Raw genomic sequence first — 144,179 nt, 5'->3', positions numbered from 1 at the left:
GCATAGCTTCCTCAATTCCTCTGATATTGGTCATTTGGCCTTTGCATCTACCATACTGCCTTGGCATTTTAGAAATCTTATAAATATGTCTGGGCTTCCTAAATAGATGTCGGGAAGAAGTTTATTACAGTGGAAAAATCTTTAGATATTAAAGTAGTTCTTTTTTTTTAATAATTTTTATTTATTTATGATAGTCACAGAAAGAGAGAGAGAGAGAGGCAGAGACACAGGCAGAGGGAGAAGCAGGCTCCATGCACCGGGAGCCCGACGTGGGATTTGATCCTGGGTCTCCAGGATCGCGCCCTGGGCCAAAGGCAGGCGCCAAACCGCTGCGCCACCCAGGGATCCCTATTAAAGTAGTTCTAATCCTACTTCTGCCATCACTCTAGCTTTGTGACCCTGGGCAGGTTGCTTAATTGCTGAGATTCTCTTAATGTATAAAATGAATATGGTTTTATCTGTTCTACGACTACCTTATAAGAATATTGAGGCTATTAGGTCAAATAATAGATATCAGTATATTTTGTAAATTTAAAGGCACCATACAAATGTAATACACTAGCATTCTCCGTTAAGAATAATGATACAAACTTCTTGAGGCAGGAGCTGTATTTGAGCTATCTTTGTATCTCTACAGCCTACCGTATGGCTGCCTGTCTAGTTGGGAGCTCCACCGTGATGGTGGAGACGCCAATATGTTGTCTTGTGAAGTGTGGATCACACTCATTATATAAACTTGTTATCTCTGATTATACAGTAGTCAATAAATAGTTGTAGAGTTAAATTGAATTTCAGATAATCACCCAAGAAGTCTGTAATATTGCTCATGCATATGTATGCTGGCAGCTTCTGAAGCTACGAGTTGTAAATATTCTATATGAAACATATTTTAAGGACCTAATGGTGTCTTATGGGTTTTTATTGAGAACTTAGAGAATATTTTATTTTATATAGGTACATATCAAATAAGGTGGAAGTGCTGGTAGGATTTCACTCTGACTTATATTAAGACTCAAAGCAATGAATTTTCAGCACTTGAATAGATTCTTTTGTTTTGTTTTATTATAAAAGAAAGTGACAAATCCTCTAGAATATAGTAAGAGATTAATCTAGCTGAAAGATCCATCTTTTCCAACTATTCCCTGAATTTTAAAAATGGTTTTAACCAGTGTATAAACTAAATTGACTAAAATTTGTCATTGCAAAAGTCACAGTTGGTTCTGCCCTCCTGATATTGGCCTATTTCGTGGTAATGCTAAAATTGAACACCATAGTAACAAATTTGTTTTACTAAAAATATTGAGATAACACAAATAAGACATTAAGCAAACTCGTACATTAGCTGAGTTGACCTTTCTTGAAAAATAAATACTAAGGAAATATTTTGAGGGAGTTCCTTTTTTTCCTCTCAACTTAGGGTTCACTTCCAGGCAAATACTGCTTTTGTTTAAAAAGAATTAGGTTAATACCTGTTAAATGTGGCAGTAAAATTTTACTACATATAATTAAGTTGTAAAACCAAATGGACTTTATGAGTATAATTTCCAATACAAGCTTTTATTTTTTAATAAAAAAATAGCTGACTATCTTATTGTACTAAATACTAAACTGGTTACTACACTGGTTACAGAGCTTTGAAAATATTTAGTTTGTTTTTCTAAAATGGAAAATTCAGAATGAGTTTTTTTAAGTCCATAAAAAAAGTGATGTATTTGTAAAAAGTGTATTTAATTAGCATGGCACTGAACTTTTTCTCTATATAAATTCAGATTCAGAGGACAGTTACTGACTATCTTCTGTAGCCCAAAGATAATGTTAGCTTCTTTCTCGTAAGTGGTCACTTAATCTTCTAACAGCCCAATGATGTCATCTTTTAGAGAGAAGAATCTGAAACTCTTTGAGGTGAGGAGACTTGATTAAGTTACAGTTTAAAAAGTGCCAAAGCTGGGATACAAACACAGATTTCCATATTGGGAAGTCAATATTCTCACAGTCCACGTATGCAGGATGACGTGAACTCAGGTGCCATTGTGGTGGTATCATAACTTTCCCCACGTCTAATGTGCTAACATCTGTTGACCTCAGGAACAACTGACCAGTGTCTGTCTGTAATCTCTAAATTTCTTTAAAATTTCTCTGAGCTTGGCAAAATAACAATGACATGTCTATGTGAAAATGTTTGTTTGCTACTATTTAAGTCAAGAAAGTGGGCTGAAATTGAGATTTTTATCAATTGAAATGGATGAGTTCCTTCCAAAGTTCTTGTGCAGAGGACCAAGGTAAAATGCTCAGTGGCTGGGTTGAAACCAAAACCTCACTGCATTCAGTCTTTCTTTCATTCATTCATGAGCTTCTTTTTGTTTACAAATGCAAATCCATCTGGTGCTGTTAAAAGGTCATGTTAAAAAGAGGCAGTTTCACAAGACTAGAACTATTTCATGATTAGAAATTGGTGGGAAAAATGTTTTTAAAGTAACCAATAATTCTTTGTGTCATTGTTAAAACTGGCTATGTGTGCAATATAAAATGCCCTGTGAACACTTAGGCAAGGTTAGGAAAGAGGAAGGGGCAGTTAGGACAGAGTGATGACCCAGCTCTAGGGTGACACCATCATTTTAAGCCCAAGGGAATCAGACAAAATCTAGTCCAGTCCAGCAGGAGTTAGACCCAATAGTTCTCATCCAGGGATCAGAGTTTTGACAGAGCTTCTTGACCAAGGCAAGTCTCAGTATCTAATGGGTATCCTAGTGGAATTAGGGAGGGCATGGTAGGTACTAGTAATTGTTTATGCACTCCCTATTCTTTCTTACACATGGTGATGGAAATTGATACTTTTCTCTAATGTGCATTTCCCTATCCTCCAGAATTAGGATTCCCAAATATTAGCTAGGCACACGGCCACCCAGAGTTTATTTCTCAGTCTCCCTTTCAGTGAGGTATGGCCATGTAACCACTGGGGTGAAAGCAGAACGATACATGAATCATTCAGGAAGTATTTTTAAAGTCTCCACACTTTCTCTCTCCTAGCTAGTCAGACTACAGACATGAAGGCTGGAGCAGAAGCAGCCATTACAGACAATGAAGTGTATTATGAACGGAAAATTTGTGTCCCTTCCCCCCCAAATTCATATGTTGAAGCCCTAACTCCCGGTGAGAAGGTATTAGGAAGTGGGGCCTCTTAATTTGGGAGGTAGAGAGATTTAGATGATGTCCTGAGGGTGGAGCCCCCACCATGAGGATTAGTGTCCTTCTAAGGAAAGGAAGAGAAACCTGAGCTCACTTGCTCTTTCTTTCTCTGTCAATCTCTCTCTCTTCGCACACACAAAGAGGAGATCACGTGAACACCCGGAGAGATGACAGACATCTGCAAGCCAGTAATAGGATCCTCACCAAGAAATTGATTTGGGCTTTCCAGCTTCTAGAACTGTGAGAAACCAATGCCCATTGTTTAAGCCTCCTAGCCAGTGGCATTCTGTTTCAGTGTCCTGAACTGATTATTGATGGGCCGGCGGGGAAACGGGGGCTCCAAAATGGCGGATCACCCCGCCAACCCCCTCCAAGATGGCGGACTTTCCCGCCACTTTCACTGCGGCCTCCAGGTCACCACCAGGAAACTCAAATTTTCCACCCAGGAACTTCCCAATTGGGAGCTGTCCATCACGGGCTTCTCCCACCCCATGACCTCCAGACCTTACCTAATATGGACACAAGCCTATGTCCTGCCTCAACCCGATCAAAGGACCCTGCCAACTCCCTCCCAACGCGACTTCCACGACCCACTCTCTCTCTTCCCCCCCCCCCCCACCCCCCCACCCCCACCCCGTGAGTCGTGGAACCTCGCCTGAAGGTGCTTGCAATAAAGTTCATCTCTCAGATCCACTTGCCTTGTAGCCTCTTTTCTTACCACCGTCGGCGGGAGCAGCTTTACAATTATGACAAGGTGGAAGTCCTTTGATGAGGATGGTAGATCTACAGGTAAAAGGAACCTGAGACCTGGTGATTCTGGAATCACCAATCCAAGTCCTGGACTGCCTACATTAATATGAATTTAATTTTACATTTTATGAATAACACACTAATAGAATCCCTATATTATTGGGGATGGCACTATATCCAACAATAAAACTATGTTTCCTAACCTTCCTTGAAGCTTTATATCCCAAAATCTGTCAGTTCTGGCTTGAAATAAAGTAGAAATTATGAAGCAGTTCTGGAAAACTTTTTAAAAAGAAGCATGGACAGCTGGAGAAAGCTCCTTGTGTCTTTTCTCCTTCCTTCCAACTGCTTGAAATGTGGTTGTGGTGGATGGGGGTCTAGGGACTGTTTTGGACTATGAGAGACCTGGAGAAGCAGAATGACAGGTGTTCCTCTTCTTCCTTTTCCAAAATTCCTCAATGACTTTGTGAAGTCAACTTATTGGTGGGGCCACTTGCTTTTGGACTTCTTTTACTCAAAGAAATAAATCTTTTGGTTTTTAAACCTCTTTATTTCGGGTTTTCTATCAGGTGCAGCTAAATCTAATCCTATCTGACAGAGAGGTTCGTTAGAGTTGACAAGAAGGTACAGGAAACATGGATCAACCTCAGAAATCTGGGTCTGGGGGCCTGTGTCTCAACTCTAATTGGAAAACTGGAGTAGAAGTAGCAACTTCCTGGCAACAAGCTGGCCAACGAGAGGTAGAAGCAGGCACGCCTCTCTTAGACATGGTTAGGGCAGAACCAGTATGCTGGACCTCTCCTCCTGGGGTGGTAAGCAGTTGGATGACTCTAACATCCAGGCTTGTGAGACTCAGCTTTGCTTCTCTCCTTCTCTCCCTCTGTCATGTGTGGGCCAGCTGTATCCCTACTGGTCCTCATTTCCCCTGCACTGAGCTCATTTTACTCTCTGGGGACTGATTGGACTGTGAATACTCTGGACTCCAGAGTGTGGGAAAACTGGAGACACAAACAACAGAAGCCTTAATGCTTAATGCTAGTGTGGGGGGCGGGGCAGAGAGAAGTGGCTTCCCTTTGCTTAGCATCACATCAGATCCGACATACAGTTTGGTTGCTGGTGGCATTTTGTAGTCAGAGAAATTTTAGGCAGTGACTCAGGGAGATAGCCTGTCACTGAGCAAAGAGGATGCAGGTCTGCATTTTGGAGCTGAGAGACTCCTGGGCCCATAAGAGAAAAGCCCAGAGCTTTCACTGTCAATGACATAAGGTGGGTAGAAGCATGTTGTGAAGTATGAAGTGTCCTACAGATGACTGTAATTGCACTGATACTAATGGAGATAATAACAGCAAAATCACCCCTTTCCCCACTGTTACTGAGACCATGAGGTACGGACCGGACCCCCTTTGACACCTCCCAGAGATGGCAGGTTGCCCTTTCCTTCTTTCCTCCCCATCAGGTCTGCCTTTGGGATTCATTTTAACCAAAGTTATTATAGATTTAAGAAGACTGGAGGAGGGGCACCTGGGTGGCTCTGTCAGTTGAGCATCTGACTCTTGGTTCTGGCTCAGGTCACAATCTCAGGGTCATGAGATCGAGCTCCTCGTTAGGATCCGAGCTCACACGATGTCTGCTTGTCCCTCTCCCTCTGCTCCTCTCCCCCCTCTCTCTCACATATATACATAAATAAAATCTCAAAAAGAAAAAAGAGAGAAAAGGAATAAGGAAGAATAAGAATATTTAGAATGACTTTCTCCAGAACCTATTTTTTCTGGGTGTGTCCTACTCAGAATACTATTGTTGAACAAAAATGCTCAGCATATCTTCAAAATTAACCATGCAAATGATGGGATATACTAATTGTGTATGCAACCCAATTTACATACTAATCACATATCCCATTTACTATTATTTACTCCATTTCCAGAAGGGTGTTCTACTGTTAATAGGTGTTACATGAAGAAATGTTTGTAATTTTGAGAAACGTTGAGTTAAAGCAAGTTGAGCTGGAAAATTATTACTGGGTGTGTGGGTCCAGGGGGACAGAACCGTCCAAAGTCCTGAACTGAGGGTCTTCATTGCTCCCTGTAAGGAATTTGCTGGGATAGATAATAATTTTCTCTGCCCTCATTAGTCAGAGAAAGCCTCTAACCTGGGCTTGTCTGTTCAAATGCTTCAACCTGAGATGTTCATCTGGGGAATGGCATAGTCAAAGTAGGAGATGAAGTGACTCGTGGTGGCTGGATTTCCAGGTCTTTCTGTGTCTTGGTTTTCCAGCCTTCCGTCCACTCTGGGAGCTACTTCATATTCCTCTGTGACCCCCATTTCTCCTTAGGGTAGGCAGAGTTTGGCCTGCAGCTGAGGGCATTGACTAAAGCAGAACTGAAATGAGATTCTTTTTTTTTTTTTTTAAAGATGTTATTTATTTATTTATTTATTTATTTATTTATTTATTTATTTATGAGAGACACACAGAGAGAGGCAGAAACATAGGCAGAGGGAGAAGCAGGATCCCCGCAGGGAGCCTGATGCAGGACTCAATTCCAAGACCCTGGGATCATGACCTGAGCCGAAGGCAGACGCTCAACCACTGAGCCACACAGGTGCCCCCTGAAATGAGTTTCTTTACCACTGGGCTCTCAAGACCTTTAATGTGCTGGTCTGCATTGTGATTCTCTAAAAGGTGCTTTGTTCCAGAAGCTCTGCTCTAGAGTAAATCCAGGATCTCATAAGAAATTATGCTCTTTTTGTGGATTCATAGTGAATCTCTCTCTAGGGGACCATCATTGGCCTCGCATACACTGCCTTCTCTATATATCCTCTGTGCTGGCAGTGAGATCCTGGGACTGCCATAGATGCTTGTGGAACACTTTGTAAGAGCCAAAATACATCTTATTTTCATCCAACCCATTACATCTGCTAATGACTTAGGTCAACTGGGTAAGCAATGTGGTCATTCATAATTAATTTTGCTGTTCATTATAGCCAATTATTTTTAACCGCTGGATCATTTGTATTTGTATACAATCTGCAGTCTTCCAGGAACATACAAAAGCTTAATGGGTTGTATAATGTGCAATCCCTGATCCATGATTAACATACAATTTAATGAGTACAATTCTAACAAAGCTCAAAACTTTAGGTCCCCAGTTTCTTCTGCAAAACAAGGTGCTGAAATGAAAAGTTGGCAACAGTAATGGGTTTTGAATATTTTAAGTGGAAAGTTATCCTCACCTCACTGAGACTCTCTTTGCAGGCCAGGAGCATCCCCTCCTTCCACAGCCACGCTGCAATGTTGGTGAGTAGGGATGACAGTGGGAGCTTAATAATAATGCCAACTTCTGGTTTCCGGTCCTAGATATTCTGATGCAGTAGGTCCAGGGTGGGTGAGGCATGGACTTTTCCAACAAATATACTAGGAATCTTTTTTTTTAAAAGATTTTATTTATTTATTTGAGAGTGAGAGATGGTGAGAGAGAGCTGGAGCAGGCAGGAGAGGGAGAAGCAGACTCCCTACTGAACTGGGAGCCTGACGAGGGGCTCGATCCCAGGACCTGGGGAACTCAAGGCAGATGCTTAACCAACTGAGCCACCCAGGCATCCCTGTACCAGGAAATGTTGACACTGGGGTGGTGGCTCACACTTTCAGAAATATTAAACTAAAAATGTCCTTTGAGGTCTAATTGTGCTGGGGAACTGGCTTTCCCAGTTGGGGAAGTTGGAGGTCAAGAGATGGCTCAGGGTCATCTGAGCATGGTGTTTGTCTCTGGCTTCTCTCTCTGGAGAAGCATGTGACCTCACTAAGGCTGAATTTGATTCATGCACCGGGAGAACCCAATACTTGTGAGCATTCCCTGAATGCAGGCATACAGGTGATCAGTGGGAAGTTTTGTCTGGAATCCTCAGTGTGGAAGGGTGTGGAAAGCAAAAAATGGGCTTTCCAGGTTCTTCCAGACCTGACTTTCTGGGATGCTGTGTCCAGCACTTGGCTGTGGACTCCCTTTAGCAGTTCAACAGCCATGAGAAGCTGCAGAGACAGCTTCCGTACCTGGTCCTGTCTGTGTGGCTGCCGTATATCCAATAATTTTCTGTATCTTTGGTGAAGTACACCAAGCACCGAACCCAGTCTGATAGGCAGGTGGATGCGTGTGTGCCTGAAATGCTGTGGTGTGAAGTAATGGATGGCTTTTATCTTACTCTGGTTCTCGACCGCGTTGAGATCCCAGGGGAAAGATGACAAGATAATCTATTCAATCCCTTAACAATTTTTGAGTGTTTGACTTTGCTTCTTATTGGTGACTAAGCAGTTACTTAACCTTTGCAATTTTCTCAGCACAATAATGGTATTTCTCCTTTAGGGCTGTTGGTAAGATTAAATGAGATAAAGTGTGTAAAATATTTAACACGATTCCAGACATAGGGTTTCAAAAATATTAACCGTTACTTTTCCTCCTTCTTCTCTCTCTCTTTTTCTTCTTACTCTCCTCCCTCTCTACCCCCTACTCCCTTCTCCTAAGTGACAGGCTGCTTTAGAATATGTATTTAGAAAGAAGGCTTAGATTTTGAAGTCAGGTTGGAGGGTGAAGAGGAGTGGGCTAAAAAATTGTTTTAAGATTGAACTAGCCAAGCACAGGTTCCCTTGGATTTTTTAAAAAATATTATTTATTTATTTATTCATGAGAGACACAGAGACAGAGAGAGAGAGACAGAAGCAGGCTCCATGTAGGGAGCCCGACGTGGGAGTCGATCTCGGATCTCTAGGATCACGCCCTGGGCCGAAGGCAGCGCTAAACCACTGAGCCACCCGGGCTGCCCAGGTTCCCTTGGATTATGGGTTTATTAGGGACTGCTGAGGGTGGAACACTGAAATCCAGAAGCTGTCCCTTGGCCCTACCAGGTACTATGCCAAGGACCTGCAGTGAGACAAAGCGATAGTCTCCTTTCTCAAGGAACACGATCTAGGGAGATGTTTGTGGTTTGGTTGGCTACACTCTATATAAGGCAACTTACATTACTTAAGTTACATTAAGTAAGTGTGCATTATTTAAATTAGAACAGAGGTGCCTTGGCCATGGGAGCACAGAGGAAGGAGCAATTATTCTTGGACAAAGTGTTATGTCTCTATTCAGAATCCAAAAAAAGAGTGCCTGTCTGTAAAAATAACAGTACAGTCATGTGTAGAGTGCATCAGGTAAGTTATTGAGGAGAACATAAGCAAAGGCAATACTGTATATATATCATAGTATATCCACAGGGTCAGAAAGAAAGTGGTAGTGGAAGGGATCTGAAGAGCTTCTTCACTACAACAGAGCTCTGATTTCACCCACAAAACGTGTAAAGGGAGTTCTGCTCTTATGCAGAAGCGGTGAAGGTGAAGTTGAGAGATACCAGGGAAAACCAGTGTTTGCCTGTAGTTGTAGGCAATAAATTGCGTGGAAAATGCCAATTTCAAAATTCCTCCTTTCCACATGATTCAATGTAAGACAGAATCATCATTGGTGGCTATAAAATCTGTCTCAAAGACTCAAAAATCATTAATGTCCAATCATACTGATTTGTTTTCTGTTGAATCTGAGTCTTGCAGGTTCTATAAGTCTTTCCTTTGGCAGAAAGTTCAATAATTTGTTATCACTGGAGGTAAAGTAGTCTCAAAAATGTTTAGTTAGGTTTTGGCATTGTATACCCTTAGTCCCTAAAATGTTGGTTCTGTCCCCATAGTTCTTTATGGAGAATTAATTAAGTTTCTTGTTTCTGAAATTTACAACTTGACTGTGTTTTTTGTTAGAGGTCTAGTGGGAATTCTCATCTATTTTTGGTTTTCACTTTACAAAAACATTTTTTATGTTAACAATTGCGGAATGGCGAACCATAGGCCAAGAAGGCTGTGATACCACAACAATTTTTTCTAGCTTATTATTATTTTTTAAGTGAAAATAAGACTTGGGGACATCAAATCCTGACAGAATTTTTAAAAGATATGCTTTCTGGAAGTTTTCATTTGAAAAAAAAAAAGTGCTGATTTTCACACACCATGCTCATATCTCAAACTATTCTTTATTGAATGACAAACGCTGTGTTGTCCTGCAGTCAAAAATCCCATGATATAATGATATTCCCTGGGAAGAGCTCATGGAACTTGTGAGAGAATCAGAGGAACTTGCATTTTTAATGGTCTCCAAGTGCAAATAACAGAGTGCAAGCTCATTAGTTTGAGAGAATATCTCCATTTAGATGCAAAGCTCAGTCTGTTTAAATTTCAGGGACTTTTAAGAAGGTTAATACAAGATGCTTCTTTGAGACAGACCCTGTTGGTGTCAGCTTTGACTGCGAGGAGCGGGGGGTTCTAGGTTGCTGATTTCCTTCTGTCCATGCACTTAGAAATAAGGAGTACTTTTTGAGAAAATAACATATGTGGAAAATAAGAGGTAAAATCAGAAGGAGCCAATGGTATATTTTATTTTTATTTTTTTTAGATTTTATTTTATTTATGAGAGAGAGAGAAAGAGAGAGCGAGCACAAGCAGGGGGAGGGACAGAAGGAGAGGGAGAAGCAGACTGCCCACTGAGCGGAAAGCCAGAGTCTCGACTCGATCCTAGGACTCAATCCTAGGACCCTGGCATCATGACCTGAGCACGTCAGACACTTCACTGAGCCACCCACTCACCCCCAGTTGGCATATTTTTAAAGTGTTGCAGGTAACCATAAATTCTGAGAGAGACCAGTCCTTGCCTCTCAGTCATGCGACCTTAGTATTCTTTCCTTCATGTTCCACAGGTTGTCTTGATTGTGCCACATGCCTCCTTTCTTCCCTTTTGGACAGCAGGCAGAAGGGGGACCCCAGTTAATCAGATTCTCTCTCTTAAGACCCACATGGAGAGACCTGGGTGGGTAGTGGTGGGTGTGGAACTAGAAGATTGGCAGCTGGAAGAGTGTGGCTGATGTTGAGCTGGTGCCCACAGGAGCTGGGGAGCCTGCAGGAGACCTAGGAAGGGGGACGCAGGGGCCCCAGGGAACGAAGTGCCCTGTCTTGAAAAGAGATTTGGAGATTCCTCTGATCTCCGGAACATGCTGGACCCAGGTTAGCCAGTTTCTACTTGGCACTTGGGGTTTTGAGGAAGAGGCCCTGGCGTCACCTCACTTGCAGCTCCTGGAATTTTTGGCACTGCCCTGAATCTCTACAACCACCCTGCTACAGTGTTTGCGTGGTGCGAGGAGGCCTCTGGTGTTTACAGCTGCAAAAGTCTCATCAGAACCCAAATGGGGTCAGGAGTGCTGCGGCTTCTCCTCTGCATAGAACATACTGTTTTGTACCTATTTGTGACTTTTATGGAAGTTATCTGCAGCACTGAAAGGGAGGGTGGAGTTGGCCTTTCAGAACAGAGAGTGATGCCTGGGCGGCTCAGCAGTTGAGCATCTGCCTTTGGTTCAGGGCGTGTGATCCCTGGGTCCTGGGATCGAGTCCAACATCGGGCTCCCTGCATGGAGTCTGCTTCTCCCTCTGCCTATGTCTCTGCCTCTCTCTGTGTCTCTCCTGAATAAATAAATAAAATCTTAAAAAAAAAGAACAGAAAGAGAAAATTCTCCTCTTTTGGAATTAAGGAGTCAACTCATCTGATGACTTTTCCATGTCATTTGCCCAAAGCAAATGAGGCAGATGGTCTTTGCAAGTAAGAGGTGGTCCCACATACCAGTGAGCCTGTAACTCCAACGTTGTGGGGGGTGGGAACCAGAGGCATATCTGCAACCACCAGAGAACAGCTCATGGCATGGGATGATTACATGCTCCATTGTGCGGCACTAAGTAACACGTGCATTAGATCTGAGGAGGTGAGGTCAGGGCAGACTGGAGACTTGGGAGTGACAGAGATGGAGATAGAAAGAGAGATAGAGATAGAGATTGGAGGTGAGCTGCAAGAAAGCGTGCTCGGGCCCCTGAATGGGTAGCAGCAGCAGAGGAGCAGGTGTGGGCAAGTTCTGAGAAATAGGAAGGAGTCTCACTGGAGGATCTTACCTGTGAGGGAGTTCCAAATGTCTCTGTGGGGGGGCAACCCCACTTACCCCAGGCCTGGGGTCCACCTCCACACACAACACATACAGGATGAAAATGCATCAGAAATGACACGGGCCAGATGTGGCTAAGAATCAAAAGAAATGTCCTAAGAAAGAGTTTAGAGAAAGAAGAGTTCTTTATGACCCAGAGGGAGTTGGGACAACAGGAACACCCTGTTAAAATATGCCAATATTTTATGCCATATTTAACATATGCTCACCCCAACTGGAGATGAGAAATGGTGGGCAGGAGAGTGACTTTGGAAATGAGGCTGGTGAAGCAGGTGGGTCCGGTGAGAAGCGTGAAGCCAGGTTTGCATGAGGCACGATGGTGGTTCTCAACTTTGGGTGATGTCAGCTTTTACTTATTAAAAAATCTTAGTGGAAACTCAGTGAATGCAATAGCTGAAAAAATGATTAGTTCTGGGTGGAAAGGAGGCATGCGTCTGCGACTAAGCCCCAGGCCTCCCATTCCCTGAGGCTCTTCCACAGTACTTAGGTGCTCCTCTGGAAGCTGCTTGAGAACCTAAAGCAATAGGGAGGCACAGTCAGGCCTGGTGGCTGGGCCGAAGCACACCTGTACCGGAAGCCTGCTGCAGGTGAGCAGGAATGGGGAGAGAGCAAGGGAAGGACCACCAAACAGGTGATGGGGAGGAGTTCAGGGGTAAGGTCCTGAGGGTCTGGGAGTGGGCACAGGGGAGGAGGTAGTGGCCTGTCCTGCTACCCATGGTTTTCTCCAAACTACCATGGTCCTTTGTATTGCCCCTTGACTTTCATTTCTCATAGTCTTTTTTTCAATTTAAAAATAATTTTAAAGATTTTATTTATTTGATACAGAGAGAGAGAGAGGACACAAGCGGGGGAACGGCAGGCAGAGGGAGAGGGAGAAGCAGGTTCCCCGCTGAGGGGCTTGAACCCAGGACCCAGGGGTTATGACCTGAGCTGAACGTAGATGCTTAACCAACTAAGCTACCCAGGTGTCCCTGGTGTTCATAGTGTTCACTGGAATATGGAGTGAGGAGTTCTCAGCCTGTTCCTAAATCACACTCCCTATGCCGGGAATAAAGGAACTTTAATAGACGAGCAGTGCCAACTGCCTAATTCTTAGGGTTCACCTCACTGGTGTTCCTTCTAGAAGCATACCTGTCTCTCCTCTTCCAGATGTGAGCTGCCTTTTATGTATTTCTGACATTTTACAGTTTCCTGCTTAGGGAGAAAGTATGCTTCCCAGGGGGTTATATTAAATTGAGTTGATTGTCAGGCAGCATTGAAGAGTTACAACAAAAAAGAAGGCAGGCCATATTCATCTCTCCAGCTTTTTATGTTCATGTACATTTTTTTTTTGCTTCCAAATTAAGTTTCTATTGGTTTTGTCCAGTTAGCCCAGCTTCCTATCCTAAAATACAGAGCCACTTGACCTGATTTCCATGAGTGGTGATGTGACAATGACCCAGCCCCTGAGTGGGGGCACTTATGGACTCATCCATTTATCCATGTCCATAATCTTCATTAACCAAGCTGAGCAGATTGAAATATCTTAGCAACCAATCCACACTTGCCAACATGAAGTAATTTGGTGAATGGGAAAATAACGTTGGTCTGTAATGAAAGACTATTATGTGAGGCTCGGACAGTGAGTTCTTAGATGGGCAGATTTACATTGTCAAGAACCTAGCTAAGGAAATCTATTTACTAAAAAGTAGAAAAGGACAATAAACAAAACAAAAAAACAACAACCCCCCCCCCCACCCTGACCTTTTAAGATGGCTACTGTTTGCTCTTCAAATATGGAATTTCCCTTATGAAATTAAAAGGGAGAAAAACATCAAACTGGACCAGATACTTCTAAGTAAACATTCTGAAGCACAATCCTGATCATGTTGCTCCTTTGCCCAAAAACTATCTGTAAGATAAATTCTGGCCTCTCTCTGGCTTGGCTTAGGCCTGCCTTGCCAGTCTCAACTCCACCTGCTGCCTCCAGGCCTCCCACAATCACCATTTCTGAAGCATAGTGCCAAGTCTCACCTCTGTGCCTTTGCTATCATGAGCCTTGGGCCACTAGAAAGCCTTTGCTGACATCCTGCTGGAATCCTACAGAAACTCCACTGCCTGGTTTATGGATGCTGTTCCCTCTTGTGAAAACTCTCCCTCAACTTCCCTGGAAGAGGTGCCTTCCTTCCTCTACCTTCCTTTACAAGTTTAAACTGAGCTTATAGGACATTACCTCCTTTTTCCCCCCAAATATTCATTTATTTATTTGAGAGTGAGAGTGTGCAAGTGGTGAGGAGGAGCTGAGGGAGAGAATCTCAAGCAGATTCCCTGCTGAGCATGAAGCCTGATACAGGGCTTGATCTCATGGCCCTGAGATCATGATCTGATCTGAAATCAAGAGCTGGATTCTTAACTGAACCACCCAGACTCCACCCTCCTTTTTTTTTTTTTTTTTTTTTCTTTTTAGACATCTTTGGATGCATGGCTTGTAAACTCTATGCATGACTTGTTTTCCTCCATGGTGGAGATAGATAAATTGATAAATAGGAAAACATGGGCTGTGGGATCAGGCCGATTGGAGTTTAAATTTTAGCTTGGCCACTTAATATCTGGGCTTAGGCAAATTCTGTTTCTGCCCTGTGCCTCTATGTCATCTGTTAAATGGGGGTCATGTTAATTGCCTCCCAGTGTGCTTGAGAAACTGTGAGAGGTCAGGAATGTGAAGTTTCAGCCTGGTGCCTGACTTCCTAGTAGATGCTTACTGAATGCTAGTTTGCCTTATGTATACCCTGCATCATTTAGTATAGTTCCCAGCAGTGTTAAGGTACTCAGCAACATTTTCCAAATTGAATTAAATTGAAAAGGGGTTAGATTTAGATTTGGGACCTTGCCAGCAACATTAACTCTTTTCAGACCTCTTAGTACTTCTTAGTGCATCTGTTTTTATTTAAATTTCAGTTGGTTGCATACAGTGTAATATTAGTTTTAGGTGTACCACATAGTGAATCAACACTCCCATACAGCGCCCGGTGCTCATCACAAGTGCACTCCCTCATCCCCATCACCTATTTCACCCATCCCACCCCCAGTCCTCCTCTGGTGACCATCAGTTTGTTAGGAGTCTGTTTCTTGATTTGCCTCTCTCTCTTTTTTTCTTTTGTCTCTTTGGCCTTTTGTCTTGTTCCTTAAATTCCACATATGAAATCACATGGTATTTGTCTTTCTCTGACTGACTTATTTCACTTAGTGTAATACTCACTAGCTCCATCCACATTGTTGCAAATGGCAAGATTTCATTTTCTTATGGCTGAGTAATATTCCATTGTATACATATACAACATCTTCTTTATCCATACATCTATCGATGGACCCTTGAGCTGATTCCATAATTTGGAATTCTTTTGCATTGAAGACATGGAGAGCAGGCTCTGGTCTGTGTGTGGGCCCTGGGGTGGTATAAAGGCGCCTGGTCAGCCACCTGGCTTCCCGACCTTGTCCAGATGGCTAAGCAAAGCACTTTGTAAAAACCTGATAGTGCTTCTCTAGAGCACCTAAGTCCAGGTAATGTAAAGCACCTGACCCACATCTAGAAAGCAACTTTCTTCAGAAGGTTCTGACATCTTAGTGTTAGCTCTTTCTATACTGAGACTTCAAAATCATAAGGGCATACTTTTCTTGGATAGATTTTTCTGATTCTAAAGAAGTACTACATGTTCACTGAATACAATTTGACAAGTACGGAAGGAGCAACCATGCCATACCTAAATTTTAACATAGTTTTTATTTCAAAAAGTAATTATATACTGCAAATGATGTTTCATAGACTATATTTACATCTAAACAATTTATTATGTTCATTTTCCTATGTCAATAAAATTTCTATAATGGCAAGTTAATAGCTACCTAGTATTCCATCACATGAGAGTTTCTGAGTTTTACTTAATTTTTTAGAGTTGGAAATTTTTAATATTACTGAAATAAATATGCATGTCCATAACTATAAATCTATATCATCTATACCTTTATCTATATTCCTTTTGGATAAATTCCTAGAAAAAGAATTGCTAGGTTAAGGGTATGTTTAAATGTGGTGAAATTGCAGCATTTGTACCAATTTTCACCGTTCTTCTCTTTGACAGGTTATTTCCAATTTTGCTATTGTCAGTTATATTGTGAAAACTTCCTTGTGCATGATATTTTGCACATTTGATGTTTTCTTGGGTTAAAATCCTTAGAGCTACAATTGCAGTATCAAAGATATAAAATTTTTAAAGCTTTACCCCGTATTGTCAAATTTTCTTCTAGAGATGTTCACTCTTACTCCCAGTGATCATAATTCTTTATGGCTCTCAAGATGCTTGCCAGGATGCAACTTATTAAAAAAGTCATTGCTAACTGGACAGTCCAAGAACAGTAATTCTGTATTTTGATTTCGTTGATTGTTAACGAAGTTGAACATATATTTACATGTTGTTTTCAGTCTTAAGATTAATATAGTAGCTCATCTCAGCTTTACAAGTAGTTAAAAATCCTAGGATTAAACCACACAACTTCTATTTTGGCTGAATTAATTAGCTCTGATACCCTGAATCAATAGCTATATTGATTACTGACTACCTGTGGGACTGCTGCCACTGGGAGGATGCACTAGATGAGAAAAAGTGAGTTTCTGTCTCTAAGAAGTTGACCTGCTGGAGAGATAATGCAGATATATACAAATAGATCATTTAAAATGGGTAATCTTGTATATTTTATTTATTTAATATTCATAATAGCTAAAAGAATATGTGATAAATATTTGGTGAAAGGATCTGAGACTAACAACAAATAATAAGATCCAATAAAACCATTAAGACAGATTAAAGAATGGAATTTACCCTAAGCTTGAAAAAAATTGCTAATTATAATGTATGAAAATTAACTCCAAGCTTGTTGACAGCCAGAGGGAAATGTGAAGGGTCATGTAGCAATTATTAGTTAATGAAAGGATGCGTGTAGGTTTGTTATAAAGGATGAAATCTTTCTAGTACTGTACTAGTAGAAGAATTCTCACATAGGTCTTTCTATAAGAAGAATTGGACCACATAATGAGCAGTGTCTTTGAGAGAATTTTATTAAAAATTCAGTCTCCACATGACCATTTCTTATAGTAATAACAAAAAAGAAGACATAATGCTACATTGCAGTCCTTAGTGTTTCTGAGGGAGGTAAGACATATGCATTTCCAATAATCTGATTTAGTACAGGAGTAGAACCTTGAGAACCTTGAGAATCTAGAATCAGAATTAGCAACATAAATCTTTGGCTAATTCACTTCAAAGTCAGTCGTTTTACTGTACCAATCTTTGAGGATGATTGAAGATGACAAAAAGCATAAGATCATTGATGCCCATCAACACAAGGTATAGGTATTCACTTATTGATCAAAATTAGTTTTCTGTGTTTCATTTATTCATTTATGCATTCAAAAATGTTTAATAAGTCCAAGATACTGAGCTAACAACAGTTCCACAGGAGATCACAATTTAGGAGGAGATAAACAGTTCAAACATAATGTGGTATAACTATTATAATAGTAATAAATGCAAATTGCAGAGTAAAAGTAAGTCTGTGTATCTATGTATGTGATGTCAATAAAGGTTTCTGAGTGGAATTGACATTTATTTGATTGAGGTTTGCAAAACTGAACCTTTGCAAAGATAGAAAAAGTGAGAAAGGCCTTCTAGGCAAAAGCATGGATATATAAAAGTACAAAGAGTGTTGGAAGAAGATACATAGACTATTGGGGTCAGGGTATAGTTTGTAAAGGTGTGGGGAATGTAGGATTTGCAAGGCCAGGTTGGGTGGGCTTTATCTTCTAGACCTGTGCTGTCCAGTAAGATAGAAGTCATATGAACCTATGTTTAAGCTAATTAGAATTCAACATAATTAAAAATTTATTTCCTCAGTGGCACCAGTCACATTTCAAGTACTCAGTAGCTACAAGTGGCTAGTGACAGCCATATTAGAGAGCATAGATAGAGAAATTTCCATCATTGGGCAGCCCAGGTGGCTTAGCAGCTTAGTGCTGCCTTCGGCCTGGGATGTGACCCTGGAGACCCGGGATCGAGTCCTGCGTTGGGCTCCCTGCATGGAGCCTGCTTCTCCCTCTCTCTTTTTTTCTCTCTCTCTCTCTCTGAATCTCATGAATAAATAAATACAATCTTAAAAAAAAAAAAAAGAAATTTCCATCATTGCAGCAAGTTCTATTGGATAGAACTTCTAAGGACAATGGAATGCTTGAAAGACTTAAACAGCAAAATGATGCAACCAGACCAGTGTTTTAGAAATAGGTTGCATTGGGAAAGGAAGTTCTGAGGGTTAAATTGAGAGAAGATGAATGACAATGGTAATGGAGAAATGGGTTCAGTCTAAGACATTTGGAAAGTAGAAGGTAACATGACCAACTAGATCAACTAGGATGAGGATGAATAATTAAGTAACAATGATATTTTATGGCTGGATGGAGAATGAAAGTGATACCACTCATGCAAACAGGGAATAAAGGAGGAGTCTTGGAAAAAATAACAGGCTGAGTGTTGGGCATGTTGCTGCTGAATTACCTATGGGATCTCCACGTGAACAGGCAGTTTAATGCTCACAAAAGAGGACACCTCTTGCAGACAAATGTGGGAGTCTTCAGTATGTAAGTATGTTCACCGTATAAAATCATAATAGCTAACAAGGATATGGGACTTAAAGTGCCAGGCACTGTTCCAAGTGTTTCGGATATAGTTTAGCTCCTGTGATCTCCCCTATAACTACATAAGGTTGGACTTAATATTACTATTAATCCTATTTTATAGGATGAGGAAATTGAGGCACAAAGAGATTATACAATTTATTGCCTAAGCTCACATGTGTGAGGGAGTTGAGATTTCAACTCAGACAAATTAGTTAATAAAAAAATTCATACATAAGGAATAATGTGACCACAAAGGCAGGTGAATTTGAATAATTATGGGGGAAATCCCAAGAAGTTCTAAAAATTAAATCACATTTAATTGCATAATGAAGGCAACTTTTACAGAAAGCATGAAGTAGAATAATTTGGAACTGATTAAAAAATTTAGAACCTATGACTGTTGGTTATGCAGTATTGGTTGAAGTCATGGGAGACAACATGTTTGTCAAGAAAGAATGTGAAGGTGGAGAGGAAAGAGAATTTAGAAGAGAACTCTGGAGAACACTGATATTCAAGAGTTTGTTGAGGGTCAGCAAATGAGACCAAGAACCAGGAGGTAGTGACATGTTGGAAGCCAACAGAACAAAACATCTGTCAAAGAGGGAAGGCCAATGAGAAGAGTTCAATTATAATAAAGCCTGAAAAGGTTTTTCAGTGAGTTTCTTAAGCTCCTGCTTGTTGGCCTTTGTCAGAATAATCTCCATGATACAGAGGGTGCTAGGGTCAGAAGGTAGAGTGGGAAATGCACAGAACATGAAGAATGTAGACAAGGCTTCCAGAAATTTGATGGTGAAGAGAAAAAATATGGAGTTCTAGGCATAAATAATCTTAAATATTAATGTGTAGGCAGAAAAGGGCCCCTCCATCTCTCTGAGGAAATGGGCCATTGGAGTTCCTGTAGATGACTCTACACCTTTTCTCAAAAAACAGCTTCATAGTAGCTCAAATGCTTGAACAAGGACTTCACCGAAACCATGGAATATTTAAACTTAAAGAAGGTCCAGGCAATATATAATTATCTTACACTCAGCATTCATGCTTTAACTTGTAAGAAATGACAAGGAGGATCACGGCGTAGCAGTTTGGCACTTTGCTGAGGTGGGGATTTTAACTGTGTGTGCAGAGGCTGCTGAGAGGGTGTCCACCACTCAGCTGGTTGGTGGACCTACCATAGAGCCCAACATCCACCCCACCCCAGAAACAGAAACAACATCTGTTTCTTTATGAACAAATGGTCATCAAATAAGAGATAAAATCTGAAAAGGCAGTTTTCCTGCAGTGTATAGCTGGTGTCCAGACACATATGTTTCTAAATGCAAATAGAATTTAGGAGACAGCTAGGAACCTGAACCTATTTTCTTGATTTTGACCTTCTGGAAGTAATGAGAATATATCCTTCATAAATGTCAAACATCCCTGGACCAAATAAGTAAAGTGACTGTGTATTCTGGCCTGCCTGGGATATTCTCTCTCTCTTTTTAAAAGGTTTTGTTTATTTATTTGAGAGAGAGTGAGTGAGAGATCGCAAGCAGAGGGAGGGGCATAGGGAGAGGGAGAGGCAAACCCCCCAATGAGGGAATCCAATGAGGGGCTCAATGAGGGGCTGGATCCCAGGACCCTGGGATCATGACCTGAGCCAAAGGTAGACACTTAACTGACTGAGCCATCCAAGAATCCCTGCCTGGGATATACTTGATTGACTTTTGTTGAGCTGGCATATTATTTTGCAGTGTTTTCTTTCTCTCTCGGAAAAACCCTGTGATAAATTATAAGGTCATGACACACACAAGTAATATTACAATGAATTGATTATGAGGAAGGAGAGAGGGTAGACAGTGGTATCAGGGAAAACTTTGTAGATACAGCCTTGAAAAATGGACAGATTTTCAACAAGGCAGAGAAGGGAGGGAAGGCATTCCTGCTGGGATGTGATAAAAGTATAGAAGTGCTTGCTTCACAGAAGACAGATTACCTTGAATTCTCCTTCAAACCACATTCCTATAAAAACCATATTCCTACAAAGAAGTTAAACTGAAAAGCGGGGATCCCTGGGTGGTGCAACGGTTTAGCGCCTGCCTTTGGCCCAGGGCGCGATCCTGGAGACCTGGGATCGAATCCCACGTCGGGCTCCCTGCATGGAGCCTGCTTCTCCCTCTGCCTGTGTCTCTGCCTCTCTCTCTCACTGTGTGCCTATCATAAATAAATAAAAATTAAAAAAAAATAAGCTGAAAAGCAGAATGCTTTTCAATATCCTCTATGAGACCACTGCCTTATTTTCTAGTTCTGATTATCTTAAAGGTATTTGTTGATATTTGCACTATTTTTAAAGTTGTTTTCTGTCCCTACAGAAATACTATTGGGCAGTAATATTGCATCATAATGGCCCCAAATCAACTTTTTCAGCCCATTCTTAGATTCCAATCTTTCAGAAGTTGTAGAAATTACAGCCTCCCTGGCTGGCTAAAGAGGGGTTTGGAAAGAGGAAATCAACTTAATTTAAACCATAGAATGTTTGAAGGTTTCCTCCCTATTGTAATTATAAGAATTATATTTAATATTTATGTAACAGATATCCACATCTTGTTGGGAAAACAACTCCCTTCACAGAAGGTGAAAAAAATACTGCAAATATTTCATTATGCCAGTTGTTTATTCTTTCTAAAACCCCAACAGTATCATTTTCCTCAAAATTAATCCTGATTATCACTAAATGTTCTTTACTTAGTTGATTCCCAACTGCTTGACACTGCCTCCCCCCCCCCCCCCCCGGTCTTGTGCATTTGTATGTGTGAGGTTTAGATACACTAATGAATTCTGAACCTTTCTGGATGAGGATATTTGCAAGATCACTGTCAGAAATCCTGTTAGTGCAGAATATCTGGGGATATCTCACTGCACAAAAAGTCATTATAACAAATATGATTATATGTGGGAAATTGGATCTAGATCTCCAGTACAAAGAAAGCCTAAAAATCTTCTTGCACAAAGGTAACACTGGAATAAAAAATAGGCTCAATTCTATAACTTCCATAAATCTGTGAATTTTCTTATTTTCATGACATATTGGTATCGTTTACCAGATGTAGGAGAACATTAGAAACACTCCTGATAGTCTACATATAAGACCTCAATTCTATTGGAGATGGCAATGTGCCTTACTTTAAAACCAAAAACTACATTTTCCAGATTCCTTTGTAGGTGAAAGTAGCCATGTGACCTCATTCCAGCCAATGAGATATAAGTAAAAATCACCTGGTGAGACATCTAGGAAAAGCCATTGTTTTCTTGTTAGAGGAGACATACTCGGCTGGTAAACATTTTATCCTATGCCTTTCCCTATCTTTCTGCCTGGGCTGCTGAGTGATGACAGACATGGTGCTGCCATCTTGGACCATGAAGCAGTAAGCATGAAGATACACAAAGGATGGTTCAATGAAAATACAGTCTCATGCACTGTGGGATTTCTATGTCAGTCCTGAATGTCTTCTGGTGGAATTTCTGTTGTATGAGGAAGATACACCTGTATCCATTCAAGCTACCATTTATTAAGTATCACGTTATGGATAGTCAAGCATATTTGTAACTGATAAATTCTGATTAATAAATCAGGGAATACGCTAATTTTAATAATATTTTATCCTTGTGATTCCCTCCTCCTCTGAAAAGCATTCACAGCATCTGGGGACATTTGTGAGAATTAAATAAGGTAGTACAAGTGAGGTGGTTGGAAAAGTGACTGATGTTCAGAAAATATTGGCTACTGTTAGATTAAATGGGCCCAAATTCCAAGGAAAACCTCATTCTTTTCCCAGTATTTTAATCTAGGAGAAATTAGGTGAAGTGAATCTTAGGCTTATTAGAATGTTTCTACTGGTAACAGCAGATAACCTATTTTAAATTATAACTTCATTATTTCATACCCAGTTTTTCTTCAACAATTGACTTGGGATGGTCCATAGCAGAAGAACATGCAATTAAACAATCAAATAAAAATAAAAATACGTGTCAGTGGAAATATAATTAAAATAGGAAGCACGGATGACAAAAAAAAAAAGTATAGATCTGAACACCATTCAGTAACACATTAGTGGATAAGTTATAAATTTAACCTAGAGGTTCTTGGTGACCGTAGTGAAAAAGGAGTATCAATCAGTGGCATTAATTCAATATAGATGCTTATTGAATGCCTATTAGGTGCCAGGGATTGTGTGAGGTCTAAGGATATTAAGGTAAAAAACCCCAGATATGTTCTCTGTACCATGGAGCTCATAGTCAGTAGGAGAAAAAGAAATGAATTAAATAATCACATACATGGTTTTTAATGTGGACAAGAAGAACAATGTATGTTCTTTAGGGAAGCAACAATTTTCTCGGCACCTCCCTCTAGATAAAATTTTTCATGGGAGGTACTTCCAACCCAAACCTTGACAATCAAGCATGAACATGAGGCTGTAACTCTCCAATTCTGACCTGGTTCCACATGGAGCCACTTTGTCCTTCTCTGCTACTAAACTTGTGGTTTTTCCATTGGGAAGAAGGATATTAAGTATAACTATCTGCTTTTTCCTAACTGCGTGTCTGTTCTGATTACTTCACAAAATGCTAAAATTTTAGACATTCTTATCCATTATATGTCACCCTGGGAGAAAACAAAACTACTGGCAAAAAATTTTACATTAGATGTATTGATGGTTTTGTTGACATCTTTGGTTGAGTAGACTTTGGTTCGTTACAGAATATGCAAAAGTGTTGGTAGGAGCTAAATGCAGCACAAGATCATGGACAATAAACCAAGTGGGGAACATTCATGGAGCACTAGTTATGTGTAGGACTCAGTGTTGGTTCTGTGATCTGGGGTAAATTTTTTCATGAAGTAGGACCTTTGGTAGCATGTATCTTGCAACTGCGAGGGAAAAAGCAGCTCAACATGACCCTTGCTCAAGAGAAACATGCAAATTCATGAAGTTAATATCCTTTTTCTTAAGGCTTTATTTATTTATTTGAGAGAGAGAGAGAGAGAGAGAGAGAGCATGGGCTGAGGGAGAGGCAGATGGAGAGGGAGAGGCAGACATGGGGCTTGATCCTAGGACCCTGGGATCATGACCTGAGCCATAGGCAAATGCTTATCCGAATGAGCTACCCAGGTGCCCCATATGGTCATATTCTTTAAGCATATGAAAAAAATGAAGTAATTATGAACTCCAAGAAAGAAAAAAATTACACAAGAATGTAATCAGTGTATACAATGTGGCTTAACATCAAACAGTATTTACTTAATCATAATAACTAAAACACTCGGAATGGATAACCCAAAATTATAGTGTAGCTAATTGGGAGGATGAGAGAGGTGAGGATATTGGGAGAGAGGTATCTATAATTGATGAATTAGGCAGTAACAGTATATTTGTGTTATGTTTGGGGTAAGTTAGAGGACAAAAATCACTAAAATAAATGGAGTTCCATCTGGGTGAGGTGGGAATGGCAAGGAACTGGTCTTTTTAGTGATTAACATTTTAGACTGTTTTTGAACTTTGATAAGTTTTTAAGCTAAAAAATTAATTGAAAACTACATTCTGGACAGAACAAAAAATGGATTGAAAGCAAAAGATCAAGAGGGAATGATTCCTTGGGAGCGGCAGTTGACAAAGCAAATTATAGAATATACTCAATGAGAATCAGATGAAACACGGGAGATAAAAGGCTCAGGACCAAGAGGTCCCTGGGAGGCATTCAGAGGAGAAAGGCTGCAACCAGGAAGTCCACACACTCACAGCTGCTTCCCCGGCCCCGGTGCTCACCCAGGAACAAAGCCACTTCTGTCTGAGGAAACCACAGTAAGGCAAGGCAGGGAGCAAAAAGCCTTTAATTGGGGTGGCGAATGAGTGGCCCCATGAACTCCAAATGCCTCCAGCAGGCTGGGGCATGCTTTCCCTCTCCTCCCTTCTTTGCCCACCAACTGGTGGCCTTGCTCTTTGGGGCTTCTCCACAGGCATTGTCAGTCTCTTGGCTTTTCCCTCTGCCTGGGGTCCTGAGCCATCTTTCTGCCTCTTTGCTGCTCCACCCTGAGTACCCTGCAGACCAGTGTCCCATGTCCTCACCTCGGACTCCTCTCCATCAAATGCTTCCATCAGGGTTCCATTTCCTCAGAACCAGTTTGGTGACTGGCCAACTAATCTGATAATCCATTTATAAGAGTGGTGGTACAACAGAAGGCTGAATCAGCCTAACATGTTAATCCTTTCTTAACATTTCCAATTTAAGAGTGGCCTTTGGAGCTTCAGCTCAGAGGAATTATTTATCTGGGAATGTTGACAGGCAGCCTCCAGAGGGGAGGGACTTGGGGTGGTCATCTCCTGTTTCTCTGAAATTGTTCTATATAAGAAGCATCTGTGCATAAGGCCAGCTTTGATACCCCTAGTTAAAGTTTTTGGATATTGATACTTCCCCCACCTTTACCGTATTTCCCTCAGCATTTTAAAAATTCAGTCAGTTCTGCACTATTCTGTGCTTGTTCATAGGTAAGTTTTCTAAGACAAGTCACATATGTGTCCTTTGTTTTTCTGTTTTTAATTTGTTTTTATTTAAGTTTGATTTGCCAACATATAGTATAATACCCAGTGCTCATCCCATCAAATGCCCTCCACAGTGCCTGTCATTCAGTTACCCCAACCCCCCACCCACCTCCCCTTCTACAACCCTTTGTTTCCCAGAGTTAGGAGTCTCTCATGGTTTGTCTCCCTCTCTAATTTTTCCCACTCAGTTCCCCTCCTTTCCCTTATAATCCCTTTCACTATTTCTTATATTCCCCATATGAGTGAAACCATATGATGATTGTCCTTCTCCGATTGACTTATTTCACTCAGCTAATACCCTCTAGTTCCATTCACATAGAAGCAAATGGTAGGTATTTATCTCTTCTGATGGCTGAGTAATATTCCATTTATATACAAACTCTCCCTCTTTGCAGATTACATGATACTGTATATAGAAAACCCAAAGACTCCACCCCAAGATTGCTTGAACTCATACAGCAATTCAGCAGTGTGGCAGAATACAAAATCAATCCACAGAAATCAGTGGCATTTCTATACACTAACAACGAGACTAAAGAAAGAGAAATTAAAGAATCAATCCCATTTATAATTGTACCCAAAAGCATAAGATACCTAGGAATAAACCTAAACAAAAAGATAAAGGATCTATACCCTAAAAGCTACTGACCATTCAACTGAACACTTCTGAAAGAAATTGAGGAAGACACAAAGAGATGGAAAAACATTCTGTCCTCATGGATTGGAAGAATAAGTATTGTGAAAATGTCTATGCCACCCGGGGCAATTTACACGTTCAATGCAATCCCTTTCAAAATACCATGGACTTTCTTCACAGAATTGGAACAAATAATCTTAAGATTTGTATGGAATCATAAAAGACCCCGAATAGCCAGAGGAATATTGAAAAAGAAAACCATGCCAGGGGCATCACGATGCTGGATTTCAAGCTGTATTACAAAGCTGTGATCATCAAGACAGTGTGGTACTGGCACACAGACATATAGATCTATGGAACAGACTAGAGAACCCAGAAATGGGCACTCAATTCTATGGTCAACTAATATTAGACAAAGCAAGAAAGACTATCCACTGGAAAAAAGGACAGTCTCTTCAATAAATGGTGTTGGGAAAATTGGACAGCCATGTGCAGAAGACTGAAACTAGACCATTCTCTTACACCATACACAAAGATGTCCTTTGTTTTTCTTAACTGGTGAATGACCTCTAGAGAGCTGGCATCCTGTTGTCAACTGATGTGATGTCTTTATTATCCTTTATTATCTCTACATATCCTTATTAACTCATTTCAGAGGCCTTGACTAACATGGTACCAGAGACCTTTGGTAAGAAACTTGTTCTAGTTATGAGACACAGTGCAGATGGGAAGGAAGACACCAGCCTATTCCATTCTAAATAGAACTGAGAGAAATGAAGATGACCTTCCTGGAGCTAAAGGAAGGAGGCAGACCAAGGAGGCCAAGAACTGTGGTGCTCCCCAGCAGGGAGGATCTCCAATGTGGGGGTCACATCGTGTTTCTAGGAGGTCAGAAATCCACATCTGGGGACCCAATCATGTTAAAATATTCTTTCTTGACTGTTCAAGCTGGGCTCATAAGAGAGATAAAGTATTGGGAAAAGACCTGTTACACCTATAATTCTCAAAATCTCATTATGTACATAGGACAGAGTTGTTATAACACTGGACGGATCCATCTGAATATTTTTTGGCCTATGCTTTGGTTTGTCTGGTGATTTCAAAATGCCAGAAATGGTGAAGGGTAAGCTCCTTAGACAGACCCAGGTTTAAAAATATTTGCCTGTAAGGAAGGGCTCTGAGTGGATTGGAGATAGCTAGAAATGGCAATTACAGAAACTGGTCTTTAAAAAAAAATAAAAGTTATTGTATTTTAAAATATAAAGGCATGAAATATGCTCTCTTTTTATATGAAATGTAGAAAAGCAAAAAGAAGAAAATAAAAACACCCATATGAAATGGTGAGATTTTTCTTCTAAGATTTTTTCAGGGATGCCTGGGTGGCTCAGTGGTTGAGCATTTGCCTTTGGCTCAGGGCATGATCCCAGGATCTGGGATCAAGTCCCACATCAGGCTCCCTGCATGGAGCCTGCTTCTCCCTCTGCCTGTGTCTCTGCCTCTCTCTCTGTGTCTCTCATGAATAAATAAATAAAATCTTAAAAAAAATATGTTTTTATTTGAGAGAGGGAAAGAGTGCATGGGTATGAGGAGGGGGAGAGAGAGAAAGAATCCACAAGCAGACTCCCCATTGAGTGCAAAGCCTGATGTGGGGCTCCATCTCATGTCCCCAAAATCATGACCTGAGCCTCAACCAAGAGCTGGCTGTTTAACTAACTCAGCCACTCAGGTGCCTCTGAAATGGTGAAATTTAAAAGGTGAAAGCAATCACTTTATTTAACATTGTCAGGCATTTATAAAACGCATATATTCATATGTATTTTTATGTATATGTAAACCATCAGTGGGATCATACAGTATGTATTGCTATAGAATTTGCTGTTTTACTCACTACATTGATAGCCTTCTTTCCATGTCAATAAATACTTATTTAATTTATCATTTCTCAACTCGGAGGCACATTCTTTTGTGTAAATATGCCAAAATTTAACTAACTCCCTGCCTACTGTTGAGTATTCGAGTTGTTTCTAGGTTTTAATTATTTTACGTGATGCATCATTTCACATTACTATGATTTTAAGTTATTATTATTATGCCAAATATTATGCTTATTATTATTTCATTGCTATTTAAAGTCACCAAGAAACTTACAGCTCTTGTTGGCAGGAGAGGAATAGGTCCAAAGAACTAGGTTAAGAAGGAGCTGGGTTTAAGCTGGAAGAAAGTGACCCGAAGCTACAAAAGCTAGGGCATCCTATTACTAGAAGAACAGTAAGCAATTAGATATTTAAGAAAAATATAAAGATTTGAGGGCCTCTGGGTGGCTTATTTGGTTAAGGTCCAATTCCTGATTTCAGTTTAGGTCATGATCTCAGAGTTGTGAGATTGAGCTGTGCATTGGGTTCCAGGCTAGGCATGGAACCCGCTTGCAATTTTCTCTCCCTCTGCCCCTTCCCACTTCCCCTATTTTCTCTCCCTCTATTAAAAAAAAAAAGAAAGAGAAAGAAAAGATTTTTACTAATTTAACAAAGTATTTAAACAAATACTTAATTTTAAAAAGCCATCTTCTTTTTGTTTTTATTTCCCAGTATTTAAAGAAGATAACACCAATGTTCAAAAAATAGAAAGCACGAATGGTAAATGTTTTCTTATTCCTTTCTATTTCTGCTATGAAAGTCTGAATGATATTTTGGTTACCTACATATCCTCAACAAGTGGCAGCTTCCAGAGAAGCAAGCATGATCCAGGGGAAAAGTTTAAAGCCTTTAAAACTTAAGCTAAAAAAAAAAAAAAAAAAAAAAAAAAAAAAAAAAAATTAAGCTAATGTGTGAATTTATTAAGAAAGGTATACAAAAACAACAAACATGTATCAGTTCTCAAACTGGGTATACTGTCCATAAAGCTCTACAATCACACTGCTTTATATGGTAGGCACCAGCCACAGGTGGCTACTGAACACTTGAAATGTAGCTAGGATGACTGAGAACTTAATTTTTAATTTAATTTTAATAATTTAAATTAAAAACCAAAGCCGTGTATTTTCCTATTTTTTTGGTAGGGCCCCATTTCACTTTACTGCATTGGGTCAGACACTTTTCATAGTGCATGTATTGAGCACATGTGTTATTCCTAGTGTCATATATAATGTCTAATCAAGTAGCTGGTGTCAACAGATTGATGTAGTTCAAATTTTTTTCTCTGCATTGATGTAAAACAATAATGTGTTTATTTGAATATTATATGCAAATAGCATGAGTTACAGTAATACTCATAAATTGAATTGCTTATTTAATTGTAAAATAACTCAATTATTTGTCTAGTTAAAAATAAATGCGAATGCACTTTAAAAGGAAGGCATCCTACTGATAGAGAATCAAGTGGAAATGCAGAAATAGTACAATGACAAAGGAAAAAAGATACTGAAGGAAGGTATATTGCATATTTCACAGTGAATGGCAGTTGCAATTTGCAGTGACAGAGAAATGTGAAAAATCTGTTTTTGTGTGTGTGTGTGTGTGAGAAATTATATTTTAACATAAAAGACTGGACAATTTTAAGAGACTTTTAGCAAATGCATAGTGAATTTGATAAGAAGTTTCCCCTTTACAGTCAAAATTTGATGAGAGGAGGCACCTAAAATTTGACTTTAATGTCTAATATGTTATTTAAAAATGAGGTTTTAAAGTTTTATTTTTTTATTTAAGTGGGCTTCATGCCCAACATGGAGCCCAATGCCAGACTTAAACTCATGACCCCAAGATCAAGACCTGAGCTGAGATCAAGACTTGGACATCCAATCAACTGAGCCACCCAACCACCCCTAAAAATGATTAAGATGATCTGAACTATAACTTTGGCCAGGTATAAGACTGCTTGCACTCTTGCACATGTATAAATGCACACATCACACACAGGATTTAGATGGAGGGGGGTAAAAGAAGTTATTATTGCAGTGATAGAAATTTCGATAGGAAAAGACTAAAAAAGATTACAAAAACTGAAAAATCTTCAAATAAACCCAAAATAACTCCCCAAACATGATTGTTCTAACAATATAAAAATATCAATTGATTCAAAATTATAAAAATTTTTCTTTAGTTTTAGATACCATGAGAGACTTTGACCAATTAATACTTCAGTTACATTATCTTTCAAAGAAATATTGTCAATTTGTGACCTAAAATTAAACGCATGCTGTACATAGTCTTCTAATCTTTTACAACTGTCAAAGAACAGTTTCAGCTATATTTGAAAAAAGTTACTTTTTGTCATAATGGTTGGTGCTTCAATTGTATTAGATCAAAAATTCAAATTTACTGAAACTTTAAAACAAGTGATTGATGTTTCTCTTACATGAGATATATGATATTTAGAAAACATTTGTGCTCATTATTTGTGCTTATTTTGCTAAAACAAATTCTGTGACAGTGTTATGGATATAGTTGTTAAAATACTTTAATATACATGTGCAAATGCTATGAATCATCAGCAGTTTACTGGAACTGTTGAAAAAAATAGTAGACAATGAATTTAATGATCTTGTGTTCTTTGCCAGGGCTCATTGGTTGAGTTGTGGAAGAGTTTTACAGTCCTACTGTATTGTCAACTCTGACTTTCTTAGAACAAAAGGAATGCTTGCTAAATATTCAACTATCAAAGATGCAAATGATAGTACAATTTACATTTTCCAACTGATATCACACTGCATATGAATGAGCTAAATTTAAAACTAGCTCCAAGGAAAGGGAAAAACTTATTTGTGACCTAGGTAGACAAATAGATCAATTATGTTGAAATGGGAAATTTTCATAATACAAATTAATAATGATTTTCACATTTTTATAACATGAATCAATGTGAAGAGCATTTTCATGAAAATCGGCTGACAACAGTACAAGTGAAATTTGAACACTTTGTTGATATTGATAAATTTAGAATTGTATTTCAATTGATAAATATGTTTTTGAGTTTCATGTTAATAATCATGAGTGAACACAGGAGAGATTGCATTTATTTAACTTGTATAGACGTAGTTTTAAAGCTCATATGTTTTTGCTACAAAGTCAAATCAAATTTTCTTGAAAAAAGAACTAATTTTAGAGCACCTGGCTGGCTCAATTGATAGAGCATGTGACTCTTGACCTCGAGGTTGTGAGTTTGGGCCCCATGTTGGATATAGAGATTACTTACAAATAAGAAAATCTTTTAAAAACAAAAAAAGAATCAGTTTTGTCAATTTGGATGCAAATACTAAGGAATTGATTTTTGAATAATTGATTAATGGTTGGAAAACTTTTAAGTATATTTAGGACAACTTGGGCACAGGGATTTATTTTTATTTTAAAGATTTTATTGATTGATTGATTGATTTTATTTATTCATGAGAAACACACAGATAGAGGGAGAGACATAGGCAGAGAGAGAAGCAGGCTCCCTGTGGGGAGCCCGAAGTAGGACTTGATCCAAGAACCCTGGGATCATGACCTAAGCCAAAGGCAGATGCTCAGCCACTGAGCCATCCAGGCATCCCTAAAGATTTTATTTATTTGAGAGAGAGAGAGGGAGAGGGAGGTCCCCACTGAGCAGCGAGCCTGATTCATGACTCTGGGATCACGACCTGACCCAAAGGCAGATGTTTAGCCAACTGAGCCACCCAGGTGCCCAGGAATTTATTCTTTAACTATAAATTTTATGAAAGCATTTCTGAGCATATACATTGAGGTAATCTGTAAATATAAAATCTATACTGGATTTTGAAGACTTAGTGTAAATATAAGAATGTAAATACCTCAATAATTTTTATTATTAAAATAAAAAATTGAAATTATATTATTTTGAACATGCTGAGTTAAATATATTTTATTAAAATTAATTTCACCTTTCTTTTTTAGTTTTTTATTGTGGTAACTAACACAAAATTTAAAATTACATATGTTGCTTGCATTACATTTCTGTTGCAAAGGACTTGTCCCAAAGTTCTAGCATTATGGATTTTGTCAAGTAGTTCCAAAATCCCAAAGATATCAATATCTAGTTATATATAACATTGCCCAGATCAAGGCCAATTGTCATGAAATGGCATTATTTGTAAGCTGCTGACCCACACACGTCTTCTCCCCATTGTAAACTAGAGAGTTTGTTTATGAGTCTGTGGCCAGTTTGTGGCCATGGAAGTGAATTTCCTTGAGAATTTTGCCTGTCCATGGAGGAACTGCACTGGTGATCCTGGACTGGTTATTGTTTACTTCAATCATCTGAGGTAAACTCTGGGAGGATGACCAGAGTTCAAATCCCACAGGATTATGTTAGTCAGTATTTGATATACTCACCTATGCCTGAAAACAAATGCACACATAATGCCAAGGATTCTTGGAGATAAGCCAACAGCTGAAGTCATTGTCTGAGTTCCTGAGAACCGGGTAAGAAAATATTGCCACAGAGGGAAGAATAATCTGGAAGTCTCCTATGTCCCCTACCTACCTTTCCTATAGTGTTTCTATGTCTGGATTGGTGCCAAGTTCAGGGTATTTGTGGTTGTAATGTCCTGTGGTTTAAAGAAGCAATTATTGGACTTAAGTCAAAGGATTCAAATGAGCGGTCCTATGTTGTGGTTTACTAAATAAATGACTGGGTAAATCACTTAGTCTCAGCTTTCTGTTCTGGATTAGATGAGGTGATCTATAAGACACCTTACAGAACCAAAGTTTTGTGTTTCTAAGTTTTTCTGGCAGTGGCTGAGACAGAAAGCCCAAACGAGGGAAATGCACTTAAAATCTCAATACCATTCTGAGAATGGGGACCAAAAGCCATCATTTTCTTTCTTTCCTATCAGAGGAAGATGAGTGTGAAGTAGTATCCTTTTGCAATGTTCTATTTACAGAAAGTCACTATTACATTGTTGTAGAATGTAGAAGAGCTGCTTAATTTTTTTTTAAAGTAGGTTCCATGCCCAGCACAGAGCCCAATGCAGCAGAGCTTGAACTTACAACCCTGAGATCAAGACCTGAGCTGAGATCAAGAGTCAGATGCCCAACCAGCTGAGCCACCCAGGTGCCCTGAGCTGCTTAATATTTTATCTTAGCAGAAAGAAGCAGCAAGAAGGAAGATTTAAGAATGCTGTTACATTTCTAATTTTGCTCTTATAGTGGGGGACCCTAAAAATGAAAATCTGTATATAATAGAGTTACAGAAAAAAAAAGTGGCCAAGGAATCCTTTCTTCTCATTTGACAAAGCCTTCAAATGTTATTCTGAACTAACTTTTATTGGTATTAGAAGTGGAAACTAGCTCTCCAGGGTAGATGATTTTTATGCTAATTTCTTGCACCCCAATGTACACAATTATAATAGGGCATGTGAATGATCCATTCACTGAATGAAGAAAAATTATTCCAAATGATTATTGATGAGTTAATCAAGATAACCATGTCAACTTTCCTTATCCATTAGTGGTAACATCTACAGTATTTCACAATCATAATAAGAGCCAAATGCTAATGGGCGAGGTAATCAAACCTTAATGAAGAACAGTGAAAAATTTGCTTTTTAAAATAGTTTACAGTTTTCCTAATCACTGAAGTGGTCAGTTAGTCCCATGATTCTTCATATTTCATAATGTGTGCTTGCAAATTTTTTTCTCCATTGAAAAATAGTCAGATTTTCCTAATGTAAGAAAGAGTGGAAATAAATGGAGAGAGTCCTCTTTTTAAATGAATGCATACTTAAAAAGTTATTCATATTGCAATGTTGACCTAAAACGAGGGAAATGTCTATCCATTTAAAAACTCACAATTTTTCTTTTATGCTTCTCCTCTTGCCTTTATCTTTTTACTCACATTTGGTAATTTCATTATTGTAAGCTCAGATAAGTTTGGACTTGCAGCTTTATTATAGTTATTTATTATATACTATGGTTTAAATTTTATATTTATGGATTGATTCTGACACCCCAATGTACTGTCATATTGATCTGAGAACCTGCCGCCCACAACCCACTTTTGAAAAAAAGCAAGTTAAAGTGGTCCCCTAGGAATATGTCCCTATGCTTTATATCATATGGCCTTGTTACCCTGGCACCATTAACAAAATATCCTAGGCAGTAGCAACTGATTCAAATATATTCCTATATCTATAGTTGGCCTGTGACCCATAAGAGAGCTTGACACAACAGCTCTGCCTCAAAAGATACACTATTGAGGCACCACAATCAGATTCTTTGGGCATTTGTGAGAGATAACAAGAGATGTAAGAGACAGTAGAGTGGTACAGAGAAAAGGCAGTGCACAGAATCCATGAGTAGAAGTTTTCAATAAGCAGAAGTTATGAGGTAGATTTAGAGTAGGAAGTCAGTAGGCAGCAGGAGAAGCAAATCTTTACACTATGAGTATGGCAGTGGGGCTTTTCTGACAGCACTACCCTAAAAGCAGCTGTTGGGTCCAGAGAGTTGCTATTGGATGATGAGATCTAGTGTTGCCTCCTGAGGGAACTTCCAATTCTCTGTAGAATTTGGTTATACCTATGTTTATTTAAAATGTTGCCTATAAATAAAATAAAATAAAATAAAATAAAATAAAATAAAATAAAATAAAATAAAATAAAATAAAATAAAATAATAAAATAAAATAAAATAAAATGTTGCCTATGATTTCCTAGATTTCCAGGAAGCCATGCAGGGGCCTCCACAGGGAAATGGGGGCACCAGATGGGCAGGACTCTCCCTCACCTCCAGCATCAGCTGCAGTTGTACTCTTTGTTTTGTTTTGAATATTTTTTTCCACCTGAGATTTCACGCGAAGGAGGAGTTCTACTACAGTTGAAAGTTATTTAAAAATCATGTCTTTTCAAGGATTCACAATTTGCAAGTGGAGAAAATCCGCTCTATCCTTTTGTTGAACATCATCCTAGAATATGAGACTAAGAGGGTTATATTTTTTTCCTTCCAGAGTCTTCTCCCCCATGCATTTGTTTCAAACCACAAACATTTTGAGATGAAATGTCAGCTGCATGTATCTATAACTCTTTTGTCATTTTGTTCTACCAGGTAATTTTTAGGGCTACTCTGTCATTTATTTTTCAGTATGACTGGGCAGGAGTACTCAAACCTGGCTGATGGTAAGAATCATCTAGAAAGCTTTATAAATAGCAGATCCCCAGGCCTTACCTTCCATTCACAAGCATTGGGGATTGGCTCCTGGGGAAATTGGTATTTCTAAAGCTCCCCAGATAATTCTGATTCTCAATCAAATCTTAGCACTACTAAATTAGACCAAATAGGTACTGATTGAGTAATGGGGCCTGGGGTTAGGGAGAGAAGCAGACATGTCAAATGAAGTATGATTCTAATAGGAGAAAAAAAAATTCTCCTAACTTGCAATTTGATCTAGAGTTGACCTGAGGGCATTAATTTAGTAGAAGTGTTCTTATTCTATGCTCTTAAAACTAGTAGTTTGTGGGTTAAATTAAAAAGTAACTTAGAGTGAGGAATAATAATAATACCTACATACATTTTCATTATTTTATTTAAACTTAAAATATATAAATGTACACTCTTTAGAAAATCTTTCACACAGGGTCATGGCTTCATCTTTGACCATGCATCTTTGCTTATGGAGTTTTCTGTCATCTTTCTTGCAAAAACCTCACCTATTTTTTAAGTTTCATTATTCTTTTTTTTTTTTTTAAGATTTTATTTATTTATTCATGAAAGACACAGAGAGAGAAAGGCAGAGACGTAGGCAGAGGGAGAAGCAGGCTCCAGGCAGGGAGCCTGATGTGGGACTCGATCCTGAGACCGCGGATCATGCCCTGAGCCAGGGGGGCAGGTGCTCAACCACTGAGCCACCCAGGCGTCCCAAGTTTCATTATTCTTAAAGTGGGCTCTTTAAGGAATTTATAGACATTGCAAAGTTGTGTGATGAGTAAAGAATTTCAGAATCTGTAATTTCATGGAAAAACTTCTAATAATTTATACTTATTAATTCAAACATATTTTCAGCAACAATTCTCTTTTTGCACTCATTGTGTACTTACATGGGTTTATATAATACTTGATTAAATTACAAAGGTCAAGGAACAAATAGAACCAACAAAAATAGATTTGCGAACAAATAGAATTGACTCTTAGAAAGCAGACGAGTTAATTGGAAATGCATATTGCAGAGTTGTCTATAGTTCCAAGTATCTAGCATGTTTTGGTCATCAGTCAGTGTGTTTTATGGAAAAAATAGAGATCTTAATTAATCTGGTGAACTGGTTAAGTGGGGGTGGGTTAAAACAACTTCTACAGTAGTTTCCCCTTATTCTCAAGGGGATAGATTTCAAGACCTTCAGTGGATGCCTGAAACTACAGATAGTATGAACCCTGTATATACTATGTTTTCTCCTATACATATGTACTAATCATAAAATTTAATTTATATATTAGGCACAGTAAGATATTAACAACAATAACTAACCATAAAATAGGACCATTGTAATGATATGCTGTGAATGTGGTCTCTTTCTCAAGATATCTTATTCTACTGTACTCACCCTTCTTCTTGTGGTGATGTGAGATGATAAAATGCCCATGTGATGAGGTGAAATGAGGTGAACAATGTAGGAATTGTGACGTAACGTTGGACTACTAGTGACCTTCTGGTAATACCTCAGAAGGAGGATCATTTGCTTCTGGACCTTGGTCAATGGTGGGCCACTGAAACTGCAGAAAGTGAATCTGCAGATAAGGAGGTCTACTGTATTGTACATTGTTCTGTAGATGTATGGAGTAAGGGTTTAGGGAGTTACAGTTAAATGAATACTGGATTTTAACTTTTTACTTTATGAAATATACTTTAAGGCTTCAAGCTCTGTTTCTGACATACTAAATTTCAATATATGTATTCTTTTTTTACTAAGCATAAAACTGTGATAATAGCCAATGAGTTAGACAGATTTCTCCTCTGTGGCTTAGCTAGAATTATGTTTTATTATGTTAAAAATACACCTTATGCAGTCTGGTAAAGTCAAAGCTCAGAAACAATTGAGAGGTCAATCTGAGGTTGTAAAATAAATGGGTTTTAGAACACAGCAATGCCATTTATTATTTTAAATTAGTCTACACTAATCTAAGAGTTTTGTTTCTAATAAAGAGTCTCAATGATCTGATGCTCACATATCAAATATTGGGGTGTAAACTATTACTGTATAAAGAAGCATGTCTTATACTTAACACTCAATAAATATTTAATGAATGAATGATTAAAGTCTGTGAGTGCTTGCAGAGTGTTGAAAAGTCATTCTAAATCTTCATCACTATAATTTTTAAATGTTAATTTGCTTGCTAAATTAGATTTCTTAAAATGGTTTCCTGGCCTTCTTTCAGAGTTATGGCACCTGGTGTTTTGTTTTCCTGGAAAGCACATTATGACATATGGTGGAGTGATTAATAAGAGCATGAATTCTGAAGTCAAATGGAGTTCATATCACAGTTCTACCACTTACTCATTGAAATATTGGGCATGGAATCTTTACCTAGCTTTGGGAATAATAACAATTTCTACTTCATAGACTTCTTTTTTTTTTTTTTACTTCATAGACTTCTTATAAGGATTAAACGCGATAGATAATATTTGCTAACAATAGATCGTTAAAAAAAAAAGCCTGCGTGGGTTTTGATTGTGTTTGTGTTTAATTTATAGATCAATTGTGGGAAAATTTATCTGAACAATACTAAGACTTCTGACCTACAAACAAGGTATATCTTTCCATTTATTTGTCTTCTTTAATTTCTCTCCATGATGCTTTATAGTTTTTAATATACATGATTTTTGAATGTTAAACCAACCTTGCTTTCCTGGGATAAACAAGTTGGTTTTGTCTGGCTTTGGTATCACAGTAATATTAGTCTTGTAGAATAAGTTAAGAAGTGGTCCTTCATCTTCAATTTTCTGTAAGAATTTATATAAAATTGTTATAATTTCTTCCTTAAATGTTTGATAGAATTCAAACATAATGAAGCTACCTGGCCTGAAGTTTTCTCTGTGAGAAAAGTTTAAACTACAATTTTAATTTTTAAATAGTTTTAGGGATGTTCTGATTATTTTTCTTGAGTAAGTTGTGGGAGTTTGTAAAGTCTGTAGTGATATCAGTTTTCTCATGCCTGACATTGATGGTTTGTGTCTTTTTCTTTTTTTTCCTTATCAGTCAAGCAGGAGGTTTATAGATTCCATTGATTTTTTTTCAAAGAACCAGCTTTCATTATTTGTTTTCTACTTCATTTATTTCTGTTCTGATTTCATTTCTTTCTGTTTAATTTAGGGCAATTTGTTGTTTTTTCTAGCTCTTTAATGTGAAACTTAGGTCACTGATTTGAGACCTTTTTAAAATTTTTAATTTAGGCATTTTATGCACTGTTTCCTCTTAAGTACTGTATTAGCAGTAGTCCACAAATTTTGTTGTGTTTTTCATTTGCATGTAATTGAAAAAATATTTTTCCTTTTGATTTCTTCTTCTTTGACCTATGAGATATTTGAAAGGAATTCTTTAGTTTTCAGATATCTGGGAATTTCCAAGATAGCTTTCTGTTATTAATTTCAAATGTAATTACATTATGGCCAGAGATTATACCTTGAATACTTGAATCCTTTAAAATTTATTGAGATCTTTTTACAGGCCAAATATGGTGTATCATGGTAAATGTCCCATAGGCATTTGAAAAACATGTATGTTAGGGGCACATGGATAACTTAGTTAAGTGTCTGACTCTTGATTTCATCTTAAGTCATGATCTCAGGGTCTTGGGATTGAGCCCTGCATTGGGCTCCATGCTCCGTGGGGAGTCTGCTTGAGATTCTCTCTCTCTCTCCTTCTCCCTCTGCCCCTCCACCACTGAATGCTCATTCTCCCTCTCTCTCTCAAATAAATAAATACATAAATCTTAAAAAAAAAAGAAAAACGTGTATATTCTTTTGTGTTGTGGAGATTTCTACAAATGTCAATTATTCGTGTTCATTCATAGTGTTGTCTAGTCTTACATTCAGGGGTCTAGAGGTCCATAAACTTTCTCAGTAAAGGGCCAGATAGTAAATATTTTCATTTTTGTGAGCCATACATTCCCTGTCACAACTACTGATATCTGGAGTTGCAGCAGGAAAATATAATTTTTTTAAATTTTTATTTATTTATGATAGTCACAGAGAGAGAGAGAGAGAGAGGCAGAGACACAGGCAGAGGGAGAAGCAGGCTCCATGCACCGGGAACCCGATGTGGGATTCGATCCCGGGTCTCCAGGATCGCGCCCTGGGCCAAAGGCAGGCGCCAAACCGCTGCGCCACCCAGGGATCCCAGCAGGAAAATATATAAATGGATATTGCTGTATTTGACCCACCATGAAATGGATTTGGTCCAAAGACTCATTTACTGATGCCTATTCTATATCCTTACTGATTTTCAGTCTACTTGTTCTATTAATTACTGAGTTATGGGTGTTATAGGTCCAACTATAATTATAGATTTCTTCTTTAAGTTCTATCAGCTTTTGTTTCTTATAATTTGAAACTCTGTTATTAAATGTAGAAATGTTTAGGATTGTTATATCTGCTTGATGAATTGACCCATTATAATTAGGAAAGATCTTCTTTATTCTGGTAATACTCTCTGATCTGAAATTTACTTTGTCTATTGTGAATATAGCCACTCCATACTTCTTTTAATTAGTGTAAGTATGGTATATCTTTCCCACACTTTCTTAGAGCATCTGTTCTTGGGTCAGGCTCATTTCCTCCTCTGCCAGGAGGTGAGCCACCTGTCTGCCTGGAGATAGGCCTGAGGTTGTCCAGGTCTACTAGTGCCTGGTTGGGTAAGTCTAATTTACTCAGATCAATTAGGAAATCATTGGGGCTGCCCATCTAATTCATACTTCCCAGACTAACTTGAATCTATAAACAAAAAACAAACAGTCTCTAGTGTCTATATTTCCATCCATTCAAAATTTGGTAAAAGAGGGAGGTGTTTCTAACTGGCTTGCTCCAAGTCCCACAGTAGTATGGTGTGGAGAAGGAGATATTGCCTGGATACTAGCTTTTGTTGTCTCATAAAGTTCTAACTCTGAACACTGTACTGGCCCCACAGATTGTCTAGCAAGAAGCAGAACATCTTAATGCTGCCCATTTGGATGTACCAAAAATTTTAAAAAGCTGTGTTCTATTAACAAGTAATTTTTACAAATATTTTGTTTATCAAGTAAGACAAGCAGCATTTCCCTATCCGCATGTTATACTCTATCACTGTCCCATTCCTGTCTCTGACTTTCACCACATTCAAGGTTGACCCTGAGATCCAGGAAGAATGGTAGGCAAAATAACCGCTCAGGGAGATGAGCCTGTGGAATGGGATGAGAAGGGGTGGGGTTCATTGTCCCTGGTAAGAAGAAACACCGGAAAGTTTGATGTTTTTTGTAGTCATGTTAAAATGAAGAATCCTTTAATCCAAAAGCCAAAAGAGCTTTGTCAGATATATCACATACCTTCAAGTGCAAGCTGCCTGGACAACCTTCCCTGTATTGGGGTCAGGTCCTATCACATGGCTCCAAAGTCACATTTTGAAGCCTGGGTGATCATATACATTTGACATTTCCTGGGGATGATTCTAAAAACTATTTTGGGACAAAACAGATCAAATATCCGAAGATCATGCCAAGGCCCTGGACCTTCTAGAGAACACTAGTAGCATCAACACAGGTCTTTCCCTGTGACCTGCTCCCTGAAAGGCAACCATAACTTAATGCCTCAGATATTTATTAAAGGACCTATTGAGGTCCATTTCTTCATACACTGCTGTGGAATTTCTAAGAATTTGTGCGACTTATAAAATTATAAGAATTTTCATCTGAGTGCTTCACCTCAGCCTCATCACATAAGTGGCCATTCTAGGTTTTGTGTTTCTACTTCTTACAGATTATTTAAATATCTAGCTGTGTAGAAATTCAAATATCTCTTAATGAGGTGATCTGGTGAACTTCCAAGCAGAGACTTGGGTTCAGTGTTAACTACTTTTCAATTACAAATGAAGTGAAAGGTTTGCAAATGGCTGGCTCCAAGGAAGATGTCAGCTTTAAGTTCCCTAAAATAAAAGTCCTCCAAGCTAGTCCAAGGCCAAGTGCACCCCACACCTTTATAGCTGAGGGATCTCAACCTGTTCAATATGTTTAAAGAGAGAATAGTGAAATATGAGTTGACAAGAAGAGAACATCCACAAAGAAGGAAAGAGCACAGAGAGAAATCAGTCAGAACCTCAGAGGACGGAGCTGTGCTGGGTGTCACACTGTGTTAAGTGTTAACTAGCTCTTCCTCTGACATTATGAATCTGATATGATTTGGAGAGACAGTAGGGCAAAATGGACAGAAAATTTATTCTAGCCTAACATTCTTCTTATTCCATGTAGCAAGTGGCTTATTACCAAAATTTATTTCTCCTGAAACATAGTTTCTATATGGCCAGTTGGTTTTGTTTTGCACCATGGCCCCTGCCTAGCTCTTACCCTTCTCCTGCTACTTGGCACTCAGAGACCAAAGGAAAGAGGATGATGGTCCCAGCAAATAATAGTGAGTCAATTCAGTAAAACAGTTCAAAGAAGGGTCTTGTGAAAATGGGTACATAGAGGGCTCATTTTTATATGAGAAATTATCACGCATAGGATAGGTGTTGGCTACTTCTGTTTTCCAAAGACAAATAGCATAATGAGGCTATTAAAAGACAAGGCTGAACTCAACCCCTTATTGAGGTCAGGGAGGTGAGACATTTGTACAGAACAGAAGAAGATCGTACTGTCTAAGACTGCGGACTGCTCCTTCTCTCCTTTCAGAGCTGTACACTGGTGACCTTTGCTGGTGCGGGTAGGGGAGTTGGTGTTTGCAGGCAGTTTCAGGGGGTCAGGGAGCTTCCAAGGGAGAGAAGCAAGAAAAGCTGCTTAGAGCCATCCAGGGAAGATACATGATGAGATATTGGGGATTTCTGCTTTTTGTTTTAGTGCATCCTGCGCTAGAGAGCTGATAGGACAGAAGTCCAAATCAGGAATCGAGTGTATAGTTTTGGCTCAAAGTTTGCCTGTGTCAAATCTTTTAGGATTGGGAGATATATAAATTATATTGTATTTATTAATGATTTATTGATTATTATATATATGATTATATATAATTAAATTAATTTAAAAATGTATTTAAATTAAATATATATTTAATGAAAGGGACTCCATCCCATATAATTAGGAGATGGAACACCAACAGATGAGCGCCCCCAGCATAAGGGAACTCTAAAAGTACTCCTAAATCTAGATTCCCTCCCTCCCATCCCCGCTGAGACTTAGCCCTGACAAAATAGCAAGGTGCAAAGGTGTTGACTCTAGGCAGTTAACAAGTCCACTAGTGTTTCTACATTACTCACTCTTAGTCACCAGGCATTCACTAAGCGTTCACTGTGAGCATGAACAAGACGATGGGCTGTTAGTTTGTGTCATTCTCTGATGTGCCTGCCCTCTTCAACTGCTCCTGCTTCCAACATCTATGTCATGTTCTTGTAGCTCCTGACAATGCAACTGGGTTGGGTACTAACAAAGAAGGCCAGAATGAGCTCAAGGGTATTGCATTATTGCTGGAAGAGTGTTCCCATTAATAAAAGCGGGCATTGTGTAATGTCATTCACATATTACTGTACAAGAGATGATGCAATGTAATACTGGCCCTTGATTCACCCGGGGCTTAATGGGAGAAATGAGACTGGTCATTTCAAATCCTTGCATTTTTACCACTGAAGATCATAAAATATTAGATCTGGAAGGGACTTTAGAGCATATCTCACCCAACCTCCTTTGTTTTACCAATGGGGAATCTGAGGCTTATGTTATTCTTCATTGAATCTACAAACTGGAATCTGTCCAAAGTGCCTGTTTCCACTCACAACTGCAATGTTTGAAAACAGATTGGGTCCTGTGCCATCTGCTACCACCCTTGGTACACTGGAAGACTAAGAATCTAGAATATTCCAAGGTGTCTAATGTACTTCATTTACATAATAGTATGCTGGCTCCAGAAATTCTCTCCCTGAGGGTAGAGAATGGGATATGAGGTATGTGGGATAAAGACAGGGAAAATAAAAATAATTCTTGTTTTCTTATAATTTCATCTGATTCATCGCCGCATCAAGGTGAGCCTTCTAATCTTAGATCTTAGATCTCTAGGGCATGGGCCCAGCCTTCCTTGTTTGATACAGAACTATGAAGGTTGTCCAGCTTTGGTAGCAATCTCAAAGGTATGTTTGTGTTGGATGATTTAAAAAATGACATAGTCTTCATTGGAGCTTGCACCTGTGTGTTTGTCTACCTTCTGTTGTATCTCCTTAATAGGGAGGCAGGTAGGGATAGTCTACCACTTAGAATGAGTTCAGGCTACATAGTCTATGCAGCATCAAGATGTGGATGATGTAGCTGTCAAGTTATTTTTTGTAAATTATTTGTGAAGTTGTGAGATGAGTTACAAGAAGCTTCCCTAAGAATTATTCTTGGCTTTGGCAGGCTTTGTTCAATGGAAACATGTTTGGCTTTGTGTAAATTGGCCTAACAGAAAAGTCCTGGACAACATAATTTTTCTCTAGAAAAGTTTTCAACTAAAGAGTACTGTAAATATCTTGGGTACACAGAATCAAATGAATCTATTGACCCAAGATTGACCATCACTTGCTTACAAGTGACTTGTAGCCAGAGACATATTTGCCTGGGATCAAGATGCTTAGCAGGACTTCTGAGAATGCCACAAGGGAGACTGGAAATTAGTAGAGTTTGCTTCTGTTTTTGAGAAGGCCCTCCTATGTTTACATAATACAAAGCTTTGGAAATAGAAAACTCTGGCCAGAAAGTTAGAGGCCAAGAGAAGAAATAGAAATTAAATGAAATGCTTCCTCTTGCCTCCCCCTCAATTCTGTAAAAATAGACCTAGACTTCCTTTTCCACTTACAGAGGGAAGAGCGCTGCTTTGCACTTACAGCTGAGTTGTGAGGTTGAGGCAATCTGAGTGTTGACAGCTCTGAGTTATGGTCTCCCTGAGTTGAAACCCCATCCCGAAGAGGGTCTTTGGATCGGGAAACAGCGTGACCTCCTGGGCTCTGCATCAAAGCAGGAGGCACTCAACTTAATGCTAGAACATAATTTTTTGGCAAGCCACAGAATTTAGCTAGACTCCTCTACTCACCAGAAATTGGGTGTTGAAACTCATCCCTGCCACTTGCCACAGAGAGTGAAGACTATCAGAATGGTCTTCTGAAGTATCTGTAGGTTCAAGAGAAGATGCAGTTTTATTTCATTCATTCACTTACTTAGTAAACATTTATTCAACCCCTGCCTCTCCTAATCTGTACAATTTGCCACGTTCGTGGAGAATGGAATATGAAATGACCAAGTCTTGGCCCTCTGTGATCTTTCATGTTAAGGGAGATAAGATAGACCGACAGATCATGATAATCAAAAGTGGAATGTAACAAGCCCCTGTAGAAAGATAGGAATGAAAAGTGACAGGAATTCAGAGTTGAGGAAGATCTGGCTGAGTTGAGGAGAGCAGGAAAGACTTCGTGGTGGAGAAGAAAGCAGGCATGGTGAGCAGAAGCATGCCAGATGGTGAACATCATGTGAATAAACATTAAGGCCGAAAAGCATGGAAGTGTGTTTGGAAAATAGTGAGTCTTCCAGCTGGAGGCAATGCAGAGGGTGAGATGAGAGTTATAGGAACTAAGACCGAATGGAAGGTTTTAAATGCCAAGCAAAAGGTCTGGATTGCAAGGCAGGAGAGCATTGAAGAACCACTGCAGAAATGAACCACGCCTTAGAAAAATTTATCTGGCAGGTGGGTTTAGGAGTGGGAGACAGGAAGGAGGAGGTGATTCAGGAAGCTATTGCAAAGTGTAGACCACAGAAAATGAAAACCTGAATGGGGGATGGGGGAGAGAGAGAGAGGGAGAGAGAAGAGAGGCAGTAAAAACGGAGAAGACAGCTATCGGAGACAGTGTGGGATAAGATGGTAATTAGATGTGGGGCATTTAAGGCAGAATGCACTGTCAATGATGGCTTTGAGGAATTTTAGCTTGGTTGCAATTCCTTCTGGGTTATGATCAAACCATTTCTATTTAGGGGGGAGGGCTTAAGAGAAAACTGATTGTCACAGAGAATCTGTCGACAGAAATTTCCCTGGCAGAAATAACGATCTCCAAAGAAATAGTTCCATCAAAGCTGAGGAACAGCCTCAAAGAATGCACTGAGGACCCCACTGTAGAGGGGCTTTCCCAAGGGCAAAGGATACGGAGGAGGTACAGGCAGGAGAGCAGCCTTCAGACAACTCACAGTAGTAGGGAGGCAAGAATAACACAAAGACCTAACAGCCCAGTGGGTAGTGCAGGCTGCAAATCATACAGACATTTAGAGGAGAAGAAGAGCAGTGGAGGGGTGAGGCTTCGCGGAGGAAATGGAACCTGAGGTATCATGATGGCTGGGATCTGGAAAGGTGGAAGACCGCCAGGCAAGAGAACAACGCCAACAAAGGCAGAGTTTCAGGAGGGGACTGTTGTGTTTATGAGGAAGCAAAGAGATTGAGCCAGACATCTCTTCACCCAGAACTTAGAAGAGTTCTCAAAGTCAATTCTCCGGGAGATATGAAGGGTGCCCAAGACGGAGGCACGAGCTCAGTGTACTACTCATGCCAATGGTGAACGATATTTGCAAAGTTATAATGTGAACCTCCAACCATTGCTATTGACTGAATGGTGTTATAATATTGCTAGTTTGGGGTGATGAGAGAAGGAAAGCTGGATATGTGTGTATAAAATAGCAAAGTTCCTATCCTCTTTGGCAGGAAACCCATAAATAATGTGTAACAGTAATAAATAAGAAACAGCACTGTAAGCATATTGCTTCCCAGTATAGCGGCACCTAGGAGAAGCAAGGGCTCAACAGGTTGAGTGTGGTGGCCTCTGGGGAGCAAGAGGACAGGGCTGAAGTGAGTTGGAGGACTGCTAATTGTAGTTATACCATGTGAATTTAAAAACTCTGCGAATATAGTGTCATAGTTTTGGACAAAAAGAAAAATTTAAATTTAAATGCCTGATACTTTTCCAGGGGAACAGTCCAACAGGTGATTTGAGTGACTAGGTAAGATGGGACACTTGGATCCATTTCGCTGCCTTTGATGGGGACCCCAGAGTGGCTTTCTGGGAGCCTGTGAGGCTCAGCCCGGCTGGCTCCCTACGTTCTTCTTTCTTACCTTCTTGCTGGCCCCCAGACTCAGCCGAGTGCCTTAGCCTTCCCTTTGGGGTCTTTCCCTCTATTCGGTCCAGGGAAGGATGGAAGCAATGTTTCTAGCTCCTCCCCCTGTTGACGACTCTGAAGAAAGAAGCTCTAAAACTTTTTTGCCAGGAGACAGCAGGTGCTAATGAAAATGATAAATGCGAGGAAATGATAAAATTGAATCCATCTTAGTTCTCACACTCATGAGCTGGGCTTTGAGTTCTGAATTCTCTTGTCTGCTCCCAATTCTCTGGCCTGGATTTGATTTTTTATTCTAGATGGTCCATCCCTTCAGGGGGGAAAAAGAAGTGGACCAGAGCGGATGACGTGTCACAAGCAGATAATGTGTCCTTCTGGGGGTATCCCCCGCATAGGGGGAACTAGGTGAGCACTAATTCTACAAAAAGTGAGTCTTCTCTCTCCAGACTAAAAACAATCACCAGAGTTCTTAATCTGTTTTGAACATATTCTCATCCAGTTTCTTCCTTCCCTTCTACTCCACTCTCCTCCAAGAAAGCAAAAGAAAGGCCTTTAACCTCTCCAGATCTGGGAGAGACAATAACAGAGGTCCACCTGAGTGACATACTTGGAAATTCATATTGAGTTCTGCATCTGTATTTGTAGATTTCCAATAATTATTTATTTTGGTGATTTCCAAACTAAAGCGTGCAGCCCAGTCAGAGCAGAATTATCAGGCCAGGAAGGACATCTGTGAAAGATGTTCTAGCATGTTCTGGTCCTCATCATTCCCCGGCAGTCCTTCCTTTAAACAAGTCCCTGCTCTCAATACCAAGTTTCTGCTGAGAAAAGCAGAAGATTGTCTTTTCCTTTTCTCTCACTCTCTTCCTTCTGTTTGCAGCAACCCAGCTCCAAGCTGGAGCTCTGGGGCATTAGAGTTTACAAAGGACCTTTGTCTCAGTCGGAGCCCTCAGAAATGGGGCCTCTGATAGGCTGGCATGTTACTGGTGAAAGCCCCAGGCCAAATTTCCTTATCTGGCTTTTTCATAGCCAACAATCAGTGATAAATGGGACATAAATATTCAGTAATAGCTAATAAAAGCCCAACTTCTTTCTCAGTCTTTGGGAACCCCCCATTTCTGAATGGTATCCACTTTTATCTAAGGGAGGTGCCAAGAGTCTAGGAACCAAACTGATATTGGGGGCTGGGTCTAACCAAGGGGCACTTTTCTGGCTCTCCTGTGCCATCCTGTGCCTCTTTTCTCATCCGTACATGAAGTTTGATGGAGTTAGGAAAGGATTTTCCCATCTGCTCCCAGATGACAAGCATTTTTGCTTTGTTTTGTGTTCTGGTTCTTCAGCAGAGTGAGTGAAGGGGGCAGTAGTGCCAAGGGTCCCAGCTGAAGAGTCGGTTGCCAGAGGCCTGTACCCTCGCAGAAGGGGGATACATGTATAGGGCAGGGGATAGCAGAAGGGGGGAGGTGTCCTCCCTAATTAGACAGATTCTTCCTTGCGTCTTTTTGTCTTTTGAGACTGATTTCACACCCAGAGCAGAACAGTGGGAGCAGAGCAAGAACAGGGGACACTTCCAGAAATATCCTCATCCATTTCTGACCGCCAGTGAGTTTGCCAGTGGAGGGAGCCTGAGGAGGAAGATTCAGGGGCTGTCGTGAACTGCAGCCTGGGCCCTGCCCACCCACACTTCACCCCGTTGTGGAGGCCACCAATAGAGGGAGTGAGAAAGAGAACTGCCTCAGCAGACCTTCTGAAATATGGATCCGCAGGTCAGTGGGTACCTCTCTGGTTTTCTCTCTGGACCATTCAGTAAGTGGACCTTTTCAGGCCAGGCTGACGCTTGCTCCGTGTGCCTGAGATAGTTTAATGACTCCAGTCCATTTTGCCCTCTGAGTCTGTCCCCCCAAGAAGAGAAGGAACCCTTTACACACAATAGTTTTTCAGTACGGTGTTTTCCTACTCCTGGCTGATTATCAGATGATGCCTCTCTTTTCTGACCACCACAGGAGCCCTTTGGTGTGGGATCTGTAAGATGCTGGTTTCTAATGAACTTTGTTACTTCAGTCTTCTGGGAACATTCCAGAGGACCTCTTTCTCCATCGCCTGAGTGAAACACATAAACCTTCGGATTGCATCTTTTCCCCTTTCTCTCAGTGCAGGTCCTGAGTGGCTGGTATTCTCATGGGGGGGAGACGCTTTCTGCTTCCTTAAAGGAAATTCTTGAACACTTCCCTGCATCTGTGAAGAGGCAAGCCCGAGTCAGTCCCCTCTGAATCACCGCAGATTTGTCTGCCAGTTGTTATCAACTACACATTCCTTGGAAATCCTACTCTGAAAGATTTTTGATTTCCAATAAAAGGCTTACAGAGTCTAGGGAATTACCATCTTTTCCACAAGCTCTGGTATGGGGACTGGGAAGCTCTCAGCTACCAGTCATAGGACTTTATTCCAAAGATAGTGCAAGCCCGTCTTCTGTGCTGAGCCACAGGGGCCTGAGCTTCCCTCTGAGCTACTCTGGGCTAAATGTCATCAGGCACCCACGGCCTCTTCAACATCTGTGCGTCTAGTCTGTCCCTTCTGCATGCAGGATCGCTTGCCTTCAGCTTGTTCCTCTGATAAGCGATGCGACAGTGTCCCTGGTGACTCATGGGAGAGAAGGGCAACCGCCCTCAGCTTTCTGTACATCGAAGGAGGTTTTGGGGGGATAGTTCATTTTTCTTCTGTACCTTTGGCATTTGCCTCTGTTAATCTTGTTTTTTTGACATCTTTATTCCCCATTCTGTCTCTAGCAGAGGTCCTGAAGGATCAACATTTGACCCTTCCTAGCTCGGTAATTTTGAGAAATGTTGCCTGCATATTACTTTTGTGAAATAAATTAGCACAATACGTGACTGACATATTCCAGATCCTAAATTAATTTCTTTTCTTCTCCCCCTCCCGCTCCTTCTTCTTTTTCTCCTCCTCCTTTTTCTCCTCCTTCGTTAAAAGACAAAAACAAAAACAATTTGATTCCTTTGGGGGAAAAGGAAGAGTTTGGGGAAATATCCCCATTCAGCGATGTCCTAGTGTCTACTGGAAGGCTGAGCCACCCCGTAGTTGGAATGAAAGCAATGGGCTCAGGACCAATACTGGCTAGTGAGGAGTCGCATGTCACAGAGAACAGCGCTCAAATCCTAGCATCACACCTATTGCTCTGTGAGCTTGGACCATTATTTAGCTTCTTGGAGCTTCTGGTTTTTCATCATTAAATGGAAAATAAGGAACTGCTTCAAAAGACTGAGGGTAAAATGCTATGATATCTAGAGCACAAAGCATGGTACACTACAAGGGCTCCATCCTCAGCACCCATGGCAAGTGGGTCGTTCTCTGAGGGAATTAAAAAAATCTTGCCTCTTCTTCCCCCATCCTTCTAACCTGGACTCACAGCGAACTGATGTATTCTGAAGGAATGTGGAGCCATTTTTGAAATTAGCTTAAGCAAAGCTTTGCAGAGAAATAATTTCTAGTCATCTTTAAAGTTCCTGTGTGTGAGTGTGTGTGTGGGCGTGCATGCATGTGCGCATGTACGCACTCCAATGGAGATATATTTCTAATTTCTTTCTTTTTTTAAAAAATATTTTATTTAAATTCAATTTGCCAACATATAGTATAACACCCAGGGCTCATCCCATACATTTCTAATTCTTAAAAAGTTTATTACACTTCCTTTTGGCTTAATAGCATGGATAACAAAGAATTTATTCAGATGCTCCTTCTGTGAAGTCTTTCCAAGACCTGTTGAGCTTTGGAACCTTGGGGAAGATGCCGTTTTCTCACCAGTATTTCCTAGTTCCTTTTGTTGTTCTGTTTGTCTAGGTGACTCTTAGGTTCCCTGAGGGCAGTGCCTTTCTCTGCTTAGCATCCTCCATGGCACCTAGCAGGGTCTTGCATGGGAGAAGATAAGCAGACCAGTGTTGAGCTTAAGAGCTTGGACTCGGTGGTCAGGCTTGGGTTAGCTCCAGTCGCTACTCTCTGGCTTCTCCGGCAGCCTTACTTCATTTCTTCTAAGTCTCCATTTCTGCTTTTGTTCAATAGGAATATATGAAGGCTGTTATAAGTTTGGCATGAGGTAATCTATATAAATCAGTGGGTTCAGTTCCTGGAATGTGATGAGAAATAAATGATATTCTAGCTACATATTATTATCACTATTATTCATGTGCTACATATATGTTCTGTTGGATGAATGGACAGATGAAAGATGGAAGGATGTCATTCCCTATGGCTGCAGCAGGCAGTCATTGCAATAAACTACAAAAGTATTGCCTCACTTCCGGCCTACCAGGTCTCTAAACAGGAATTAGAGATTGGGAATTCCCATATTTTTAAAGCGCCACCTCTGTTCTCAGTTTTGTTCCAATCTTCATTGTGATCCCTGAGGTTTGTTCTGAGAGCTGATACCTGACTCTCCCTGAATCTCCTCAAGAGTGAAAGCCCAACTTTTGCTGATAGACTATCAACAATAGTAATATTATTTCTAGAAGCATAATCCTTATCTTTATGGTTGCTTTCTAACATAAACAGAGAAGAGAAAATAAAAGAATTCTGTTTCCACACCATGCAGTGGAGAAATAAACAAAAATGTGGCTAACCCCTATGGTAGAGGAGTGCTTTTGCATGCTCAATTACCTGCCTGAGCTGTTGGCTGGCTTCCTGGCTGCTTTTCTTTGCATTGCTTGACCTTTAGACTAATGCCATTAAAATACATACCCAGTACCACATAAATGGTTTTCAATGGCCTGGCTGCTTAGGGAAAGCTCATTGACATGCAGCGTACAGGTACTTATGCATGTGAAAATAGAGATTAAGAGTCCTTTTTGACATCAGTTTGCTAGGTCACATTTTGTTATGGCACCTCTATAGATTAGTGATCTCCCTATGGACTGCTGGCCTCAAATGACACTTAGCACCTGGCATCTCCTCTAGCTACCAGGTAAGGAGGTGTATCCATGGCTGAGAAGTTCTCTGTTCTCTGCCCATGGTTCCGTCCTGGGCTTGTTGCTGTCAATGATGGATGGAAAGAGTGGCATTATATTCCTCAACACTTCCATGCATGTCTCGATTCATCTGTGTCTTTCACTGTATTCTTGATTTCATTTGACTCTAGAATTGGAATTGTATACTCTCAGAACAGGGAGTTCTTTTCCGCCTTGATTCTCTCCTACTGTTTGCTCCCTCAAAGGGAAATGAGGCTATAAATTCAACAAGGATTCTGATCTTAAAAAGTCAGAGAGAGGCTCCAGTTAGGTAAGAATGCCCCTTGGTTTTGAGCTGTCGCCTTTTGGGGTTCATAGAATGATTCAAGCATTCATGAACATTTAAAATAACAAGTTCATCTCATTCATTTGTTTTCATTTATGTCGACCATTAGGAGGAAATAGAAATGAATGTAAGACATGTCTTACATTCCGAGGAGACAGATCAGTGTGAGACATAAAGGATGTGACTATGGAGAGCTGGTCATGTTCCACAGGAGAGACCACATTTGAACTGAGGCTGAAAGCCAAGGCAAGGCTTTGGTGCACAGAGGTGGTAGAGAAGCGCAAATGTGCTAAAAACCAGCATCCATCATATAAACATGACTGTTGGGGACCACTTCTTGCAAATCAGGGTGTTTTTTCCAGAGAGAGGGGAACTTAATGCAATTCAGAAAGCGTCTATGGCATTCACCTCACAGAGGACTGACTTTAGAGTCAGTTTATAGCCCTTTCCACTTGGAAACAGCCCTTTGCTGGTGCCAGACATATGGAAGTAACAACAATGAGAGCAAAGAAGGTCAGTGCCCCTTTCATTTTCTGCATTAGCCATCCCTATGGCTAGAACATCTTGCCCATGCAAATTTATCCTCAATCTAACTACGTATGAAGGTACATAAACTACATATATAATTATATACATGCATGTGTAGATATATCTTCTATATTTATATGATGTATACAATATATACATTATAGTCGACATATAGTATAAGATTTAAAAGTAGATATATTTGTGAATTGATCACAGAGTATACTGCATGATATATTCCATTATGTATTATGTGTTACTTTTCAGAGCAATTTTCCCTCCCTTTCCTCTTACAGTAACACCAGATTTTCCCATCTTACTTATGCTGACCGTTCTCTATTTGCTCTATTTCTCTTTCCAGATCCACTCATTTTCCCCTTCCTCCTCTCTCTGTGCCCTGGAGGTAGACTATGAGGACCTGGTCATCCAAGCTTCTTTGATGACTGACTTGCAGTTTGGTTTTGCAACCAGAGGCACTGCAGGGACGAGAGAGAGAGAGAGAGAGAGAGAGAGAGAGAGAGAGAAGTCTCAGGATATTACTTTCCTGCTCCTTCCCAGCTTCTTTACTGCACTACAGCTTCTGCCCTGGACACCAATACCATTGCTCCCTTCCTGTATCCCTTACGGAGTCTTCCATAAGTCTTCAGCTCAATAGCAATCCCAATACTGTTTTTACTGCCACAAGACAGATGAATAATAACAAAGTGGTTATGACAGATCAGATCATATCTTCATTGTGAATTTTCTAGTTCTACAAGGCCGTACTTGGCATAATCAAATTTGCAGAAGCCATTTCACCCAATCTCACACTACTTGGTAAAGATGAATTCCATGCTGGGGGAAATCTTGTTGCCAATAGTTGAGTGTGCTTTTAGTACTCTAAGTTGCATTTATTCATAGGTTCTGGAGGTTTTCTTTGCTAGGTGCTAAGGCAGTAATTGTAGGACATGGAGAAGGGTCATCTCTGTGAGTTGCCATACTCACCTGCTGCTGCTCCCTTCCTTGCTTCCTATCTGGCCACACTGTCCTTTCTTGAGCTTTGTCATGCCAGAGGCCCATCTCAGGCCCTCATGTAGCTATTGACTCTGCCTGCCTCCACCTTTTGCTTGACAAATCCTTTCCACCTTCAAGTCTATGGGGCTCGATAAGACCAAATCTGGTTGCTTTTATAGTGTCCATACTATTCCCTCACAGCAGAATTATAGTTAAAGTGTTTAAATATTTCTTTAATGTCTGTTTTCCCTTTCAGACTGGAAATAACATGAAGTCAGGGATTATGACATAACATCTATTTTGTTCACTTCAGTTTCTCCAAGGCCTAGCCCAGGGCTTCATATACAGTAGTCATATAACAAACTTGGTTCAATGTTGAATGAATGAATACATTTGAGGAACTTATAATCATAATGGGCAGTCAAGCCATGTGTAGAATGAATGAATGAATGAATGAGTGAATGAATGCATTTATTTATTTATTACTAAGACATTTCAAATGTTGGAGTAAGGACTACCATTGCTGGCAAATCCAGGTGAGAAATGTGATGATGCTTACAGAGGTCTTTGCTCTAATCAAGTCCCAAAAAGTTATTATCCACTGACAGGCCAAGAGCAACAGCTGTTTGCCTCTAGGCTATGGAAACTGGGGATCTTCTTTTAGATGACATTCTAAGCCATAGAGTTGGGCAAGGCAGCTAGGGTGAGACATCATGATTGGCAGATGTTCACCCCTTTTCCTCCCTTTTTGTTCCCCTTTTATTTTCTCCATCTGTCTTTCATCTCTTTTTTTTTTCTTACATCTTTCCTGCTGTAGATACTCTGTGACCCCATGGACATGGTTTGGTTATGATGATTCAATCTAAAGAGGAACATATTCTTGCTCTGGTAGAAATAAAGATTTCATGCTAAAACTCATAAAGTAGTTCTTCTTGAGGTCACAGGTGTTGGCATAGGAGAGTGGCCATTTGGGCTAAAAGTGTAAGCAGAATGGAAGAGTTTGGCAACAGTTTTCCTTTCCTTCTGCTTCAAGAGTTCCACCCGGAATGGTTTATAGGCAACCATGGTCAACTTGACCCTGTCTCCCCTTTTCTGTATCCTCAGCCATTTGCAGAGACTCTTCCACCATCTCCCTCCTGAATTATCATAGTCCTCCAACTCTCCTCCCAGACTCCAGGAGTCACATTTCCCAAAGTGTAGTTTGTAAATCCCACTGGCCACCTCAAGATGTATGAGGCCTCCCATTGCTCATATGAATTCCAGTCTCTCAGCCAGTATTCTTGAACCTTTGACAAACTGTCTCAAAATCCCTTCCATCTCTAACCCCGTGAAACACTCTCCCAAAACCCATGGAGCTCCCATGTCTTGAACTCTGATTACCATCTCTGTTTCACTCCGTGTATTGTTTCTGGGACTTTGCAGTTCTCATTGCTGAGAAACTTACCTTCCCTGAGAACTCTCTTCAGAATACTTCTTCCTATCCTCAGAGTCAGAATTATATATTCTCTGCTCTGTACGCTCAGGCAAGTTTACTTCCAAGTTAGTCACAATTTGCCTTTAGTGAATTGTTTGTTTCTCTGCTGCCTCTGAGTTCTGCAAAAGCAGAGACCATGTTTTATTCATATAATCTGTATATGATCTTGATTTTCCAGGGCAGTGACTTTTCTGTCTTGTTGTTCTCCTAAGTACATGCTTGGCCATCTAACCATACACTTGTTCACTACAGTTCTTATGTAGCTTCGTTATGGAAAATGCTCAGAAATTGTTTTGAGGGTTAAATTGAATGAACTGAGTGACTGACTCTTCAAGAAATAGCACTCACCTTGTGTTTTATGATTCAATCAGGAAAAATACATATAAAGCTTGGACCAGCTTTGTTTTTCTTCAGATGTCCTGGCAGCTAGAGAAAGCTGGAAAGCAAAAACAAAAACAAAAAACCACAATACCTATCCATAAAGAATAATGGAGATTGAGATTTGAGGTGAGGAAGAAAGTATTCAATGAATGAAACCAGAACCATTAAACTTTTGAGGTGCCTGCCCTCCTGCTTGTTGTATCATTGTGTCACATAGCAACAGTTTCCTCTCCTTGCCAACAAGGCCTCACAATATCGACCTTTCATGATGAAAAACAGCAGCTGTAGCACAACCTGAGAACAACACTGCTTCTGTATTAAGAGCCCAGTTCTTGGGAGCTCTAATCACTTCCAAGATAGCATCTCCCCAATTCTCAGAATATCCCTCCAAGGGAAGGAGGAGGCTTATATTGTTATCGGCTCTATTTTGCATATAGTAAAAACAAGGCAAGCTGAGGTTAACTGATTTGTCCTTGGTCAGGTGTGAGTCAGAGTGTGAGCCAGCAGGAGAAGCTTCTTCATTCCCAGGCCATTGTTCTATCCTCTTGATGTTGTCTTTAGGGTTCGGGAAGGCTATAGAAGTTGTTTGATCCACAGTGTTTACAATGGGGAAAATATGTTGTATCCTAGTTTGGGTGCCATATAACTGATGTAGAAACAGAAATATGAATATAGAATTTTACCCGCTATTCTTGTTAACTGGTGGGGAAAAAACTACGGGGGGCGGGTGCCAGTTGGGTTATCCTTATTTCTTAAAATACAAATGTTGGCCACTGGCCAAGAGAGAGCTCACATGTAACAAGTATAAGGGGAGTTGCCTATCTGTAGTTGTGTTTGTATTCCTTCAGTAATCCATATCTTTGTAGGACTTGTGTATGCCACTCACTTTGCGGGCCACTGGGGAGGTGGTATTGAACATGTGCCCTCAAAGAGCATCCACACTAGTGGGATTATATACCTTAAACATGGAAAGAAACAAATGCAATCGTCATGATGGATATGTTCTTTTTTTAAGCAGGCTGTGCCCATACATTAGAAAAGTTCATAATTTATTCCGTCCCTCAGTAGGACATTCAAGACCCATTACAATCTATCTTCAAAACATCTTCTGGGGTGCCTTGGTGGCTCAGTCAGTTGGGAGTCTGCCTTGGGCTCAGGTCATGATCCCAGAGTGCTGGGATCCAGTCCTATGTTGGACTCCGTGCTCAGTGGGGAGTCTGCTTCTCCCTCACTCTGTTCCACTCCCTGCTCATGCTCTGTGTCTCATTCTCTAATAGATAAATAAAATCTTAAAAAAAAAAAATCTTCCATTGCCATCCACTTCCGACAGTCCCCCCCTTACTCCTGCAAACACAGTGTTCCAGCCCCACTGGACTCTGAATATAATTCCTGGGCCACTCAGTTTTATGTTTCTGTGGTTTTGTTGATATAAGCTGAGAGACCCTTGGCTTCTCAGTTCACTAATCTTGGCTGGAGGTGAGGGTGTGGAAAGGCTGGAGTATAGTAGGGGTGAGGCCAGTTTTTAAAAAAATATTTTATTTATTTATTTTTTCATGAGAGAGAGAGGCAGAAACATAGGCAGAGGGAGAAGCAGGCTTCCTGTGAGGAGCCTGATGTGGGACTCGATCCGGGGACTCCAGGATCACAACCTGAGCCGAAGGCAGAGGCTCAACCACTGAGCCACCCAGGTGTCCCTAAGGTGAAGCTATTGATGGAGTATAGTGGGGTGAGGCTATTGAAATGCCTGGCTGGTGAGTACATGTGCTGTAAGTGAAGGGGTTGGGAAGATAGCTTGTCATGATCCCTAACACTGTGCTGAGTCCCTTTGTCTGATACCTGAGTATCTGAGTCTTGCCTAGAACTTGGGTAAATCACAATATGTCTCGAACCTCAATTTTCTCATTGGTCACATAAACAGGTAAGCTTAGGTGTTCTCTGAGGGCTTTAGAGTAGGACTAGACCTACAGCTCTTCAACCTGATTGCACTTATATAAAATATACGTGAATGTGTGTGTGCATGTGTGTATAGGGGCATAGGGTGGTAGGATAAGGGACAGTGATTTTTAAAGTTGGACTGGCCCTTGGGAATTATTGGTTTCTTCTAAAAATGCATAAAACCAGTGCTAAGGTAGAGTTCCATATTCACATTTCTGTTTCTACATCAGTTATATTATATCCAACTCAGAACACAATATAGTTTTCCTATTGCAAATATTTGTGAATCAAACAACTTCCATAGCCTTCCCAAACCTCAAAGACTTTTCTCTGCCCCTTCCTTCCTGGGCCCCCAATCTACAGTGGGGCAGTGCCACAACATGCCTAACCCTCATGAGAGGCCTAAGTGGCTGCCCTCTCAGGAATATCCAAAGCACCTGTCATCTTGGACCTGGTTACAGAGCCCCATCAGCTTCCCCAAGGTAAGTCAGTGCTGGCTTCCAGGTCACTGAATTAGATCTTGATTTTTTTCTCATTGCTTGTTTCTGGGGAGGAAGTCAATTTCCTGGACTTTTATTGCTCTCAGCCATGCACTGAGTGAATCTTCAGTTTTACCCCTAAAATGTAAGACACTTTCACAACACTAGTGGCCCAGCAAAGTCTGATTTCTAAACCAAAGAGATGTGTTGCATACTTGGGAACACCAGGTCCTTACACACAGTTGGGTAAGAGAGTGTCTTAGTGACTCCTTCAAACAAATGCCAAATGCTTAGGGGTTTCAAATCAATGGGATGAGTTTTACAGAACCTATAATATAACCAACATTTACATGTTTTCAAGTATTTTAAAGCTACTCTTTCCAAATGGAGTAGAAATTTCCAGTTATTCTTCCCAATTATACAATTTATTTCTTTTAACCAATTGAAAAGCTAAGGCCTCAGTGATAGATCTGAACCAGGCAGAAAAGATCTGTCAAAAATAACTTCTTGTCCAGTAAATGGTGAGACCGAGCCTTCAGGTTTCTAACTACAGAGCCCCATAAACCAAGTTATCTTCCTTGGGCTCTATCAGGGTCATTTCCAGGGCCAGGAAAGGAATGAGTCAGGAACGGCACCTGTTTTGGCTGCACAAAGCCTTACCTTCAGGGCCAGAAATCCAAATCCCATATCAAGAATGTGGTTCACTTAGCATTGTTTTTGTGGGTAGAGACAGTAGAGTTGGGGGGAATTGTTTTATTCCTTGAAGAGGGCTTTGCTTTTTGCATTTGTTCCCAGCATCTTTCAGTCGGTTGCCTTATATAGAGCCTAGAGCTCAGGACCCAGACTTTATGGGAGCCTCAGGCTCTCCCTTTAAATATAGATCTCTGCTCCTTGTGAACAGGTCTAGAATGAAATTTGCTTCAGAAGAAATCTGAAGGTTGTTATAAGATTTTGGGTTATATGTGCGTGGCAATCTATTCTTACCACTTCCAATCATTTGTTACCATATGGAGTTTTGAGGCCTGGGTGTCTTGTCTTCTCTTTTCTTTTCCTTAAGATTTATTTATTTGACGGTGGGGAGGGCCAGAGGAAGAATGCTCCACTCAGATCAGAGCCCTATGTGGAGATTGATCTCACAACCCTGAGATCACGACCTGAGCCAAAACTGAGAGTCAGAAGCTTAACCAACCATGTACCCAGGGGTGCTTTTTCTTACTGCTCAGTAAAGAGTGCGAAGAGGAAGCCCCCTTGGTTGGCAGCAGCTAGCAAAAAGCATTTTAGCCTCGGGTCCTTGTTCAATCGTCATTCTCGATTGATAATTTCTTTATTTCTTTCTTCTTTTTAAGTAGGCTCTATGTCCCACATGGGGCTTGAACTCGTAACTTTAAGATTGAGAGCCACATGCTCTACTGACTGAGCCAGCCAGGCACCTTTTGTCTTGAGTTCTTAATTGTTAAGAACTAAAATGCCAAGGTTGACTTTTTATTAGCATGTCTCTTTTCCTGTAGGAAAAAGTTTTAAAACAGTCCACCCAAGATCCTTCCATTGCTGGTTCAAGAGATGACTTGTGCTTGAATTTGGCCAATTAACATGACAATGTCAATGACAAGATCCATTTCTAGGCAAAAGAGTTGTTCTTTGACAGGCATTGTCTGAAGGTGTCCAGGCTGAGAGGCAGTTTCTCCTCTGGGACTATTTGGATTTTATGTTCCTGAGCCAAAAAACATTCTTTAGCATTGGCTGACAAAATGGGTTTCAGAACAGGAGTTTCTAAAGCTGCAGTGGAAACTTAATTATGTAGATCCTGTCAAAATCCATCTGCTTAATTCGACTGTTTCTGGGTAAGGTACTTTTTATTTTTCCAGCAGTATTACTTGATGACTCTCTGATAGGAATACAAAATTAGCTTTTCTCATAGGCAAGATTTATTCTTTATACTTCTCAGCATTAGGAATATTTGTGTTACGTTGAGGTGTCTTCCTAGAGTTTATTTGCTTCACAGCTGATTTGGTGGAGACACATAAGTGACTTTTACAGCTGAAAGGTAGAAGGTATCATTTAAGGAAATGCTATCAGAGGTTTCAGTGATACAACTTAGTGACTAGCTAGTGCCCATGATTTATGTAAAGGCTTTCTATAGTTTTTAAAGGGAGAGGGACATCAAAGTTGTTTCAGTTTGTACAAGATGCCAATACTTGGCAGATTTGTGGTCTTAACCATGAACCTGTGGTTGTACCTGATTCAATGTGCCTCATCTGAACAGTTGGAAACCTGATATTAGGCAATATTTACATTTATGCTGAGCATTCACGGATTTGCTTTCAGGGAGGGAGTGCTTTTGGAGAGACAAGGTCCGAAGTTGTTGCTAAATGTATAAATATTGAATGTGCCAGCATCTGGGATATTTCAGCTTAAATATCAAAGAATGAGCCTTATGCAAGCAACTGACTTAGTAAAACTGTTTGTTATTTTAGGGTGCTTGCCTGGATAATAAGCTACAGGACAAAACCAGCGTTTTCAAAATCAGTAATGTCACATGTTTTTTAAATAGGGATTAAGGAAAACTAACAGTATAGTTCTCAGTGTTGGGAAAACCTCAGTGAAAATATGTAGAAGAAAGTGGACTTGCTAGCAGCGATAGTCTTACATCTAGGTGGGATCTGCAGCCAAAGGGCTTTCAAATGTCTTGTTCCCAATTCAAATAAAGAACTCCACTAATTTCACTAAGTCTTCAAACCAGAGAAGTTTCATGGCAAGAGGAAGAAAATACAAAGATTTTGTAGAGCTACCTCTGGATAATGAACATTCCTATGATGGAGTCGCTGCTCTGTATGAAAGTCTTGCTTTGCTGGGCTTGGCATAGGATGGTTTTCAGTTAATTAAGATCCTCCCTTGCTTTTCTCATTTTCCCAGTTTTTCAAACCCTGGGTCATGTCACTCCCAAAGGGTAAGTGGGTTCAGAGAGAGCTTGTTGACAGGTCTGGTGCCATCCCTGCAGTCTGGTGATTGTGCCTGTTTTGCTCACCTGCTTTGGAGTCTTTGCTTTGCCTCCTGTCTCAGAGCTCTGAATTCTTCCTCACTAGACAGAGAGTAGGGCTTTTTCAGCCCTACTAAAACATGTCTTGGAGATTTTTTCTGGTTCTCTACCCACCTCCTCATTTAAAACTTCAGGTTCTTAAAGAAAACAGGAAATAACCTGATTATTTTCTTGTAGGAACAATTCAGATTTTACTACGAGGTATAGGCAACTGAGTTAACCTTAATGGGCTTGAGTTCTGCTTATTTGTTTTTCTGATCTCAAGGGAACACAAACTCTTTTACTTTAGGATCGTCAGTGAGCATGTTAACAATTTATGGTGCTTTATTAAAAATTCATATTCTTGGATTCTACTCCCAGATTTTACAATAAGATCCAAGTATCTATGTATTAAACAGGCTTCCTTACTGATTCTGGTGACTATTGTCCAAGAATCAAGTCTGAGAAACATAAATGTTTTAGAGATTTAATGTAGAAATAACTAAGTGACTGATGAGTCCAAACTTTACAGATGAAGAAATGAACTTAAATAAGATGACAAACCCACAGCTCATCAGTGCCAGATCTGGGACTAGAAACCTGGTCTCCTTTTGGTTAATGAGGCTCTAGGTTGTAAGGTGAGATACAACAATACAGAAGTAAAAGAGCTCAGGGTTTGTGTGATTGAGCAATGTGGCTGCCTCCAGCATGTCAATCTGTGGATGTTACTGAAATGCAGTGATAGGAGGCCCTTTTCTGAATGATCTGGAAGTGGCTTGTTGGAGATCTTCAAGTTGAAACTAGCTCCTGGTTATTAAAATCTCCAATATGACATCTTGGCTAAGTGCGCATCCATTTGGTTGAAAACTATTTTATTAAAGGCTTCTAGGGATGGAGTTTCTCCCAAACCTCCAGATCCCTACCCCCACCCATTTTCTACCAGCTCTAATCCCATTACAATTAGTTCTATGTGGAAATAAAAATCTCTCCTGCCCACCTATAGCTCCTACCACTAATGCTGGTTCTACTTTCAAGAGAGAACAAGTCTAATTTGCCTTCTACATGATAGTGATCATGTCTCTACCTAAACCTCTTTCTCTTTGTCTAGGCTGAAAAATTGAAGGTTCTTTGGCCATTCTTTGTATAACTTAGCTTTAAATATTGTCTTCGTTCTGACTGTTTCCCTCTAAAAGCAGTCTGTTTGGTCATCTTTGGTATTAAAATATGGCACCCGGAATAGTCACAGTGCTCAGTGTGCTTTGACCAGTTTGGAATTCATTACTTCTAGACACTTGGCTCCTAATCATCAAGACTAAAAATTCATGATATTTTTGGGTGGCCCAATCACATTCAACTCACAGTCAATTAAAATCCCAAGTTTTTTTCACATGTGCTGCTAAAATCATGCCTCTCTCACCTAGTTTTTATTCGTGACTTTTTTTTTTTAACACCCATGTGTTTTACTTTACATTTATCCTAGTTGAAATTGACTTACCCCACTATCACAGATTGTGGGACCTTTTTTGGATTCTGAGTTTGTCATTAATCCGAGATTATTTGATTTTAGTCAACCATTCATTCCACAAATATTTATTGAAAACTTACTATATGTCAGTCATGATGCTGGATATTATGACCAAGATAGATGTATCCCTTCCCTCATGGACTTTATAGTCTAAAGAGGTATATAAACTAGTCACCAACAATGGGTGCCTTACTAGTTATGATGAGATTAGTATGGCATATGGTGGGCACTCAAGGCAGGGTGGAGAGAGATCCAGAGGTGAACATCTAGTCTAGTCTTGGTGGGCTGTGGTTAGGGAAAGCTTCCTTGTAGAAGTGACCTCTAAGCTTACCTGTGAAAGCTAAGGCATCAGAGAAAAAAAGAGAGTTCCAGGCTGGGGAATTGCAGGAGTCCAGGACCAGAGACAAAGGAAGCATGGCCTGGGGAGCAGGTCATGTGCATGTGTGGATGAGATACATATCAGGGGAAGGGCAATGGGAGCATCTGTGGGGTTTCAAACCTATCTGGGATCTTGATGAAAATATTGGGCAGTGATGTCTGAGACAAACATCAATCCATACACCAGCAGTCCTTAGGGAGGGCAGTTACCACAACTCTAGTCTCTGCATTTTTCCTTCTGTCCACAGAATATCTTGAGAGATTTGGCCAAGCATCTTGTTGAAAATCAGACACGCCATGTCTTTTGGTTGAGCAGACTAATAAACTTATTAGGTTTTAATATAAGGTTTTGATAACCTTTGGCTTATTAGAGAGAAAATGTGGTTGGCTTTGGCCATAGGCCACCTATGACCAATGTCTGATTTCTTCTCTTCACAACTCCCCTTGATGTGGTCCTTGATCTCTCCACCCTGGTGAGGGAGCCAGTGAAAAGCCTATGGAAGATGGGTTTCCTAAAATGTAATGGTGGGTAGATTATGAAAGGTGACATGGAAAAGACTTTATCTTGTTCCAAAGAAGTCACCTGGTTAGAGGGAGCCCTCGGCACTGTCTGGCTGTAATGATAGAGTGCCAGAGACCTAGGTCCCAGAGTCAGATGACCTGGGTGCAAGTCCTGCCTTTCTCTGTTACCATCTTTGCATCTTTGGACAAAAGTTGACTTTCTTCAACTGTGGCAGGGAGACCAAATGCCTCCCTATGTATTTGAAGTAACAAAATAACGGAGGCCCATGCCTGTCACATAGTAAGCACTTGATAAATGTATTGATTATTTTTGAAAACAAATAATATTCATCAAACCACAAAGAATTTTGTGCCTTCTAATTTCTTTGCCCTCATGTGGTTCTTCTGATTTTTTTCCTCTATGTCCTTTGTGGAGCAGCTCCTGCCCTCTGCTCCTTTTGTTTGTTTGTTTGTTTGTTTGTTATAGCAACTATGAAGTGCCAAAGAAATGAAGTGTTTGGAAACAACACTATGTATTTCTTTTGACAAGAGTGATCCCTTTCTCCCCCTTTTATTTTTGAAGTACTGGCGCCAGCTAGACAAGCCAATGTGAAGAAATGCGTATGGTGTTGGCTGTGGAGGGTGCAGGGCTCCGTGTGTGCAAAATCACCCCCACCCCCCACCAGCAAGTCTGCAGTGAAGGCCGTGGGTGGACCTCTGACAGGAGGTATTCTTTCTCAGTGCTGTATGTGACATCCAGTCACATGGACAGAGTCAGTCTTTGTGATTTTGCAATGTTTCATTGTTGCTTTGCCCTGTAGACGAGCTACCGTGCAGAGCTGATGGGGCAGCTGTTCAGGAAGGGGTGTTTTTTTTATTAGCTTGTGTAAGTCACTGATGGACCAAAATTTGTACTTCATTTGTAAATTAGGAAAGTGGAATGAGCCTTTGAGCTCCCTGCATTTGAAAATCTTCCCTACCATTCCAATCATTTATGCAATGTAGTATCTGTAATTTCAGTTGGTAATTCAGGGGAACTGGAGTTATTTGTTGGGTTTTCCTCCATGTTTGGATCCACATAGGTGTGAGTGGATAAGGGCTAAGGCCAAGGTTTGTCCTTCAAGACACTTTAGGAGCTTTCTGGAAGTTTCTAGAGAACAGCCACATGTGAATGTTCATTTATGTCTTTCCTCTTCCTCTGTTTAAAAGCAAATGTTCTCCTGGGAGTTGAAGTGGTCAAGATATTGCCAGCCTTTGTCCTCATCCTCCTGTCTGAAACAAGGTGAGCCTGTTTCAGGAAGAGACATGGATGGAGATGGTGCATTTTTAATGAGAATGGCATGCCCTCTGCAGCTTTCTCAGGCGTGGAGCTGGGCCGGGAGCTGGGAACACCTGCTCTTACGTGCTGTATGTTTCAACCCATTGAAAGATCTTAGGGCAAAATCAAGCATGGAATGATGTTCTGCGGTTTTCAAAACGGTTCCTAGAGGGTTTGAGTTGGATAGGCTGAGAACAAACCCATTCACCTGTGACGGATATAACCAGACTCCAATGTCTGGTGAGGGAAAACTGGACATGTTCTACAGAAACTGAGACACTTGGGCTCTTCATGTAGAGCATTTATAACATTATAGTCTGGCCCTATATCCAGCCAAGCTCACACCAGTGAAGAGGGTAAGTGTGTTTGCATCTGTGTGTTTATGCGATCAAGTGAAATCATCAAATTTGTTCATTAGAAAAACTGCAGATCAATTTGTTGCATGAATAATGCCAACTCGTAGCCTCATGAGGAAGCTCTTAGTTATCTTCAAACCTAACTTTTCTCAGTTCCTTTGGATAAATAAACTTGCTCTATGAATCAATTAAAGGAATCTCCGTTTTTTTAAATATCAAAGACTTGGATTAAAATGGATTGTGCAGGAAATGCTGTCATTAAAAGGGCCAAGAAAAGAAGACATGCTTAATTATTGAGCAGAATATTCATATTTTTCATATCTATCAGCTCAGTGTGTCCCTAACATGTTTTTAAGATGTACAAAAAGAACACATTTATAACCCCTTCCTTCCTTCCTTCCTTCCTTCCTTCCTTCCTTCCTTCCTTCCTTCCTTCCTTCCTTCCTTCCTTTCTCCCTCCCTTTTCTTTCTTTCTTTCTTTCTTTCTTTCTTTCTTTCTTTCTTTCTTTCTTTCTTTCTTTCTTTCTTTCCTTTCAAGGAAAGAAAAATAAATGCCAACATAAACCCTTGATTTTGAATACTTCATTTCTCTTTAGTTGACTGAAATGACGAAATGACGCCTTTCTTTTTCAATCCTCTCTTCCAGGGCGGCCCTCCAGCCAGCCATTGTCTAAAGAGCTTCATGTAAAGGTAAACCCTGCAAGGCCTTGAGAAGGGCTTTGCTACCAAGCTATTGTATTTAATCACCAATGATTACTGGTCGCTGCCTTCTCTGCAGTTAATTGTGGATTTTTGGTGTTTCAATCAGGATAAAGAAAGTTTAAATGTCTGTAGGAGCTCTCAGAGCCCTGCAGGCTTACCGTATTTTCCTTGGAGCGCACTTTTAGTCAAGATCTTCCTGAGTGCTGCCTTTAGGTACACCTCTTGACCTGGGTGAAAACTAGTTATATGGACCCTGGAGTAGGAGGACATTAATAGGTATTATCAAGACCCATTTCTTCCCAATAGAGCTCTTTCAGGCCCCTTCTTTGAGTTAGGATATCTGGTGGCTTGAATATGGCCAATAGCAGAAAAGGGACTTGCTACAGTGGTGTGAGACATTCTGATTTTTCTAAGAATATAGACTAGAGAATGGAATACCCATGCCCTTCGCTACCATCTCTCTCTTCCCCTTTCCACCTTCCCTTTCCCCTAGCGTCTCTAGCAGTTTCTCTTCACCCTCCCTCCCCCCCCATTTCTCTGTCACTGTCTCTCACTTTCTCCTCTTCAATGTTATCTTGACTATTTTCTCCCAGATCAAAGGTAGAAGTGGGCCATTTGATTAATTGCCATGCAGCAGAACCCTTTGCCTCCTTGACACACAAGCCAAGGAGACAAAGGGCGCTCTTTAGAAGCCCTGAGCTGTGTGGGTGCAGGGTGGGGAATTCACAAGCCTGAGAGCATGGAGCCCTCCCAGCAGGGATGTGAAGGTTCCTAGACCCTACTGAAGAATAAAGTTGCTACTGCTGCACATTGTGTTGAACCATATTTGCATTTGAGGGAACAGCAGACAACACCAGCAATAAGCCGTGTGGACTATGTGGAAATTTGTTTTAAAGTTTGAAAAATCTTTAAATTTCAGTGTGTGGAAATGAGTACCAATTGGAAATAAAAGGGGATTAAGTGATGATGACCCAGTTTAACCTTTTCTATCCTATACTGGGAAAACTGCCCAGAACTGTACCAGCCAATATGGCACTACTCCTCCTGTGTGGCTGTTTTCATTTAAGTTAATTATAATGAGGTACAATTTAATATTCAATTCCTCAGTCATTCTGAGGATTTTAAGTGTTTGATAGCTGTATGGAGCTAGTGGGTACTCTATTAGACAGTGTAGGGGTAGAACATTTCCATCACTGTAGGAAGTTCCCCCTAGACAGCACTGCTCCTGACCCTTTGTCTTTCTTCTTCTTCTAATTTTTTTTAGAAAAGATTTTATTTATTTATTCATGGGAGACAGACAGAGAAGAGAGAGAGAGAGAGAGAGAGAGAGAGAGAGAGAGAGGCAGAGACATAGGTAGAGGGAGAAGCCTTGATACCAGGACCCCAGGATCATGCCCTGAGCCAAAGGCAGATGCTCAACCACTGAGTCACCCAAGTGCCCCGACCCTTTGTCATCCTAAACCAGGTAGCTTAGAGGAAGCCATGGAGTGCTTCACATTAGAGAGTTGGGAGGGATTCCAGAACTGTCTGAAAATGCAGAAAACTTTTAACAGGATGCCAAGTTAAAGTAAACAGATTTGGAATTCAGTTGATTCAAATGAGATATTGCTGGGGAGGTCTTTGAGAAATTGAGAAGAACTATACAAGAATAGGTGGGATTATGACAGTTATTGTGAGTTTTTCTAAGAGAGGAAGAATGCTCAGCTGAGGGTGAAAACTTAGCCAATGGCCATGTGCATTTTCTTCCCATCAGAATTTAAATTCCAGGACCAGACCCTCTAAACCTTGGCTGGGTGTCATTTCCAGTTAGAATTTTTCACGTGAGAAGCCCTGTCTTTTTTGTAAGGCTAATGGTTGCTTGGGATAAGTAAGAAGTGCTTATACTCCCAAAAAGTAAAGGTCATCTTTCCCAAATCCTAAGAGGGGTCCAGGGTCACTCAATACCTTCAGATAGTGACATTGATAACAAGCACAGAGTTTCTTTAGACTAACCGATAATCTGCCTGTATGGGTTTCACCTATAGCACAGTTTCCACCAGAACTGAGTCTCGAATTAACTTGGGGTTCAAGGAAAGGTCTTACAGAAAAGACCCTCAGGCTACTGTGCCCCAGGGTCATGATTGCAAAGACACAGTCTAAGACTATCGATTCAAGTTCTTTGGCTTGCACAAGGTAGGCTTTTCCCAGGTCAGGTGGCAGTGCCATTGAGATCCAGTGTCCCTCAAAGTGAGAACACTGGGTTCTTATGAGAAAGTAGCTGTGGCCGCTGTACTGTGACTTCCTAAATTCACTAAGAATCCTGCCCTTCCTCCCCTTCCCCAGGCACTTTCACTTACTCACCAACTCCCTTGGCTCAACCTCTGGAGATTACAAAACCAAATGGGTAAGAGGGTTGGCGTCAGTGTGTGTGTATGTGTGTGTGTGCTGAGTCTCTCTCACCCGTTCCTCAGTGACATGCATGGGAAGGCAGTCAGGGCATTGGATGTTCTAGTAAAATCTTCGTTTCTGAGGTAAATGTTGAGGATGCTTCCTTCACTGCCTGGTCTGATGATGAATGGAGCATGCGATTAGCGCAGGGGATGCATACTTGAGGTTTGATCAGCACGTATAGGAAGGAGCCTGATTTTTCATTGGTAACAGTCAGAACTTTGCATCAACATGTTTGTTGTTAATCAACAAATATTTGTTGAGTGCCTGCTCTTCATCAGATACTGAAGTATAACAAAGGAACTTCTAATCTATTTGTCATGTTTTGGACAGATTGATGATATGTTATGATTCATAAACTTTGGAAGTCTCAAACATTTTGTGTAGACTCTTTGAAAGGTTTTGTTTCTGTCATCAAATGTGAAAAGTAGAATATGAAGAGAGATTGTGGAGGGGAAAGGTCCCTTTCTTGTCTCTATTTTCTGCACCTGGGATGAACTTTGGTAAAATAGGTAGTTTGAAGGATGAGTCTGTGATGAGCAAAGTCTGGAAATGAATAGGTGGCTTTTAATTATCTGGCGGTTACTGCATTGATTAGCTGTTCATTCAAATAGGAAGCCTATGCCAGAGCTTTCTCTCACATTCCTGGGATCTGAATTTACATGTCTGGTGTCTGCTTTCAGAGCACCGTCGAAACTTGCTTGTCATTTGCCTTATCTCTTCATCACGAACAACCCATATAGTTGGGGGAAGAACAGAGACTCAACAGTCTTTTTTAAAGAGGCAAAGGACCTCCAAAGTCATCTGTCTTTACTTCTTTATCTTATGTGAGATGTGAGAAATCTGAGGTCCAGAGAAGTAAAGCACCTCTGCCAAGGTGCACAGCTTCTTGGGTCAGAGGTGGATGAACCCTGCTTTCCTGTTTTTAAGTGGGCTTGCTACTGCCTTGATGTGTCCTGTGTTTTAAAACCATCCTGCTGATGATCTGTTAAGAAGTTACTGATAAGGAAATTTTAAGGCAAACCTTTGAATACCTTTTCAGGCAAAATCAGAGAATCGTTTTTAGAATCTGGGACAAAAACAATTCTAAATAAAGGCTTCAAACTTCTGGATGCTTAGTAGTTTCCAAGCTTGATAAAATGAGATCACTGGCTTTACCTCCTCAAAGAAAGGCCACCTTTCTTATCGGGCGCGTATCTGGATACCATACAATCTGAAGGCAGTGTAGCACAGCGTGCAATCCAGCACCAAACTACTTGGATCCATATTCTTGGCTTTGCCACATACAAGTTGTGTCACCCTGGACAAACCACTTAAAGGCTCCATGCCTCAGTTTACCCATCTGTGAGTTAAGGGTAATGATAATAATGGTAGTCTTCCTCGGTTGAATTAATATATTGGTTTTTTTTAAGATTTTATTTATTTATTCATGAAAGACACACACACACACACACACACACACACACACACACAGGCAGAGACACAGGCAGAGGGAGAAGCAGGCTCCATGCAGGGAACTTGATGTGGGTCTCGATCCTGGGACTCCAGGATCATGTCCTGGGCCAAAGGCAGGCTGCTAAACCACTGAGCCACCCAGGGGTTCCCAAGAATCAATATATTGTAAAGCACTTGGAGTGGTACCTGTAGGACATATAAGCTATCTTTAATATTTACTCGGCTAAATGCAATTCACTGCCTGCCCTATTTATTTCCTACATAAAAGTATCTCATAAGAAACAAAGCAGGAAAAACATGAAATCAATGGGGTGATGTGATTTGAAAATGTTGATTCCTTCTGCCCCCTGATAGGCCTGAGTATCGCATATTAAAGCTTCAAAAAGCTTGAGAGATTCACCAGACCCTCCTGCTGGTTTGGGAAAGAATCTGAGGCCCAGGAAAAGGCCTACGACCTTGACTGTCAGGACCAAGTGCTGGCTGTTCACTGGCAGCCTGGCCATGCCACACTCATCATTCAACAAGATATCTCCCTGGAAAACGGGGAGATGGTTGAGTTATTAATGGACCCTAGCAAGGAGCATGAATAACTTATTTCAGTTGCTGGAAAGCCTTTCAGCTGAAAAATATTCAATGGGAAGGGGGCACATGGCCTGTGTCTTTTGTGAGTCATGCTGTACTTCCCCTGAACCCCATTTCTGAGCCTGCCAATGGGGGTCTGTGCTGGTGGTGGGGGTAGGGATAGAATGGCTGACTCAGGTCCCCACAAAGCATTTATAAACTTCTTTCTCAGTTGAATGGGGTCCCCTCATGTCTCTTCAAGTTTGGCCCCCACAATCTCCAGGGAGAATTAGATGCCTCTAGATTCATCAGCATCCAGCTGACATACCCACAGAGCCAAGTTCTCAGCCAAATTCCCAGTGGGTCATGACCTCACTTTTCAAGATGGCAAACGGATGAGCTGGGGAGATAATGAGATGACACATTTTAGTGATTAACCTCATTTAGGTTGTATTATCCTTTTTTATTGTGAAATAGATAATACACTCAAAAGATTATATACTCTATATGTGTAATTAAAAGGCAAATACTAAAATGAATACCCACGTACCTTCCACCCAACTTTTCTTGTTACTATTTCTTTATACGGGCTAGACCGAAGCTTCTTGAGGCTGTGTGCATATAGTACGCAGTATGTAAGTGTACGTGTGCATGCGTGTGTATGGCATAATTAGCAAATATCACAGAGGTATATATATTACATGTATACACACATATATTTATTTACTTATATGAAATAAAGTGCTTAAAGAGGTTAAGCAATTTAAGCAATTGGATCAAGGCTACAGTCATCTTCATAAGAGGCAGATCTGGATTTGAAGTCAGGTCTGTCTCAAAGCCTGAGCGCTTACTCACTCTCCTGGGTAGCCTCATCTTCCATCCCCCTTTGCGTGGCAAGCTGCCATGTGCTACTGCCCTTTCTGGAACTAATTGTGCCAGTCTCTCCCCAGTTTGGTGACATCAGGTCGGGTGCCTGAAATTGGCCGTAGTGGGAGCATTCTTGCCATGCACATGTTACAAACCATGGTTCCCCTTCCTCTCCCTGGGAGGGAACTGGCTGGAACATCAGGCTGGCACTGCTGATCTGAAAAGAGAGAAGCAGCTCGGGGCTGTGAGGCCAGGGAGCAGGCTGGCAGGTGAGGGGGAAAGCACTTTGTCCAGTGGGGTGGCAGGGTTGGGAGGGCACAGCAGTGTAGGGTTTCTCAAAGTGAGGCCCGGGGGAACTCACTAGAAATGCTGACACCCAGCCTCCATGCCCAGAGATTCTCCTTCTGTTGATCTGTCCCTGGGCATAGATATCTGCATTTTTAAGCACCCTGCGTGATTTTGATGCACATGAAAATTTGAGAGCTAGTCCCATCCTTCCCAAATTTTAATGCATATAAATCACCCCAGGGAATTTTGTTAAGATGCAAATTATGATTCAGTAGGTATGGGCTGGGGCCTGGGATTTTGCATTCTTAACAGGCTTTCATGGAAGTACTTTTGGCGGAAAGGACCCAGTCCAACCTTCTCATTTTACAGAAGAGAAACCTGTGTCCCGGAGTCACTAAGTGACCCGCATTGTTAATCATTAGACAGCCATTTCCTGAATACGGGTGAGGGAGATCCAGGAATTAAAAACCATTCCTCTTCAATGTATTAATTAAATAGGGCTGTTTATTAAATACCTCTTCTGCGAGAGATGCAAAGTTACAAATACTAAAAAAGGCATGAACCATGCTCTCACATTGCTTATGATCTGGTGGAGGAAGTAAGGTGTTTTCGTACCTAAAGTCAACAGAGGACAGCAGGTGAGGACAGGGCGGGAGACATGGAGATTATCTGCCTCCATTGTGACATCTCAGGCAAGTGATTTAAACTTTCTGGAACTCCAGCTTTGCCTGCATAAAACCAGGGAAATTTCAAGCCAGAGACCCCAAAGAGCATATCTAGGACTCTACCAAAATGGAATACTTTTTCTTTTTTTTAAATCAAAGGTTGAAAACTGGTAGCCCATGGACCAGATTTTGCCCATAATTTTTTTGTTTTGTTTTTAAGAATTAATTATTTTTAAATAAATATTTTTATTTTAGAATAATTTTAGATTTATAGACAGGTTGCACAGCTGGAACAGTGAAAGAGAGTTCTTGTATACCCCTCATGCAGTTTCTCCTATTTTGTATAGCCGTGGTACATTTGTCAAAACTAAGAAACTAATATTGGTATGTGACTGTACATGAAACTCCAGTTTTTGTTTTTGGTTTTGACCAGTTTTTCCATGAATGTCCTCTTTTTGCTTCAGGATCCAATCCAGCCTCTTCAGTCTCCTCTGGTCTGTTCCGCCTCCCAGGCTTTCCTTGGTTTCCATGACCATGAGAATCTGCTGGAAAGCTAGTTCGGTATCCTCCAGAATGCTCCCCAGTCTGGGTTTGCAGGTTGTTTTTCTTATGATTAGACTGGGGTTATGGGTTTTGGAAAGAATATGAGAGGGCTCGTGGACGTGTTTCTAATCTTCCATCCTATGAGAGGCCAGAGCACATCACTGCAATATTTTACTACAAGCCCAAACCACCATCAGCAGAGCTTTAAGAGGTCTCCTGGCCCATCCTGCTGTGTCTTTAAAAATCTTGAACCAACTTTGAAAGCTTGGGATATTTTATATAAAAAAAATCCAGATTTCTGCCTTTTCTGGAAAGCAAGAAGACCAGCAATGGCACCCAGCCCCAACTGGCTAGAGCTGAGTGAGTTGCCTATTTTTGTTGCGACCTAAATTTTCCAGCTCACCACAGTTCCCATCTCTCACACCTGTCATATGCTCCCAAGCTCAGCTAATTCCCTGGTATACCATTGCCTTCCTGGCTCCTTCTCGAGGCAGTGGGGTTATCTTTGCAGTACGTGTTAATGTCAACATGTGCAAGACCGGGGAGAGAAGCTGGAGGGGCTGGCATGCTGGGGCAGGTCTTCCTGGAGAGATGCAACCTGCCCGGTCCCATGGAGCAGTGGTTCCCAAAGTGCGGGAGACCAGCATCAGCATCACCCAGGAACTTGTTAGAAATGCAAATTCTTGCCACCATCCCTACTGAATCAGAAACTCTGGAGGGGGGCCTACGATCTGGGTCTGTTGTTTGGCCCTGCAGCTGATTCCAACAGTGAGACTGGAGCAGCAGTCCAGGGGCTGGTGGCACTGAGATGGGGTGAGCCTGGTGGTCTTGGCTGTGCAGTGGTCAGGGGAGCCAGGCTGGGCCCCGACCCTCTCGTGGGTCTGCGAGTCAGTGGGACGTGGCGTCAGGGGTCAGTGTCAGTCTACGCGCTTATGGATCCTCAGCATGTGTGGACACAGGCTTTGCTTCCACTACTTCTGCTGTCCTGTGTCAGCTTTGGGTAACCACAGCTGGCCCGAGTGAGTTGTGGCTCAGGATTCCACGTTTGTCCTCTCCCATGCCTTCTTCATCAGCCGGCCCCAATCTCTGCACCATCAAAATGTCACCAAGGAAAAGAAAAGAGAACCATTGTGGTCTCTTTTGACTGGCAGGCGATTAAGGCCTTGGAGTCTGTTCTTTATCCAGGTGACAAAATTCTGTGGGTCTGGGTTACAGTGAGAGAGGGTTATGTCTATATGAGAACATTTTGATGGCTTTCAAGCCTATCTCATACACATTGTCTATCTTCCTTCACTGTGTTGACTTTTAAAGACCTACTTCAAGTTTTGCCTCCTTCCATCTTCTTCCTGTCAGGAGGGTCTCGCCTCTCTCTGTCACAGGATTCCCCAGCATTCGCGCAGTGTCCATGCTTCTATCTACCCTGATCTCAAGGCCTCCTCTGCAACTAGCTCTCCTCTAGCCCGCCCATCTTCACTCATTCCCTAACTCCTGCCCCTCTTCAGGTCTCTTTACACTTTGCCTTTTCCGGAAGCTGAGCCCCAGGGAGTGGGAGGGTTTGCTGCAATCTGTTGGGAGTTGCCCAACTTCTCTGTCAGAGCTTATATCTTATCATCTCTGCCCAGCACCTGGCACAGTGCCTGGCACATAAGAAGTGCTCAGTTAACACTTGCTGACTGAATGAGCTGCCTGCAAACACAGTGCACAGCATGGCCTTGTGGTTAAGTACCCCAGCTTATGGATTCAATCAGCCTGGGTTTAAATCCTGGCTCCGCAGAACTGGCTGTGTGCCCTGCAACAAGCCGCTTAATGTCTCTGAGCTTCTTGTAAAGGGCAACCTGTCTGTCGGTGGTGATCAGAGCTGTTTTGTGATGACCACATGAGCTAAAATACTTAAAACAGTGCCTGGCCCTGGTAGTGCTCAGTACATATTAGCAATAATAGTCCCCTGGTGATGATTTATTGAACTGGATTGATACCAGTTTCCGGTTAAAACTTTACCTGAAGAAATTCCTTTATTTTAGGTTGGGGGATAGGGGCAAATGGAGAGGGAAAGAAAGAATCTTAAGCAGGCTCCATGCTGGGCATGATGTGGGGCTCCATCTCCGGACCCTGAGAACATGACCTGAGCTGAAATCCAGAGTCAGAAGCTTAACCGGCTGAGCCACCCAGGCACCCCCAAATTCCATTTCTCTAAGATGAAAGATTTGTGACTTGGAGGTTATGCCTACCTGCTTGACAAGAAAGGCCTTCACTGTCCTCTTCCAGTTATCTTTCCAGGGCAGCAAGAAGCTGGGAAGGATCAGGTTCACAAGGTCCATTTGGGGTAGATGCAGCCTAAGAGAGAAACCCAAAGTTCAGGAGCATATCTGCTGTTTAGAGCAACTCCCGAAGTATTTCTTCCAAACAACTTCAAGAAGGCGTTAAATCCATTCACTTGCTATAGACATATGTACATGACTGCAAGCCTATTTGTATCTGGGAAAAAGATTCTGAATGTGATCCAATTCTTGTGCATTTTACCTATTTTATTTTGAGCTGGCTGCCTTCTGTGACAGGGTTGTAATTAATATTGTAGAACAGGAGGCTCATTAAATCGGTCTCATTATGACTGCTCAGGTTCTGGGGCTCGGCTCAAAAGGATTTCCCTATTATCAGCACCTGACATATATTCCTCATCAAGGAGGCCAATTCTCTTCTGTCGAGGACTGTCTCCCAAATGGAGATGATATTTATTCTGACTTGTACTATTAGTGTGAAAAATGTAGCCCCCGATGACAGATGCGTAGACCTCTGTCATAGCCGGGGCTCCCTCTGCACAGACGTGAGGAATGTAGGAATTTATAAGGCCATATGCGTTCGGTGGCTGGAATGCCCACTGAGTTCAATCCTTGGTCTTTTGCTCAGTGAGAAATTTTGAAAAGGTAAAGAAACATCCTAATTATAAACTTGTGGAAGCTTCGTGTCAGAAGAGGCTTCAGTAGTCATTGAGTCTTCTCCCTAACATAGAAGTTCTTTCTCAGCCGTCAAGTCTTTTCATGATTGCTTCCTTTGACAGAGTGCTCCCTACCTCCAGTCTGGCCAACTTCATTTTCAAATGGAGCTAAAGAAAAGAATTTGTATTTTTTAAAAGACTTTTTTTATTCATGAGAGACACACAGAGAGAGGCAGAGACACAGGCAGGGGAGAAGCAGGCTCTGTGCGAGAAGCCTGACGTAGGACTCAATCCTAGGACCTCAGGCTCATGACCTGAGTCAAAGGCAGATGCTCAACCATTGAGCCACCCAAGAGTCCTAAGAGTTTATATTCTTGATTTGAAATTTGTCTCCATCTTACATCCTCATTGACCGTAGCTCTCCCACCCAGAGCTGTACAAAACAAGTTTGGTCATTCTTCCTCGAGAAAGCTTTTTGAGTATTTGAGAGACTCCCCACTCCCCTTCTAATCCTCTCTTTGTAAAATTAAATGCCTTTTCTTCCCCTTATGCTTGGCCAGATCTGTCATCCTCCTGTTCAGTGATTAAATGTTGATAACTTAAAGCTCTCTGAGGATGTGGCATCCAGAAGGGAATGAACCTTCCAGGTGCAGTCAGTCTACCCTAGGGCCCTAGGAGGCAGGTGCCCCGACAGAGACAGGGTTCCTGGAACTTTGTGTGGAGGATCATGTCGCAGGGGGCCCTCTCAGAAGTGGAGGTGTTGCTCTCTCTCCCCGAGGACCTTTGCCACAGGTAACTGTGCCCTGCCTCCTCCAAACCCGCTCAGGACATCATCTTTGGGAGGTACTGCTGCGCTGGGCTGTAGCTCGGGGATTTCCGTGTCAGGCTGCCTGGGTTCTCGGCCCAGCTCTGCCTCTTGCCGTCTGCTGTGACATTGAAGAGTTGCCCAACCTCTCTGAGCCTCGGTAGGGATAGTGATGGGACCTACTGCATAGTCTGTTGTGAGAATTGATAAGATTACGTGTGTAAGCGTAGCAGAGCTCCTGAGAAACGCCTGAGAGCACGTTAGTGATTATTAACAAGAACCAAACCCTGATCCTCTACACCTCCTCGCTTCCCATACCCTGGACTTGGAGTCTCTTGTTTTTGACACTCTGGGAGAAAGTCCAATCCTAAGAAGGTGGGGTGGGCAATTGACAGTGATTCCAAATGAGTCTGTTTTTTGTTCAGTTCTTTTCCTGAGTCTAGCCCAACACTAACACACACAGAGCCTTTTTCACCTAGAATACTTATTATATAAAATTTCATTTTATGAGAGAAAGAAAGAGAGAGAGAGAGAATGAACTGGATAACTGGATGTTCTTTCAAATGTTTTAGTTATAATAATATCTCTTTCCCTCTCCCCTCCCCTTCCCCCTCCCTCCTTCCCATCCCTGTCTCCTTCCTTCAAATGAAATCTTGCTCAAAACTCAGGTTCTGATGTAAGGCAGATAATAGATGAACAGGTCCCTCTGGCAGTTCTAATCTTCATCCTTGGCAAAAGCAGCCTCATTGTTTGGGAAACCCCTGGAGGTTGTCTGTGGAATCTGGCACTCTGAGCTCCAGATTTGAAAACTTCTGCGTGAAGCAGTTTTCTGAAATCTGGCGGCAGTCCTTCTACCTGCCCGATTCCCTTTTCTGTAGATTCATATCACCTCTGCCGTAGAGACCACCCCCCAGACCAGCAGTGTGTATCGCTTCCCCTCACCCAACTGAGGGTCTTCCCAGCTCAACCTTCTTCTGACCTCAACATCCTGGGCCTCCCTGAGAGTTGACAGCCACTCCCCACTCCTAACCTAAAAAAGGACTCCAGGGTTTAGAGGCTGGGTTGTGGAGCTGAGGGGGGCGGGGGGGGGGTGGGCAAGAAGCAAGTTGGAGTCATACTCTGAGGGAGGAGTCTGGGGAGACAGATGTGCCACGGAGCTAGTGAGCCATTCACGCAACAAACTTCATTGGAGTCCTTAGCCTTTTGACCTTTCTGCAGTCTCCCTCCCTCCCTTCCTTCCCTCCTCCCTCTCTCCCTCCCCCCTTCCCTCCCTTCCTTCTTCCCTTCCTACCTCCCTCCCTTCCTCCTCCCTTCCTTCCTTCTTTCCTGTTCTTTCTTCCTTCCCTCCTTTCCTTCCTGCCTACCTACCTTTCTTTCTTCACTTCCTCCCTTCCTTCCTCCCTTCTCTTTTCCCTCCCCTCCTCCCTCTCTCCATTTCTCCCTCCTCTTCCCTCCCTTCCCTCCTTCCCCGCCTTCCTATCTTCTCTTTCTTCCTTCCCTCCTCTCTTTCTTCCCTTCCTTCCTACCTATCTTCCTCCCCTCCCTCCCCTCCTTCCTCCTCTCCCTCCCCTCCCCTTCCCTCCCTCCCTCCTTCCCCTTCCCTCCCTTCCTTCTTTCTTTCCTTCCTTCCTTCCTTCCTTCCTTCCTTCCTTCCTCCCTTCCTTCTTCCTTCCTTCCTTCCTTCCTTCCTTCCTTCCTTCCTTCCTTCCTTCCTTCCTTCCTTCCTTCCTTCCTTCCCTCCTTCCTTTCTTTTCATATATTTTCCTGTTACTTGACATCCTGCACTGTTAAGTGCCCTGGGACGCTAGGAAGGAAGTCATCACAGCCCCAGCCTCTGAAGAAGGAAACTAATGAGTAAACTTTGCTGGCCCCCAGGTGTCCCTGAGAGTCACTGATCACTGGCTCATTTGGCTCAAGGTTTCTAGCAATGCATCCCTCATTTCCTGACCTGATTTCCTCTCAGAGCTTAGCTTATGTAATACTGTCTTCTTCGGTGTCCTAGGGCCTGACAAGTGTGAGGAAAAGAACCCCACATAATCTCATGATGCAAATTTTTATATTGCACACCTGTGGCCAGATGAATCTTTACCAAACTCCACCTTCATCACAGCATTCCCTTTCCAAAGACTTCCAAGGAAGTGCTAACTCCTCAGCTTCTCAGACCTCCCCGGCGCCCAGCGGGTTCTTCTTCTTCTAAACTGGCCCTGATTGCAGATGCTGATCATTGGGCAATAAATCCATTCTGCCTTGTGGTGTTGCTTGCATTGTTGTCTCGGTTATCGATGAACTCATTACTTAGCTTCTCGTGGATTTAGGCCATGCCTTCCTAATTACTTTTAAAAAATGAGAGTCATTATGGAAAAAAGCAGGATCTACACCCATTCTGTGTCTTCCTCTCTCCCAGGGAGACACCTGGTCTGTGCCCCTCTTACCATTTAAAAACATACTTTTAAGTACATATTATGTATTCATAGATTATATAGAATATGGTTTTCATTATGTGTATGTTTGCATAAATGGTATTGTACGACATGCATCATTCTACAATCTAAGTTTTTTGTTTGGTATATTTTTGAGATCTATTAACACTGATGTGTACAATTCCTAGTTAGTTCCATTAAATTATTCTATTGTATTCTATGGAGCTAGTGTGCTGCATATTATTTGTCCCTTCTCCTCATGATGGATATTTAGGTTGTTTCTAATTTTTTCTTGTTATAAATAATGCTCCAGTGAACATCCCATACATATGCCAAACTACTTTTAAACCCCGTGGGAGACAGGAACGGTGAATTCTTTTTTTTTTTTTTTTTTTTTTTTTTTTTTTTTTTTTTTTAGGAACGGTGAATTCTAATTTCTGAATCCTCTGTTCCCCTTGGCACAGTGCCCTGCCTGTGGCAGATAATCAATAGATTTATTAATACGTACTTTGTGCAACATTCGTATATGTAAACTAATACCCAAAGGCACATTTTGAAGTGATGTTTGAAGTGCAAGTACAAATTCATAGCCGACAGAGTTCTGGGTATCAGCGTCCAATCTGGGTGATGCCCAGAAATTGGGGCTGCTTTCTCTTCTGAGACAGAAGCTTTTTTTTTTTTTTTAAAGATTTTATTTATTTATTCATGAGAGACACACAGAGAGAGGCAGAGACACAGGCAGAGGGAGAAGCAGGCTCCATGCAGGGAGCCTCATGCAGGACTCGATCCCAGACCCCAGGATCACCACCTGAGCCGAAGGCAGACATTCAACCACTGACCCACCCAGGCGTCCCGAGACAGAAGCTTTTAAGGCTCTTTCTTCTGGATCCAGAGGTGACTCCTATAGAGACTGCAGGGGAAAATAAACAGATTACATACCCAGAAGGAAACTTGCCACTGGGCATATTTAACACTTCTGTCCCCTGTCCTCCTCAATACCTTTTCTGTTTTTTTCTGATGAAGTCGCTGGAGATTTTTTGGAGCACCGAATGTCTCAACAAGCCATTGCAGCCAAACCCCTCATGCTAATGGGTGGAGCAGGTGGGTCATGGTATGAAAGCTTCTGCTTAACCTGAGTGCCCCTCAACCATGAGGCAGGCCGAGATCAAGCTGGGAGCCCCCTGAATCTGTTTGAGGCGTTCTTCCCTTTCCTCGGATCTGTCAACCTGGCAGGTGTTTGCGCAGCACAGGTGAATCAGAGGTGGGGCTCTCGCCTCAAGGAGCTCGTGTCTACTAGGAAAGCGCAGGCAGGAGAACCAGAGCTTCCAAAAAGGAGGCACCAGGAGAGGCATCAGGTACTGCAGGATTGCAGAGAGGAAGGCACACAGGCCTCCCGGGCCGGGATGGGGGGTGGGGGGAGGAAGCTTCAGTTGGGAGTTGACCTCAGCTTGGAGCCTCCAGTGGGATTTCAGCCAGTAGGACTGGGAATAGGAGGAAGCCATTGTGGGAGTGAGGCCCAGTGGGGTGTCCGAGGGGCCGAGGTAGTGGAGGGAAGAATCTGGCACGTGAGCTAATAGCTGAGTTGTGTTCGTCTAGAAGCCTAGGGCAGGGGTCTGGAAGGCAGGCTGAGCAGCCGGGGTCATGCTGCAACCCTGAGTCCCTGCCACACTGTGGCACCCCAAAGGCGTAAGTGTAAGGGCTCCATGAATGTTTACACATGTAACAGCCACGCAGTCAAAATGTTCAACCAGAATTGTCCCGGGGCTCCCTCCGGACGACACAGAAGCCTGTCTCCAACACGCAAGTTACTGCTGCTCTGGACACACATCCCCTGGATCAGTTTTGCCATCGTTCAAGGGCAGGTGACCAGCCTCCCGCAGAGCAACCTGGGGAAGCTTCTTCAGTGACTCCTTGCAGAAAGCTGAACAGAGAGGGGGTAGTGGCTGGAGCTTGGGGGAGACGGGAGGGCCTTGCGCCAGGGTGGTGGCCGTGACCAGGGGAGGGGGGCACAGCAGGTGGAGGCAGGTGGCTGGCAGGTGGAGGTGGTGATGAGGAGCTCCTCGGGAACAAGTGAGTGAGGCCGAGCTGTTTGGGGTGTGCACTGTCCTGCCAGCTCTGGCTTGCTCCAAGGCAGCGCCCACTTCCCTCCCGGCCAACTGCATTCAGGAAGGTTCTGCGGGGGCCAAGGAGGAACGACCGTTCTCTGCTACAGGGGTCGCTGCTGTCCCTTACCATGTTCCTCCTCGTCAGCTGTCCCAGCCGTGTAGACAACGAGGATGCCCTGCCCCTTCTGTGGTGGTCAGGATGGCCAGAGGTCTCTGGCACGAAACCTACAGGCTCCAGGGGCTGGAGGAATCCATATGGGGGTAAAAGAGCAATTCCGAAGAATCAGTAGTGCTAGAATTTGGCCTGTTGGCACTAGCAAGTGCCTACTGCTGAAGTGGACACTGGGGATCTGGCATTTGCTTTTCCTGTGGGAAGAAGGTAGTTCCATGAAGCAGTGGGAAGGGCCATTCCTAGGGGCCAGGGACAGATACTTTCCAATCCCAGTATTTTCATCTGAATGAGCTCACGGTCAAGTAGAAACTACAGGAGGAGGGAAATGATCTTGAAGGGGAAGAGGAGGCTAAGTGCTATCTGGGGAGGGGGGGGGGGGCGTTGGCGAGAAATGTACCGTCCACCACCTCATCCCATATTGCCCATTGGGTCCTGACCATAGTGATGGACTCTGAGCCTTTGGGGTTACCAGTGACTCCCTTCACCCCCATACCTTCAGGAATAACCACCTGCAGACCCAGGTTTAATCATGAAATTAATCCCCCTGATATTTTTTCCCAACTTGGAAACAGTTCTGCCAGTTTCTTGCTACTTCATGCCTCGTTGTGACTTTGCTAAGTGTTGAATCTTTAATTTGCGGCATAAACCGGTGTCCTGTGTTGGAACAGGTGCGAGAAGGGAGATTCCAAAAGCAAATAAACACGAAGAAGCCTTTCTTCCCTCATTCATGGGCTGCCAAAATGTGCGGGAGGTGGGGCAGCGGTTGGGGTGGGAACCTCGTGGTGGAGGTAGCCTGTGAATGAGGACCCATCAGCCCTCCACGTCTGGGACACACCTTCCAGCTGGGGAGAGATATAAACAAATGATTATCAGACACAGTGATATGATAAGTACCACGATACAGGTGCTGTGGGAGTCCGGAGAGGGAGGGATTCATTCTGCAGAGGCAGTTGCAGAAGGTGGAGACACTGGGGCCAGGTCTTGCAGGAGAAGATAACCTAAGAAGGCATTCTAGGCAAAAGAAACGGTGTCAGGCGAAAAAGCAAGAGACTGTGAGGATTGGAAGTCTAGAGTGGAGGAAGGTAGGGGGAAGGAGAAGAGGGAGACAGAGAAATGAGACTTAAAAATTGGCAGGGGGTGGGGGCCATTGTAAGGATGTCTGTTGGGGGGTGGCTAGAGCCACCGAGTGCTCAGAAGAGATGGCACTGCAGGCCGTGTGCCTGGGAGATTATAGGATAATTGGGCTTGTCCCTAGGGGCAAAGGTGTGAAGTGGTTCATGTTCCTGCCATTACTCTCTGGACTCCTTCACCCCTTTCACGTTCCCCTCGCCAGGTGTCTTTATGGCTTTCCTCCTCCCCCTCATAACAAACCCTAAATCACTGTGCCTGTTTATACCAAGTCAGAAGAGGTGATGGGTAAGTGCCAGGTGGAAGGAGAGCTGAGCTTTGCCAGCACTTGCCAGCCACGTACCGGGCAGCGTGCTAGGGTGGTTGTGTTCTCACCACATCTAAGCCTCATAAGACCTCTGTGATGTTGGGAATTCTTCCCCGCATTTCACAGATGGAAACTGTGGCTCAGAAAGGTTTAAGTAACTTGCTCCAGTACACACAGCCAGGCAGGGGGAACTGTGTTCGAATTCTGGAGTCCATGGTCTTAACCCTCCACACTGAGCCAACAGTCTCTGAATGCCTCGCTCCACCTGGATCACATATTTGTAACAACAAAGTGCTTAGTACTTGGAGCAGTCGGTTAGACAGGGAAGGCTGTGGAGAAGGGGGTGGTGGGAAGTGTCAGGTAGGAGACTGTCAATTCCTCGTACAGGGCTGGCCCCAGGGCCACTCACAAAAATATTTTGGTCTCTTTTAAAATCAGAAGGAAAATAATATACTTTTAGGACAAATATATTTTAATCTGTAGTACTGATAAATCCATCATCATAACATCACAATCATAAAATATAATATTAATGTTCTTTTTTTTTTTTTTTTTAACGGAGGAAAAGATCCTTAAGGCAAAAGTGCCGAGTGTGCATGAAAGTCACAATGTGGCCCTGGCCTGGACTTTTCCACTTTCCCTTCTGCCCTGTCATTTAGCACCTGGGTTCTCCCTGCCTCTTACATCTGTGTTATCTTCCCTTTCCTTCTGCCAGTATTGTAACTTGGGCCATGCTGGGACCATTGCAGTGGTCCCACATTCTAGTGGTTGTATGTGTATCATGTGTTTGACCAGAGGGTTTGGAGTCACTTGTGTCCATTAGAAGTTATGGCCAACCCACTTTTAAAATGATAAAATGCTAAAATTTGTAATATACAACATGGGGCTTAGCATTTTAACCATCTCTAAGTGCATAATCCGGTGGCATTAAGAATGTTCCCAGGGTCATGGTACCACCACCACTATTTCCAAAGGGTTTTCATTGCTGAAGACAGGAACTCTGTGACCACCAGTAAGCTGTAATTCCCTAGTACCTCTCCCCCCAGCCCCTAGTAACTTCTTTTTTTTTTTTTTCTAGATTTATGGAGGAATAATTGACATGCAACATTGTGTAAGTTTAATGTGTACATTGTAATGATTTGATATGTACATATTGGGAAATAATTGCCACAATAGATTAGGTGACATCCATTGCTGCACACAGTGACAATCTGTGTGTGTGTGTGTAACTGTGTGTGAACTTTTAAGATCCACTCTCTTGACAACTTTAAAATACATGATACAGGATTGTTAATTGTAGTCATCATTACATCCCCAGAATTTATTTATCTTCCAGCTGGAAGTTTCTATCCTTCGACTGCCTTCATTCATTTCCTGTGTTCCCCCACTGCCCACCCCTGGCAACCACCAGTCTGTTCTCTGTTTCTATGAAATTGATTTTTTGAGATTTCACAGGTATTTGAGATCACACAGTATTTGTTTTTATTTAGTATTTTTGATTCTACTTTCTGTCTTTATGTTGCCTATTCTAGGTACCTCATATAAATGGAATAATGTAATGTTTGTCCTTTTGTATCTGGCTTCTTTCATTTAGCACAGTTTTGAAGGTTCCTCTATGTTGTAGCTTGTGTCAGAACTTCATTATTTTTTTGTGGCTGAAGATATTGCATTGTACATATATACCACATTTTGTTTATCCATTCATCTGTTTATGGACATTTGGATTATTTCTACCTTTTGCTACTGTGACTAATACTGCTATGATCATCGGTGTACAAATATCTGTTTGAGTCCTTGCTTTCAATTTTTTGGGTCTATACTTAGAAGTAGAATTGATGGGACATATGGTAATTTTATGTTTAATTTTTTGAGGAACTGCCAAGCAGCAAACCACTTTTTCCATGTGTGATGAACGAAGCTGTCCTCAAGTCCACTCTCCAAAGCCTGGCTCTCGAGATTAAACGACTATAAACATTTGTCAGAACTCATCAAATTGTGCATTTTTAAATGGAGAATTACTCTAAGTGATTATAACTCAATAAACTGGACCTTAAGAATATAACCTTCTTGTATAGGAGGGCAGATTCCTTATTGGAGGCTTGAGATGGATACAGCAAAGGAGAAATTGTAGAAAGGGATTTTCTGAATGACAGGGGAGAAGAAATGAATGACAGCCTCTCAGTCTCATGTAGGTAAAGCTAGGTGTGTGTTATAAACGTTAGTATTGGTGAGCATAGTTTATGCAACTGTTGTTTTTTATTCAGCAACATTCACTTATTATGCATCTGCTGTGTGACATTTTACAGCACCATTTGTCTCAAGTTATAAGCACAGAATGAAAGTGTTAATTAAAAATAAAATGTCACTTAAAAAATAGAAAAGTCTGATATACAAATCAATGGAAAGATATCCTGTTTTCATAGATTGGAAGGATTAATATTGTTGAAATGTTCAAACTACCCAAAGTGATCTACAGATTCAGTGCAATCCCTATCCAAATCGCAATGGAATTTTTTTTTTGCAGAAATAGAAAAGTCTCTCCTCAAATTCATATAGAATCTCAAGGAACCCTAAAGAGCCTAAACAATCTGGAAAAGAAAAGAACAAAACTGAAGGTCTCATATTTCCTGATTTCAAAATGTGCTACAAAGCTACAGCAATTAAAATAGTGTGGTACCGGCATAAAGACAGACATAGAGACCATGAGAGAATAGAGGGCCCAGAAATAGCTCTTGCATATATAGTCAAATGATTTTCAATAAGGGGGCTGAGACCATTCAATAGGGAAAGTACAGTCTTTTCACCATATGGTGTTGGGAAAAACTGGACAACCACATGCAAAAAAAATGAAGTTGGACCTTTATTTTACAACATTTAAAAAATTAACTCAAAGTGGATCAAAGTCCTAAATGTAAGAGCTGAAGCTATTAAACTCTTAGAAGAAATCATATGGGAAAATCACTGGATTTGTCAATGACTTCTTAGACATTGACACCAAAAGATAGGTTAAAAAAATTAGATAAGTTGAATTTCATCAAAATTCATTATCAACAGAGTGAAAAAGGCAGCCCTCAGAATGGGAGAAAATATGTTAAAATCATAACTGATAAAAGATTGATATCTACAATAAAGAATTCTTACACCTCAACAATATTAAAACAAACAACCCAATTTAAAACTAGGCAAAGGATTCAAATAGATATTTTTCAAAAGAAGATATGCAAATAGCCAATAAATATAGAAAAACTGCTCGATATTACTAGTCACCAGGGAAATGCCAATCAGATCAACTCATTCCTATTAGGATGGCTATTATTAAAAAGCCAGAAATAAGTGTTGGAGAGGATATAGAGACATTGAATCTCTTGCGCATTGCTGGTGGGAATGTAAAGAGTGTGGTCACTACGGAAAATGATAGGGAGATTCTTCAAAAAATTAAACAGAATTTCCATATGATCTAGCAACTGCACTTCTGGATATGCACTCCAAAGGCCCAAAAGCAGGGACTTGAATGTATATTTGTACATTCATGTTCACAGCAGCATCATTCACGGTAGCCAAAGTGTCCACTGACACAGGTTATAAATAGATAAAATGCGGTATATACATACACTGGATTGTTATTCAACCTTAAAAAGGAAGGAAATTCTGACACAGAGATGAAACTTGAAAACGTTATGTCAGGTGAAATAAGGCGGTTAGAAATGGACAAATACTATGTGATATCACTTATATGAGGTATCTGAAGTGGTGAAAATCATAGAGACACAACAAGTAGAGTGGTGATCACCAGGGGCTGGTGGGGGGGGGCAGGTAGACTGGGAATTAGCATTTGGTGGGTATAGAGTTTCTTTCAGAGAAGATGAGAGAGTCCTGGAGGTGGCCGGTAGTTGCACAACAATGTGAATGTGTGTAATGTCACTGAGCTCTATGCTTAAAAATGGTCAAAAGGGTGGGACCTCTGGGTAGCTCAGTCAGTGAAGTACCTGACTCTTGATCTCAGCTCAGGTCTTGATCCCAGGGTCTTGAGTTCAAGCCGGCATTAGGCTCTATCTTGGGCATGGAGCCTACTTAAAAAAAAAAATGGTTAAAATGGTAAATTCTGCATTCTTTGTGTATTACACCACACAGGCAGACTGGTAACAGTACTTCTTCATTTGCTTCAGAGATCTTTTCAAGCCTTCCATTTAAACCCTCCAAAATCGGGGTTCCCCTCCTTCCCAGGACTGTATTAACTCCTAAAGCTCTCTTCCACCCAAGGCTCTGGTCACAATGTTTAATTGCTATATTCCAGCGTTTCCCTGCTCTGTCCTTCTTTACTCTTTTGCATTTCTAAGTGTGCCCACTTTGCCTTCTTTGAATCCCATCCATTCTCCAAGAGTCAGTGTTAACCTGCTTTAGGGTTGGGGTCTCCCTTTCTCTATTTTGGTACTTTTCACTATGCTTTTTTTTTTTTTTTTTAGAATTGTTCCCCATTTTTGTCTCCCTTGATAAATTTTAAACATTGAGCAATATATATATATATTTAAAGATTTTATTTGTTTATTCATGAGACACACACACACACACACACACACAAGAGAGGCAGAGACACAGGCAGAGGGAGAAGCAGGGAGCCTGATGTGGGACTCGATCCCAGGATGCCAGGATCATGCCCTGGGCTGAAGGCAGGCGCTAAACCACTGAGCCACCCAGGGATCCCCCATTGAATGATATATTAAGAGTGGCCACAGAGTTAGCCTGCAGTAGATAATGAGTGAATGTTTACCAAATGAATGAAGCTTTTCTTTACAAGAAAAGTCCACCACAGGAAACAGAGACTTTTGCTCTTTTTGCTCTTTAACCATAAACCTACAAAGAAATTGAAAGACTCGGATGAAATTTTACAAATTTGTTCTGTCAATATTTTATACTGTCCTAGCTATCGCAGGTGAGCAAATTGACAGCCTAAATAGAACTGGTCTGCAGATGCATTTCTTTTTTCTTTTTCTTTTAAGGTTTTATTTATTTATTCATGAGAGACACACACACAGAGAGAGAGAGAGAGAGAGAGAGAGAGAGAGAGAGGCAGAGACACAGGCAGGCTCCATGCAGGGAGCCCGATGCAGGACTCGATCCCGGGTCTCCAGGATCACACCCTGGGCCGAAGGCGGCGCTAAACCACTGAACCACCCAGGCTGCCCTGCAGATGCATATCTTAAGGGTTTTTGTTTTGTTTTGTTATTTCTTGAACTCAGATGGAAGCGTCACGGATGTAAAGTGTAATGAGCAATTGCTTCAAAAACTGTATTTTGTTTATTCACAACTACTTTAGATGTATTAGGTCAACGTCCCTGAGGGCAAATACACAATATGAACAGATGGGAAAGCAGTCATTTGCTTACTGCTCAGTTTGAAAGCAATGCCCTTGCTTTGCACGTAATGATCAGTTTAATAAATTCAACAAGGGGCAGTAAAGGTGTGATTTGGGGGAGCAGGGACATTATGCAAGATATAAGCTGCATATTTAAAGAACCCGGCTCATGGTGAAACAGGCCTTTCATCATTTCATGTGAAATAGGAAGATCTCTTTAGTCAGAACGTTTTCTAGAAATAAAACTAGAAAGATAATTTTTTAAAAAAGTGAATTAGGAAGTGACCCTTACTTCCTGGAAAGGAGTGGCTTCGTGGGAGAGGCAGCCCTGATCAGGAACTGGTGATGAGGCCTAGGTTACCACCTGATACTGCTCCATCTGGGATCCTCTGCCAAGTCAGCCTTCTGAGATGTGCTGTTTTAGGATGAACTTGAGTGGGAACAATACTATGGCAGAAAAGCCATGAGAAGTCGTGGGAGTCAAAATATGATCTTAAAAAAAAAATCATTGACATGCAACTTTGATTCAGAAGAGTGCACAAATCACAAGTGCTATAAAATGCACACACCTATGAGACCAGCACCTAGCTCAAGAGAGACAACATCATCAGCATCCCCGAAACTCCCCTATGGCTCCTCCCAATCCCAACCCTCCCTCCTCAGCAGAGGTAAATTTTCTCCTCGCTTCTAAGATCACAGATTCTTTTGCCTGTTTTTCAACTTTATGAAAGTGGAATCATGCAGTATGTAAAAAAAAAATGTTAAAAATAAAATTACCAAGTTCAATTTGAATAAGAAGGAACATTTAAAAATGCGCCTATCCACTAGTTTGTTTTGAGGGAGGGTGAAGAGAAGCACAGAAAGACCAGGACTACATCTCTGGGGGTTGGCCAGTGATCATATTATTGGGATCTGCTAGCAAGTGCTGGTGAACAGGCCATGCAAGCCATCAAACCTATTCATTTTTTTGAGTTGGTAGATGAATCATTTGCTCCATGCTTTCAGTCTGGTGAGGCGGAATGCAGAAGCCCCATTTGGTCTTAGCATGTGGAATGGTAAAACTGGCAGATTCCTGAGCTCCAAAATAGAGTCACTAACAAAATGGGCTGTAAGAGGCTAATCCAGTTGGATCCACTTGGAGCATTCTTTCAAGGGCATGAAGTCCACATGGTTACAGAACTAGAATGCCCCATGAAGGACGTGGGGCTAATGCCCGAGCAAAATAGGTGTCTGTTAGCAAAAGTGGGGAAGTATGGCTGTTGAGAAGTCAACAGTGTCTGCTCCTGTGTCATTGTCATGATCATAGTTGATGAGAGACAGTTCAGCTCTCGGGCCAAAGTGATAAAAACCTACAAAAGATGTCCTCTGTCTATTTTCATGGATGGAAAAAGAACACCCCCTCCCAACTGCAGGGGGGAATATATTAGTTTTTTCACTTTTTAGGACTACTGTAACAAAGTGCCAGAAACTGGGGGGCTTCAAACAACAGACAATATTTGTTGCCTCACAGTTCTCTGGAGGCTACAAGTCTGAAATCAAGGCTCATCAGTTCATGCTGCTTCTCAAACCTGTCGAGGAGAACCTTCCTCTCCTCCTCCTAGCTTCTGGGGGTGGCTGTCAATCCTTGGTGTTCCTTGGCTCCTTGGCTTGCAGCTGTAGCTCTCATGCCACCCCCTCTCACATGTCTGCTCAGTATTTCTTCTTCTCTTCTAGGCACATCAGGCATATTGAACTAGGGATCCACCTTATTCCAGTATGATCTTATCTTAGCTTGACTACTTACATCTACAAGGACTCTATTTCCAATAAGGTCACATTCTGAAGAACCAGGGTTAGGGCTTCAGTAGGAGGTCATTGGAGATATTTCCCCCCCACAGGCTTTGTTGCCATCTCAGAGCTGGATATGAATCCAGTTTTGTCACCATTAGCAATATAACTGTTTCCCCTCAGGAAAATCAGAAAAATAGTGATTGCAAATGTATATTAAAGGAGACAATTTATGTAATGTGCTGAGCTCCACCCTTGAACACTAATAGGCTCTCAACACTGAGAACAGACTTATGCCTCAGTTTCCTTAGAGGGTTAAAAGGTAAATGGCATCTTTCCATGAAAGATACTGTTAGCAATTTTGAATAGATGGGACTTCATTTCTTAACAGTTTTTTCTAAAGTTTCTGTTCATCATATCATTTTGGGGGATGCTTACTATCTTCTCCTCATAAAGTTAACTCTTGCATTTTCTTTTGCTATATTTTTTAACTTCAAATTTACCCCCAACATATGAATTAAAGTGATATTACCCTAGCTTTTCAAAGTCTTATGGAATTGAAGCCAATCTGATACATAATAAGTTAGGTCCCTAAGGTTAGAGTTAAGCAAAGACCAAGATTATCAAAATTTTAGGACATGTTTGGAAAAAAATAGCAGAGCAAAACTTACAATCTAAAATGTGCATTGAATCCATGCTAGTTTAGAAATCTAATTATAGTAGCTACGATTATCGAGCAGTTACCATATACCAAATGTCATGCTAAAGGCTGAATATATTTTGGTTCATTTATTCTTCACAACAACTCCATGACCTAGGTACAATTATTAGCCCCATTATACAGACAAGAAACTGAAGCACAGAGAAGTTATAAAACATATCTAGAGCCACACAGCCAGTAGAGTTGTAATTCTAGCTGAGGTGGTCTAAATTTAGGGCCATGTGAATAACCACTGTGCTATCCTAGCACTTAGGCAGGAAACCTGATGGTGAGCGTGTTGGGGTCTGGGCACAGGACAACACCCAGCTGGGTCTGTGCCCTGCTCACCTGTCAGCAGTGTGATTCTTGAAGTTGAGTTAACTAATCTCCTCCAGATTGAAGTTCACATTCCATCCATTTTCAACCTCATGGTGTCTGGCTCAGATTCTTTCTCTCTCTCTCCTAATTATGTGGTTGGAGGTTACATGCTAAACTGAGTAGAGCCAATAATCAGTATAAGTAAGGTCAGTCTTAGTAATTACAAATGAACTAGAGCTCAATGTAGCCAATGGAACAATCCAGTTGTCCACAATTATTGCCAATAAATGAGTGCATGAATACATCCCATACACATCTGTAAATGTCTACTAAGTGCCAGTTATTGTGCCTGGAAAGGGGCTGTAAATATAAATGAGACATGGTTCTTGAAATTTAGGAGCTCATAATGCAGTGGGGGAGACAGCTAGAGAAGCAAAGAAAGCACAAAGAAATGACATACCTTAGTAGAAGTTTGGATAAAAAACCATGGAAGTATGGAGACTGGAAACTACCTCTCAGCTGTGTTTGGCAGAGTGCAGAAATGTCCATCAAGCAGAGAAGAAAATCACATTTCTCAGATGGCATCCCTGAGATAGGATGGTGTTTCTAGGCCCCACTCCAGACTTTTTAATCTGCATCCTTGGGGCTGTGGTTGGAGAATCACCATTTGAAAGGAGGGTAGATTTTGTGAATGGCCATGTCCTAGTGCACAAATCGCTGTCCCTTGCAGATTTGGGATGAGGAAGGTAGAGTGTTTGAAACAGAAAGTGCACAGAGAAAATGGCAAGAAATGGCACATTAAGGGCAAGTTGGGGCCAATTTTGCAAATTCCTAAGTAAAGGTATTAGACTTTATCTTGGCAGCAATGGGGCCCCACTGAAAATGCTGAAGCAAAGATATGACATGATCAAATCTTTGATTTGTAATGGGTGGGTGAGGAAAACGCAGTAAGAGTGATTACCATACTCTCAGAGTGGTGACCAAAGGAGGTGCAGTGCTTCACTATCCGTTATGAAGATGATATAATAAGCACACCGCAGAGAACAGAAAAAAGATGGAAATTTCCCCATGATTTACCAGCATATTAGGTGTCTTCCACATAAGTCAATGACTGATCAATATTTGCAGGATAAATACTAGTCAGTGCCACCATGTGCCAGCCTTGTGTTGAATGTTTTATATAAGCGATCTTACCTAATCCTCACAACAACATGGTGAGATAGCTATTACATTTTACACATGGGAAAAACTAAACACTTCTTAGAGAAGTAAGCAACTTGCCCAAGTTCACCAAGTTACTCAGCAGCAGAGTTGAGCTGCAGACAGCCTGATGCCAGAGTTCATGCACTTGGCCATCATGCGCCGTGCCCTGCGCATTTCCCTGCAGTGCTACAGGCATATAACTTTACATATTTATCACGATCATCCATAAAATTTTATATCTCATTTTACCCAAAGCATACTGTGTTATAAATTTAATTTTTCATAAATCTAATTTTCATAAATCTAAATTTAATGGATACGTGATCATCCACTGAGTGGGTATAGACCACTGACTTTATTCACTAACTTCATTGTTGGTATTGTGGTCCTTGCTCAGTTTTCACTAGTATACTATAGTTACAAAATGTTTTCATGTGCATAATATTTTTTCTTATAGAGTTATTTCCATAGGCTGAGTTTCTAGAAAAAGGATTACCATTGGATTGAAGGCTTCATGGCAATTGTGAACCCTTAGCTGGCATTGCCAAATTGTGTGTTGGAAATATTTTACCAGTTCACATACTCACTATGCATCATAAAATCACATGTAAAGTATGACAATATCAACTGCAGCCCACTCTCATTTGCACTGAGCATTACTTTGAAAAACTCCCTCCTATTTTAAAGGTTTAAAATGACACATCATGTGCCATTTTAACCTGTATATTTCCCCATACTCTTTGATTAATTGCATTTCCCTTTTGTGAGTTATCTGCTTGTCCAGTTCACCTAGTTCTCTTTTGGAGAGTTTTTAGGACCTCTTTTCCAGGTAGACTATCCAGATTTGGGGAAGACATTGGGATGAAGGAATGAATTAGACAGAAAAGTCAGAATTTGAGAAAGTCTTCAGCACAGATTGCTAAAGTGGCACACCTTCTTAGGATCAGAATGGACCTAACTACAGGTCCTAGGATGATAATAAAGTAACTTTTTAAAAGTGTGAATCAACTGAAAGAAGAAAATAATTGCACGAGTGGTGGTCATTAGCCAGGACAAAAAGCGCAATGTTGGCATGCTAGTGGTTGAAGTTTTGGAAACACAGCTTTACTTTACCATCATCAGCACAGCTCTCTTGAGTGCTCACTAGGTGCCAGGTGCTGTTCTCAGTACCAAGGATACAGAGACAACGGAATATGCTGCTTCTTCTGAGAGTTCACAGTTAAGATGAGCAAAGGCATGTGAGCTGGGAAATGTGGGAAGTCTGTCCTGATGGCAAGGCAGGGCACACACCAAACAGCCAGAAATCACAGACAATAGCAAAGAATCAGAATGCAGCAGCAGAGCCCCCACACGGGCGTATTACAAGGATCTTTCTGCCAGTTTCCCCTCACAATATTCTTGCCAGGCAAGGTGAAACTAAGTTCTTTCTCCCTCCTTTCTCTCTTTCCATCTTTTCTTCTTCTCTCACACGACATCTCTAATTTCAGATTCATATTACAAGCCCCCCAATTGCCTGCCCCCAAAATGAGGCACCCAGCATATCTAGGTGTGTGCCACAGGGCATCAGTCAGGAAAATGATGTGTATGCACCTGGTACAACAGCCTCAACTGGTAAATCAAGTCTCTGTTCTCACCCTGGTGATTTCCTTTTTAAAATTCATCTTGGAGGAAGTTGTGTAATGTTTATTTTCCACCCTGTGAGCCCTGATGACCATAGGGGTGGGGGAAGGGTGAATATTTCTGGGTGACAGTTCCCCAGTTGTAATAAAAAATATGACCTTGGGAGGATTATAGTGACACTTAGAGGACCTGTGAGATGTATTGTTAGCATTCCCAGATAGGTGTGGGCACCTGCTATGAGCAAGCTGTCATGTAAGGTGCTCTGAATAAAGTAGAGGCACAAAAGCCTGTGCTCTCAAGGACCATGCACAAAGACTGGCTGGAGAAATGATTTATATGAGAGTAATAACCCTAACCAAGGGAGTTACACAGGAGATACACAGAGGAAAGATCATTTCTGACATAGGAGATCTGTGAGGAAGATGGCTTAGAGTTTTCCTAGTCTCTTTTTCTGACAGACTTATTGAATCAACAAGTTGGTCTTATCTTGGAAAGGACTTCAACAGACACAGGTAGAAAATGGGGTAATATGGTTAGAAGGGGGTAGACAGTGTGGAGAGGCAGCCAAGCTGTGAAGAGTGGAAAGCACACATTTTATATGGGAGACGAGAAGTGCTTGGGTACATGAGTAGACAAGGCTACGGAGGAAGGCTTATTTAGGGAACTAGTGAATGGGAAGCCTGGAAGGTAGATTAAAGGACCCATTTCATGGGTGATGGAGAGACATTGGCATAGTAAGAGTGACGTTACATTTATTCTCTGGGAATATTATTGAGGTAGCTGCACAGAGCATGGGTTGGAGGACGAAGAAACCAGAGATAAGAAACCAGTTGGGCAGCTGTGGCCATAGTAAGGTAAGAAAAATGAGGGCCAGGCTAGGGCTGTGGTGATGAGAATGTGAGAGAGGCAAAGGATGCAAGAGGCATTGTGGAAATAAAATTGCCATAGCTTGACAGCTATTTGGACACAGAAAGAGAGAGAATTGGAAGGTGGCCCTAATATGAAGGCTGAAATAGAGTAGAAGTGCTACTAGTTGAGGCAGAATTGCTGGTTTATGGGGAATATTTGGGACTCTCCATCTATGTGTGGGTTTAAGCAAAACCAGGCCCATTTTTTTACGGAATCATCCATCACTGGCTGTGTCTGGAGAAACAGGGGTGCTAATGGTTAATAGCCGACATGGTAAAAATTTTCAGGTGATGAGAAGAAACTTAGTAGGAAGGAGGTCTTGGGAAAATGCTTAAAACATTGCTAGGTATTATTCTTGTGACTTCAGAAATTAGTATCTTCAACACTTATGTCCCTGTTCTTGGAGCCCTACGATTTCAGATTCTCTTCTTGGAGCTGTACACCAACAGTCAAAATGTACCAGTCCTAATGCCTCTTGTCTCAGGGCCTTGTTCTCTATTAGGTGGCAATTGGCTAGCCAATTCATTCATTCATTCATTCATTCATTCATTCATTCAACAAATAGTCATTGAATGTCTACTATGGCCAGGCACTGTTCTAGACATTGTATTGCTGAGAGTATAGCAGCAACCAAAACAGACAAAATCCTTCTTCTTGCAGACCAGCATTCTAGTGATGGTAGCAGACCATGAATAAAACAAATAGGGATCCCTGGGTGGCGCAGCGGTTTGGCGCCTGCCTTTGGCTCAGGGCGCGATCCGGGAGACCCGGGATCGAATCCCATATCGGGCTCCCGGTGCATGCGGCCTGCTTCTCCCTCTGCCTGTGTCTCTGCCTCTCTCTCTCTCTCTGTGTGACTATCATAAATAAATAAAAATTAAAAAAAAGAAAAAAATAAAACAAATAAACAAAGAAATGTATTAAATAGTGGTAAATGTCATCAAGCTCCCCAAAGGGAGCCTACTTCTCCTTCTGCCTATGTCTCTGCCTCTGTCTGTGTGTCTCTCACACAGAATAAGTAAATAAAATCTTAAAAAAATAAATAGTAGTAAATTCTATGGAGGAAAACAAAACAAGGAAAGAGGCTGAGCATTGTTGGGTTGGGAAAACTGCTGTTTTAAATAGGGTGGTTAGGATAGCCTCACTGACAAAATGACATTTGAGTAAAGACTTGTAGGAGAGGAGAGAGTGAGCCATGTGTATATCCAGGCAAGAGCATTCAGTTGGAGGGAACAGCAAATGCAAAAACCCAGAGTTGGATGCATGCCTGGAGTATTTGAACAGTAGTAAGGAGGCTAGCAAGGATGGAGCAGAATGAGGGAGAGTGAGGGTGTGCAGCAGGATATGTGGAAAGTAATTAGCTGGGATCTTCTACAGATGATGCCTGAATCCTACAGAGTGGCCCTAAAAATGGGAATTGAGTCATTGGGAAGGAGATGTACTTGGCCACCTTTTACTTATCGTGGGGCTCCCTCTGCAAAGAACCAAGTAAATGTCCGGTCACAGGAAGGAAGAAAGAGGTTTTTCGTCAGAAAACACCAAAGCGCTTGTTCCATTTGGTAGAGGCAACACCCATAATGGAGTGCCCCTCACCACCCCCATCTTGTACTATTGTGGCTGGCACGAGGCCTGGGTCTCCCCAGCAGTCTTTGCAAGGCTGATACACGTCAATATTACTCAAAACGGATAGATCCCCTAAAATAAAAATAAATTATGCTAAAAAAGGATCCATGCTCTTGTTTCATTCTTTGCATCAGAAGTTGCGTTTAGTTTACAGTTCACTTTTTTTTTTTTTTTAATATATAACAAACTACAAGGTGGGGCTGGGAAGAAGAAAACCACGTAGGCTAAAGTCCCTCAAATTCTATACTTAAACTCCATCTCCATGGCAGCATGACAGCCTCTGACCATGTGGAACCGTCACAGTTTTGAAGAATAGCTTTAAGAGTTGTAATTCTTCACTTATCTAAAAGCTGCATTTGCTTAATGAAGAGGCTTATTATATCTTCTCTACAGCTATTGACCATCAAATTGGGGAGGGGGATGTTTTCCTTTATTTCTCTGAATTGGGCAACTCAACTGCTTTCATTCTGGCTGGGAGCCTAAACCCTTGCAAGGGCAGAGACAAACACAGGAAGGGGGAGGGGGTGGAATGGGACAGAAGGCCTTGCCCATGGTGGAGTCACATGAACTTGTAGATCAAAAGAGCAGTCCTGGCTTTAAAAGACTGTGGCACTATTCATGAACCCGGTGACTGCCTAAGAAGGAACACAACTGCTTGTTGTCACCAAAGATAAAACACTGCAGCTGGGTCCCCACCCCCCCACCCTCAATTCAACTCAGATCCCCCCCGTAAGGAAGGTGGAGGCTTTGACTTCACTTGGTCTCATTAGTTGCTGATAAATGACAGACTCATAAAACAGGGCCCTAGAAAGGAAGTTGGCAAAGGAGAGACACCATAGTTTCCTTTTAGAGAATGCTTTCAGACCTGTCATTCTCTTACTTTTATACCATTTGCCTGGTGATGAGTCGTCCTCGCCCTTCATGTTAATGCAAATGAGTTTAATCAGATAATGTTAAGTCCTCCAACAGACTCCGAAGTCTCTACTCCAGCAATTCCCAAAGTGTATCTGTTCCTCAGAATCCTAATTCCACATATGTCGATAGATATTATGTGGGGGAGAAAAGGAGAGGTTCCTTAATCAAGAGAATGTTGAGAAATGCTACATTTAAACAATATTGGGCAGGTTCTCATAACCGCAAGACTCCCCTGAACTGCTGACATTCCTACATAGCAATAGGAGATATCACACCCATTTCCCACACTTGGGTCACCCAACCCATGTTGATGGGAATCCCAGGGAGGTTACAAGACTTACCCTTTGTTAGAACTAGAACTAGAAGCCAAATAACTTGGCATCCCCAGCTTTTCTCATTTGCCTGGAGAATTACAGAGCATAGAAAACTAGGAAACAGAGATATTCATGAACCATTATAGCAAAGGAAAAAGTAAATGTCAGATCCAAAATGTTGGGAGGTCAGTCTTATGTCAGTCTGTAAGTGGAGGACACCAGAGCCAGGGTGTGAGGGAAAGACCAAAAGCCATGGATCAGGGACAAATAAGGCTGCAGAAGACAAACGTTGTTCATTTAATCTGGATTTCCTTGCTGAATGTCTATAATATGCTAGGCACCATTCCAGGTATTGGGAATACAGAGGTGAACAAAGGCAGGTCTATTAAAGGCAGCTCCTGGGACACACTCACACAGAGCTCTACCTGAAAGGTGCTTCTGATGCACCTCCTGTGCCATTAAGTAGCCCTTCTATTCATACCAGATAAGGTCTAGGTGCTCTAGGGTACAGGTGAATGCCTACTTGCAAATCCAATATTTGAATTTCAGTTTATCCCAATCACCAGGTGAAAGAGACAAATAAGTTTATGGTTTGAAATATCTTTCTGATGCTTTGATTATTATTATGGAAGCAGAATAGGAAAAGTTTGGATGGTGCTTCAGGGCTTGACTAAAGTGAACCGAGTGGAGCATCAAGCATGTGCTTCTCTGAAGCTGGGAGCAACTGGCAGAGAGCCCTAGGATAAAGAACGGGGACATGAAGAAGAATCTTTGCTACTTTCTCCTATAATTCAGTAAGTCTGAGAGGTAAGGAAATGACAACTCCAGTGAGGAAGACCCACTCAAGGTACAAATCAGAATTCATAAGGTCAATGAGTTGGAAGCTTCTGAAATCCTTAGAGCAAAGAATTCCCTAAAGGACCTCAGGTACTCCAAGTCAAAGTACAGTGGGTCCATTCTGATTGTCTCTAGGTTCAAGAGACCCTCCAGATAATGCTCACAGACCATACATTTGGCTTAGTGGTCAGGAGTTCCTTTTTTGTAAAGGGACATTTCATTGAACCAGCTGGATTTTTAAAATAAGAGATACAGCACGGACGACACTGCAGCCTTACGATTTTCTTGGCACAAAAAGGCATGCGTGGCCATATTGGAACATTTATTTCTTCCATCGATGGATGGTGAGAGGTGGGGCTTGGTGTAGGGTTATACTTTAGCTTCTCCCACCTACTCCAAGGGTTGCAAATTCAACTGCCTACAGAGTCCAAGTAGATCATATAAATGCAGTAAGTGACCTAAATGAAATAAAATGGAGAGAGGTGGGGAGTGTATAAAACGAGGAAGCAAATACCCTGTCCAAAGGAGGGCATCTTCCACTCATCTCCAGCTGATTGTTAGCAGTGTGACTGAATGGCTGCTTCTGTTTTTTCAAGAGAAGCTACAAGTCAGATTTGTGCGTGTGTGAAAATTTCCAATTTGTAATGGTTGGCAATTAAATTCAAATTTAAACTAGCACACGAGACCACGCTGTGCTGCAAAACTGAACACATCCAGCTGCTTGAGGGAGTTCAGGGACCACCACTCTCTAACTCCTGTGAAAACTAATTCCACTGTGAATTCCTCAAGCAAAAGAAACGAAATGGGTCTTCTCCATCTCTGCTGGGTAAAAGCAAAGTGGCTGTGATCCTGCTGGAGCACAGGCCATGAAAGCAACAGGCAGAGAGAGGCACATGATAAAGCTGGAGGGGCTGTCTCTGGAGGAGAGCAGGAGAGACACCAATCCCTGCTATGGAACGGAACTGGCAAGGCTGAGTGGCCAGCGGAGGCCACAGTTAGGGCTTTCTAAGGACCTGGCTATGGGGTGTCAGAGGGACGTTTACAGAGTCAGGCCTGCACCTAGCTACTAAGACTTAGGGGTGTGTGACTCTGGTGCTCAAGGTGGAGGTCAAAGTTCCTGTTTTCACATTCTAAAGTTTCTTTTCCCAGAACCACTCAGGCTCTTTCTGATGCTATCTATCAGAAGTGATAGAGTAAGAGATCACTTCTCTTACTCTAAACCCAAACTAGAAACCGAGGATTTTTTCTCCTGGAATTTATTTACATGAAAAGTGTTGCAAAACATAGACATTACATTATATTTCACTGTACATGTTTGTGAATCCTTATTCTATATATAAAAGAATACAATTACATACAGAGAAATATAAAATTTGGTAAAAGTGTGATAAAACCCATAATAGGACCTGTATAATACAAGGAGTGAACCCTAAAGTATAAATTTTAGTTAACAATAAAACATCTTTTTTTTAAAAGGATTTTATTACTTATTCATGAGACACACACACACACACACACACACACACACACACACACACACAGAGGGCAGAGACACAGGCAGAGGGAGAAGCAGGCTCCATGCAGGGAACCCAATGTGGACTCCATCCCAGGACCCCAGGATCACGCCCTGGGCCAAAGGGAGACGCTCAACCACTGAGCCACCCAAGCGTCCCATAAAGTATCAATTTTGACTCATCAGTTATAACAAATGTACCACAGTGATGCAAGGTGTTCACAACAGGGGAAACTATGAATAGGTGAGAAGGAGTATGCAGGGACTCTTTATATCTATTTGATTTTCTGTAAACCTAAAACTGTTAAAAAAAATAATGCCTATTAGTTAAAAAATAAAATAATAAACATTGACTATTGTGTGGAGAAAAAGTACAGAGAACATTTTTTTTTCAGTGAATCATAATTTGGGAAGTTAAAACATATATGTTATAATTTAATACAATATTTGCTTTCTTACTTTTATTATTTATCTAGTAATGATGCTGATAGCAAATTATTTTATTTACATTTTCTGAAGACCTCAGCTTGTTCAGTAATTGTGTATTTTGTCTAACTTTTTCAAATATCTCTAACCAGGAATTAACTTAATTTGAGTTCCTAAGAGAGAATCTGCAGGTTCAATGCTCATTGAAGATGTCTCATGATCTCCCAAATGGCTATTTGCTGAAATTTGCCTCTCCACCATGGCATACCCAGGAGAAAGAATGAATTTTTGCTTTGAAAATAAGACTAGAATACTAATATACACAGGACAAAAAACAATCTTCCTGCACAGTCAATTGCTTCTCATTTGTAGATACTTTCTCCTTGCCCGTTAGCCTAGCAAGTTCTCGTTAAACTATAATTTAAGGACATGGTGTTCATTAAAAAGATCATTGCATGATAAAGAAGGAACAGCACTTTGAAAGGGATTTATGGCTCCTCTGGATGACTTTATAATTTCTCCCCAAGCCGAATCCAGTATTTATGACAGGCCCTAGTTAGACTTCAACTTTCTCAAAGTTTTGTGATTTGGACAGTTTCTACATAACTCATCTGTTAGCAGCAGATAAACCAGAGTGAAAACTGCTGTTAGTGATATTCTTTCACAATTTCCTTAGTCCAAAATGAAAGTGAAAATGCAGAATTATTTATGACTTTTGCATACTGCTGGAAAAGTCCAGTCTTCCGTGATGTGTTTTGCCCCTTCTTTTGGCAAGAACGTCATGTAAAACGTCTTAAACTACCATTTTGAATTAGAATCTTTAAATTGTTTTGCTTTTCTTAAATTCATGGGCTCTTTGAAACATTTTTAATCTTCTTCAAGAAAAGCCATTCTTCTCAGATCTCTTGGACTTAATATAATGCTATTTGTACCACACTTGGAATAAATCGCCAAATTGTAGTGACTATTCATATCATATGAATATAAAAATATTTTTACAAGAATAACTTTCCTCCAAGACTGGAAAATCATCAGATGTGTTATTCATAGAGTCAATATGAGTCTACCGAGTCTACCGTAAGAATCAATCCTCATCGATGTTTTGATGAAGTTAGTCATCAGTTTCTAGAAAAAAAAGTCTCTTTGAACTGGTACAAGTTTCCATTTCTGCAGTTAATATTAATGTTATCAGCTGACATGCTAATCGTTGTATTGACCAGTGTACAGCCCTCAGAGCAGAGAAAGTAGAACCATTTAGTTGGTCACTTGTTGCACCTGGCAGGACATCAAGTTCAAGAACTTTTACGTTATCTCCAGGAATTTCATTAAAATAACTTACTAATATAGGGACAACTTTTTGATTTTTGTGGTTAGCTGAAGCTGTCATACTGCTGAGACATAAAGGTTTTACCCAGTTTGTGTTGTTAAATCTTTTGAGGTACTGGAGAAAAAATTTTTTTTTAACATTATACCTTTGGTTTGTGCTGATGGAAATTTAAGTTCAGATACCATGGAACTTAGCTCAGAAGTGCAGTCTAAAGATCTGAAGCCATGATTATGTTCTGTGGCATTATATGGAATTACCGCTTCTTTTCTGAGTGTCTTTTTTGAGCTATCTCGTCATTGAATCGTGGAAGCTCCAGATCTGATAGATAATGCCCATTTCCTTATATTGAAAACACAAAAAGAGAGCAGATCGAACCTCAATATTTATCTCACTATCACCTAAGAGGCAAAATTCTAGTTGTGGATTGATACTTTATTTTATATAAGAGTATTTCTTTTGTGTTCCTTCCTTCCTGATCCCTACCTTTGTAATCATTTTGATGCTAAAATAAAACTGTTTAAATAATTTTAAGCACACATCCCATATCTCTGAGCTATAGCTCACAGCCTTAACCACTGTAATTAGCGTCCCCTATCACAGGAGTCTGCTTTGCCTGACACTTGTAAATATGTACGTGGCTTCATTTGCATGGCACGGACTAGTACCCATCTCCGTGTCCACAGGAGTCAGCTTCTCCCTCTCTTTTTCCTTCCACATCCCACGGCTGGCTTTCTTTCTCTTAGAGATGTCTAGCCCCGGCTTCTTTGCCCCCACCCCTCACCTGCAGATGCCTGTGGACCCAGCAATAAACACTTATGAGACATTTTCCACGAACACTTACAAGTTATTGTAATAAATTATTCGGCTTAGGATGCTTTACTTCTGTAGTTCTCAGTATTCTATTTCCTAATCTTTTAAAATGGGTGTCACTGATTGGATTCTTTCAGTTACTATCTCCTAAGATCTTGGAAGTTTGGGAACAGTTTTACATTTAGGTAGGGAAATAAAAGACTGAAACAAAATATGTGAAATAAGTTTTATATCAACAGTCAACCTCTTCTGAAGATGGTGTGTCTTGGCCCTAGTGGTCTCCACTTCTTCCTGTCCCCATCCCCATCATTCTATCCCATTATCCTGTATTATGCTCTTTGTTGCACTTATTACATAAATGTATCTTACATATTTATGTGCTCTGTGTGTACATGTTTTAGAACCATGATTCTTCTTCCTTTGGGAGCAAGGGCTTTGTTTTGCTGACAGCTGTTCCCCAGTATGTAGAAGAGGGCTAGTTCATGCTTAGTACAGATTGATTGAGAGAGAGAAATAAACCCAAAGCCTATGATGGTCAGTCCCAATCTCTGGAAATAGGCCAGAGATGGTTGGAGACACCAAGTTTTCTTGGGCTCTCTTAGAGATCTTCCACCTCTGGGTGCTAATACACTTTGGAAAGGATTGCCCCCTGACTCCCGCAGCAAAACAGAATGCTTTGACAGGTCAGTTAAGTATGTATTTTTACAAATGATTAAAAAAGCCCCATGGAGGTCAGATAACATAACTGAGGTCATTTAGAGACCAATGGCCAAGCAAAACTGAGTAATTTTCAGTACACACTTTAGTATGTTGCATAAACAGGGCTGCATAACATAACATTTTATTTAAAACTAAGAAAGATGAGTAGGACACAGCTTATTTTCCTTAGAAATTTATTAAGCCCTGCATTATGTTACATAGGCATGGATTTTTAATTCTATACTGTTTCAAGAAGTATTTTATAGCAGCTGCTATATCCTGGCCTATTGAGAATATCTGCTTCTGGAAATTTAAAATAGCAACATGTGAGTATTATTTTATCTAGAGTCATAGCATCATTGAGTGTTGTAAGGGAGGTAACACAGAGATTAATAATCAACCCACTCATTGTTACTAATGCAGATTCTGAGGATTGGAGAGTAAGGAGACTCATCCAAAGGGACTGAATTCAAATCTTCTGCTGGGTGATCTTTATTTGTCCCTCCTGTTCCACCCTGTGCTGTGAGCCACATGGATCAAGTCCTCTTGCTTCCTGGCTTCCCCTTGTATTCACTGAGTGGGAGGCAGTGGTAAGAGAGTAGAGGATGAAGGAGGGCAAGCCTGGAGTATTTATTCCTTCAACAATCTCCCTACCAGCCACATTGGCCAGGATTGCATTCATTCATTTAAGGCCACAGCTCCTGTTGGCTGCCTTCTCTCCAATTCTAGGAACCATTTCCTCTCCTTATCCCTTTAGACCCAGGGATGATAAGCCTTCAACTTGTGGCCAGCCTCAGAGTGCTTCATCAGACTTTGCTGGCTCCTCTTAACCCTGCCCATGCCTTTGCTCTGTGGTTTCCTTCCCTTGAATAGTCGATGAATATGTCATGGGTTTCTGACCCAGACTCTGGCCACACACATTCAAATCCAGGTCTTCTGACTCCTGGCCAGTGCTATTTCCTTTATGCTTCCATTTCATAAGCTGTTTTGGAAATACGCATGACTCTCTACCTGCTCAGATTGTATGGAAATATTTTCAAAGACTTTGATGAAGTATTAGAAACAGAATCTAAAAGTATGAGTAATGAGGACCACAGAAAGGGGAAAGGCTGACTCTATGGAGCTTCTGCAGGAAATCTTGCAAAGGTGAAATCTGACTGGGGCAGAAAGTGGAACTGTCTCGAGAAGTAGGAGGGCGACGCGGTTCCTGTGTGGTTAGGAGAACTGTGGTTGCAGCCCTTAGTCCTTGCAACAGCTGAAGTTAACCCATGCTGGCGGTGTGTTTTTCATTCAGCGCAGCCCTAAGACGTAAGCTAATACCTTAGCTGTCCTTAGCTGAAGAAGCAGCACATCTTCCAACACTAGATGGGAAAACTGGCAGCACTGTTGCTTGGAGAGTTTGCCAGCCACCAGGGGGGTGTCTAATTAAGATATTTTCAAGAGTTGAGTCTACAGCAGAGTTCTTACCTTTTACCCTGACTCCACTGGAAGATCATCTTTGCATCTTGGCAGTTCACCTCCATTCACTCCCTTTTGCTTCTTGTTCTTTGCGTAAATGGCATATGGGAAGAGTCATGAGAATGTAGAGGGAAGTTTCTATTCCTTAGCGATAAAAATAACTTTGTTCTAGTCTTGATCCTGTTACTAACTTTGTGTGACCTTTCTCAAGTCTCTGGGATTCAGGTTCCCCAGTGTAAAATGAAAACACTATTAGAAAGATGTTGGAGGTCACTTCCACTTCTCAGATTCTATGATCCTCTGACAAATAGAACTAAACCAAAGCATCTTCCATCTTGAGCTCCCGGCCTGTTTGACAAGAACAGTTTGTGCACTCAAGGAGGCACTGCAATGTTATGTCTAGGACTTGAGACTCTGGAGCCAGCCTGCCTGAGTCCCAAATGCAGCTCTGGATCTTGGAATCTGTTTCACAGAGAAAGAAATAAGGTCCCAGGACCTCCAGCCCTCTTGGATCTCTACAACTGAAGTCAGATCCAGAGACCACACTTTCCTGGAGCTCATCCTTCTGCATGGCCTCTCTGGAGATGTGTCATAGAGGAAACAGAAGGCAAGAGGTGGAATGTTCCACTATTTGACTGTACTGTTGGGAGGGCCAAGAGAATCGTTCTAAGTCTGGCTGGATTATCCAGATCATGTTTCCATTCTGCTTGATTCCAACTGTCAACATGTGTGAAAAAAAAATAGCTCAATGCTTTTAAAAAAATCTGCCCAAGGTCAAATGATTGTTTTGGCTAACTTCTCCCTTCATTAACCAGCTGTTTTGATGCCATATGGATTCAACCTATGGAAAACTCAATTTCAACGGTCACTTTCTGCAAAGACCACTTAAATCAAATGCCTTTCACTTCTTTTCTGCCTGGCAAACGTTTGTCTCCACTTTAAAACATAGCTCAAATAGCACTTCCTCTGGGAAGCATTTGTTGACAACACTCTTCCTCAGGTAGAACTAATTCGTATCCCCTCTCTCCTCTGTGCTTCTCAGGTGCTGTGCACTCATCTCTGTTCTAACATTTACCACCTTATAGAGGAGTTATTTGTATCTGTGAGGAGTTTCTGAGGGCCAGAAGAACTTCATGTGTACCCCTGCCTAGCAGGAACTGCTTAGTGAGGACTCCTTAAGAAAGAAGAACAGAAGGAAGAGTCAGAGGGAAAGAAAAAGAGCAAGGAATTTACAGAAAATTTTGGAAAATGTATGAGCATCTTTGATAGTGAAGTAGGAAGAAACCAACTGGGCAGAGAAGTGCTGAATGGTCTGTTTTCTCTTGCTCCCCCATACATGATTCCTCTATGGCTTGTCTCTGGGTATCTGAAGTTGTTCATTAGGAGAGGCAGAGATTCTGGGGAAAAAAATGCAGTGACTTTAACTTTGTCAGATACCTACAAGAGACATTTTTCTATTCTGAGAGAACCTATCTCCACACTTCCCTAGAGAATAAAGACATAAAAGAATCACTGCATTCAGAATTGCTTTTTCTCTGGGATAAGGGAGTTGTCTGAAATCTCAGGCTAGGCATAATTAATAACACTTGCTTGGGGAGAAGAATCTGGTCTGAGAATTAGATGGGATGGGATTAACCAGAGAGTAGTGCGGCCAGAAAAAATTGGGATATTATTTCTGTTGGGAGTCTGTCCCCCTCTAGCCTGGTGGTCAACAGGTGTATGGGGCTTAAGTGTTAAAACCTTTTTCGACCACTCAATCTTCAAAGACCTCAAAAACCTTAAAAAATTCTAGTTTTCATCTTCTTGATGGATAAGGCAGTTTCCACAGACCCTCTACTGCCAGAAGGTGGAAAATGTAGTCAACTATGTGTTTTGGCCTTTTGATACTAACCTATTTATTAAACTTTTCAGTAGTGTGACTGAACTGGTGGTTTTGTCATGGATAACATTGAGGGTCACTGCCCATAAGATGAGGTGCATTTGTGCTCTCTGCCCACTAGGGGACTGTTTATCATGAAGTGTTTTCCTGGAATATTAGAATCTTAGCAAGGGATTTCAAGCTAGACGATTATTCCATCTAGATTTCTATACAGCATATGAATAAAACCATGAGAGGTGTTACTGTATTTTGATCCCTGATGGGAAGATGTGACTTTATGTTAACCTAGTCTTGGAAAATATAAATATCTAGTTTATGCAGAACACCATTCTATTAAAAAAATTTATTAAGCATCTACTATGTGCCAGGTACTGCTGTAGGTGTTTGAGGTACATCAGTGAAACAAACAGGGATCTTTGCCTTCATGGTGCTTACAATCTATGTGAGAAAAAGACAGACAATAAATAATGCACATAGTAAATAAGTAAATAATGTAGCATGTTAGAAGATGACAGATGCTGTGGAAAAAAAGAAAAGTAAATCATGGTAAGGGGAATTGTATAATGAAGCGGCAGGGACTAGGAATTTGGCAGTGGGTCCTCAGGATGGTCTCACTGAGATAATGATATCTAAGCAAAGATTTGGAAGAGGTTAGCGAGTTAGCCAAGCAGATGCTTGGGAAAAGAGCCTTCCAGGAAGAGGGAGCAGTTAGTACAAAGGTTTGTGGGAATGTGCCAATCTGGTTTGAGAAGTAGCAGGGAGGCTAGAGTGAAGCAGAGTAAGTGGCAGGGGAATGGCGAGAGGTAGGAAGTAGGAGAAAGAAAGTCACGGGGGGGTTTGGAAGGCTTTACTCTGAGTGATAACGGGAGCCATTGCAGGGTTTTGCACAAAGATGTGACAAAATTTTGCATATGTTTTAAAAGGATTACTTTGTTTTTATTTTCCATTATTTTATTTTACTTATTTTTAAAATTTAAATTCTGTTAGTGAACATACAGTGTAATATTGGTTTCTGGAATAGAATTCAGGGATTCATGGCTTATATACACCCAGTGCTCATCACAACAAGTGTCCTCTTCAACACCTATCACCAACCTGGCCCATCCCTCACCCACATCCCTCCATCAACCCTCAGTTTGTTCTCTATCATTAAGAGTCACTTATGTCTTGTTTCCCTTTCTCCTTTTTTCTTTTCCCCCTTCCCATATGTTTATCTGTTTTCTCTCTTAAATTCCATATATGAGTGAGATCATATAGTATTTGTCTTTCTCTGACTGAATTATTTCACTTAGTATAGTACTTTTTAGCTATCTAAGTCATTGCAAATGGCAAGATTTCATTCTTTTTGATGGCTGAGTAATATTCTATTATATATACTTATAATGGCATGTTCCTGATCCATTAATCAGTCCATGGACATTTGGGGTCTCCATAGTTTGGCTATTGTTGATAATGCTGTTATATACATCGGGGTGCATATACTCCTTTGAATCTGTATTTCTGTATCCTTTGGGTAAATACCTAGTAGTGTAATTTCTAGATCATAGGGTAGCTCTATTTTTTTAAAAAGATTTTTAAAATTTATTTATTCATGATAGACAGAGAGAGGCAGAGACACAGGCAGAGGGAGAAGCAGGCTCCATGCACCGGGAGCCCGACGCGGGACTTGATCCCAGGACTCCAGGATCGCGCCCTGGGCCAAAGGCAGGTGCCAAACCGCTAAGCCACCCAAGGATCCCCGTAGCTCTATTTTTAAAAAAGATTTTATTTATTTATTTATTTATTTATTTATTTATTTGAGAGAGAGTGAGCATGAGTGGGGGGAGGGACAGAGGGAGAGGGAGAAGCAGACTCCCCACTGAGCAGAGACGGCAGGTGGCAGGAGGGGGGGCTCGAACCCCAGGACCCTGAGATCATAACCTGAGCTGAAGGAAGACGCTGAACTGACTGAAACACCCAGACGCCCCTAGGGTGGTTCTATTTTTAATTTCTTGAGGAACTTCTATACTGTTCTCCAGAGTGGCTGCACCAGTTTGCATTCCTACCAACAGTGCAAGAGGGTTCCCTAAAGGGATTACTTTGATCTCAGTGTTGTGAATGGACAATGTTCCAGACAAACCTAGGCTTCATGGCAAATTCAGTCAGGTGAAACCTCATAATAGGACACTTCTCCAAGAAGATTCATAAAATACCACATTCAAAAAAAGCGTTAGGATTCTACTTCCAGAATGTCACTCTGGGTGTGCTGCTATGAGCTTGATTGACTAGCTGTTGTATCCACATTTGTAATGGACAAGAACTTTCCTCCAGGCTCTGTTAGAGTTCATGTTCTTTTTCATCCAGTATATTGAAATTTTAAAAGGTACCATCTTATGCAAAATCCTATGCTAGTCAGAAAGCATGAAAGTCAAGGATACAAAGGTGGACAAGATGTGGTCTCTGTCTTCTCTTCTAATTCCCAAAGAGAAAATTTAGAACCTTGATCTCAAGGTGCTATGTCTCTCTGAAATATGTCAGGTGCTTACTTCTTTTTTCTAAAATATTCTATTTATTTATTAGAGAACGAGAGAGAGGAGGAGGAGCAAAGGGAGAGGGACAAGCAGATTGTGCTCAGTGCGGAGCCGATGTGTGGACCCTGAGATCATGACCTGAACTGAAATCAAGAGTTGGAAACTTAACCAACTGAGCCACTCAGGTGCCCCAGATGCTTACTTCTTTTCTTGAAATAATCAATGGGTTTTTTGTTGTTGTTGTTGAGGATCTTTGCTAGGAATAATGTTCTGTTTTTCTGATCCCTGTATGATGAGCCAATGAATTCTAGTTCTAAATTGTGCTAGATTTCTATAAAGTGCTGGATTCCCAAACCATCATTCTCTAAGAGAGCTGTACGGCTGTAAGGGACAGGGTAAAAAATGGTGGTATCTAACCAGAAAATTTCAGTTTCTTAATTCATTATCTTTAGACCTAAAGAGCAAAGTCAAATCTGAGAGTGATATATAGTACTGGGAGCATTCAAAAGACGCAGCTGGGAATGTGGAGAGCTAAGAATTTTTGTGGGGTTGGTATAACCCACCTTAAAAGAAAGAGAAACAGATGGCATATTAATTTGCTAGGCCTGCCATAACAAAGTACCAGAGATTGGGTGGTTAAAACAAGAGAAATGTATTTTCTCACAGTTCTGGAGCCTAGAAGTGCAAGATCGAGGTTGATGGGTTTCACTTCCACAGTTATCTTCTCCCTGTATCCTTCTGGCCTTTCTTCTATGCATACCAATGTCTCTCTGTGTCCAAATGTCCTCTTCTCAAAAGGACACGAGCTAGGTTGGATTGGGGCATATCCTAATGGCTTCTTTTTAACTTAATCACCTCTATCTGCAAATACAGCCACATTCTGAGGGACTGGGAGTGAGGACTTCAACATATGAATTTTGAGGGGTGGGTTTAAAGACACAATTCAGCTCATAATAGGTGGGATAGTCTTGTTTTTCAGTCTAAGACTGATAATCTGGGGATCCCTGGGTGGCGCAGCAGTTTAGCCCCTGCCTTTGGCCCAGGGCGTGATCCTGGAGACCCGGGATCGAGTCCCACGTCGGGTTCCCGGTGCATGGAGCCTGCTTCTCCCTCTGCCTATGTCTCTGCCTCTCTCTATCTCTCTCTCTCTCTATCATAAATAAATAAAAATAAAAAATTTAAGACTGATAATCTGGGGACACTTAGGCCCTTCTGCAAGGGAAGTATATATGCTTTGGAGTTGACTTTCAAAAATATGAAACCCACTATAGGCAGGACCCAGGTCTGAGTTAGGCTTCTAAGAGAAAGAGTGACATTGTGTACCATTTCATTCAAACCCTGTGGGTGCAGAGTGTGCCTATAGCATTCACTTCCATGGGAAACTGAACCAACTGGGGCCTTAGTGGGTTCTCTAATGAACAGACTCAACAAACAAAGGGAAGTAAGAAAACTGATTGAAGGACAGATGGTTCTCTAGTCAGCGTATGGTACATTCTGAAAAGGTCTCACTTGGTAAGCATTTAGTTCTTATTTTCTCATGATGATTCTGAGATGAACTCAGAAACCAGGCAAGAAAAGAAGACATTCCTGATTAGATGCCCTGTGGTTGGTGGTGTGTAGGAATCCTGATTTAGAGTTTGAGTGTGGTCTGACAGACCAGGGCTGCGGGAGGGGCATGGATCTGTGCTTAGACTTCCACACTCCCACTCTTTTGTCATTAAGCTGGCTGGACATATTCTTGTGAATATGAGGTAAACACTCTGTCATTCTTTGACCTCAATTCACTCTGCAAGTTGTAAATATCTCTTAAGTCATAGAATCCTCAGTTTGGAGTTCCTTCCAGAGTCATCAGATTATTATATTAAACAGAGATGATGAGTAAGTTATCTGAAGAAGGCTGGTGGTCCAAATGTCTCTACATTACCTTGGTGGATCTGTCCGAATCCAGGGTTTGGTCTCTAGACCTTAAGGTATCAAAGACATGTAATTTGTCATCATATTGAAAGACAGATGATTTGTTTTAGAGGAAACAGTTGCCAATAATTGAATCAATGCAACTTGTGCATAGATCTAGCAAAAAAATACAACTATTAGGAGGACTAGACACTCCTGTCTTCTGAAAAGTCCATTTGGTTTCTGTAACCTCCATGGGAAACTATGTTATAATTGGAAGGTTGCTTGGTGAGTCAGAGACCTAAACAAAAGGAGTTACTTATATGATTCAAATGTTTAAATGCAGGGATGAAAGATAGATTTCATTTCATGAGCAACTCTTATTGATTGTTAAGGGCTGTCTGGAGTGTTGAGAATTATGAGGCCACTTTTAGACCTGGTGGGAAAGCAACAGTTGATTAGCGATGTCTGCCATGGACACAGGATCAGGAGTAAGTGACATGTATGCTCTACTGAGCCATCCCTAGGGTAAAGCCATCACAGATAGCCTTCTAAATTCATAGACACACAGACACATGCACACACAGACACACACATCACTAGGACTAGGGGCTCAGGAACATGCACAGTGCTTGGCTGGCAACCACTGACATCCATTTTCAGTGCTTCCATGAGTCATGGGTCTTTCTGACTAACCCATCCTTCCTGTGGATATGTTCAGTCAGGTCAGAGGTAAGTGCTTCAGGTCTGAAAGCAAGCCAGTGTCTTTGAGATGACTGCCTAATCATTTCAGGCTGACTTATCTTTTCACTCCCAGAGGATTATCTTATTGATCAGATTTGGACACCTCTCTACAGCCCCTGTATGAGGAGAAGAATAATCTTCTTTAGCAATTTTCATACTTTAGGTGAAGTCTTTTTTTGTTCCCCCAAACTAAATCTTATCTGTAACTGGGTTATATCCAACAAATAAGAGCAGCCGGGGACCCAAACCAAAGAACCGAAAGGTTTCGTGATTTCCCAAATGCTATTCACCGTTTGGGCAATCACGGGTGAGCCTCCGGAAGTCTCAATCGTCACTGTTTGGCAGATACCATTTTTCTGTGTGTAGAAGCCTGGAAACATGGAGTTTTATTTGAAAACCACTTATCTAGGTTAATTTCTTCAGTCCAGAGATAGAGAATGCAGGCATTGGAAAGTAAAATGGCTTACTCAGGATCGTACACAACAGATGAGGCCATACTGCCCTGAGGATCTCCCATCTCCCATCTGGTGTTCTTTCCACAAGCCCAATACTTATGGGTCTAGGGAAGATTCTGTCAATATTCCAGTGGCCCAGCCTCCTCTGAATTGTATATCTTCAAGGTGAGGAGTCGCTGCAGGCCTACCTGAGGGGACAGGCTGAGGACCCCATAGAGAAATATGTCTGCCTTGTCTCTCTTCCATTTCACAAGTGAAACCTGACAGCATAGATTAGAAAAATAATAAAAGGCCATCTCATCTGTGTTCCTTATTTATTACACATTATCCAGGTATCTGGTTGCAAAACCTGCACTCCTACTCCTCTCTCATTGTTAACAACGTTTGAAGCAGAACACACTGACCTGCTTCATCAGATAACATCGGCATTTCAGTGAGTGCTCCCTTTCCAGGTGACTTCCACCCTCCCTCTTGGTTGTCCTCTCCTCACTCCCCCCCAAAATTCAGTAGGGAGGAGGGCACTTCAATTAACAGCAAAGCATGCCTCCTTTACTTGATAAGTCTGCTTCCATATGGAGTCAGAGAAAAAAATAAAGGAAAAGTTGCACCCCTTTAAAAGAAAATAGATAGACTACCCAGTAGGGTCAGACAATGGAGTCTGGAAGAATGTGACCCAGTTAACCAAGGGGGTGGATACCTCAGTCCTCCTTCTCTGGTCCTGCTCACTGTCCCCTCCCCAGCCTGTGGAGGACACTATGCTTAGATGAGAAAGCAACTCTTCTTTAGTCTTTGTCAGAGAGAAAGGGACAGCGAGAGAGGAGGAATGTAAGAAGGAAAGGGCTAAGGAGAAGAGAAGAGAAGGGACAGGAAAAGAAGAAGCTGAGGAGGAGAGAACAGGAAGAGGGATGGAGATGAGTGTCAGAAAAAGAGGGGAAGAGCCAGAAAGTGAAACAAGAAGGAGAAAAGGAGAAAAAGATGGAAGAGGAGGAGAGGGAGCTTTGGTTTTATAGTATAGACAGTAAAAACCAAGTCAAGTGGTCCCAGCCTGCGCCACCTCTTGGAGACTCAAGACTGGACACCAGGGGAGAGGGGCGAACCTCCCCACCTACTCTGAATCACCCTGAGCAAGTCTCCTCTCCTCTCTGAGTCTCAGTTTCCTCAACATGCAGTGAAAAGGGTACGTGCAAGGCCCTGAGCGTCTCTACATCCATCCCCACCAACCACAACCATTGCCCTGGGGCAGTGTTGGGTCTGTGCTGAGGAGACACCAAGAGAACAGAGCCCTTTGTGGCCAGCCGGGGACCGACAACTTGAAAGGCAATGGGGGCAGAAGAATTGAAGCATTTTTGTTGTGGAGGAAAGCGTGGGCTGCAGGCAGGGAGCCAGCAACCACTGACATCACCATAATACTTGGAACGGGGCCTCTGAGAGGTGGGTGGGAGCCTCAGGGAGTAGGCAGAGTTACCTGGTGAAGGGATGGAGGGCCTGAGTCTGGCCCAAGAGCAGCAAGGACACTGGAGAGAAGCCTGGGGGCTCTCAAGGTTTCAGGAGACCGGCGACCGTGAATCCAAAGATAGGAGGAAGGTGAATAGCATTTGGGAAATCACGTAACCTTTCAGTTCTTTGGTTTGAGTCTTGGACCAGAAGATGGAAGGGGAAGATGAGCATGATCACCTCAAGGCAAAAATCCATTCATCTTTATTTCTGGGCCTTAAGTTGGAAACTCTCGATGCAGCAATGTTGACGTTCACTTTCTCTCTTGGGCCCCCAGAGCCTGCCCAACAGGGAATGGAACTGGAGGCCACCTCTGTGATAGGGCATAGGGGTGCCAGGACTTCCTTTTTTGCTCTCAGATGTGGCTACTGCTAAAATGCCACCATGCTTATACTCTCCACTATTATCAAGCCCCCTTTTGGATTAAGCATTGCCCTCTTCCCACAGACCTCTTATAAAAGTATTTCCTTCCTCCTCAGGGATTTGCAAGTATTGACACCTTAGTACAAGCTTAACAACTCTATGGTTCATGCCCCACCATTCCCCACCAGGGTTAGAATGTTAGGAGAGAGTTGTTCAGGGTACTAGTGAGTGAGGTGCTGGAATAAAGGGAAGGCAGACCAGGAGCTCATTCCTTTGCCCTGAGGAAGCTGTTTATGGGATACCAGGAGATGCCTTACTCTTCAGGATAGCCTTTGCAAAGTCCTTAAAAGTCCACACCCCTCTTCTGCAACCTCCTTGGTGATGGGAACCTCATTACCTCATGAGACAGCTCATTTCATTGTTGAATGACCTAAGTGGTTAGAAAGTGGTCAGCTCACACTAGGTTGAAATCTCTCTGCTTGACAAGTCCACCCATTAGTGCTGGTTCACAGAGCATGTCTGCTTCCTCTTCCCCTGTGTCAGCCTTTCAAGTTGTTTAAGATGGCTATCATGCGTTCCTGGGTTTTCTCTTCTCTAAGCTAAATATATCAGTTTTTGACTCTGCCTCATGTGACAAGGCATTAGAGCCTTCATCATTTTGAGTAACCCCCAGGTTGTCAGTGACTGTTTTATGACCAGTGCTCCAGAGTGAAAAATATGTAGTCTGACTTTCACAAGCCTATGGGATAGATGCTTATTGAATTGAGTTCATTATTTGATTCTGTGATCTGGAAATTATCCTTCTATTTATGGAACCAAAGACTTGGTTTTTCAAAGATGCTGCTTCACTTTGCCTTGTGTTAAGCTCATAGTCAGCTCAGACCCTTAGACTGCCTGTACATAAGTTACTACCCATCCCATATTCAACTGATAGGACTTTGTAAAACTGGTTACCACTGTTGCTAAACAGGAATGAGCATTGACTATCCCATTCTGTATGTGGTTCTGTGCCAGGCACAGGACAAGACAGATAAGGTATTTGGGGAATTATATTTGAAATTTATTTATTCAACACTTACCTATTGTTAGTACTGACTTTATAGTGGACAATTTGTCAGCATCAAAATTTTACATGTTCTTAGCATTTGTCCAACATTCTATCCTTATTTTCCAGACCAGATTGTTCATATAATGAACATAAAGATATTTATAGAAGGATGTTAATTGCAGCATTTTAGTTATGAAAAAAAACAAGCAAATTAATTTCAAAGAGAAATGATAAATATAGTATAGTACCTGCAGAAATGGGATATCATGAATCCATTAAAGTGAATGAGTTAGATCTGTCTGTAACAACACAGGAAGATCTTCAAGATATACTGTAGAGTGAAAAATGCAAGTCATAGCAGAGTGGATACACTGTAGTCTCATTTATGTTTTAACAAACTAAAGCATATTTAGAAAGTATATATATATGTATTAAATATAATTAAGAGTGAAATATATACAGTTAACTATTAATGCAAGTTTCTTATTAGCAGGAGTTAGAAAGAGGAGGATAGGCATAGGTGGTATTTGGATTTTTGCAAGCATGTATTCATTTATGACTTGTGTGATTTTTTTTAAAAGTTTTCTAGAAGACAGAGGAAATATATCTCAAGCAGATATTAGGGAAGACAAAGAATTCAAAACTGGAGGTGTTATCTCCTTCCCTCAAAACAAGATAAAATCCAGTAGGAGGGATAAGGCAATATACGGATAGTGACAGGATGATGCCATAGAAGGTGTTGAGGAATCCAGATGAAGGAGAGATTCCCTCTGCCTGGAGAGAGGAGAAACGGCCGAGAGGTGGAGCCCAGCGGATGGCAGGATTGTGATAGGGGATAGCACTGAGGGGCTTTTGTAGGAAGGTAAGAAAGGCTGTACCGTCTTTGGATAGGATGTTCAGTCTAGTGTGTTGGAAGTGTAGGGTTTGTTCGAGTCACAGTCAGCAAAAAGTCTAGAAGGGTAAGTTGGGTTAGAGCTCCAATAGCCTTTGATGTGCTTCCTTTGGTAACCTATGGGAAATACCCCTGGGTGATGCCTTAAGTAGATTAATGCAACTATGATAAGGTCAGAAGGTTGAAGGACAATGAGACTGGAGGCCCTAGAGCGACCATTTAGGAAACTATTGCTAGATATCAACATTTTTCCATGCTCTATTCAAAGTTATTAGTGTTTCCCTCATCTACCTCCCTAAATAAGTTCAGTGGCTAAGCAATCTTGGAAAATTTGCCCATTAAATCTTTTCTTGAAGGTCTGCAATACCCTTAACATATTATAGGTCCTGAAAAGTCCTGCAATAAAAATTTATTTAATTTTTATTAACCCCAAATTTCTCAAATTTATTTGATCTCAGATTTGGTTTGTAGCCTGTATTTTTCACAATGGCATTCTGAACAGCAGCAAGCTCTTTGGAAATCTTCTTACAGCAAAATTATAAAAGTCCAAATGGGGGTGGCAGCAGAACAATGGGGAAAACAGGAAGGCTGCAACCATCCTGGAGAAGGAAGTTTTGAAAGGGTTTGCCATGTTGTTTGTATATCTCGAGAGAGTGAGAGAGAGAAAGAGAGAGAGAGAGATGTGTCAAAGGCTAAGACTTCCTTACTTCTGCTATATGTCTTCATACCAAAAATTGCAAGCATCAGATCTAATCCTCTGAGTAGTTGGTCACACACACTGAGGCCATTCCTATTTAGTGGCCCAGCATAAATTGCTAGCCTGAGAAAAAAATCAGTTCCCCCCATGTCACACTCCTCATGAAAATATTCAACTTAAAATGGGATGTAACATAAGCGACAGAGTGAAAAGACAACCCATAAAGTGGGAGAACATTATTGCAAACAATATATCTGACAAGCAATTAATACCTAGAATATACAAAGAATGCCTACAATTCAACATACACACACAAAAAAATGAATAAAGGACTAAAATATATTTTTTTCTGAAGAAGAAATGTGACCAATGACCAATAAGCACATGAAAAGATGCTCAACATCATTAATCATTAGGGAAATGCAAATGAAAACCACAGGACATAAGCCTCACACCCATCATGATGACTATTATCAAGAAACCAAAAATAAAAAGTGTTGGTGAATATGTGAAGAAATTGGAAGCCTTGTGCACTGTTGATGGGAATGTAAAAAGGGATAGCCACTCTGGAAAATGATATGGAAGTTCCTCAAAAAATTAAACATGGAACTACCATATATATATATATAACTCTACTTTTGGACACATACCCCCAAAGAATTGAAAGTGGGGATTCAGATATTTGAACATCAATGTTCATAACAACATGATTCACAATATCCAAGAGGTAGACACAAACACTTGGGTTATAAATGGATAAACGATGTGGTATACACATACAATGGAATATTATTCAGCCTTAAAAAGGAAGGAAATTCTGACACAAGCTACAACATGGGTAAAGACATCAGAAGACTTTGGGCTAAGTGAAATAAGCCAGTCATAAAAAGACAAATAGTATATGAGGTGCCACTTACATGAGGTCCCTACAGTAGTCAAATTCATTGAGACAGGAAGTAGAATGGTGGTTGCCAGGGGTTGGAGGAAAGGGAACAGGGAGTTATTGTTTAATGGATTCAGAGTTTAAAGAAGTTGCAAAAAAATAGAAAGTCTGGAGTTGGCTAGTGGTGCTGGTTGCACAACAATGTCAATGTACTCAATATCACTAAATTGTAGTGACACGATGGTTATCACTACAATGGTTATGATGGTTAATTTATATTATGTATTTATTTTACCATAATTAGAAAACCCCAGCAGGATACAGCATTTTAGTTCCTGTAGTCAGAAAGATGCTAAATCTCTTCAACTGACAGTTTTATGTTTTCTACAGGTTACTGTCATTGTACAAGTGGTCTGGAGCTCTAAAACCTGCATATACAAAACATTATCACCTGTAGAAAATTTAGAAACTACAAATGCAACACATTATCCACTGTAGAACATAAGGAAAATACAAAAGTAAAAAAAGAAAATAACATCACCCACCTCCTATCTGGAGATAACTAATCAAGTTATCTGGAGTAGCATTTTGGTGGATTTCCTTTAAGTCTTTTTTTTTCTGGAGTATCTCTGCAAATTCTCAACCTACCCTCTCTCTCTCTTGCTCTTGCTCAGAGAACTAGGGGCATGACAACCATTGCATAAGATAGCTACTTTTGGCAGGTCTTAGTCCAATCTGTGGCCAAGGTAGCTGGTTATGTCAGCATCGAATAAGAGATTGCTTCTTTCATGAGGTGGCTATATGGAGCCCTTACTGGTCATCTGAACAGTGCCCTGGCCAGTCTAATATATAAACATAATGGGATTTAGAAGGGATTTGTCATACCAGGAATTAATTAGACTACTGGTTCCCAAGGCACTCTGGAACTTCCTGTCTTAGTGCTCGTTAAACTTTATTGTAATGAGTGGTTTGATGTCTATTTCCCACTAGAATATAATGTAGGATCTTTGTTCCCTGTTGTAGCCTATTGTTGACAAGTATCTGGATCATAGAAGTGCTCAATAAATATTGGTTGAATGAATGAATTAATGGATGCTCATAATGACATTCACTTTTGTAGAAAAATAAAGGGGAAGCTGCATAGAGTATTATTCAAGAGCATTGCTTCTGAATTCAGATGACTCACATTTGAATCCAACGTGTGTGATGTTGAGCAGATTGCTTAAAGTCTGGAAGCTTTTTCTCATCTGTAAAATGGGGATAAAATTGTACAGTTAGTGTGAGAATTGATTGATATAATCCATTATAAATCATTTAGAATAAAACTGCAACATAGTAACCACTGAATAAATATCACTTACCATCACATTTAGCTTTCAGTTTGATTGTTTCAAGAGTATTTCCTATGTTATTAAATATTGCTAAAACAACATGTTTTTAGTGGGTATGTACTATTATATATTGCAAATTTACCATAATTTATGGACATTTACATCATTTAGATTCTGTTTTAAATAATTCTTGGGTGAGCATTCTTGTAATTGAGTAGTCAGGAGCAGACTTAGTACCAGAGTGCTTGGGTTCATATACTGACTCCTCTCTTACAAGCTCTGTGATCTTGGATAACTAATATCTCTGTGCCTTAGTTTCTTCTTGGTGAGGTGGGGACAATAAAAATTCATGGGAATTTTGGGAGAGATTAAGTAAGCTAATATATGTAGGCTGCTTATAATGATGTCGGGTAAAATTAAATGCTTTATAGATGTTTGCTATTATATTTTTTTGCTCATCTTTTTTTTTTTTTTTGAGAGAGAGAGAGAGGGAGGAGAGAGATGGGGATAGGGGCAGAGGGAGAGAGAGAAAGAGAATCTCGAGCAGACCCCATGCTGAATGCAGAACCTGATGCAGGGCTCGAACTCACCACTCTGAGATCATGACTTAAGCCAAAATCAAGAGTTGGATGCATAACAGACTGAGCCATCCAACGTGCTCCATTTATTGCTCATTTTTAACTTTCTTAAGTCTTTAGACAACTGAAAACTTTGTTGAATTTGCTAGGGAAAACAGCATCTTTCTACTTTTGTTCAACAGGATGAACACTTACTATATTCTAGATAGGAACCCCTAACCTAAGTATATCATTTTGTGTTGGAGAAGACAGAGCATCATTAACTGTTAGAGCTTGTGTTAACTGGTGACCCTTCAATAGTTTATTAACTGCTTTCAACTGAATATTTTAAAAATGCTTTTAGATCCCTGATTGTTTATAGTTTGAAAAGAGTAGCTAATATTAATTCCTAAATATGATCCTCCATTTCTATTTATCGTCTTATATCTTATAGAGTAATTTCTTGGTTGGGGGCAGCACCTGAGTGGTTTAGTGGTTGTGCATCTGCCTTTGGCTTAGGTCGTGATCCTGGGGTCCTGGGATGAAATCCCACATCAGGATCCCCACAGGGAGCCTGCTTCTCCCTCTGCCTATGTCTCTGCCTCTCTCTCTGTGTCTCTCCTGAATAAATAAATAAAATCTTTAAAAAAAATCCCAAAACCAAAAAACACCAATAATTTCCTGGTTGGATTCCTAAACAATGACACTTGATATGTAAATTTATATTTAATTTACTATGAATGCCACCCTAAAGCTATATTTTGCCTTGGATATTAGTAATGATGATTGTACATTTGTGTGATTTATAAGTCAATGACATTTATTTGTAAGGATGACTTACACATTTCTAAATAATAGGAATACTTGATTAAAAAAAAAAAAAGACTGAAGAGCCCTGATCTAGGTTAAAGCTTAGATCCTTTAGGAAGGTGTGATAGGCCTGACCAGTCCTGCTTTAATTCTCATTTTACTTCATCATCAAGCCCCCACCCTTCACCCTCAGCACTGCCACCATCCCAAACCACCTGCAACCTGTCAGCTGGTGGCTTGGTTAAAGACCTTGTCTTAAGGCTGTTCAGTCTTCACACATTTCTTTCTTTCTGTTTTTTTTTTTCTCACACATTTCTTTAAGCCATAACCTCAGTCAACAATTTTTTTTAATGTACATGATATAAAATGGTAGTGAAAGGCTTGCCTCCGCCCTTGTTCTGAAGCACTGAGCTGTTCCGTTCTGTTCCCGTTCCCCAGATTTAATCCTGTTTATTTCCAGAAGCTGAACTTCAGCAGCCATTTCACTGTGTTGGCCAGAAAGCCCAATATATTTAGTCTTATGATTTATTTTTATTTCTGCAAAATGATACAAGTTTCTGTTTTGCAGTAGTAATATAAAGTTCTCTTTTAAAATATATCTATTTGTGAAAATAAATCATATAAAAGTACAAAATGAATAATAGTGCAGAATGCAATAAAAATGGCTGAGGTTTGAGAGATCCAACACTGTAGCATGCTGAGATTCCATAACTGAAATGTTACTGGCAAAATGGGGACTAGAAGCTGGGTCTTCTAATGGTCCAGGTCCTTATACTGGGCTTTTTTTGGCAGATAAATTTTCCTGTGTAGCTAATGAATGTCTGTCATTGTTTGGCAGCAGGACATAGGTGTAGAGTGATGCCATGTCCAGTGATCACATGTCCAGTAATGCTGAAGTAGAGAACATGGAAGCAGTTGGTTTGAGGGACACGAAAATTAGAGACCTTCCCTGAGGCCTGCTTGCAGTCTCCACCGCAGCTCACACTAGGTGAGGACAGCCACCCCACGTGGTGAGGGGGTCATGGTACTGATGCTTGGTGTTAAGGATGGGGAATCCTGGATCCCCTTCCTGGCACAACGTTTGAGTCTGAGGTTTGGGGATAAATGACTTGACTACTCCAGAGGTGACTCACTGCAATTTGGAAATTCTCAGCTGCAGTCCTCACTTTAAGAAAAATTATTATTATCATCTCTGACTAATAACTAGCAAAGTCAAAGTGAAAAATAACTCATTGGGGATGCAGAGAAAGTTCTTTTTTTAAATCTTTGTATTGAGCTGCCATGTATAATAAGGCAAATGCAGAGAAATGTAGATAACAAATCTTAAAATATTAACTGGGTAATTATGCCAATTAACATTTAATTTTATCTATCTGATCACATTTTATCTATAATAGCATCATAGGTAACATTTATTGCTGTAGACTTTTGAAAGTTAATTAAAACCACTGAGACAGAACCAACAAAAGACCATTCTTTTTTTTTTTTTTTAATTCACTGAAGTTTAAACAATCAATTTTCCATTTTGAAAATTTATTCCAAATGGAAACTGAGAACCAGGGCCAGAGACAGGTGTCTTTCCTTCCTGTCAACTGCCTTAGAATGAGACTCCTGTTGCCAAACTCCCCCTGGCTCTCACTGAGGTGAAGTCTACATAAAAGGCAGTGACTGAGTAGGGACTCTGTTCTTGAGTCCCCCACCTTCCTGGTTTCTGGCCTCTTGGCCTAATGCAAAGGGTCACCTTCTCCCCTGGAAGGAACGGGCTTTCCCCTGGCTCTCCATATTCAGCGGCTGCAGCTCAAGTGAGTTCTCAGTTCCTACTCCGTCCAGGAGCCCTGTAGAAGAACAAGCAGTGGCCGCACGCTAAAATGTGCCATCATGTCCCTCCTGGTTCATTTCTAGCAGGGTCTTTGGATCCCAGGGGAGCTGTCTGCACAGTGCGTGCTGACCAGAGCTGATCAACCGATAGGGGTTGCAACTGTGGAGAGTCCAGGGACCAGGGCATGGGAGAGAGTGGGGGAAAATCTGTCTTTAGGGGACTGCCATGTCCTGGGGGAGGTCCTCGGGACTGCCAGTCCTTTGCACGAGGCTAAAGTTTTGTGTTTTTTTTTCTCTATCTATTATTCTATTATAAAACCAAGCCTGCAAAATTTGGGGCCCACCTTCTCCCCACACAGAGCCTCATTAACCACTTTTTGTGCACAGGTGTCCGTGCAGTAATTCTCAGAGCGTTCTGATGGGAAAAGAATGTGTAGCTGCTGCTAAATGCAGCCTCCTTAATTTTTGAGTGGGCTGCATGAAAACATATTTTTCCTTTCTTGACTGGGTTCAAGAATCTTTGCCCAGAAAACTAAAGATGATAAATACGTACCTAACTTATGTTTATGAGTCTGCAAATACGGTAGCCAAGCTTTTTATCAATCTTCAAGTTAAGTCCACAGGATCCATTAATTCTACCAATTGGCTGCTACAGCATATGTTTGGAATATGTTTCCTTTGTTTTTTATTATTTATTTATTATTATTTTTTAAATGTTTCAAGTTCTTATTTAAATTCTAGTTAGTTAACATATAGTGTAATATTAGTTTCAGGAGTAGAATTTAGTGATTCATCACTTACATGTAACAAACACCCAGTGCTCATCACAGCAGGTGCACTCTTTAATGCTCATCACCAATCTAGCCCATCCCCCCACCCACCTCCTTTCTAGAAACACTCTTTGTTCTCTGTAATTAAGGGTCTTTCTTATGGTTTGCAATTGACACATCTGATAAAGGGTTAGTATCCAAAATTTATAAAGAACTTATAAAACTCAATACCAGAAAACAAATAATCCAGCTAAGAAATGGGCAGAAGACATGAATAGACATTTTTCCAAAGAAGACATCCAGATGGCTAACAGACATATGAAACAATGCTCAACGTCACTCATCGTCAGGGAAATGCAAATTGAAACCACAATGAAATACCACCTCACACCTATTAGAATTGCTAAAATTAACAACACAGGAAGCAACAGACGTTGGTGAGGATGCAGAGAAAGGGGAACCCTCTTGCACTGTTGATGGGAATGCAAACTGGTGCAGCCACTGTGGAAAATAGTATCAAAGTTCCTCAGAAAGTTAAAAATAGAACTACCCTACAATCTGGCAATTGTACCACTAGGTATTTACCTAAAGGGTAAAAAATACTGATTCAAAGGGGCACAGGCACCCCGACGTTTACAGCAGAATTTTCAACAATAGTCAAATTATGGACAAAGCCCAAATGTCCATTTACAGATGGGCTTTGTCCATAATTTGACTATATATATATATATATCTATATATATATATCAATGGAATATTATTCATTATTCATATATATTATATATATGCAATGGAATATTATTCAGCCATCAAAAAGAATGAAATCTTGCCATTTGCAATGATGTGGATGGAGCTAGAGTATATTGTGCTAAGTGAAGTCAGTCAGAGAAAGATAAATACCATATGATTTTACTCACATGTGGAATTTAAAAACAAAACTGATGAACATATGGGAAAGCAAAAAAGGAGAAAGAGAAGCAAACCATAAGAAAGACTCCTTTATCATTTATTAAGAATCAAACGATCAATTAATTTATTTACCAGTATTTATTGCTCATCTGTCACAGTCATGCCACTGTATTAGATGGAGGATAGAGAAGTGTACTGAGTTATGAAGGATATGGTTCTATGTAAACCTGAAAAAAAAAATGAGTGACCTTCCTGCGTTTTGCTTTATCCAATCGCCACTACCATACCTGTGATTGTCTTCCCCTTCTTGGGACCCTGTACCAATATTTTTGAACATGTTTGATAATACTTACCATGTTCTTCATACATTCTATTTATTTGTGCCTTTTTCCTGGACTACAAGTTCCAAGAGACAGGGACTCTAATTCCTCTTTTATTCTCTGTAACCTCTGGCACAGGACTTAACATACCCCAGGTCTCAAAACACTTAGCAGATGATTTCATCAGCAGTGTCCTCTTTCCTCAATTTTGACAGATGACATTTGTTTAACTGTTAAGTATAATTTACACCTGACATTCTTGATTCTTTTGGAACATGACAATGAAAAAATCAACTTCTTTCTTTGAACGTCCATTTTCTCTTTACATCATTTATTGGTTATTTTTGTGTGTGTATTTTAAATAACTAGGTCCCAATGAAGCCAACTTATTCTTGATTTTTTAAAAAAATTATATAAACTGTAATTTCATTTCTATAGCCCAAATTAAAATACATCACTGAAATTAAAGTAAGCCCACGGGAGTGCCATTAGCGTATTCAAAACCAAATGTTAATAATAATGGTATTTACTAACTGAAATTTAACAGTATTCAATCAAAAAATAACATGCAGCCCTCACTGCTTACACCAAAGAATATGAGTTACTTTAAGTTCCTGTACTCTGATTAGATAGAAAAATCATTTTTCTTCCTCCTGTCTCCTTTTCATTATATCTATATCATTTGAAGCAAAACATCCATTTGAAAGAATTAATGGAATCCTGGGGTCTTACCTGAAGTTTGAAAAAGAATAAATCACCTTTATGTATAAAAGTGAAAAGAGATGCCAGGTATTTACAGACTCAGTCTACCTTCTAAGCATAATCCAAGTATACATCTGAAAATTGATTTGCTCCATCCGCTTGCAAATGCCTTGGCACAAGCAAGGCAACAGGATTCAATCAAAACAATTTCACAAAGAACATTTTATATAAGAATTATCTGATCTCTTCATAGGAAAAAACAGACTCTAGTTTTTCCTTTGTAGAGGAGGGGAGGCCTCTTCTACAGACCTAATATGGTTTGCTTTATCATGACTTGAAATGCTGCCTTATGTAGAAAAGCACAACCCAGTTTAGGATGATGTTGAGCCTGCAGCCCTTGCGTTCCTCCCAGATCCTCAGGGTCGGTAACAGTAGACTGCCAAAGCTGCATGGGGCCTTGGATACTATGCAGACTAATACTTCTAGGCAGCTGGGACCCATGGGGGGAAAGGGACCATACTAAGGCAGTGGATCCCAAACCTGGCTGATCACTAGTCTTTCATTTCATTCATTCAGCAAATGCTTACTTCACACTCTCTGCTAGCACTACTCTTGGTGTTGAGCATACAGTGGTGGTTGTGACAGCTATGGCTCTTACCATTGTATCTGCCCAGCACTAAGAACACCACACAGTGATGGACAGGAGATGAATGACCAGGGAAGAGTGGGGAGGTCTGGGAAGGAAAGGCTTGTGCTGAGATGTGAAGGAAATATCCATTCGGGCTGTTGAAACAGAATACCATAAACTGGGTAGTTGAAAAACAAAAACAAAAGTAATTTATTTCTCACAGTTCTGGAGCCTTGGAAGTCCATGATCAAGGCACCAGCAGATTTTTGTGTCTGGTAAGAATCCACTTTCTAGTTCACAGTTAACTATCTTTTCACTGTAGGACCCGGGAGCTCTCTGCGAACTCTTATAAGGGCACTAATCTCAATCATGAGGGGCCTACCCTCATAACCTAATCACCCCAAAGGCCCCACCTCTAAATCTCTAAATACCATCACACTGGTGAATAGATTTCAACATACAAATTTTAGGGGTACACGACATTTGGTCTCTAGGACTAGATGTGGGATGATCAAAGAGATGGGGCAGGAGCCATTCCAGACAAGGGGAGTGGTGAGAACACAGGCTCTGAAATGGAAACGGGTTGGGATGTTTAAGAGGTGGCCCAGCATGGTGAGCATGGGGAAAGAGGAAAGAGCTGTGACTGAAGGGGTAGGACAAGACCGGAACATGTAAAGATTTATAGGTCATGGAAAGGAGCATGGGCTTTTAAAACTGGTAACAGGCTGTCAGCTCATCATCAAATTTAACTTTTTAAGAGGGCATTTTCTTTGTTGTTTTTATTGTTTTAACATAGGTTACTGGGGCTAGGCTTCTGATGACTCAGATGTGAAGCTGGACCAACACAGTTATTGGCCAGTTCCTGAGGCTTCAAGTCAACTACTCCTACTGTATTTTTTTTTAAAGATTTTATTTATTTATTTGACAGAGAGAGAGAGACAAAGAGACAGAGCACCAGTAGGGGGCAGGGGCAGAAGGAGAGGGAGAAGCAGGATCCCTGCTGAGCAGAAAGCCTGCCGTGGTGGTGCTCAATCCCAGGACCCGGAGTCGAAGCAAAGGCAGATATTTAACAGACTGAGCCAACCAGGCATCCCTCCTTCCACTGTATTAATGAACCTCTTGCCACCCTCTAGACAAACATGAAAGGGTGGGAAGTGTTACCCATTAGCCAAGGTAAAATTGGCCAAATTTTAGCCACAAACACAACAAATTTCACCTAAAATACTATATGATCATATTTGAGCAGACTGTAGCTTAGGCTAGCTAAATTCAGAAAAAAATGAAATCATCAAGGCCTTTGTCCATGAAGTTGATGAATTTGACCACTCCTCCTGGTCAGGCTGGTCACCCCAGTAGAGTAGACCCAACCACACTTAAGCCACCCCACACAGATGAGTATCTCTTCTGGTTGCACCACAGGCTGATAACCTAGAGGGTGGTAAGCAATGAGTCAGTGCCAACTTCAGAGAAATGGGACAAATGAGGACTACATGGGATGGTCCTGGGGCTGGTGGCCCAAAGTTGCTTTCAGTGACCTAGTGGGCTAGGATCTGGCTGGTCATCAGTTGTTGTTGCTTAGCTTTATGCTATCAGCCTCCCTCATTGGGGGTAAAATGACATGGGGGTATAGAACAGGGTCAGCGCACACCTGGGGAAGGAAACACATGACCTAAATGTTAACTGGCCACCAGCCATCAAGGTGTTGTAGGGATTTCACAAGCATTCAAGGGCCTGGGCCTTCCCAACTAGTAGTTGAGGCTCACATTAGACAGAACTTCAACATCAGCACCAGGAGACCTGACTGGGAATGCCAGCTCCACCTCCTCAATAGCTGTGTGAACTTAGGTGAGGGCCTTGGCCTCTCTGGGTCTCATTTGGCTTCTATGGGCAGTGGGAAAGGTGAACGTGGCCTTGCCAACATCACATGGTTGTATTTCAAGTCCCAAGGGAAGTAATGTGTGTGAAAGGGATTTGGGAAGGATAGAGAGCCACATAAAATGTCTGATGAGGCTTTACAAGCTCTGGGAAGTGTGGGAAATCAGGAAGTTCATCAAAGAGTTGATATGGATGCTGAAAGGATCAAAAGGAAAACTTCAGAGGACAGGCTATAGGAACGGAGATTTGTCCATGTTACACAGGAGAGGTCGAGGGCTGTATCCAGCCTGGGACTGGTTCTTACTCAGAACATCATGACTAACTTCTTTCATGTCTCCTGAAGAGAAAACAAAATAAAATACATAATAAAAAAAAGTGTTTTCTATCTCTGAAGAATGGATGTCTTGCAAGCGTGTTAAATACCAGGATGTGTTACTAAAGCAAGTTTGGTATTTTGTCTCTAATGGCCTTATAGGAGACTTGAGTGTAGGGGACTTAAATGTGATTCTGGCTAAAGATAAAGGAAGATACTACACTACAAACAGGGCTTTCCTTTTTTTTTTTTTTTTTTTTTTGTTCCTGGAATTAAATTCACAAGAATTTCCAAGCTGTAAGCTACACAAAGACAGGAAGTTTTGTTCACTGATGCATCCTAAGCACCTAGCACAGTACCTGGTGTGTAGTAGGTGCTTAATAAATATTCACAGGATGGATTAACAGAACACCATGGCTTGTTCCAGTGTTTGAAAGCAAGACTGGCCTGTCCCTATATATTCACTTGCTCTCTGGTTCACCTACTTAAGTAGGCCCAGTGCCAGCATGTTGAGGGCCTGCTTCGTAAATCACAGCAGTGGCTTTCAGACACCAGGGAATTTGCATGGAGTGGAGGGAGTCAAGCCCACTCCAGCTCAGCTGTACCACCAAGCTTTGACCTTCTGTATATACTGGGCTTCCAGATATCATTTTCCATGGTTTTGGTTTGGAGCTGCCATCATATGAGAGCGTGTTGTGATGAGAAGCCTGAAGCACAGGAAAATCAAGGAAATAAGTATTTTGTTAAGGTGTTTTCACTCGAGGATTTCCGAGTAACGGATGAAGGGGCTAACGTGGTCATTTTGGTCATGCCTTTTGTGTTTTTTGTTTCATAAAATCCAGACAGAGAGAAGAAAGGATCTAAATTGTTCCAGCTCTCCTCTTTTTTGAAGTTTCCACGGGCTGTTGCCTAAATAATCTTTTTTTAAGGTTTTATTTATTTGAGAGAGAGAGAGAGAGACAGAGACAGAGACAGAGAGAACATGAGTGGAAGGAGGGGCAGGAGGAGAGGGAGAAGCAGATTCCCTACTGAGCAGGCTCACCAGGCTCCATCCCAGGATCCTGCGATCATGACCTGAGCTGCAGGCAGGTGCTTAACCCACTGAGCCACCCAGGCACCCCTAAATGATCATATTTTTAAAGAGCAAACTTTCTAAATTCTAAGAGGCTGGGAGTTGGCCAGGTTTCTGGGGAGATTCTGATTGTGTGCTTACAAGGCCATTGACTGAAATTGTTCTGTTACCCAGTGGTGATCACATTTTACCCACAATATTCTCTCAGGCACAATAGCTCCTGAGCAGAAACATACATTCTAGTTAATTATTAGGATAAAAGAAGTAGCGTGACCATGTGTCTAGGCCCGTATTTAACATCAGGGAAGCAGACCCACCAAGGATGCATTCGTTCCAAAGGCCTCAAGCCTCAAGGGGACACATTCCCCAAACCCATTTCCAGAGAAAAGGAACACACATATCTGGACCACCTTCCAATGTGAAGGAAGAGGCAACAGATCACTTTGAAGGGCTTTAGAATTGGTCAGCAACTGAACGGGTTAGAAGTTCATTTCAGCGATTGATGCGCCGTCCCTGTCCTGGATCATAAATGTCGCCTCCTCTCTCACCCCAATCTGTGTTCAGCTCTATCACTAAAGGTCCAGCAATCCGCACAATTGCTCTGGGAGATGACGATCGGATTTGCAGTGCATGACCTGCTTTTCAGAATGTGTTCTTAATTCTCTTCCTTTGACTCACTGCAATACCCGGCTGAGGGCAGCTGAGGCAGGTATGCCCAGGCCCATTGCAAAGATGAAGAACCCAAGGCTCAGAGAGGTTAAGTAGCTTGTCTAGTTACACAGGCTGGGGTAGGTCCTGGGAGCGCCTGCTGACAGGTGATGGAGTCACACTGCTTGGGTTTACATCTTGGCACTTCCACTCAATTAGCTCTGTGGCTTGGGTTTGTGTGACTCAGTTTCTTCATCTGTAAAGTGAAAAGAGTAATGATATCTACTTCATGGTGTGGTTGGTAGGCTAAGAGATAAGGCGACATAGTCGGCAGAGTGCTTAGTACACTTTAAATGTTTGCTAAATATTAGCCATTATTATTATCAAGGATACCATTATTGTGGAGAGAAACCATGGAGCCTGATTCCCCATCTAGGGCATTTTCCACTCCACAGTGACACACCTGGCACCAGGTTCTGCCAATCTCCCTCCACCCAATCCTTTCCCTCTGCCCTCACCACCTTCCTCACTCAACACAGTGAAAACTCAAACTCTCTGTGGCCTTTCTGGTTGCGACTGAAAATTCTGGGCAGGCATGAGGGGATGTGATGTCTCTACATCTTCATGGCATATGGTTGAGAGTATCATCAGATATGGGAAAAGAATAGCCTATCTCCCAAGGCTGCCACCCGAGGCTTGAGTGATGCGAGTAGAGGAGGCACTGCTGCTTCCTTCGACATCAACCACCGACCCAAGATAATGGCACCAGTCTGCGGCAGAGGTAGAACTGGGAAGGGGAATCTTGGGGCTCCTCACCCTGAATTCCTTCCACTCCCCAGCTACATGCATTGCCTGCATCTATGACCAGTAGATGGAATAGTCGAGGAGGGAGGCTGGCCTGAGAAGGGCTTCTGGGTTGATGTCTCCACAGTGGTCCTCACTCTGGGCTACCGTCACATCAGTGGTACTCACTGTGCTGAGAACAAATGGTGGCAGCTTGGAACTTCCCGATATAAACAAGGCCATACCTTGCTTAATCCTTTCCCCAGGGATGCCTGGGTGGCTCAGTAGTTAAGCGTCTGCTTTCAGCTCAGGGCGTGATCCTGGAGTCCCGGGATCCAGTCCCACATCAGGCTCCCTGCATGGAGCCTGCTTTTCCCTTTGCCTGTGTCTCTGCCTCTCTATCTGTGTCTCTCATGAATAAATAAATAAAATCTTCTTAAAAAAATAAAAAAAAAAAACTTTCCCCAAAGGCCATATCTGAAAAGAAGCCCTTCAGAGGATGTTTTCTAGGGTCCTTGTCCTTGCCCTGAAGTCCAACATATGGAGAAATCATTAGACATCCCATGCTGTCATCTGGGTAGAATGGAAATCTGGAGCTCTGTGACCAGATAGCATATGAAAATCTCAGATGGGCCAGGTCTCACCTCTCACTGCTGGGATGGCTCTAGCAAGTTCCTATGCAGAACTCTGCTTGCTGGAGGACAGACAGGGAGCACATTTGGATGTCTCTGCCTTCAGGGACTTTATGGAGTTGAAAAGGGAACAGCACAGAGACTCCGTGAGACAAAGCACAAGGCAAGTCCCAAGCACAGGTTACACGCAGTCTAGGAATGTCTCTTCTGGAGCACGGCCCCTAGATTTTGCAGGTCACTCGCTAACCCACTCTTCCTAAATTTTAAATTTCTATTCTACGCTTTTAAACCTCCTTGGAAAAACAACAGTATTATCATCATGCATTTCGATCTTCCTGGGGGAAAAAAAGTGTTGTCAGTCAGGTTCTTATAAATGTGGAACTTGGCTTTTGAAGTTTAGATGACGCTTTCCACATGGGCACAGCTTGTTGTAAATTTTGTGTCAACAATCGCTGCTTTCTGGATGAACTTTCCTCCTTACGACCGAAACCCGAAACTCCTCAGCATTACTATCATCATTATTCTTAGAAGCTAGAACTCTGAATTTGGGAATAAATATCAAAAATGCTTTATACATCGGGATTGGAGGTGGAGCTATTCTTTTTGCTCTTATCTGCTGCAGGCTGCTTTCCATCACTTGATACACTTAGGAGATGTGGGCTCTGGCCATTGAGAAAATAGAGCTTGTATTCTGGCTTGGCAACTTCCCAACGGGTGAATTTGGGTAAGCTCTGTATCTTCCTGAGCCTTAGTCCTCTCATCTGTGAAATGGGAAGAAACAGCCCTGTTCTGCAAGATGGTTGTGAGGAATAAAGCAACGAACCCAGAAGAACATAGTACACTATCTACAAAGTAGGTGCTCAGTAATAGTAATAACTTAAAAGCTAACAGTGAATACTTACCATACATACCAAATACCAAAAGTATGCTAGGTGCTTTTCATCTATCAAAATAATTTAATCCTCAATATACCCTATGAAATATTTATAATCAACTTTTTCCTCTTTATAGAGGAGTAAACTGAGGCACAGAGAAGTTATATAAGTTACTTAAGAACATACAGCTAGGTGGTATCAGAATTAGGATTTTTAAAAAAGATTTTATTTATTTATTCATGAGAGACACAGGGGGAGAGGGAGAGAGAGAGAGAGAGAGAGAGAGAGAGAGAGGCAGAGACACAGGAAGAGGGAGAAGCAGGCTCCATGCAGGGAGCCTGACACGGACTCAATCCTGGGTCTCCAGGGTCAGGCCCTGGGCTGAACGTGGTGCTAAACCGCTGAGCCACCGGGGCTGCCCCAGAATTAGGATTTAAATCTAGGACCCGGGATCTGAATCCAGGCTGTCTGGGCCTCCAGAGCTCAGAATCTTAATCACAAGAAATGGTTAAGATTCTTAAATTGATCTTGTCAAGATTATTAAGTTGAAACATGAAACGTTTGATTTTGGGGAGGGGTTAAATGCTACAAAACAAATCTTCTGACAATTGGATGCACTGACCAGCCCCCTCCTTTTCTCAACATAGAAACAAAAGCTTCTCTGGGCAGTCTGACATTATCTGGAAAAAGGAAAATTGCATTCCATAACCTGGTATTGTAAGCAGGTTAGAGATGTGCGTATAAAAAAATCCAGGAATTCCCTAGTTAGAGTGGACTTCATTTTTCATACATTTAAATGTATAAGCTGAAAGATTTAACATTTAAAGGCATAAAAAAAAGGTGATTGGGAATGGAGGTTTGACTTTGAGCCTTTGCCAGCAAACTGACAGACTATCACTTATTAACCTGGCACCCAGGTTGATATGTACCTTGTCTTCAACAATTGTGATAAATGATACATTGATTTACTTTTTACTTCTTGCCAGCAGTGGTAAAGTGATCAGTAGGTTTGACATGATGTGTTTCTACCAGAGAGAGAGAGACTGTACTTCTGCAATCTAGTCATTTTCAATGGGACAAAATTCATGTGGTCTGTCATTTCCTGATTGAGAAATAGACAACGAAGGAATGTTATTTCATTAGGACTGTCACTGAAACACAATACCGATGTCAATAAGCATTTCTGTCGATGTTCTCTCGCTGAAATCTTGTTGGCATATTCTATTCCTTTGCAGAAGTTGAGTGGTAAAAAAAAAAAAACAAAAAAAACCTCAAATGTTAAAATTATAATGCCATTGTCATTAGCCAGGAAAAGATAACGGCGGAGGAAAAGGAGAGACCTTGTAGAGCTTACAATCTTGGCGGTTGGAGGCAGTATGGTTTGGGGAGGGGCTTCCAAGGAGTCTGCTTGCACTGGCTACCCCCTCAGCCCCAGTGTACCAGGTATGGAAGGTGGCCTGGAGGTTTCCACCCACACTGGACTTTCTCTATTCCATGAATACATTCTCTGTCCTCCCACCTTGGGGCCTTTCCACACCTGCTTTTTCTCCTGGGAATGCTCTATCCACTGACCATTCCTTAATCCTTGCTCATCCTTCAGATCTCGGCTTAGAGGAAGACTTCCTCAGCCTTCTAGGCTGAATTTAGTCCTATGTTCTTTTCCTTCATTGGGGTCACACTCTCTCATTGCTTACAATTTTATATTTGTGTGACTAACTATAAGCTCCATGGGGGCAGTAACCAGGCCTGGTTTTAGGCACCACTGTATGTCCAGGCTTTGGCTTAGCACCTGATACACAGTAGATGCTCAAGAAATATCTGTTGACTTCCCAATAGGTGAACTGAGCAACCTCTGCTTAAGCCAGTGCTGCTGCTACAACATGAGATCACAGGAGTCTTATTTCCTCCTGTCTGGATGATTTGTGCCAACAAAACACAATTTTGGTTGCACACTGAACTGGTGTGAAGCAATGTTGCTCTCAGGCTTCCCAACAACTCTGACTGGCCTAATCTGTGCTTGTTTTATAGTCTCTGGGATTACTGGATGCCTAGTGAGATGCTGAATGCAGGGAACCATTTATCAGTTTTCTCTGCACATGTGGGCACCTTTAAGAAGGGCTTGGCTGGACGGCAGAGTTGGCAATTAGCCTGGTTTTCACTGAGATGCACATGTCCTATGCCATTCGAGTTCGGATCTGTACTTTCACGTGTGTCCGTAGTTAAGAGCAATTCTGACATCCCTTTGATTCCCACTCCAGTAGCAGTATCAGAATGGGAGTGAGTGAAAAGGACATTGCAATAGGAATCGCTTCTAATGATGTTAAAAATGTTTCTTAATAAATCAAAATGCAAATGTTAACATATTATTTGTGATATGCCTCATGGTTGATTGTGATTCTAAGTCCACATCATGGGGGAAAGAAAAGCTGGAGACCCCTTACAGAGGAGACTGAGTGCTAGCTGGAAGCCCCCGGCTGCTACGCTTGCTCTTCCCTCCCACCCAATCCCCCAGGCACAGGGGCAAGCCCACCAAATGCTCCCCTCCTTCCTTTCCCCTTCCCTTTTTGGATCTGGAATTCAGGACAAAGCACATCTGAATCTGGCATTAATAATCCTGACACACCTTGGAGTGCTCCATTTACTTGGGCCTTTTGACAACTCTATTTTAAAGAAAGACATTTAATTTGTTCAGTTTTTTTTTTTCAGGGTTTTTTTTAGGGGGGAGTGATTTAAGAATCAATTTATTTGTAAAGGTTGGCTCTTTTAGTTTTTTGATCAGAATAAGTTCAAGTGCCTCAAAGTAGCTGCCCTGGCACATCTCTGTACTAAGTGTCATTCTCTGGCACAGGAGGGGCTCTGTAAACTCTGCAGAGTTGTTCTGGTCTCTACCTCTTTCTTTCCTCACTTACACCCTCCTGGAAGGATCCTGTGCGCTCGACTTCTCCTATTAGAGGGCCTATTAATTTGCTGGCTCTGTGCCAACCTGCTTACTCCATCCATAACCTAGGTCTAGAAAGCCCGAGAATTCAAATTCTGCCTTCATCCTGGGGAGGAGTGTGTGCCCACGGCGGCCCTGCGGCCCTTGCCCTTTGAAAGCCCTGACCTCAGCTTTCCTCTCCTCAGAAATGCCGAAGAAAAGAGATGAAGTTGGCGAAGGTGACCCATTTCTTCCCTAGTGGGCCGACCCGAGCTCTCCGTCCTCCAAGAGCTGCTCCCTTTCCAGAACCGGGTTTTCCTGCGAGAGGGATGTAGGGACCGGAGCAGTGTCCTTGGAATCCGGAGACCCGGTTGCAAGGCGGACACCAGCACTTACCAGCTGCGTGACTTTAGGCAAGTCGCTTTAGCCTTCCCAGTACCGATCACGGAGTGGTTGGCTTGACTCCGTTCCATCACCACTCTTCAAACAAGAAGGAAAAGAAGAAGGTGGTTACAGGAAGTATCTACAGAGCCGTTTCCAGCAGGGGTTGGGGGGGGGGCTCCCACCCAGGACTGGCCCCAGGCGCCCTCCCGGGAGCCCGCGGAGCCTCGCCGCCGCCCCGCAGGGGGCTGCCCGCGCCCCAGGCTGCCCCCCCACCCCCGCCCCCCGCGGGCCCGGCCGCGCGCGGCTCTTCAGAGGTGTGGGTTATTAGAAAGCTCGGGATAATTCCAGAGGGTCCGTCACTCCCACTCACTCTAATGCGCTTGTCAGACGGGCCAGGCGAGCCCGCCTCTCCTGGGGGGGCCTTCCGGGTCTCACCCCCGCCCCAACTCGGCCTCCTCCTTCGGCAAGGGTGGCAGCCGCGCACCGCAGGGCCCCCTCTGCCAGGGCCGCCCCCGCCTGCGCCCCGGCCTCTGCGCCCTTCCCAGCGCCGCTCGGGCGTCCAGGAGCTCCCCCTCCGGGCGGCGCGGGGCGGCCTCCGACGGCGTTGGCAGCGGCGCCCGGCGCGGGGCGGCCCCGGAGACTCGCCCGCCCATGTGCGTGGAGAGGAGCGAAGCTCCGGCAGCCGCCGCGCCCGCTGCGTGCGTGTGGGGGCCTCACCTCGGAGGCCGGCGGGGCCGTAACCCGAGTCCCGCTGCCACGACCCACATTTGCATAATCCGGCTCCCCCCCGCCACTTCTTTCGGACTCCAGGCTGGAGATGCGAGTCGGGCTCCCCTCCGAGGCGTCGTCTTGCCGGTGGCCAGCGCGGGGGCCGCGGGACCGGCCGGAGCGCAGGCGGAGCGGGCTGGCGCACGTGGTAAGCGAGCGGCGTTCTGTTCTTGGTTTTTTTTTCTTTCTTTCTTTCTTTTTTTTTTTTTAACGAAATGGGACTTTGCACGTTTACGCCGAGGGTGGGGTCTCTACAAGGGCGCTAACGTCCCCGCGATTTCCTTCCTTCCCCTTTTATTTTTATCTCCAACTGGGAAAGGGCGCGCGATGCGGGCGATAAACTTTCCCCAATTTTTTTCCTGGGCGTTGGAAGTCAGGAAGGTGGCCGGCCGCCTGACGAGACGATTTCGCGGCGGGCAGGGGGAGACGCGACGCCGGGGCGGAGGAGCAGAAGCCGCCGGCGGCCTCCCCGCGGGTCCCGACCGCCGCGCGCGCTCGGGGCCGGGAGGGAGCGGGCTGGCGGCGGCGGCGGCGGCGGCGGCAGGTGAGCGGCGCGAGAGCCGCCTGCAGCGCGCGCTTCCTCCACGGCGTGGCGTCGTGGCTCTCGCCCGCCGGGGTGCGCACGAGGCTGCGGCCGTCCCGGGCCGGGGGGCGGGAGGGGGGCGGGAGGGGGCCGGGCCGGGCCCCGGACGCTGCCCGCGCGCTCTGTCCCAGGTGGTGTCGGTTTCGGGGCGGCGCGGAGCCAGGCGGCGGCGGCGGGCTCGGGCCCCGGGACCACCTCCCGCGGGCGGGCCGGGAGGCAGGAGCCGGGCGTGCTGCGAGCCAGGACCCGCCGCTGCCTGGGCCGCCTTAAAGTTCTTAAAGATTTTCCTTCGGGAACTAAACAGGAAGGCCTCCATGCGGGACGGTGTGGTTGTGGTTGTGGTTGTGGTTGTGGTTGTTTACGTGTTTACTCCAAGAGGGAAGCGCGCGTGGGGTGATGGCGGCTGGGAATTGAGGTTAGCGACGCGGCCCGCGGGCTCCCGGGGCGGCTCCCGGCGAGGCCAGGCGGCGAGGCTCTCCCGAGCGTGCGTGTTGCGGGGTAGGGCCGGGCTGCGGGCAGGCGCGCCCGTCGGGGCGGGGAAGGCGCGGAGGCTGTGCTGCGGGGCACCCCGGGCGGCGGGCAGGGCGGGCGGGGCGGGCGCCCGGCGCGCTGTCAACAGGGAGGTGTGTAGCGTAAGGTGTGCGAGTGGGTGTGTGAGAAGGCAGCGGGGGCGGGAGTGTGTGTAGCGGAAGTGAGCGCGTGTGAGTGTACGAGTGTGTGCGCGTGTGCGTGGCGGGGCAGGGTGAGTGTCCAAGCCTCCATCTGGACGCCCCCACACAGCCGACCGCCCAGACGCGCCGGGAAGGGCGCCCGCTCCGCGCGGCAGCTGAAGGGGGGCGGGGAGCGCGCGGGCAGAGGAAGGGGGGTGTCTCCGGCTGAGGATTTCTCTCGAAGCTCGCCGCAGTTATTCTGCTCCTCCTGGGGTCTACCCCCCAGCCCCAAGGTGCCCGAAATACTTAAACAAACAAACAACCCCGAACCTGTTCCGTTTTCGCTCCCGTATAAATAGCACAGACTTTCCAAAAAAGCAATACCGCATTCACTCTTATCACCAGCCACTTCTTTCCACCAAGTAATTCAGAAAAAAACAGTCAGCTTCCGTGAATGCATGCAGCTTTTTTTTTTTTTTTTTTTTTCTTAGCTGCCTCCTTTTGCTTGCGGTTTTGAGCTGCCAAGAAAGTGAGTAGGGGTTTGACTGTAGTGTCTCGGCTCCGCTCGGTTTCTTTCCGAAGTTTAATTTTCCGGAATGGCTCCCAAACAAGGGCTGGGGAGGCGGGGCCGCCGGCACCGGATCTTCGCCTTTTTTGGAAAGTCCCGGAGAACCGGAATTCCTCCCCGCCCGGGGAGGCCTCGCCGCAGCTAGGACCCGCGAGCTCTTCCCCCCGCGGCCGGAGCCGCCCCCGCGGCGCCCCCGCCCCCCGCCGGGCCCCGCGCCCCGCACGCGGACTGGGGCTCGGGCCGCGCGCCCCGGACCCCCGCGGGTCCCCGCTGTCCGGGAGCCGGGAGTCGCGAGCCCGGCGGAGCCCGCGCTGCCGAGCCCGTATGCAAATCGGCCATGTGACGGCAAGAAGCCGCCTGGCCCAGCCCTGTTCCTCAGTCCATATATGGGCAGCGACGTCACGGGCATTGAGGCCCTGCCCATAAATACTTACAGCAACACTTTCCGTCTAACCGAGAGAGCAGCAATTGATTAATAGCTCGGCGAGGGGACACACTGACTGTTATAATAACACTACACCGGCAACTCCTGGCTTCCCAGCCGGAACACAGGAGAGAGAGTCAGTGGCAAATAGTCGTTTTTCTTCTTTCTTAGAAAAAAAAAAAAAAACCAGCAACTTGTTTGCTAGTTTTATTTGTTGGATTTTTTTTTTTTTTTTTTTTGTGGTTGCTTTTAAGCGTGGAGGGCAAAAGGAGACACCAACTTAGACTCAGTCCAAATCCTCTCCAAAACGGCTTCTCTGACGCTCCAGGTAGAGAGGGAGTTGGGTCTCCAGGTTGTGCGAGGAGCAAATGATGACCGCCAAGGCCGTAGACAAAATCCCAGTAACTCTCAGTGGTTTTGTGCACCAGCTGTCTGACAACATCTACCCGGTGGAGGACCTCGCCGCCACGTCGGTGACCATCTTCCCCAATGCCGAACTGGGAGGCCCCTTTGACCAGATGAACGGAGTGGCCGGAGGTAAGCCGCACGTCCCCTTCGCGGGCCGGGCCCCACGCGGCTCGAAGGTGGTGGGTGGGGTGCGGTGCGTGTGCAGGACTTGGAGGAGCGGGTTGGGGCACGAGGCGGACGCCGCTGCCCGCACGGGGTGCACGGGGAGCCGGCGGGAGCAAGGGCCGGCTCGGCGGAGCTGGCGCGCGGGCAGATGCAGCGGGTCGTCGGCGAGCGGGCGGGCGTGCGTGCGCCGCGGCGGGCCCAGCCCCCGGCGGGCGCGGGGAGGGGAGTAGAGGAGGCGGCCCCCCAGGCTTCGGGCTTGTGCCGGCTGCTGGGCCGGCGGCGGCCGGGCCTCCCCGCTCCCGGGGCAGGGACAAAGTGATGGGAAAGTTCGGGGCCCCGGAGGAGAGCCGGAGAGCCGAGCGGCGGCGGAGCGCGGAGGAAAGCGTCCGCCGCTCCCGCCCGGGCAGCGCCGACCCCGGGGAAACCTCCGAGCGCGCTCCGCGAGCGGCCAGAAGGAGCGCCCCCACCTGCGCCGCCCGCGAAGTTGAGGGGGTTGGCGAGGCGGGAAGGAGGAGGAGGAGGACGAGGAGGAGGAGGAGGACGAGGAGGAGGAGGGCGCACTACGGCGGGAAGCAGCCCCCTGGCTGCCGAAGGAGGCCCGCGGGGGCACGGGCGCCGCTGGTTGCCTTGGCGATGCGGTGGAAAGTGGTCCCCCGCGGCCCCCGCTCCTTCCTCGAAGATCCGCCGCGGGCCTGGGGCTGGGGCTGGGGCTGGGGCTGGGGCTGGGGCGTGCGGGTGTGGAGCAAGGCTGCGACGGTGGGGAAGGGAAGGAAACCTATAGATTTCTTCCACCGCGGCGCCCCATACCCTCCAGCAGCCGTCAGCTGTAGCGCAGCCGGAGACGGAGGGAGGGAAGGCACCGCGGATGGGTAGCAGCCAGGAAATCACTGATCTCTTTCTCAGGCTCCCCTCTCGGGCGGCACTGGCTGGGATGATCAGTCTCCTGGCTAGTGTCTGCCCTGGAGCCCCGGCCGTGGGACCCCCCCCCCCCCCCAGACAAAGGAGAGCGAGAGAAGTTCCAGGCAGATGGGGAATTTTTAATATTGTTGCTATTATTGGGTGTTTTTATTGGGGACGAGAGCCACAGATGGCTGTGTGTGGGGGTTGGGAGTAGCTCATCCTGCTTTCCTGGAGGTAGTTTGAGTCCCAGACTGTCACTGGCTGCCAGTGGGATCCTGGGCTACCCTCTTCTTGCTGTCTCTGGGCTGCAGTCTTCCCACCTGTTGGACTCTGCCCCAGCTCTACTGTGCTAGGATCCTGGGATTTGGGAATGGACCTATGTTTAGAGGGGATGAAAAGGGATTCTTGGCTGCATTCTCATTGCTCCACCTCCATTCTTTCTGTTCCCTCCCCAGATGGCATGATCAACATTGACATGACTGGAGAGAAGAGGTCCTTGGATCTCCCATATCCCAGCAGCTTTGCTCCGGTCTCTGCACCTAGAAACCAGACCTTCACGTACATGGGCAAGTTCTCCATTGACCCCCAGTACCCTGGTGCCAGCTGCTACCCAGAAGGCATCATCAATATTGTGAGTGCAGGCATCCTGCAAGGGGTTACCTCCCCAGCTTCGACCACAGCCTCGTCCAGTGTCACCTCTGCCTCCCCCAACCCACTGGCCACAGGACCCCTGGGGGTGTGCACCATGTCTCAGACCCAGCCTGACCTGGACCACCTCTACTCGCCACCGCCACCGCCTCCTCCTTATTCTGGCTGTACAGGAGACCTCTACCAGGACCCCTCGGCGTTCCTGTCGGCAGCCACCACCTCCACCTCCTCCTCTCTGGCCTACCCACCACCTCCTTCCTACCCCTCCCCTAAGCCAGCCACGGACCCCGGTCTGTTTCCCATGATCCCAGACTACCCCGGATTCTTCCCATCACAGTGCCAGAGAGACCTACATGGTACAGCTGGCCCAGACCGCAAACCCTTTCCCTGCCCTCTGGACTCCTTGCGAGTCCCTCCTCCACTCACTCCACTTTCCACCATTCGCAACTTTACCCTGGGGGGCCCCAGTGCTGGGGCCACAGGGCCAGGGCCCAGTGGAGGCAGTGAGGGACCCCGGCTGCCTGGCAGCAGCTCGGCAGCCGCCGCCGCCGCCTATAACCCACACCACCTGCCTCTGCGGCCCATTCTGAGGCCTCGCAAGTACCCCAACAGGCCTAGCAAGACCCCAGTGCATGAGAGGCCCTACCCGTGCCCAGCAGAAGGCTGTGACCGGCGCTTCTCCCGCTCCGATGAGCTGACCCGACACATCCGAATCCACACGGGACACAAGCCCTTCCAGTGTCGGATTTGCATGCGCAACTTCAGCCGCAGTGACCACCTCACTACCCACATCCGCACCCACACTGGCGAGAAGCCCTTTGCCTGTGACTACTGCGGCCGCAAGTTTGCCCGGAGTGATGAGAGGAAGCGCCACACCAAGATCCACCTGAGACAGAAGGAGCGCAAAAGCAGCGCCCCCTCCTCATCCGTGCCAGCTGCCTCTACAGCCTCTTGCCCCGGGGGCTCGCAGGCTGGGGGGCCGCTGTGCAGCAGCAATGGCAGCACCATCGGCGGAGGGTCCCTTGCCCCTTGTTCCTCTCGGACCCGGACACCTTGAGATGAGACTCGGGCTGACACACCAGCTCCTTGAGGCCCCGGAGGCCCTTTGTCCACTGGTCCAGTCGAGCTGCACAACAAACACTACCACCCTTTCCTGTCCCTCTCTTCCTTCCTTGGGCAAAGGGCCCCCTGTCCACTTAGAGGCAGGTCCTTCCTAAAACTCAACCCACCTTAGTTTCTCTTAGGTGAGTTGACTGGCACCCCAAGGTAATAGGGGAGGCTTAGAAAGGGGTTGGGTGGGGGCCCCTGGCCTAGAGGGCTGAGGCCTGACCCTGCTTTAAAAGGGTTGTTTGACTAGGTTTTGCTTCCCCTTCTCTTGTGTTTTGTCCCAGTACGATTTTTTACTCTGAATGTCAGAGTTGATTTGAGACTTCTTCTACAGTAGGTTGGGAGATGCTGAACCCTTCAGGTGGGGGCAGCAGAAAGAAGCAAAGCTGATGTGCACTTTATGGCTTGGGACTGATCGGGGAATGGTGTACAGTGAATGAAGCATGGCCTTTATGCTGCATTCTGTGGCCCTAGAACAGTGAATCAAAGCTTGTCTAGTCGTTCCAACCCTCTAAGCAATATGTATTATAAACTCAGAGAATGGAAGTGCAATGTGATGGGAGGGACATAGCAATATCTGCTCCTTTTTGAGTCGTTTGAGAAACTAAAGACTATTTTTTCAGTGTATATCCACTCAGATTTTGTGTATTTTTGATGTGCACTGTTCTCCAAGTTCTGAACCTTTGGGAAAAAAAAAAGTAAAGCATTTATGATCTCTTGAAATGAGTCAGAGGTTAACTTATTTAAAGGGGGATGTACATATATTCTCTGAAACTAGGATGCATGCAGTTGTGTTGGAAGTGTCCTTGGTGCCTTGTGTGATGTAGACAATGTTACAGGGTCTGCATGTAAATGGGTTGCCTTACTATGGAAAAAAAAAATCATTCCCTGGGTTAGTATTGCTGTATATTTCTGCCTATTAATATTTGGATTTTTTTTTTAGAAAGTATATTTTTGTATGCTCTGTTTTGTGACTTAAGTGTTACCTTTGTAGTCGAATTGCGGATAAGAATGTAAATAATATTACTGGAGCTGACTTGTTTGGTTATTAGCTCTTAATAGTTGTGGAAATATAAATGATTTATTCTAATGCAAAACCACTAACTGAAGTTCAGATAATGGATGGTTTATGACTATAGTGTAAATAAATACTTTTCAACAATATTTTTGCTGCAGAAATCATTTATGAAAGATTTCCTGGGTGGGAATTCCATAGTCATCCAATGGCTTTTAGTGCTTTGACCAAACCAGAATCTCTGAGGTTTCTCTGCTGGCCTTTCAACACCAGTCTGTTCACCCCCAAAGCAATCTCCATTCATAATCAAACACTAGTGTTCCGGGGATTTCCCCCGTGCATTAGTGTAAAAGTGGGGAGGCGTTGTTTTGACTCATTGTTCCGTCCTCTATAACAGCCTATAGCTTCTCTCGGCTCCTGAGTGGGCTCCGGAAAATAAATACTTACAAACAAGTGCCCACTCGGAGACTACACATTTGTGGCTGCTTTCAGAACCCTGACCAAGGCCAGGAACTCAGACGAGATGTGGCTTTGTGGAAAGTGTGGTGGCGTGGTCAAGCTGGAAATGACTTTTAGGTTCCAGGATTAGTCTCATGACCACAGAAAACTTTTTGAAAAACGCTATCACCTTTTCAGATCAAAAATGCACTCAGACACTGCTGAAGACAGCATTAATGGGTTGTCAAAGGAATTACCCCAGGACTCATTTCTCTCTCGTCTGCTCTCCCTGATTACCCCTATTTGGAAGGATCACTAATCTGCGATTCGTTTGGTGGGTCCAGAGACTATCAAAATACCCCGCTCATTAGATAAGATAGGTACACACCAGCCTCAGAAAATCTCAGAGACATTCTTTGATAGGCAAATTAAATAGGCATATACGGGCTCCGTCATGGTACCGCATAATGGTCTGCAACAGAATACATTATAGGGCTCATTTAACTGCAAGCCTTTTGTAGTGATTTTAAAATATAAATCCAAAGAAAGGTATCTACCGGTCACACAGAGTAAATGGGTTGGATCTCTCGTGAAGTTATTTTACTCTAAAATTGGGCCTCAGTAGCATTTAAGTTCATCCACAGCTTCTGGATCCTGGATCCTCACACAAGTGTAACACATCAGATACCCACTGTTCAGCTGTATCGTCTGAAAACGGTCATGTGTGTCCTTTGCCACTGTCAGCCTCCTTCATATGTGGTTGATAACCGAAGGCCTGAATTTTAGAACAGCAGATAGTGACAAGCTACTTTTTGCCCTTCAGAGCCCTGGAATTTTGAGATCGAACTTGTGGAGGTAATCAATCCTTTTATTTCCTCTTTCCTATTTCAAAGATACGGAATACCTCTTTCTGTGACTACAAAACAGAAATCCTAAACTTCAGGGCCAGACTTTTCTAGTGACTGGTATATTCATTAGATTCAGATTTCCTAGTTCGTCAGCATATTATTATCCCCACTTGGCTAATTTTGTAAAAATATGTATAAAAAATGCCACATTTTGATAATTGTTTTTGAGGACTACTCCCCTCCTACCAAAATTTCAGTATATTAAAATATAGTACACCTAAGTTTTATAAGATCTAGAATTGGCTTGCCAATTTAAATTTCAGAACACCTTTAATCAAGATAATGTAAACAACCGTGTACAAAGCAGGACTTAAAAATGGCTTTTAAGAAGTCGTTTTAAAAAGAGTAAGAATATTTTGATAAAATAGTCAAATCTGTTACATAATCATTTTCACCTTGATGTGGGGTTGGTGAAGTGGCATAACATACCATAAGAAACACATCTTGGTGTTTCTTCATAGACAACTTGGTGGCTTTTACTTAACTTTAACATGTTAGGTAAATCTTTAATCAGATTTTACTCTCAGCTTTGAAACATTCAGGGTATTTTAATGCAGGTGTCTAACTTTTTACTTTGCTCAAGAAATTAAGCATATAAAGCTAAGTCTGCTCCTTCTTACATTCAATATGCTTTATCGAATAATATTTCTGATGGTACAGCTGTTACTAGGGATTCTGATTAAACTTCTGGAGAGTAACTGCTTGAAGATCATAATGCAAAAAACAAAACAAAAAAGATCATAATGCATTTGTGATGGTTCACTGCATATTAAAAATAGGTCTATTAAACCTATAAGTAAGGTTTTCACTTATTCATGAATCAGTGTATTTAAAGATCAACTGTTAATGAAATTAAACCTAAGTGTTTGATATATATTAAAAATGGCTGTAGTGATATTTTAACTGTCACACACACACACACACACACACACTATGAATGAATGGTCAGCATCATCAAGTACCTAAGATGCTGCCAGTCCAAACTGCAATTAAAGTTTACACAAGGGACACCTGGGTGGCTCAGCAGTTGAGCATTTGCCTTCAGCTCAGGTCGTGATCCCGCAGTCCCAGGATCGAGTCCCACATCGGGCTCCCCACATGGGGCCTGCTTCTCTCTCTGCCTATGTCTCTGCCTCTCTCCCTCTCACTCTGTGTCTCTCATGAATAAATAAATAAAATATTTTTAAAAAGTTTACAGAAACAGTAAAGAAATATTTAAGTCCAAAGATTCCTTCCTTCACAAAATTTTTTGCTTTCTTGCACTAGTGTATTTTCCTTAAGTTAAATATAAAAGGATCTATTTTCTGTTATAGCAAAATATGATTAGACAGTTGTTTCAGATGTGTTTTCAATCAGATTGTTTCAAAGCTGTCTCAAGGAAATAGACTAAATGTATATTATTACTTGGGCTTTAGAATCTGTAGAAAGCCACCGGTTTTCAGTACGACATAATCCTACTGTATAGACTAAAGCTTTAATAGTAATTAAAATGTAAACGTTATAGTATTTTTCTTCTTCATTTTGTAATAGTCAAATAAGATTTACATCTAAACAATTTCAAACATGCCTTTATTTTCTGAAAGTACACTGACTTTAATCCAGAAATGTAAACATCTCTGGATCTGAAAATTCAGTATGTATATGGGGCTTAACAAACGATTTCCTTGACAGTAGATGCTTCATTACACTGAAAGGATCAGCGGTTCGCTTGTTTGTAACCTGGAGTTCAGAATTCAGAATAGGAGGGTTACAGGAGTGGTACTGCCTCAGGTTAGAGTTGAACAGTAATGGGCTGAACCCTTTATTAAAGACATACTGCTTCTTTGCTAAGCAGTAGAATTAGGGCACAAGATACCATCATTAGGATTAGA

General features: G+C 42.3%; 2 protein-coding genes across 6 annotated transcripts in view; one reads left to right on the top strand and one right to left on the bottom strand.

Moving 5' to 3' along the window:
* Positions 1-36,568: 36,568 nt before the first annotated feature.
* On the top strand, positions 36,569-141,111 carry EGR2 (early growth response 2). 5 transcript variants are annotated; one of them, XM_049108973.1, is made up of 7 exons: positions 36,569-36,629; positions 37,580-37,635; positions 65,002-65,045; positions 133,549-133,755; positions 134,537-134,642; positions 137,148-137,256; positions 138,648-141,111. In XM_049108973.1, exons 5-7 carry the CDS (start codon positions 134,544-134,546, stop codon positions 139,895-139,897), a joined length of 1,458 nt encoding a protein of 485 aa, XP_048964930.1. In that variant the 5' UTR covers positions 36,569-36,629; positions 37,580-37,635; positions 65,002-65,045; positions 133,549-133,755; positions 134,537-134,543; the 3' UTR covers positions 139,898-141,111. The 5 variants fall into 5 exon arrangements, with proteins under 5 accessions (XP_048964930.1, XP_035571171.1, XP_035571170.1 ...); XM_035715278.2 differs by lacking the exons at positions 36,569-36,629; positions 37,580-37,635 and adding exons at positions 64,201-64,355; positions 82,811-82,843; XM_035715277.2 differs by lacking the exons at positions 36,569-36,629; positions 37,580-37,635 and adding an exon at positions 64,201-64,355.
* Positions 141,112-143,860: 2,749 nt separating this feature from the next.
* The window catches only part of ADO (2-aminoethanethiol dioxygenase), a 4,231-nt gene continuing 3,912 nt past the window's right edge, over positions 143,861-144,179 (bottom strand). Inside the window, exon 1 of the mRNA XM_025434201.3 lies at positions 143,861-144,179. This exon is cut by the window's right edge and continues 3,912 nt beyond it. The gene's annotated coding sequence lies outside the window, so the exon portion shown is untranslated.

This window comes from Canis lupus, chromosome 4, assembly GCF_003254725.2.
Source record: "Canis lupus dingo isolate Sandy chromosome 4, ASM325472v2, whole genome shotgun sequence".
Taxonomy (NCBI): Eukaryota; Metazoa; Chordata; class Mammalia; order Carnivora; family Canidae; genus Canis; species Canis lupus.
The sequence above is the reverse complement of the archived record's forward strand: the minus strand, read 5'-3'. Positions and strand labels throughout refer to the sequence as shown.

Bases quoted from the DNA above. Each gene is read 5' to 3' on its own strand.
- EGR2 (XM_049108973.1), top strand. From the start codon at position 134,544: ATGCGAGTCGGGCTCCCCTCCGAGGCGTCGTCTTGCCGGTGGCCAGCG. The intron at 134,643-137,147 runs GTAAGCGAGCGG...TTTGTGCACCAG, and splicing joins GGAGCGGGCTGGCGCACGTG to CTGTCTGACAACATCTACCC. The intron at 137,257-138,647 runs GTAAGCCGCACG...TTCCCTCCCCAG, and splicing joins GATGAACGGAGTGGCCGGAG to ATGGCATGATCAACATTGAC.